The sequence below is a fragment of the Ictidomys tridecemlineatus genome, chromosome 2 (genome assembly GCF_052094955.1).
Source record: "Ictidomys tridecemlineatus isolate mIctTri1 chromosome 2, mIctTri1.hap1, whole genome shotgun sequence".
Classification (NCBI taxonomy): domain Eukaryota; kingdom Metazoa; phylum Chordata; class Mammalia; order Rodentia; family Sciuridae; genus Ictidomys; species Ictidomys tridecemlineatus.
In genome coordinates this window covers 76,309,018-76,449,913 of record NC_135478.1, presented here as the reverse complement: position 1 = coordinate 76,449,913, position 140,896 = coordinate 76,309,018, and the positions used below count along the sequence as shown (strand labels likewise).

Here is a 140,896-nt window from a genome sequence, read left to right as displayed (position 1 = left end):
AGTAAAACCACACGAAGCCCACTGTCCTAATATTACAAGCTGTGATCATCTAGTAATAACTGTGATCATCTTTGAATACATTAGTGGAAATGAATTTGAGTCATTTGGCTACAACCACTTAAAAATCAGTCAGACCCAGGGAGAAGGAGCTTCAAAAATAGAAATGAAGGAATACAAGTTCACATGAAGCCTCTGAATACTGCCTGGCCTACAGGCAGGGATGCACGCCATTTGGGGGTAGAACAAGGTTACTTCTCTTTAACAAGACTCTCAGCTCAAGCTCAAGATCTAGAACTCTACTATCACCAAAAACAATTTAAAAGCTGTTCTGTTAGTTAAACAGATTCTTTCAGTCTAGGCTGGGAGCCCACACTTATAATGCTGAATCTATACAAAAAAACACCATGTTTGTTCCAAATAACTGTTAGTCTCTGGAACACAATCCAGTCCCGAGTTGGGGACTGAATGTATACACTGCCTTTAAAATACACTGCGTCTGGGATCTCAGTCATTCATTTTCAGAGAACCACACAGGGCAGCTACCCTTCGCAGGTACAAAAGACCATTAGTTTCACCTGACAATGTAGTTCAGCCCATCGATTCAAGACATCTCTACACTGCATAAAATTAAACTGGCATCTTGGGAAAGGGAAAAAGGCTTCCAATTTACATTTTCCTGCAGTAGCACTATAAAGCAGCAGTGGCCCACATAAGAGGGAGCCTAAAGGACAGTTACTCTACTTCTAAAATAGACAACACTATCTTATTAAAATCACCCCAAAGAGCTGCGGTCAGCCCTCACTGGCTTTAGTCTCTCTCTCGTTTGCCAAGAAAAACTAGGATGACAATGTTAAGCTAAAGATACTACTAACCACAAAGCTAATTCACCATCTAGCTTGTAAAGTGACTCGTCTCCTAATAAATCCCTCTGCTTAAAAGAGATGACAGCTCAAGTTAACATGTGTTCCTCAGTCACCACCCAGACAGCATGTGAGCTTTCACATTAAGAAGTTAGTCTTGATTCTTTAAGTTCCTAAGAATGAAAGGAATTCGAATCTTTAACTAGGAAAGAATGCTTGACCCTTATGAAAAGGAATTTAAGTATCTTTCATGTAAAATAAGCAAATAATGGTGATTAAACATTTGTTATATGGAGGGAGTACTTGTGAATTTTGTCAAGCATACCAAGAATGGAAAATACACCCCAAAGGCTTCACTCTCCAACACTTCCTTTCTCCTCATGTGTGACTACTATGGCTTCTCAGGAAACTATAAAACTATAGCTTTTTTCATCTAGGATTAAGACTTAGCAGTTGTTGGCATGTGAGACCCATGCTCAATTCCATAATGGGGCAAGAAAGACTCTTACAAACTACCATGTGACCAGACTTGCAGTCTATCCTGGTTCCCCCGAAATAGAACCACCATACTGTGAAACAATGATCAATTCTGCTAATCCTAAATGGTTATCTTCATACTTGTTAACATCTATGTCATTTTAGCCAGGCACCGTGGGGCACACCTATTATCCCAGCAGCTCAGGAAGCTGAGGCAGGAGGATTTCGAATTCAAAGCCAGCCTCAGCAATTTAGCAAGGCACTAAACAACTCAGTGAGACCCTAAATAAAATATTTTTTAAAAGGCTGAGGATATGGCTCAGTGGTTATGCTCCTCTGAGTTGAATTCCTGTACCAAAAAAAAAAAAAAAAAAACTTTGTGATTTCAGTATTGGACTTGCTTGTATTGTTCCTGTTAAAACTTAGCATTTTCATATACAGTTAACCTAATGCAGAATTTCCTGGCAAGATACAAAACAAAGGTACCTTTGCAACATTAATTGGCCTCTGAAACACCCAAGACAAATCCTTATAATCACTGCTTATTAATGGTCAAATTATAAGACTGAGGAAATAAAAAATAGTTAATAAAATACTATTAAAACACCAGGAATGGTGGCATGACCTATAGTCCCAGCTACTTGGGAGGCTGAGGCTAAAGGACTGCTTGAGCCCAGGAGTTCCATACCAGACTGGGCAACACAGCAAGACGCCATCCCCTGCAGCCCCCTGCAAAATTACATAAATACTAGCAAGGAACCTTATATTACTAGGAAATCAAGTCTGCCAAAGGCTTATCCAAGAGATTCCATGGATTTAAGTTTCTCAAAAATACACCTAAAAATCCTTTCGAAAACCTAGAACCCTCTTCATAGCTTACTATATGTGCAACCTAAAAAAGTGGGTCAAAATATTACAGATATCTGCTACCAACTGTGATGAAGAAATAAAAAAATAAGCCCTATAAGTAGTCTCAAGTCTGGCAAGAAACCATGACAAAAGGTTAAGAGAACAGAATAGAACTGTGACACTGGGTCAAAGACTAAAAATGGAAAGGCATGACTGAGTCACATTGTAAAAATGAAAAAATTAAAAAAAATTTTGTAAACTCCACACTATCCAACAAATCCACCCTACCAATAAGGGAATTGAATTCATGTTAACATGGAAGGAGACTGAGGGGGAGGAAGGAAGGGACAATTTGGTTTCCAATCTTGGGCAAGTCTGTCAAACTCCTGTAACCATAGACCCCTGTCTGTAAAACCAGGAGACAACCAGCACAGCATGCCCTTCTCTGGCTGTGAGTCAGAGTCACTAGGGACACAAGCCCAAGCCCTGGCAGCTGTCCTCACAAAGGCCCACAACTGATCCTCACAAGCAGCTAAGAATGAGGACTTCTGGAACTGAGAAATAATCTCCCAAGTTTCCCTAAAAAGATACATTCTTTTAAAAAGTGGTGAGATTGTGAGATACTGGTACTAAATATAATCCATTATTTGTAATTTTTAAAAATTAGATAATTACATGACAAAGGGAAAAATAAATGTGTATTGTGAAATTACTGCTTTAAATCACACATTATATAAGCCTCCTGCTTCCATTTATAATCCAGTTTCTCTCTCAATATGATCATTTCATTATTTTGACCTCATTTCTCATTACCACAGCAAACAAAAGGAACCTGTTTTTGTTATTAATTTATGATGCAAATGACTGGCCTAATTTAACATCTGATGGAACTATGGGGGCTCTTTTCCCACACTTTCTCACAATAAACTACCAGTCACTTTATAACCAGATAAGCACATCTAGACAGCTGTGCATTCTCCTTCCAAATTCTAAAAAGATCAAACTTCTGCCAGTAACTAAACCTCTTTCCTTAAACTAGATGGACGGACAGGCAGGCAGGCGGAATGAATGCAAGCACAAGGCCTGAATAAGGGAAGATGTTTTGAATAGACATTTCCAATTCAGACAGACTGCTTCATTTTTATCACTACTTTACCTGCCTAAAATTAGGCAATTCCCCCCTCTTCAGTGATTCAACTTTGATTCAAAGTCTAAATTTTCAGGTGGGAGGGGAATTCACACCTTAACAGCTTAACATCAGAAATAAAACATTAAACTTCTCCATTTGATTCTCCACAATTCCATTCTTTAACAAATATTTAAGAGTAAGGACCAGCAGGGCAGTGCACATGTCTATAATTCCAGTAGCTCAGGGAACTGAGGCAGGAGGATCACAAGTTCAAAGCCAGCTTCAGCAAAAGCAAGGCAGATAAACAACTCAGTGACACCCTTTCTCTAAATAAAATATAGCATTGGGCTGGGGATGTAGCTCAATGATCAAGTGTGCCCCCAGAGTTCAATCCCTAACACACACAAAAAAAGAGTGAAGACCAGGGCAATGGAGTATAGGTCAGTGGTCCAGCGCTTGCCTACATATGTCAAGGCCCTGGATTCAATCAGCAGCACTTGGGGGTGGGGGGTGGGGGGACAGATTGAGGAACAGGAATGTATTCAGTATCTACTTTGTATTAGGTACTTTACATATTTTCCCTTTTTTAATGATGACAATGGCCCTACAAGGTAGGTATCAGCACCTCCATACCACACAAGAAGAAAGGGAGGCAAGGTAACTGTAGTCACTGATAGTAAGAGATGCAGCCCAACGCGAAACAGTCCAGCTCTGAAGGCCTATACCTCACATCCTCCCTTAAAGCAAGAAACTGTAATACACCCATGTCACTGAGCCTAATGAAAAGAAATAAGGAAATGGTTTTGCTTGTCTTCTTTACTACCCTGCCACTTTAATGAGCACAAAACAAGAAGATGTACCCCAAAATGGCCAACTCATTTCTCTAATTCTCGGAAAGATATTAAGTGAAACATATTTTTTATTTGTAATTTTTAATTTTTTATTTGCTTTAATTAGTTATACATGACAGTAGAATGCACCTAAGTGAAATATTTTTCTTTTTATTTTTTTTCGTTGTCAATGGACTTTTATTTTACTTATTTACAGGTGATGCTGAGACTCTAACCCAGTGCATTACACATGCTAGTTGGCAAGCATCTACCTCTGAGCCACAACCTCAGCCCTAAATATTTTTAATTAATGTTTTAAAGATGAATGAAAGAACACGAAATATAACGAAAGAATACTAACTCAAGCCAGGTGCTTCCAGGAAAGGTAGAGAACATGAACAAAAGAATAAAGTAATTCCTTTTCAAATTCAATTTACATGGCTTCTCATGAGCACACGGGTAGTTTTGGAACTGACTGACCCATACCCTCAAGGCTGGCCTACATGCACTTAGTAAGGCTAAATCATACCAAACTGTGTTCCATGGCCATCTGCCTTACTGGGAAGGTTATATGCCAGTCCTTATTGTTCTTTAGAGGAAAAAACCTGAACAAAAATAGTCTAGCCTCACAAAAATGTTTTAATCAGTTTTACTTCTGAGCATGTTTTCAGTTAAGAGACAAACTAAACTGCCAGAAAGGCAGAGGAAAATTCTCCCTATTCTTCATGTTATTTTAACATAAGTAATAAAGATGTTAACATCAGAGAGACCCACTGACCTTAGGATCTTTCCTGTTAACTTCAAAAAAATAATCATCCACTCAAAATGTCTAGCAGGCATTGCTGACACGCTATGAACCACAGAATCTCAGTCAGCCTTCCACGTGTCAGTCTCTCTCCTGCCTCTTGCCTCCTTTGGAAAGACAGCTTTCCAACTATAAGCTCAAAATCAGTTCCAGTTCCTTGTAGTAGACAGCATGATAACTGTGCAATACCTGGGGGCAGGGACAATGTCTGCCTGTGTGGACAAGGAAGTTTTCCAGGATGAAAACCTCACCACATGGATCCCAGAGGACAGAAGGATTCAGAAAGGGTGAAGTACATCACAGATTTAAAAGCTAAGACAGCTCAGGGAGTGACAATGAAGACGACTTAGAAAGGAGAATAGTAAGAGGCCAAGCAAGCTGACCTCAGAAACTGCCTTGATTTACAGTCATATTAGGAAGTCTAACTTTATTCCATGGGCAATGGAGTAGGGGAGACTAGATTTGAATGGGCAAATGACACGTTCCCACTGAACTCTTTTTGATCTATAGCAAATCCTAAAATTAACTAAGTCAAATCTTTTCCTAGCACTTTCACATTTGGCTTTTAATTTGTATAATCAGAATATTAATGAGGTTATGATTTGAGGTCTAGGTAATTTTTAACTAATAAGACTCCATTATTTATAAGTTGGGCATTATGAAAATTTTGAATGTTTGTGCTTCAGTGGACACTACCAAGAAAGTGGAAAAAATTCACAAAATGAAAATTTTGCAAATCATAATTCTGAAGAGGAGCTTAGAATATGTAAACAACTCTTATTACAATAAAAACACAATTCATTAACAAATAGGCAAAGCAACTGAATAGAAATTTCTCCAAAGGAGATATACAAATATCAATTAATCACATGAAATGATGCTTAATACCACTGGCCATCAGTGAAACATTTATATCAAAACCACAATAACAGAATTTAAAAAAAAAAACAAAAAAAAAATCAACATACAAAATGAATAGCTTTCCTATATACCAATAATGAACTCACTGAAAAACAAGGAAGATAATTATCCCATTCACCATAGCTTCAAAAAAAAAAAAAAACTACAAATAAATTTAACCAAAGAGTTTACCTCTCCAATGAAAATTATAGAACACTAAAGAAAGAACTTGAATACTAGAAGATGGAAAAACATCTCATGTTCATGGACAGGCAATTACTATTGTTAAAATGGTCATATTACAAAACGCAATATATAGATTCAATGCAATCACCATCAAAATACCAATGATATTCTTCACAAAACTAGAAAAATAGTCCTAAAAGTTATTTGGGAAAAAAAAAGGACCCAGAATAGCCAAAGTAACTCCAAGCAAAAACAGGAATGCTGGAGGCTTCACAATACCTAACTCAAGTTATACCAGAGAACCAGTAACAAAAACTACATGAAAGTGGCATAAAAACTGACATATAGACCAATGGAACAGAACAGAAAACAGAGACAAACCCACACATCTACAGTCATCTGATCCTTGACAAAGGAGCCAAAAACATATGTTGGAGAAAAGACACTCTTTTTAACAGATGGTGCTGGAACAACTGGTTTTCCATATGTAAAAGAATGAGTCGAGATCCCTATCTCTCACCCTGCACAAAAGTCAACTCAAAATGAACCAGACCAGAAACACTGAAATTCCTAGAAAAAAATATAGTCAACACTCCAACATAAAGACACAAGCAATGATTTCCTCATGAGGACTCCTCAAGCTTAAGAAATAATACCAAGAATTAATAAATGGAATGGCATCAAAATAAAAAGCTTTTGCACAATCAAAAAAAACCCAATTAAGAATATGAAGGGAGAACTTAACAAATGGGAGAAAAATATTTGTTAATTACTCTTCTGACAAAGGATTAATAATCAGAATATATAGGCCAGGCACAGTGGCACACACGTGTAATCCCAGCAGCTCCTGGCAGCTCCAGAGGGTGAGATAGGAGGATCACAAGTTCAAAGCTAGCCTTGGAAACTTAGGGAGACCCTAAGAATTTAGCAAGATCCTATCTCAAAATAAAAAATAAAGAAAAGGACTGGGAATGTGCCTTTGGGGGGTGGGGGAGGGAAACTACACTGACATTTCATCTCACTTCAGTCAGAATTGCAGCCATCAAAAATACACATAAGGGGCTGGGGATGTGGTTCAAGCTGTAGCGCGCTCACCTGGCATGCGTGCGGCCCGGGTTCGATCCTCGGCACCACATACAAACAAAGATGTTGTGTCCACCAAAAACTAAAAAATAAATATTAAAATTCTCTCTCTTTAAAAAAAAAAATACAAATAGCCAAGTATGGGAGTACATGCCTATAATCCCAGAGACTTGGAAAGTTGAGGCAGAAGGATCATAGGTTCAAGGCCAGCTTCAGTAATTTAGCAAGCTCCTAAGCAACTTAGTGCGACCCAGTCTCAAAAATTAAAAATTAAAAAAAAAAAAAAGGTTTGGGGATATGACTCAGTGGTAAAGCACCTCTGGGTATAGTCCCTAGTACAAAAAATAAAATAAAAATAATACAAACAACAACAAATGTTGGAGAGAATGTAGAGAAAAGGGAACTTTACACGTTGGCGGGACCATAAGTTAGTACAACCACTATGGAGATCAGAATGGAGGTTCCTCAAAAACTAGGAAGGGAACCACCCTATGACTCAGCTATACCTCTTGATATTTATCTTAAAGAATTAAAGTCAGCACAATTCACAATAGCCAGATTATGGAACCAGTCCAATGTCCATCAATGGACAGATGGATAAAGAAAATGTGGTATACACATAATGGAGTTCTATTCAGCCATATACATTAAGTGAAATAAGACATATTCAGAAACTCAAGGATCAGATGAATTTTCTCACATATGTAGAAACTAGAGAAGAAAAAAAAAATCGGGAGGAATCTCATGATAATAGAAAGAAGACCAGGAGGAGGGGAGAGAAAGGGAAAAATTATATTGTTACATCATTTGCATGTATAAATATGCAACAGTGAATCCCACTATTATGTATAATTATAATACACCAATAAAAAATATGGAAAAAGCCAGGCACAGTGGCACACACCAATAATCCCAGCGACTCAGAAGACTGAGACAGGAGCACCACAAGTGACGGCCCCAACCCTATCTCAGAGTAATAAGAAGGGTCTGGGGTTGTGGCTCAGCAGTAGAGTGCTCACCTAGCATGTGCAAGGCCGTGGGTTCAATCCTCAGCACCACATAAAAATAAATAAATAAAATGAAAAGTATTGTGTCCAACTACAATTAAAAAATAAATATTAAAAAAAAGAAGGGCTGTGGGGTGTAGCTCAGTGGTAGAATATCCCTGAGTTCAATCCCCAGCACCAAAGGTTGAGGCAGGGAGTGGGGGAAAGCCACAGTGACTCATTGGGACAGCTAGAATCAAAGAGTCAGAAAATATCAAGTATTGGTGATAATGTGGAAAAATTGGTACCTATGAGTGAAAATGTCAAACGATGCATCTGCTTTGGAAACCAGTGTGGCTGTTCCTCCAATAAATGGTTAAATAAAGCTAGCATATGATCCAGCAATATTACTCCTAGGTCAGTACTCAAAGAAATGAAAACAGATATTCACACAGAAACATGTACATGAGCTGGGTGCATTTCCAGCAACTCAGGAAGGAGGATGAGGCAGAAGGATCCCAAGTTCAAGACCAGTCTCAAAAACTTAAGGAGACCTCAGCAACATAACAAGACCCTGTCATAAAATAAAAAATAAAGGCTGGGTTTTTAGGTTAGCCAGGATGAATATGAGCCTATTTTTTATGAAATTAAATTCAAAAGACTTAAGTTGTAAAACAGTTTGTGAAATATCTTGTTACAGATTAATTTAGCAGACTTCAATTGTGGGGACTGGGGATGAAAATCAGTGGTAAAGTGCTTGCCTAGCATACACAAGGTCCTGGGTTCAATCCCTAATACCCCCAAAAAAAGAAAAAAAGATATAAAAGGAAAAAAGAGATAAAAAAGGAAAAAAGAAAAAAGATATAAACTGTGAAATAAAAAATAAATAAGGAAGGCGTAGTGGCACACATTTATAATCCCAGCAATTTGATAAGCTGAGGTCTTAAGCAACTTGGTGAGACCTGTCACAAAATACAAAAGACTGTGGATGTGGTTCAGTGCTTAAGTGTTCCTGGGTTCAATCCCCAATACAAAAATAAGTAAAAAAAATTTTTAAATAATAAAAAAATAAGGGCTCAGGGTGTGGTTCAGTGGTATAGTCTCTGGACTCAATTCCTAGAACCAGAAAATAAGTAAACAAGCAAATAAACTTGTACATGAATATTCATATCAGTATTACTTATAATAGACAAAAAAAAAGAAAACAGCCAAATGCCCATCCATTGATGAATTAATAACAAAAATGGTGTATCCAGGGCTGGAGCTGGAGCTCAGCAGCAGAGTGCTTGCCTAGCATGCTTTAGGCACTGGGTTCGATCCTCAGCACTACATAAAAATAAAAAAATAAAAATAAATTAATTAATTAATTAAAGGCATCTTGTCCATCTATAACTACAAAAAAATAAAATTAAAAAATGGCATATCCATACAATGGAATACTATTTGACAAAAAAAAATCAAGAATTGCACATACTAAAACATACATAAGCCTTAAAAACATGCTAAATAAAAGAAGTGAGAAATAAACCTGGCACCCAGGCACCAGTCTGTAATCCCAGCAGCTGGGGGAGTGGTTCTCAGGCAGGAAGATGGTGAGTTCAAAGCCAGCCTCAGCAATTTAGTGAGGCCCTAAGCAAATTAGCAAGACACTGTCTCTAAATAAAATATAAAAAAGGGCTGGGGCTGTGGGTCAGTGGTTAAGTGCTCCTGGGTTCAATCCCCAGGAGCACTTGACCACTGGGGAAAAAAAAAAAAAAAAAAAAAAAACCATGAGACATGAAAGGCCAAATATTGGAATGATTCTACTTACATGACCTGTCCCAAGTAGGCAACTTGCAGGAGGTATGTTAGTGGTTGCTAGATGGGGAGTGAAAAGATACAACAGTGGAAGGAGACTGCTGTTGGGTATAGGGTTTCTTTCTCAGGTGATGAAAATGTTCTAAAATTATAGTGATTAATGGCTGCACAATTCTGTGAATATACTAAATACCACCGAAATGGACTTTTTGGGGGTACTGGAGATTAAACCCCAGGGGCATTTAACCCCTGAGCCACATCCTCAGCCTTTTTTTTTTGTATTTTATTTTGAGACAGGGTCTCCATGAGTTGCTTAGGACCTCAGTAAGTTGCTGAGGCTGGCTTTGAACACGCAATCCTCCTGACCTCAGCCTCCTGAGCCGCTGGGATTACAGGTGTCTGCCACCATGCCCAGGCTGAACTGTATACTTTAAATGGCTTATGAACTATATCTTAATAAAGCTGTTTAAAAAAAAAGCAATTTGCATTAGATGCAAAGTGCTAAGGAAGGAGTAAAGAATCTTGTTCACTCACTTTAAAGGACCTAAACTAGGGCAATGAAAACCCAGAGAGATTCTATTACTTAATATTCTAGGTACTAGGTCATACTGAAATATTCATGAAGAATTCTATGTTTTAATACATAAAACGTACCTTAAGTTTAAAAAGACACACCATCGCCCAAAAAGAGTCTTCATCATTCAGAGATAGACTAACAGGAAAGTCATCAAATGAAAACCAATTTTAAAATGGATTTGTACCCTAAATATGAAAGTAGCACTTAAATTTATTATTGTCCTACCAGTGAAAAAGAAGTCAAAAGTAAAAGAGTCCAATTAATATGTTTCTATAGTACTAGTTTGTGACAAATTAAAATATCAAGAAATGAATGGGGCTGGGGTTATGGCTCAGTGGTAGAGTGTTCACCTAGCACACGTGAGGCTCTGGGTTTGATCCTCAGCACCACATATAAATAAATAAAATAAAGATATTGTGTCCAACTACAACTAAAAAATAAACATTAAAAAAAGGAAAGAAATGAATATCCTGCATCATAAAAAACTGAATCTTCCACATTCCCCCTTATATAACTAATAATTTATTATTTTGAACATTCCATCTCATAGATATTACAGTGACTTTCCTAATGGTTGGAGTGGATCCCAGAAGTGACAGGTGTGTCACACATAAAACTTGTATCACAAAAAATCAAAGTGTAAGGGGAGGGGGTCCGGGTGGAGGGAGCGCTATGGCTGTAGCTCAGCGGTAGAGCACTCGCCTAGCATGTGCAGGGCGCTGGATTCGATCTTCAGCACCACGTAAAAATAAAATAAAGGTATTGTGTCCAACTACAATTAAAACAAAATTTTTTTTAAAAAACTCAAGTATTTAAAAAATGCTATTATTGACCCTGAATCTAATCCCAAACTGTACATAAATAAACATAAATGTTCAATAACATAATCTGCAAGCAAAGTAACAATCATATAAGATTTAATACTGTGTGAAGTAATATTTCACTGACATATTAAAAGTCATCAGGCTTCAGAGTACCATCCACAAGTAATCAAAAATAGAGGGCTGGGGCTACGGCTCAGTGGTAGCGCACTTGCCTCAAATGTGTGAGGCACTGGGTTCGATTCTCAGCACCATGTAAAATAAATAAAGGACTATCAACAACTAAAAAAAAGAAAATTTAAAAATTAAAAAAAAAAAAAATAGAGATAAAGACCATGTGCGGCATGCCTGTATTCCCAGTGGCACCGGAGGCTGAGGCGGAAGGATCCCGAGTTCAAAGTCAGACTCAGCAAAAGTGAGATACTAAGCAACTCTGTAAGACCCTGCCTCAAAATATAAAATAGGGAGCCTGGGGTTGTGGCTCAGAGGTCGAGTGTTTGCCTAACATGCATGAGGCACTGAGTTTGATCCTCAGCAACACATAAAAATAAATAAAGGTATTGTGTCCACCCTACAACTAAAAAACAAATGTTTTAAAAAAATTACAAAATAGGGCTGGGGATGTGGCCCTGAGTTCAATTCCCAGTACCAAAAAAAAAAAAAAAAGAAAAGAAAAATACAGAAAAGGCACACTCTAGGATTTTTTAAAAGGTGTGTACTTAATTTTCACACCAAATCTTTGTTTGATTCTCAGTATACATGCCTATCACCTCAAGGCACTCTGCTTTCTGGCCACAATACAACACAATTCTCAGTTTTATTTCACTTTTTTTTTTTCTACTTAAGCAAGCTCTCAGGGACTGGGGCTGTGCTCAGTGGTAGGGTGCTTGCCTGGCATGTGTGAGGCCCTGGGTTTGATCCTTAGCACCACCTATAAAAAAATCCACTGGCAAAAAATAAAAATTAAATTAAAAAAAAGCAAGCTCTCAGGTCAATGTTTAATATTAAGCTTCCTAGTCAACATCATGACTGTGAAACACCTCCTAGGCCCCCCCCACAAAAAACAAAAACACAAAAAAACAATTCTTACATTAACCTTCTGAAATGATAGAATCAAGTCTGAAATAGTTTACCCATTTCTTCAGCTTTACAGGGAATGTAGAAAAAGAATTAATACTAAACAGGTTTTTTTGCCTTCACAACTCAACAAGACAGTAGGAAACAAGTACTTATATTTAATCATGTTTCTGTCTATCCTAGCAGGTCTAATTGTCAGGAGAGTTCTGCCAGATAAGGACAATGAGATGCGTTATTACATGGAGTGACTAAGAGACCTATAAGTACTGCTTTAGAATGTGATCCCAGGCAGGAAAGCTGTGGTAAAAGGGCCTAATATTTTTGTGGCAACTGTTTTCAAAAGTAAATATATTTGCCACCCAGTACGACTTTATAAGTTCGCACTATTGTCCATTTTTTTACAAATGTTTTATAGGAAAAATAAAATGCTTTATAGGAAGGAAAAGCCACTGTACTTTGTTACTCCGAGGGAGATGAACAACTTGCAATTTGCTTCTCACTCTGAATCCCACGTTTGCAACATGTAGAACAAGCACTTCAGACACCACAAAACAAGGGCAGCCTACATTAAAGCCAAATATAGGATGTGATTCTAAACCACGATGCAGTAAAGCCTACATTTCCTTTTCCAGCGATCAAAACCCTTTGAACACTCCCAAAAAAGGACGGCAGGGCCAGCACCACCCTCCAAGAGGAAGCCCCTTTCTTCTCGGCTCTCCCCGCAGCCTGCCACTTCCCCCCCTCCCCCAGTACATTGAGAGACCCAGAGCTGGTGTGCGTGCGCCGGGGGACAGGCGGGAGAGCTCGGTTCCTGCATTTCCACCCTCAACATCTGATCTCATCCTCAGTCATTTCAGCGCAGCGGAGCCCCACCTGCACCTCGCTCCTTCTCCCTGGGTCCCCCGCCAGCTGCCCCGTTATTAGAGAGCACACCTCTGAATCACTAGTGCGCCCAGACCCCCGACCCTGTAGCGTTTCTGCTAGCTCCCTCCTCTTCCCACCCCTCCCAGTCCCAGCCCTCCGCTCCCGAGACCCGGTGCAATCCCTTCCCAAGCCACCCCCACCGTCAGTACTCCATTACCCGGCCCCGCCCTGCCTGGACCCCAACCCAGACCTTCAGGGCCCCGAGGGGGCTCGCACCCAACACCAGGGAACCCCCAGGCCAGGGAGCCACCCTCGACGCTCCCACGCAGGGCCCGACTAGCCCCAGCCGGGAGGGAGCTGGCCCCAGCCCACCCCCACCCACTGGCTCCCAGGGGTGGCTCAGGCCCCGCCCCCAGGCCTGGCGCCCCTGGGCTCAGCGCCCTCCCCACCCCGCATCTCGCTCCACCGGGCGCCGGCCCCCGACCCGGGAAACATCCCTCGGGCAGCAGTGTCCGGTCGGCCCGCGGTTCCTCACCCTGCCCGGGGCTTCCGACCCCTAAAGCCCTCCCCTGGGCAGCCTCCTGCCCACCGGGGCCGCGCCTCACGCTCCTCAGGCCAACTGGGCCGTCCCCAAGCCCCCTCCGCGGATCCCAAGGCCCCCGCGGCAGCCCCTGGCCCTGACCCCGGGCACACCGCCCGAGGACCCGCGCCCCGCGCGCCACCCAGCCCTCTCCCCTCCACCGGGCCCTGCCCCTCGCCCCGCCGGCTCCTGTCAGCCGGCGCCGGCACATGCTGAGAGGACAGGTCCACCCGCCCCGCTCGCTCCCGAGCGGTCCAGCCGGGCACGCGCCGCTCACCAGGGCCGAGGAGCCTGAGGCGCCGCCGCCGCCGCCGCCGCCGCCGCCGAAGTCCCCACTGCAAAGCCTGGCGAAGCCTCCAACCGCTGCCGCCTCCCGCCTGGCACTGAGCGCCGCGCGGGGGAGGGGCGAGGGCAGCCGCCACCGCCCCTGCCGCCACGCGCAGGCCCCGCCCCCGCGCCGCGCCGCGCCCAACCAGGGCCGCAGAGCCGCGCCGCACCACGCCCACTTCCGGGAGGGGAAGCCCGCTTCCCACCCTGTGTTCCACGCCTTGTCCTCCCCAGCGCCCCCTCTGGTAGCGCCAAGGGATGCCGTGGGCCGCAGAAGCGGTGCCCAGACGCACCCCTCGCTTGAGTGATCGGGGCCACGCCCACAGGCACCCCCCCGGGCCACGCCCAGTGCTCCTCAGAACCTGGAGCGGGGTTCCTAGAGTCCGCCCACTGACCTCCTTGGCTCGGCCGGGCTGTGGCGGCTGGCTCCTCAACGATTTCCCCAGAGACCCTCAAAACTGGAACTCTGAGCCCCACCCAAGCCCATCAAGCCCCACAGCCGGCCTCCGGGCTCCGGCAGCACGGTCCCCTCCCGCGGCTACCGAGTGGCCCGTCGGCGATTCAAACCCCCGCCCCGGCTTCCAGGAGCCCGCCCAGGGTCGCGTCATCCCATTTGCCGCATCCTCGGCCCCACCCACGGCCGACCCGCGGCTTCTGCTGCAATCCCTGCCCCAAATTCCCGAGTCCCCGCCTCGGGCCCCGGAAGCTCCGCCCCGCACCCTCCACGCCCTCCTCTGCCTCAGCCAGGACTCGGCCGGCTGCGGCCCTTGGCCTGCTGTGCTAGTCCCATGCCTAGTCCTAGGTGGCCCTCCTGGCTGGCCACACCCGCTTAGCCCCCGCACTGTCACGAGGAGAGCCAGTGATTCACCCCATTTCGCAGGTGACGAGCAGGAAACTCCGGCATCCCTCCTTTCCCTGGCGAAAGTGTCGGAAGAACTGCGCAGCCCCAGTTGCTGCCCAGTTACTAGGAGATGGGATTCCAATCCCATCTCTGCTCCCGTTGAAACGGTAAAGTTCAGTGGCCTGGTGACAACTCTGTCACCTGTTTGGGCCGAAATTTCCTAATCTTTAGCATGAAGTTGTCCAACCAAAAGCCAGAGTTCTTTTCTGAAATACCAAGTGTGGGGAAACTGGACCTGGGGAGCTGATAAAGCAGGCCTGCTGAGGGGGAGGGCTACTTGTTTCCCAAAGAAAGGAATCTTAGAAATTCCTGAAGTTTGGGAGGTGGGGCGGGGACTGCTTTTCAGCTTTAAGCATCAGCCTCAGAAATTTGGAGAAGTAGCTCAGTGGTGGAGCTTGGGTGCTTGGTTGGGCCTTGGTTAGATTACTAGTGGAAGGAAAAAGGGAGGGAGGGAGGGAAGGAAAGAGGGATGCAAAAAGAGAAAACAAAGTGTTCTGTAAATCAAGGTGCACCTGAACCAAAACAGCTTTCACGGCGAACTGCTTATACTCTCTGAGGCTCAGTTTCTTAGTCTGTGAAATGGGAATAATGACAGCCCCTCTCTGTGTTCTATGAGCTCATGTTAGTAATGCACCTAGAGCCTGGCTTGTGATAAACGGATGGTACCTGCTGCACTCCACTGCTGTGACTCACCAGGAGGGAAAGATGAGTGTTATTTTGCCTTGGAGCAGCCACTGCTAACAGGAGGGACAGCACAATTTTTCTACAGCAAGACTTGCTACTCACTTCATTTAAATGACATAAAGGTGGTAAAGTGTTTGGTGCACTCACTGGCACAGGAATGCTTTTTTTAAAAAATGCTGTTATGGGGGCTGAGGTGGTGGCTCAGTGGTAGAGCACTTGCCTAGCATGTGTGGGTTTGTTCCTCAGCACCACATGAAAATAAATGAAATAAATGTATTGTGTTCATCTGCAGCTAAAAAAAAATATTTTTTTTAAAAAAATGCCGTTATTGGGCTAGAGTTGTGGCCCAGCAGTAGAGCGCTCTCCTCGCACGTTGGAGACCCTGGGTTTGATCCTTAGCACCACATAAAATAAATAAGTGAAATAAAGATGTTGTGTCCAACCACAACTAAAAACTTTTTTTAAAAAATGCTGTTATTATGACTCTTATTTTTTTTTCTTGGTACTGAGGATTGAACCCAGGGGTGCTCTACCTCTGAGCTACATCTCCAGCCTCTTTTATTTTTGAGAGAGGGCCTCACTAAGTTGCCCAGGCTGGCCTCGAACCCATGATTCTCTTGCCTCAGCTGTCCAAGTTGCTGAGATTGCAAGTATGCACCACAGCACCCAGTTTATAATTCCTTTTTTTTTGGGGGGGGGGTACCCAGGATTGAACTCAGGGAACACTTAATCACTGAATCACATCGTCAGCCCTTTTTATTTTTATTTTTTTTTTATTTTGAGACAATGTCTTGCCAAGTTGCTGAGTCTGATTTTGAAGTTGGATTCCTCCTGTCTCAGCCTCCCAAGCCGCTGAGATTACAGGCGTGTGCCACCACGCCCAGCACAATTCCTATATTTCAGAGCATTGATCCACAGCAGTGGATTCTGAATAGCTGAAGAAAATGAGAATTGATAAAGGGTTTTAAGATAGAACTGTGAACCATGGAGTAAACTGGCTTTTGGGAAACAGATATATCTAATATTCATCCATCACTGATATATGCCAGGCACTATCTGAGCACCTTACACGAGGAGCCATCTAAAATCCCCTCAACAACCCAGTGACCACAGAAAGAATTTTTTATCTTTCTTTTTTTTATGTGGTGCCGAGGATCGAACCCGGGGCCTTGCACATGCTAGGCGAGTGCTCTACCGCTGAGCCACAATCCCAGCCCCAAGAATTTTTTTTCATAGAAAGAATTCTTAATCCCCAGCTATAAAGATGAAAAAACAGAGGCTCAGAGAAGTTACATTACCTGAGATCACGTGGCTTGGCCCAGGTAGAACCACACCCATGTATTTGCAGAGGCTACCCTCTTAGCCAGTTAGTCATTACATACGACTAACTGCCTCTTGGGCAGCTTGACAGAAAAGAAAAACCGTGGACTTTGGATTGACAGACTTGGGTTTAAATTAATTCATGCTCAACTTAGTCATCAGAGGCTATAGGGTGAGTCACTTTCCCTCTCTGAGCTCTTCTCTCTCATTTGCACAGCGAGGATCATGTCAAGGATTACTTCAGGAAGTGGCTCTGAGGATCCAGGCGTTCTCAGTGGGGGGGTTGTTTGGTTTGGATTTTGTGGATAGAACCCAGAGCCTCATGCAACTGGGCAAATGCTTTATCGCTGAGTTACACCTGCAGTCTGCGAATCTGGTGGGTTTTTTTGGTGTTTTTTGTTTTTTGTTTTGGCACCAGGGATTCAACTCAGGGACACTCAATCACTGAGCCACATCCCCAGCCCTCAAAGCTGAGGCTGGCTTTGAACTCATGAATCTCCTGCCTCGGGCTCCTGACCCACTGGGATTACAGGTGTGTACCACCATGCCTGGCTTCCCAGAAGCTTTTATTAATAAATTAAGGCCAGACAAAACACCCAGCACATACCAGTTGTTTAAACCATATTGATTCCCTTCTCTCAGTTCTTTAGATGATAAAATTAGAAGATTTCCAATGACAGCGATCCCCCCCTCCACAACGCCACCAGTGAAATGTGCTGAGATAGAAGGATCCCAAGGACTTTGCCTTCCAGCTGCCAGTTTTAGTTCCTCATACTATCCTTGGGTTCAAGGAGATGATTCTGGCACAGGAAACACCCAAAGCCAAAAGCAATGCCACCTCACCACCTCCCTCCGCACCTGCCCCAAATGTGGCCAACTGAGAGCTACTGGTCTCAGCAATAGTAGGAACATTGTAGAATCCTTTGCTAGGAGAAAAGCCCATTCCTTTGCTCTTCCTGAGTCTATAATAACCCCTCTATGGGCCCACCCTCAAAAAAAAAAAAAAAAAAAAAAAACTTGGCCTCTGTCCAAGCTGACCCTAAATGAAGAGAATCAAGTTCAAGTAAGATGCTGGATTGAAGAGTGTTTCCTTATCTGGGTTCAGTGCCACACACCTGTCATCACAGCAGCTGGTGGGGCTGAGGCAGGAGGATCACGAGTTCAAAGCCAGCCTCAGCAAAAAGGAGGCACTAAGCAATTCAGCGAGACCCTGTCTCTAAATAAAGTATGAAATAGGGCTGGGGGGGGCTCAGTTCAAGTGCCCCTGAGTTCAATCCCTGGTTATTCCCCCACCCTGCAAAAAAAAAGAGTGTGTTTCTGCTCTCAAAAGCTGGTGATTCCTAGAGTGACAGATGCTAGATAGAGAGGAACTTAATGATCAGGAAAAGGAAGAATGATTCTGAACCCCGCATACAGGTGCCCGCTCATGAATGAAGAAGAAAGCACTGTGGGACCTGCCTCCGTAGGCTCTTGAGCGAATCATTTTCCCGTTTCTCTCAGTACCAAATGGGGATACGAGTCTTAGGTTGCCAGGACAACCTGGAAGCTGATGAATGAGTCCCCTGGAAGCATTAACAAATAATAATAATGTTAAATAGACGAGAGACTGGAAGACCCTAGAGTCATCTCAGTAGGGAATATCTCTAATTGATGAAGCTTGAAAAATATTAAAATCCACCCTACACTGATAAATCTCGATTCTCTCTGCTTTGCCTACTGCAAAAGAGAGGCAGGAAAGCTGCTGAATGATTGACCAAGATACATAAGGAAGGCATTTTTTTTTTTTTTAACTTTTGATACCAGGGATCGAACCCAGGGGAACCTGACCTCCAAGCTACATCCCCAGCCTTTTTTTTATACTTTATTTAGAGACAGAGTCTCACTGAGTTAGGGTTGCTGAGGCTGGCTTTGAACTGTTGCTGAGGCTGGCTTTGAACTGTTGATCCTCCTGTCTCAACCCCCTGAGCCGCTGCACATGGCAGGAATGCAATTTTTACCCACTGTTGGGAGTTGGGGCGTTTGTGGATGCTAAGCATCCACTCTACTGAGCTACACCCCAACCCTAGACATCTTTTTAAATTAAAATTTTTATTTTGAGAAAATTATATACTCACATGTTAGTGTAAGAAATAATACAAAGAACACCTGTAATTCCAGCAACTTGAGAGGCTAAGGCAGGAGGATTGCAAGTTCAAGGCCAGCCTGGGAAACTTATCAAGACCTGTATCAAAATAAAAGTAAAAAGTCCTGGGGATGTAACGCAGTGGTAGAGCACTTAACTGGCATGCACAAGCCCCTGGGTTTAATTCCCAACTCCAGGAAGAAAGAAGAAAGTCTACCCATAGTGGTGCATGCCTCTAGTCCCAGCTGAGGCTGAGGCAAATTCAAGGTCAGCCTCAGCAATTTAGCAAGACCCTGTCTCAAATCCAAAAGGGCTGGGGATATAGCTCAGTGGTAGAGTGCTCCTGGATTTCATCGCCACTGCCAAACAACAACCACCACCAAAAAACAAAGGAGGAGATTCAATGTCAAATATATCCTTTACCCGGTTTCCCCCAATGGTAACTGTCTTGCAAAACTGTAGCACAATATTACAATCTGGATATTGACGTGGATGCAGTCAAGATCAAAATATTTCCATCACCACAAGAACCTGTCTGGTTGCCCGATGGCCATCCCTTTTTAACCACCTGTCCCCTCCTCATGCCCTGACCACCACTCATCTGTTCTACATTTCTACAATTTTGTCCTTTCAACAATGTGCTATTGCTGGGCGTGGTGCCGCAAGCCTGAAATCCCAGTGACCTAGGAGGCTGAGGCAGGAGGATCCAAAGTTCAAACCAGCCTCAGCAATTTATGGAGACCTAAGCAAATTATTCAAAAGAAAAAAAATGAAAAGAATTGGGGATGGGACACAGGACTTAAGTGCCCCTGGGTTCAATCTCCAGTACAAAAATAAAAAAATAAAAATAAAAAGGAATGTAGCTGAAGTGAAGTTGTACAATATGTAACCTTTGGGGATTGGCTTTTTTCACTAGGGGTAAATGTGTGGGGAGGCATCCAGATTGTTGCCGTCTGAGCTGTGTTGCTGAGTAGGGTTCCATGGGGTGGATACACTGCAATCCACTGGTCACTCACCCAGTGAAGGACATCTGCCTTGTTTCCAGCTTGGGTTCTTATGAATAAAGCTGCTGTTACCATTTAAATCTTGTTTATTTTTTGGTACTGAGGATGGAATCCAAGGGTGCTTACCACGGAGCTACATCCCCAGGGTCTAGCCAAATTGCTAAAGCTGGCCCCAAACTTGCAATCCTCCTGGCTCGGCCTCCAGAGTTACTGGGATTACCTGTGCACCACCAGGCCCAGCTCTATGCCTTTTTTATACCCATTTTACAGAGAATCTGAGGCTCAATGAGGCAAAGTCACCTGCCCATGGCTACACTGTTGACTAGCTGCATTGACACTATTGTCACTAGACTGTGTGATTTCTCCTTGTCTAGGAGTGAGATAGAAGGCTTGGGAAGATCTCATTTGCCAGAGAAAAGCTGTGGGCAACACACAGCACCTATCAGAGGGCAGGAGATGAAAGGTGAGTGGGAGCTGGGAGCAGTGACGCACACCTGTCATCCCAGCGGCTGGGGAGGCTGAGGCAGGAGGATCAAGAGTTCAAAGCCAGACTCAGCAAAAGTGAGGCCCAAAGCAACTCAGTGAGACCCTGTCGCTAAATAAAATAGAAAATAGGGCTGGGGGTAGGGCTCAGGATACCTGGGTTCAAGTTTGGGTACTGCCCCTCCACCAAAAAAAGTGAGAACTGGACAGAGTGGTGCATGCCCATGATCCCAACCACTTGGGAGACTGAGGCAGGAGAATGGCAAGTTCAAGGTCGGCCTGGGCAACTTAGCAAGACCCTGTCTCCAAACAAAGACTAAAAGAAGAAAAGGGCTGGGGGTGTAGCTCAGTGGTAGATCACTTTTCTAGCATGTGTAAGGCCCTGGGTGTACACACACACACACACACACACACACACACTCACACACACACAGAGGTAAGTGGGAGTTAGAAGTAAAAATGAAGGGAAAGCCCGGCTCAGGTCCCCAAGAACAGAAAGATGCAGGGCTGAGAGTGTCAGGTCAGGCTGACTTGGGCTAACATCCTACCAAGATGCTGGCTGCTAAGGGTTCTTGGGCAAGTTGCTTAAACCCTCTGAACTTTGTGAAAACAGGGATAAAACAGTTGCTTTATTGCCTACAAATTCTAATAGTTTTTTTTTTTTTTGAAAGTGGGGTGGGTACCAGGAATTATACTCAGGGCACTCAACCACTGAGCCCCATCCCCAGCCCTATTTTGTATTTTATTTAGAGACAGGGTCTCACTGAGGTGCTTAGGGCCTCACTTTTGCTGAGGCTGGCTTTGAACTCACGATCCTCCTGCCTCAGCCTCCTGAGCTGCTGGGATGACAGGCGTGTACCACTGCACCAGGCAGGAACACTAATAGATTTTTATTTCCTGGAGGGAATGAGGAGTAGACAGTAGGCAACTGATGTAAAAATACAGAGAAGCTGCATTTTATATCAGAACATAACTCCAATGTTTAAGTGTGGGCTGTGCCTGACAGTTCCAAAAGGTATAATATGGAAAACACTTTCCCCAAGTGGAGAAACCTGACAAACTGCACCTCAGCCAAGGATCATGGTCAACATCAACAGTCATAAGTCACATTGATAGTTTGGACCTTTGAGATGACATGATGAGACTGGCACTTAACCTTTGTGGTCTTCCTTCAGAAAACCCCATAGCTCCTACTCTAATCATGAGAAAAACATCTGTCAATTCCCATTTGAAGGGCATCCTACAAATACATGACCAGTATTCCTCCAAAGTGTCAAGGGCACTCAGAGAAACTCTCCCAACCAAGAGGATCCCAAGGAGACATGAAAACCAAGTGTGATGTGGTGTCCTGATGGGATCCTGGAACATAGAAGTCTAGGATCAAGGCAGATTAGCGTCAAGTGAAGTTTCATTGTCTGATTCACAGACCAAGCCTTCTCCCAGGAAAAGGGTCACTCCTAGACCCCATTCATAAGGATACTCCTCCCATTCATGAGGGATCTACCTCTATGACCTAATTGCCTCCTGTATTAGTTCATTTTCTGTTGCTATAACAAAATACCTGAGGCTGGGAACTTTATAAAGAGAAGCTATCGGGACTGGGGATGTGGCTCAAGTGGTAGCGCACTCGCCTGGCATGCGTGCGGCCCGGGTTCGATCCTCAGCACCATATACCAACAAAGATGTTGTGTCCGCCAAGAACTAAAAAATAAATATTAAAAATTCTCTCTCTCTCTCTCCTCTCTCACTCACTCTTTAAAAAAAAAAAAAAGAGAAGCTATTTATTTAGCTGAAAGTTTTGGTGGTTTGAAATCCAAGATTAGATGGCCCATCTGCTTGGCCTCTGAAGAGGGCCTCTTGGTCTGCATGATATCACCGTGGAAGAATGGGAAGGGAATCGACCATGTGACCAGAGACCAAGTCCATGGGGTGGTCTCCCTTGATAACAACTCACTCTTACAAGAACACATGCCCTCTGACAGACCAGCATGATGTCCCCATGACTTAACTTTAAAGTCTCTGCCACCTGCAATCCGAGCTTCCAACACATGCACTTTGGGTAGGGGGACCTCACTCAATCCACATCCAAACCATAGCACCTCCAAAAACATGAGTACATTAGTTCAAAAATATGGAATTCACTAAGATCGACTGGGTATGAGGACAGATATCATCACCCCATTCACAGGTATAGAAACAACCTCTGCCGTACAACAGGAGGAGAGGGGTCAGCACACTCCAGTGCTCTGAATGAGGGATAATCAGGGGGAAAAAAAAAACAGATTTCCAGGTGCGGTGGCCCACGCCTGTCATCCCAGCAGCTTGGGAGGCTGAGGCAGGGGATCTCGAGTTCAAAGCCAGCCTCAGCAACTTAGCAAGGAACTAAGCAACTCAATGAGCCCTGTCTCTAAATAACATATAAAAAAGGCTGGGGATGGGGCTTGGTGGTTAAGCACTCCAGTGTTCAATCCCTGGTACCAGAAGAAAAGAAAGAAATAGAAAGAAAGACAAAACAGACTGAGAGACGGAGGCTGGGTGCTGGAAAGAACGAGCAGCAGCTACAAAGGACCGCACCTCATCCCAGAGGCAAAAACGACTTGCCGGTTCCCATCCTCCACACCCGTGAAGTCCGTGGTCTCTGGCCTTCACGTGCCCAGGTGAGGCCGGTAAAGGATCGCGGTCCAACAGGATGGTGATGGGCAGCCTCCGCCTGTTCTCTTTGCAAAGTTCAAGGGCTCCCAGGCTACTGGGAGCCAATGAGTCTCTTTCTTTTTTTTTTTAATATTTATTTTTTAGTTACAGGTGGACACCATATCTTTATTTTATATTTATGTGGTGCTGAGGATTGAACCCAGTGCCTCACGCGTGCTAGGTGCTAGGTGAGTGCGCTACCTCTGAGCCACAACCCCAGCCCCCAAAGGAGTTTCTCAAGCAGGAAAACATAAAAGTATTGGTGGATGAACACTTGTTACTTAATGATATGTACAGATGTTCCAGGTGTGCTGTTAGAGGGAAAGGACAAGTCAGAACACAGTACTGTGTGTGTGTTTGTGTATGTGTGTCTCTCTGTCTCTTTTCCTCTCTCTTTTTGGTACTGGGGATTGAACCCAGGGGTGCTTAATCATGGAGCCACATCCCCAGCCCTATTTATTTATTTATTTATTTAGGGTTTCACTAAGCTGCTGAGGACTTCACTAAAATTTCTGAGGCTGGCCATTCTCGAGTGTCAGCCTCCCAAGCCCCTGAGATTACAGGCATGTGCCACCATGCCCAGCTCATTTTTATAAAACACAGAGATTTGTACACATGCTCATATGTTGTAATAGAAATCATCTCTGAGTGACAGCTTAGGGTTATGGATATATTAGGGTTCTCCAGAGAACCAGACCAATAGGAAATAGATAGCTGATTGATTGATTATTTTTGGGGGGGGGAGGCGTAATGGGAATTGAACTCAGGGGCACTCGACCACTGAGCCCCAGCCCCAGCCCTATTTTGTATTTTATTTGGAGACAGGGTCTCACTGAGTTGTTCAGGGCCTCACTTTTGCTGAGGCTGGCTTTGAACTCGAGATCCTCCTGCCTCAGCCTCCTGAGCCTCTGGGATGACAGGTGTGCACCACCGCACATTGGCTAATTGGTTTTGATATGGTTTCGTTGCATGTGATTTTGGAGACCTAGAAGCCTAACAGAAGCCATCCCAGATTTCGAAAGATTCTTAAAGACCCATGGTACAGTTAAAAGTCCTGAGGAGCAGGAGGGCGGGAGAAGATTGAGGTCCTCGCACAAACTGGGGTAGAATGTGAGCCCAGCCCTCCCCAGCCCTGGCCTCCTTGTTCTACTCAGCTCTCAGTGGGCTGGATGTCACCCATCTGTGCTGGGGAAGCTGTCTGCCTAGTCAGTCCCCCCGTTCAAATGCTCATCTCTTGTGGAAACACCCTCACATCACAACCAGACATAATGAGGTTTGGGGAGGGAATGTTTGCTGCTTTTTGTTTTCCTCAATACTGGGGAATTCCACCCGGGACTCAGAAGGCTGGGCAAGTGCTTTACCACTGAGATATATCCCCAGCCCTTTTTCAATTTTGTTTTAAGACCAGCAAGATCTCACTAAATTGCCGAGGCTGGCCTCCAACTTGTGATCCTCCTGCCTCAGCCTCCTGAGTACTTGGGCTTCCAGGCTTGCACCACACGCCTGGCTCAGAAATAATGTTGAATCAGAAGTCTGCATTTCACAGAAGACATAATACAACTGATCAAGAAATGTATGAAAAAATGTTCAACATCTCTCGCAATTAGAGAAATGCAAATCAAAACTACTCTAAGGTTTCATCTCACTGTAGTCAGAATGGCAAGTATCAAGAATACTTATTATTATAAGTGTTGGCAAGGATGTAGGGGGGAAAATTCACTTATACGTTGCTGGTGGGAATGCCAATTGGTGCAACCACTCTGGAAAGCAGTCTAAGGATTCCTCAGAAAACTTGGGATGGAACCACCATTGGACCCAGTAATCCCAGTCCTTGGCATATACCCCAAAGATTAAAACCAGCATTCTACAGTGACCCAGCCACATCAATGTTTATGGCAGCTCAATTCACAATACCTAAACTATGGAACTAACATAGATGCCCTTCCACAGATGAGTGGTATATATATATATATATATATATATATATATATATATATATATATATATATATATATATATATATGCACAATGGAATATTACTCAGCCTTAAAGAAGAATGAAATCATGGCATTTGTAGGTAAGTGGATGAAGCCAGAGAATATCCTGCTAAGTTAAATAAGTCCATCTCCTTAAAGCAAAGGCTGAAATCAGAGAAATGTCTCTGCTGAGCAGATGCTGATCCATAATGGGGGGAGGGTGGGGAAGAATGAAGGAATTTTGGATTGGGCAGAGGGGAGGGGAGGGGATGGAGGGGGTGGGAAGGACGGTGGAATGCGACGGACAGTGTCACCCTGTGTACATGGATGAGTACACCATGGTGTGACTGTGCACCATGTCCAGCCGGAGAAAGAAGTTGTGCTCCATTTGTGTACAATGTGTCAAAATGCATTCTACTGTCCTATAGAACTAATTAGAACAAATTATAAAAAAAAAATTTAAAAAAGGATTCTCCAAAGCCTATGACCCAGTCAAGCTAACACAAAAAATCAACTTAACCATTACCATGAAGCAATTCCCTATTTGCCCTTCCTGTGTGTATCTTCTAACTTTTCTGTAAAGTGTTTCCAGTGGTTAGAGAAGAGAGAAGTCATTGTCTTTTTTTAAGGCGAAAGGGTTCTGTAAGCTCAAGGTACAATATCAGGACCCCAAGCCCCATATCCCCCTTGGATCTCCTCAGTAGACCCCCAGCTAGACGGCTTTCCTGATAATCCACCCAGGCAGATTTTCCAAAACTGAAATAGGTAAAGCACCTGCCCAGCACGCATGAGACCCCGAGTTCAGTCCCCAGGGCTGGGGGGAAAAACACTTAAATATGAATTTTGGCCCCTAAGGTGCTTGTTCATCCACATAAATCTTCTTATGGAGGCAACAAACCTGCGATTGTCCTCTTTTAGCAAAGGCACAAGCTAAAGCATCCAAGTTCCCCTGGCCAATGTGACGTCTCAGCCTCACGTCAAGAGAATTCTTGTCATTAATGCCACAAAGGCTTAGGCCAGTGAGTCTCCCCCGGGGTGGGGGCCGTTTTGCTACCCGCTCCCCCAGGGGACACCAGGCAGAGTCTGGAGGCCTTCTTTGGATTGTTACTAATAGGGACAAACTCCTGGCACCTGGTGGGTAGACGACCAGGTGCTGCTGAGTCCCCAGCAATTCTGGGGCTGGGGCTCTCACCACGTCCATTTCACCAAAGAGGAAACTGAGGCTTCAGAGTGGAAGGGACGAGAGAAGGCACAGGGCAGCTGGCACACACCCCAGGCCTCGGATCACACCTCTGCCGGCCGCTGCCTCCCCGCCCACACTGCCGAGAGGTGGCTGTGCTTCTGTTGTCGTTATTAATCATGGAAACTTTCAGGAATCAAGGAGAGTGGAGAAGCCATTTGAGCAAGGCCCCAGGGACCCCCTGCTCAGACTCAGGGCTCCAGAGAGGACATCGAGGCCAGCCCGCTTCCCTGCAGAACTGACCACCCCCAGGTGCTGCAGGCCAGGCCCGGGCTCTCAGGCACCCACCGCTCCGCCCCCCTTCCCAGCAGAGGAGTCCATCTCAGACTGATGGTCTCTTCTGTCCCCAGGTGAAGTCACCTCTTTCCCCCCCCCCATGAGAAAATGGCTTTTCCCGTGGTCTGAGATGAGGGGACGTGTGTCTGGGGACAGGAACCCTCCGGCCACTGCCTGTGTTAGTAGCAGAAGCAATATCGTGCCATGCGGCCCCTGAGGAGCTCTTCCTCCATGTCCCATACACCTTTCCTCGGGTTTCCATTTTGCGCCAGAGTCAGCTGGGCTCAACCCTGGAGCACAGATGACAGGCTCAGCAGCCACCTGGCTCTTTGCAAATGGAGACAGGAGCCCTGGGCGGTGGCGCCATAATCATGGTCATTGTCACCATCATCATCTCAAGTGTTGACCCATGACTTACTCTCTAGACTGGGTACTAAATGTTTTAGGGGCATATCTCATTTAATCCTCAAAATATCCTCTCTTACCATCCTCTGCTTTTAGAAGAGGAAAGTGAGGCCCAGAGAGGTCCAGAACCTGCTCAGGGTCATTACAGTTTGTAGATGGTGCAGCTGAAATTTGAACTTAGTTCAAACTATAATGTGAGTAGACTTATCCGCCCATTTGCAGCCTCTGTGAGCAACCTCAGGTCCAGCTTGGTGTGCTGACGTCCACGCCTTTGCATTCTCCCAAAGCCCCACACAGTCTGGGATGCTAAATAAACATTTACTGAACATTCTAATCATTAATGAACGGAGGCCTAGACAGGTCTCCATGCCCCTCAGTGGGATTCCCAAGTCTGGGCATCACATGGGGGATCTTTTGAGAGTATGAGCTAAAGGAATGGAAGCTGATTTCTTTAACATGAACTTTTCTTTTTTTCTTTTTTTGGCACTGGGGATTAAACTCTTGGGCCCTCGACCCCTGAGCCCCATCCCCAGCCCTACTTTGTGTTTTATTTAGAGACAGGGTCTCACTGAGCTGCTAAGGGCCTCGCTAAATTGCTGAGACTGCCTTTGAACTTGCCATCCTCCTGCCTCAGCCTCCTGAGCTGCTGGGATGACAGGTGTGCACCACTGCAACTGGCAACAAGACCTTTATTTCGGTCACGTGGCTCCCGCTTTTTGTTTTGGTTTTGGGCTGCGGGTGGAATTTAGAGACACTCTTACCACTGAGCCACAAAACCCCAGGCCTTCTTGTTTTTTATTTTGAGACAGGGTCTCGCTAAATTGCCCGTGCTGGCCTTGAACTTTCGATCCTCCTGCCTCAGCCTCCCCAGTCGCTGGGATGACAGGTGGGTGCCACCGCGCCCAGCGGAGAAAGCACTCTCCCATGAGCCAGATGTGTTTACACTTCACTTGGAGAATCAAGAAGAAGAAAGGAGCCATTAACTTAAAACAGGCCGGGCTTTCTCGAGGGCCCCTCTTTGGCCCAGGCGGGTTAGTTGGGCGTAGCACACTGTGAACATCCTTCTCCGGAAGCGCTCAGGGCCGCCAATCAAAGACCCATCCTTCCCAATAGCCCCACGTCCTCAGAGCTGATAGGAACTCCTTCCGGAAAGTCATCTGTGAGCACACGGAGGGGTCAGTTTCATGTCAAACGAAAGAACTGACCATCTGCTGATATGAAAAGGGAAGGAAAAAAATGGTATTTTAAGTCCTAAAAGGGCTCTGGTCTCTGATCTAGGCCACACGTGGGGGAAGCAAATCCCCCAAACACATTAGCTTAAAGCAGCAAAACCCTGGGTTATGTCTTTGGTCAGGAATCCGGGAGCTGGACCTGCCTGGTGTGGTTCACGGCCTCTCATGGGGTCACAGCCAGCTCCCATCTGGGGCTGGACTTGACTGAGACCCCACTTCCACTCCCGCGGCGGTCCCCCCACATGACTGATAAGGTCCACCCACATGACTGATAAGCCAGCGCTGGCTGTTGGTGGCAGGGCTCAGCTCCCTGTCCTGGGGACATCTCTACAGGCCAAGTGTCCCCATGACGTGGTGGCTGTCTTCCCCTGATTGAGAGATTCAAGAGACCAAGGCAGAAGCTGCAATGACCTAACCTTGATGGTCACATATTATTGCTTTCACCCCAAATTCTGTTGTCCACTCAGGCCACCTCTAATTCAGTATAGAAGGTCACATGAGGGTGTGGCCTTAGTCTCTCCGAGCAGCTATAAGAGATGACCAGAGACCAGGTAGCTTAAGCACCCAAAACTGTTTACTCATAGTTCTGGAGGCTGGAAGTCTGAGAGCCAGGTGCCAGAGTGGCTGGGCTCTGGTGAGGGCCTTCTTCCTGGTTTATGGACACCTGCTCACTGCACTCACAATTGGAGGACAGAGAGAGCTCTGGTCTTTTTATTTTCTTATAAAGACACTAATCCCCTCCTGGGGGCTTACCCCTGATGATCTGACCTAAATCTGATTACCTCCCACAGGTCCCCCTCCAGATCCATCATGATGGGGATTAAAGGCTCCCTATATGGACTTTGGGGAGATATAACATTCAGTCTGTAGTGGGCATGGGAATTAGAAATCATGGCTTGTAGGGGGCCATCTTGCAAGGAGGTAATCCTTTCTGAGAACCTGACCTAAGAGAAGATGGCCGGTGCTACAAATGCCTCAGGCACGAAGATGCTCAGCACAGAGCCGTTTATTCATTTATTTAGGTACCGGGGATTGAACCCAGGGGCACTCGACCATGAGCCCCGTCCCCAGCCCTATTTTGTATTTTCTTTAGAGACAGGGCCTCACTGAGTTGCTTAGTGCCTCACTAAGTTGCTGAGGCTGGCTTTGAACTCACGATCCTCCTGCCTCAGCCTCCTGAGCGGCTGGGATGACAGGCCTGTGTCACGGCGCCCCGCACACACTGTTATTTATGAGGAAAAAGTTGAAAACACCTTACTCCTCCATCTACAGGAGCTTGGTGGCGTTAACTCAGCACAGGTCCCCAGTGGATGAACGGTTTTCCATGTGGACTTGGGGCGGGAAGATGAGGGTCGACACCCCCACACGCCCAGCAATGGCTACTTCCAGGAATGGGCACGTGATCATACCATCAGAAGGAAACTGAGTCTCCGGAGTCCTGGGGCAGAATAGGTGAAGGAAAGAAAGAAAGATCTGTCCTGCCACAGCCGCTTCCTCCTCCACCCCCAGAAAACTGGAGCTGAGCGCTCTGGCTTTGAACGTCCATGTCGCAAAAATCCCCTTACCCTGGCTGTGACTCGGCAGCCACCGGCTGGGTCTGACACCCGGGGTCCACTACCCAGTGCCCAACTAGATGTCCGGGTCAGCGCTCAGCCCCCCACCAATCCTCTCTGGAACCTGCACTGATCAACCCCGTACGCCCCAGCAAGGGAGGGCCAGGGCCTCCTCCTTCTGCAGCTGATTATTAACAGATCATCACCCCCCACACCCCCCACCTCCTTCCCTCCCGAGTTCAGTGGACATGATCAGCCGTTTTCCTGACCCCGATGTGTTCATTATGCAGGGTTGCAAAGAAATGAGACCATTTCTGGAAGAAATCTGTGGTCCCATCTGTTCCTATTTCCCTCAGGATCTCAGGTCTCAAAAAGCCTTTTGTGAATGCAAGTGCAGGCTCCTTCCAGACCCAGGGCTGCTGCCGTCTCCCTGCAGACCAAACAGCCTCCTGCCCTGGGGCCTGGGGCAGTTACAGCCAAAGGCAGAGAGAAGTGGGCGCTAACTTTCCCCCACCTCAAGCTAGATGTGATAGACAAAAAAGAATCAGTTTCCTGCTATAACACTCACAAACCAGTTTGACAGGTGAGCACCGGCTTCAAAGACAAAAAGAGCCCTTTCTAAAAACTTTCATCTCTGGCAAAGGTATGCTGTGTGGCCCTGGGCAAGCCCCTTTACCTCTCTGTGCCACCCCCCCTACCGGTTTCCTAACCTCAAAAAGAGGAGAATAATAGGACCTACCTCTCACTGTTGCTGTGAGAGTTAGTGCGATAACATTTAAATGCTAAGCAAAGGATATACTAAGAGCATAATAAAGGGTTGCCACAATTATATGATTACAGGGTTGCAGATTCACAAGACACCATATTTGGGGAGAGGACAATAGCAGGAAGTAAATTTGAAAATACCCACAGTACCATGAGCAGCATCCCAAGTTCACTCATTGTCTCTGGCTAAATGATTCCCATTTGGGAATTTGGGGTTTTTTTCTGTTAGTTTGCTTGTTTGTTTTTGAGTTCTGAGAATTGAACCCAGGAGCGTTTTACCCCAGAGCTACATTCTCAAGTCTTTCTTTTTTAGTTTTTTTAATTAATTTATTTTTTTAAATACACAACAGCAGTGGAAAGCATTATAATTCTTATTACACATATAGGGCACAATTTTTCATATCTGTATGTATAAAGTATGTTCACGCCAATTTATGCCTATATTCATGTACTTGGTTGTTGGTTTTTTTTTTTTTTTTTTTTTTTGCATTACAATTTTTGAGACAGGATCTTGCTAAGTTGCTGAGGCCGGCCTGGAACGAGCAATCCTGGAGCAGAGTCTGAGTAGCAGATTCGCTGCTGGGCCCTGCACGTTAGGGAAAGGTCCCCCAACCTTGTGTGTGGCTGGGGAAACTGCTAAACCACACGGAGCCTCAGCCTCTACATCTCTAAAATGGACATCAATAAGATGCCTCTTTTTTTTTGAGAGGGGGGATACCGGGGATTGAACTCAGGGGCACTCGACCCCTGAGCCCCATCCCCAGCCCTAGTTTGTATTTTATTTAGAGACAGGGTCTCACTGAGTTGCTTAGGGCCTCGCTGTTGCTGAGGTTGGCTTTGAACTCACGATCCTCCTGCCTCAGCTTCCTGGAGCTGCTGAGATGACAGGCATGGGCCATCCACCTGGCTGATTTTGGTTGATTTTTGATAGCACAGCTCTAGAGGGAAATGCTGACCACTACAGGGGATTTACAGTCTCTCCATGACACCCCAGCACCCTCAGGGTCAATCAAGTGCAGCCTCCCGACAATGGCCTACAGGGCTCTGCATGGTCTATGCCACGCTTCCTGCCAGGCCAGGCTCTCCACTTGTTGCCCTGTCTGTTTAAGTCTGTGGAATCAGAGCGCTTGCCACACCTCAGGGCCTTTGCACCAGCTCCTCCCTCCACCTGGAACATTCCTTCTCTGACTCCCATGAAACCCCACCTCTTCACCTCACTCTTTGACTCCCAAATTTGGGTCCCTGATGAATTTTCTGTGAGGGGGCCCTTCTCCCTCGGGTTTGAAAGCTTTAGGTCATGGCCTTAAGCTGTCCATGAGGGATGTTCCCAGAGATTCCCAAAGGTCGTGCAGGAAGGGGCCTCAGGGAGCTGACCAGCAAGAAGGGCAAGGAGCCCTAGGCACCCTTCAGAGAATCTGCCCCAGGGGGGCTGGACATGACCTGCGCTGTAGTGGGGGGGGGGCTTTGAGGTCAAGCAGGCAGGCCTGGCCAGGAGGGGGGCCCATTTCTGTCGCTCTCACCCACTCATTGTCTTCTTTCATAGCAGTGGGACCGGGTACCACACCTGCCCTGGAGGGCTGGTCCCAGAAGGAGGTGTCATCTGCTGGTCATCTGCTGGGGAGGGTTTAGTGGGGCAGATGGGCACAGTCCTTAGAGCCCCACAGCAACCCTCCTCCCACAGAAACGAAGTCTGGTCTGTTTTTTAAAGAGTGGAAAATCTAGATCCAGTCCCTAGTGACCGATAAGGAAACTGAGGGTCACAGAGGGCTAGGAGTTGGCCAAGTCACTGTGCACGTGGGACGAGGTCCCGAGGTCTCAGTCTGGGGACGCCCCCTGGATTCAGTATGTCCAGAATCTGTGGCCTCAACAGCGGGAGGGAGCTCCCAAACGGGCTGGCCTTCCTGGGCAGAGCCCCCGTGTCTCTCTGGTCCATCCTGGGGGACGGCAGATCCTCCCTGGGGGAATCCGAGGCTGAAATGCCCCCAGTGTCCCCTGGGGGGCGCTCAGGAGTCGGGGCACCCAATGCCGCAGGCAAGCGGGGACCTGGGACTGGAGGCGCAGGGGGCCGGGAGGCGCCGGCTGCGACTTCTCCCCGATGCGTGCTCGACGCGCCACCGCAGGTGAAGCAGGACCTAGGCACCCGGACTCCTCCTGGTCGGCGTGCGCCTGGGGCAGAGGTGGGGCGCCAGGGGGCGGGGCCACAGGAGGCATGGCCACGCCCCGTCGGGCCCCGCCCCGCCCCTGGGACTGCCGCAGCCACCTCCCCGCGGATTGGCTGCTCCGGAGTCTGGTGCGCCCCGGGCTGGGGCGGGGTTGGGGGTCGGGGTGGAATGAGGGTGACAGGCCCCTCCACCCCTTTCTTTGAGAGCTTCAGTGACGTCACAAGCCCAAATGCTGCTGGCCTTGTGTCCTCCCCTCACTTCTCATCTGGGGGTGGGAAGGCCGACTCAGCTCCCCAAATGCCCAGCTCCCCCGGGCTGGGAACAGGCCTGGGCGGGGGACACCCTTTCTCCCACCAACATGTGCTCTAAGGAGCAAGTGGCTTCACTTCTCTGACCCTCAGTTTCCTCATGTGTAAAGTGGAGGCGACAGAGCTGCTGCTGTCCAGGCGTTTTCGGGGTGTCGTGAGAGACCCATCAAAGCGCTTGGCCTCTCGGGGTGAAGCCTCCTCCCCGTCCCCCTCCCCCCAGCCCCCAGTCTCCGGCCTCCTCTGCGGGGCTCAGGCAGGGGGTGGCTAAAGCCCAGCTGGAACCAGCAAGATACCGGCCCTGCGACCTGGACCGGTCCCTGCCTCTCTCTGGGCCTCAGTGTCCCCATGTGTAGAGGCAGATGCTACCCTACAACCTCTCTGAGGGGCAGAAGTGACGAGTACATTTATGGAGCACTTACTGTATGCCTCAGGCTTCCCTCGCAGCCCCACCCCCCTGGTCGCAGTGTCATCAACAGCCCCTGGTACAGGAAGCGGGGCTCAGAGCCGATTGGCCCATCCACAGGCGCAGCTGGAGGCACAGCTGGGAGGCCCCAGTCCTGCTCTCCCAGTGGCTGGTCCCCTTGGGCGCGGGGCTCACTTTGAGGCTTCCGGTCTCCCTTCAGCCCTCCTCCCCTCCTTCCTTCCTCCCCAGCCTCCCGGGCTCTCCTGGGGCAGCAGCTGCCACCAGCCTCCACCAAACTCAGCACAAAAGGCCACAGCAGCTGCGGCTCTCTCCCCACCTAGCCAGGAAATGAGACGGGAAAACGCCTGGGGGGCGTCTGGGCGCCGGCGCTGGCTCTGAGCCTGCAGCCGAAATGGCGATTCCATTCCTTCAGCTGTCTGTGGCCCTACTGTGTGCCTGGCACTGAGTGAGGCCCTAGGGAAGGGGTAGGAGAAGGGGCACACGTCCGTGCCATCCAAGAGCTTGCCCTAAATCACAGAAGCTCTGTTCATAGGCAACCTAACTATGCAGAGGGTCTCCATCAATCCCCACCCCCACTCAGGGAATGGTGCTCTATTATCCCCAAGTGAGGAGTCTGGAAAATGAGACCCACAGAGAGGACGAGATTTATCAAGGTTACTCAGTGACAGTGTGGGAGTAGAGGTTTGAACCCCAGAAGACTGACTTCATGTAGAGCTGTTTATTGACCACCTACTATGTGTCAGCCAATGTGGGTCCTCTCTGACCCTCCCATAGACTATAACCCTATTTTAAAGAGAAGGAAACAGAGCTTCAGAGAGGTAAATAAAATGCCAGGAAGTGTCAGAGCAAGAGCCTAACTCCGGCTACCAAACTGCCCCCAAACCCTCATGTCTCAAGAAAGGGAAAGAACCTGGTGCACACATGTCATCCCAGCAACTCAGGAAGCTGAGACAGGAAGCACTGCAAATTCCAGGCCAGCTTCGGCAACTTAGGGAGTCCTGGTCTCAAAATAAAAAGGGCTGGGGATATCGTTCAGTAGCAGAGAGTACCACTTCAATCTCCAGTACCAAAAAAAAAAAAAGTAAGCCCCATCGTTGATCTATTGGTGTCTTCTTTGTTAAGTCGTTCAACAAATATTATCAAGCACCTACTGTGTCAGGCACAGGATTGATCCCAATAAGCCTGCCCTAGCCCTGCCCTCAGGGAGCTCACAGTCCTGGGCATGCCCGTGGGGTGTTCAGACTGAACAGCCGTCTCTTCAGAGTTTAGACAGGCACTATCAGGGGTGGCTTCCTGGAAGAGACAGCTCTGCAATTCTCTGCCTTTTGGCTGGGCCCCATGGGTGAGTCATTTCCCTTATGAGTCCCTTCATCTGAGAAAGGCCGCTCTGTCCAGTGTGACTCAAGGGATGTCATCCATAATGACAGTTATGATTCCAGCTGAGTGCCCCCCCACTGCAGAGCACAAAGAAGTTGGTGGGGAGGAGTGGTCACCACTCAAGTCCAGGCTTTTGGAGCAGACAGACCCTCGGAGCCCAGGATCATGGAGTCTACCACTGACCAGAAACCCTGAAGGCTCAGACAGGGTGTGACGTCAGTGAGTGTGGGGCCAGTCTGTGAGCTCAGGTGCACCTGCAGCCCCTAGGAGGCATGAGGTCAGGGCTGGAGCGCAGTCCCAGGGCGACCCCAAAGTGCTCGGCAGAATGAAGAATGAAGAAAAGCAGCCAAGGGCGGGGGTCTGAGCTCAGAGCTCTAGTGTCTCTTTTGAGAAAAGGTGTTACTAATGCATGGACCGTGTGTCCCACAAAATCAGATCACTTGGCCAGTTGTTTCATTGGACAGATGCATGCATGCCGGGCACACTCCGGGGGCCAGGGACCGTTCTGAGCACTTTATACCTGTATGATGCTCAGAGACATGTGACCTGCAGCTGGCTCAGACCACAGCAGTAGGCAAGTCTCAGTGGCCCTTACTCCTCTGCATCCTGTGAGTTTGTTACCATGACTGTGTTTACCCACTGAAGGGGGTTAGTGGGGGATGACAACTAGAAAAGCGAATTCCATCTGGGGAGCAAGATGGGACTGGGCCGTTCTGTGTCCAGGCTGTGGACTGCACAGGGGTAAGAAGTTGGAAGGGCCCAGTTCTTTTCTCAGCATCTCCAGGAAGAAAATCGAGTTAGGGACTCTTCCCCGAGGGAAATCTTGCCTACGTGCCAGCTTCTGTGCCCGTGTGTGGGCAAACGTACGCCTGCCTGAGGACAGGTGGGGGTGCCGGGGGAGGTCTCCCAGGTCCCTGTCCAGCTGCAAGCCTGGTGCTCTCTCAGGCCTGGCCCCTGGTGCTCAGCCTGCCCAGGCCCTTGCCCAGCCCTGGCCCCGCTGCCAGCCGCCAGCCGCAGCCTCTGTTGTGGTCGATGTTTCTGGATCTTCCATGGCAACGGCAGAACAGGATGTACCTCTGGATCACAGCAGGGACAAGCCCACGCTCACAGGCCGCCCATGTGTTTCCCTCCTCAAAGGCTCAGGGAAGGACTCCCCAGGCTCAGGACGAGGACAGACGGTGTTTGTGTCTGGAGAGAGGCAGATCTGTGTCCTCGGAGGGGTCAGTGGCTGAGGACACAGCCCAGCTGAGGGCCTCCTTCCAGGGAGCTTGCGTCCACCTCCCTCTGCCCTTCACACAGGTGCTAAGGAGGCAAGAGGAAAGGAGGTCTGGCGAAGGGACGGCTGCCCAATGTCCTGCCCGCTTTTACAGGCACTTCTCTAGGGATGGCTTTGTGCAATGACCTTGGCTAAGTTCCCTGTATAACGCATGATATCAGAAGTCAGGGGCTGGGGTGGTGGCTCAGCGGTACAGTGCTTGCCTCACATGGTGAAGCACTGGGTTCAATTCTCAGCACCACATATAAATAAATGAATAAAATATTTTTTAAAATATTAAAAAAAAAAAAGTCCAGGATGGCCAGGCGCGGTGGCACACGCCTATCATCCCTGCGGCTCGGGAGGCTGAGGCAGGAGGATCACAAGTTTAAAGCCAGCCTCAGCAAAAGTGAGGCCCTAAGCAACTCAGTGAGGCCCTGTCTCTAAATAAAATACAGAATAGGGCTGGGGATGGGGCTCAGGGGTCGAGTGCCCCTGAGTTCAACCCCCAGTGCCCCCCGCCCCCCCCAAAAAAAAAGACATTCAGGGTGTTTACTTTTGTACTCATAACATGGTTCTAATCTTTATATCACCACTGTGAGGTTATTCCTGTTCTTCAGATGAGGAAACTGAGGCACAGAGAGATTCAATCACTCGTCCTGAGTGCATAAAATACAGGGCTGGGATCAGAGCCCAGGGCTGTCTTGCTGCAAAACCCTCGATGGACCCGTCATACTGCCAGGACCAACTCTGCAACTTGTCTGGCTCAGTGCAAAATGAGAAGCCTGCGCCCCTGGGAAGGAATCATTGGGGATTTCAAGACCGCGATGGAAGAGCATTGAAGCAAGCGCGGGGGCTTTGCTGAGCCAGAGTCCTGTGCAGCTGGCCCGAAGCTGGCCGTGCTTTGCAGCTCAGTGACAGCTGTAGTCACTCAGAGGGCTGGGCACTATAGCCTGGAGGGGCGGGTGGGAGGAGAGGAAGCCCTGTCTGGCACCCTGAGTTGCAGCAATCTGAGAGCACTCTGTCTGCCTGGGGACCCTTGCTACCTCATGAAGGGGGACAAGGGACCCTTCTCCCAAAGCGTTATGCTCAGCGCCCTAGAACCATGCTTCTTGGCGCTCAGAGAGCACTTTTGAGCTCAATATGAAACCATCTTTTTTAAAAATCTTAACATTTCCCTAATTCAGAAACAAATATTTAAAATTTTATTACTTTTCATATATTTATTTATTTTGGAACTGGGGATGGAACCCAGGGGCACTTTACCACGGACCTACATCCCTAGTCCTTTTAATTTATTTTGAGACAGGGTCTCTCTGAGTTGCTTATCCCCTCGATTTTGCAGAGGCTGGTTTTGAACTCGTGATCCTCCTGCCTCAGCCTCCCGGAGATGCTGAGATGACAGGTGTGGGCCACCGCGCTCAATTTGTTTCTTTAAGCTTTAGGATCTCACTGAGTTATCCGGGCTGGTCTCAAATACTGGGCTGAAGTGATCCTGCCTCAGCCTCCCAGGAAGCTGGGATTAACAGAGGTGCACCACTATACACAGGAAATGAATATTTTTACAATATAGTGAATGATATATTGTAGTTTTTTATTAAAGTAACATGATCCTGTTGCAGAGGTTTTGGGAAACAGTTATAAGAATAAAACAATGAGGGCTGGGGACATAGCTCAGTTGGTAGAGTATTTGCCTGGCATGCACTAGGCTCTGTGGTTCAACACACACACACACACACACACACACACACACACACACACACACACACACACACACACAATAAAGCAATGAAACCCAGGGTCCAAGGTTGGGCTCAAAGATGTGCTTAGCATGTAAAAGGCCCGAGTTCTCAGACCCTTCCCATCCACGCCCAGCCCATCGCTGTTAGCAGGTGTAAGATTCCTTTCTTACTGAAGGCCCAAGAGGACCCCCAGCCATGAAATCACTTCCCCTTTTCTCTCAAGTGCCTGGCACAGGCAGGGGCTCCAGACACAGAGACAGAATTCCAGAACCGTGAAATACAGGGGCTCAGCTAGCATCATGTTTTCTTGATTCTTCTGGACTCTTCTGGAAAACTCAGGATTCTTTGATTCACAGTCCCAACATCCCAGACCTGGAGGAGACTGAGATGCAGCCCCTGTCGCAGAAGAACGTGGTTTGGCAATCCTGGGAGTCCCCAAGCTTCCAAAGCCTTGGAGAAGGAAGCTGAGGCTTCCTTTGGTGGAACATCCCGTTCACTCACTATCAGCAAGTTCCTGCTGAAACCAAACACAGTCAGCATCGTGCCCAGCGGATGAGGGGCCCTTTTCTTTGGAAAGAAGATGGTGGGGTAGAGAGGGCATGAACTTGGAATCGGGGGCCTCTGGTCTCTGTCCCTTCCTGGAGGCATGCCCCTGACCCATGTTACCTGGTCTGAGCATCCAGCTCTTGGTTTGTAAAACAGGCCCAAGGTCGGCTATAAAGATGGACTCAGTCATGCACATACGGTTGGCCCTCCACGTCTAGGGGCCCCCATCCAAGGACGTGACCTACCTCTCGGATTGGAAATATTTTTGGGAAAAAATTTCATCTGTAGTGAAAAATGTGCAGACCTTTTTGCCATTATCCCCTAAACATGACAGTTTAACAACGATTCACTCAGCATGGACAGTGCATTAGGTGTGGCGAGAAACCCAGACATGATTTTCCTCTAGGGGAGGGTGCAGGTAGGTTCTCTGTAAATACAACACCACTTCACACAAGGGCCTTGGGAATCCTGGATTTTAGTATCTGTAAGGGGCAGCTGTTTGCAAAACTATTGCCACTAGTGGAGATATAGTTCTTCTCACCATCCTCCGTTCCTTCCTCTTCCACCAGGACCCACAATAGCGGTCATTCAGCATGGACAGGGTGCCCCCTACAGAGTGGGCCTTGCATCTCCCAGTTATTAGTTAATTCTCAAATTACTGGTCCCAGGAGGCAGGTAGCATTGTTCTTGCCCCATTTTTTGGGGGGGTACTGGGGATTGAATTTAGGGGCACTCGACCCCTAAGTCACATTTTCAGCCCTATTCTGTATTTTATTTAGAGACAGAGTCTCCCTGAGTTGCTTAGGGCCTCGCTTTTGCAGAGGCTGGCTTTGAACTCTTGATCCTCCTGCCTCAGCCTCCTGAGCCGCTGGGATGACAGGAGTGTGCCATCGAGCCCGGCTCTCACCACATTTTGATATCCCATGTCAAGAACCAGAGGGAGCTCCCCACTCCAATGCAACACTTTAGGGAGAATCTTTTTGGTTTTTTTGGGTGGTGCTGGGGATGGACACCAGGCCTTGCACATGCTACATACCCACTCTACCACTGAGCTATGTCCCCAGCTCGGAGAACTGGACTCTTAGTGTCAGATGCCAGCACATCCTTTCCCAGATTGAGAGGCTGCTAATGTGTGTGTGTTGATCTTTTATGCGCTGGAACAGTTTACAAAAAAAAAAAAGGAATTTGAAGCTGGAACTGGACCCTTGACAAGTACACTTCAAGAAGCACGAGCGGTTTCCCTTTAAAGGCAAAGCATGGTGAATAGGATTTGGGAGCAGGAGACCCGCTGTGTGTGGCCCCAACAGCCTCTGGAGCATGCAGTGGGTCTGACTTCTTCGGGGCTCGAGGCTTCAGCTCTAACCCCTCTGCTCTGTTGCTGGGACCTAAAGCGGGGACAGGATGCATCTTGTTTGCTTATTTCTACTCTGGGGCCGGGAGACTCCGCTCTAGGGAAGGTTCCAGATGGGAGTCAGTAATATCTGTCTGGTTTATCACTCTCTGGGTGTAACCAAAGGCTAATTCGTTGTGCTCTGCAGGCCGGTTTCTTTATCCATAAACCGAGGAAGAGGCTGTGTGGAGGATTCAGAGGGAGTCCTCACGTCAGGCACATGGAAGATGCATAAGTGCAGCTGATTCTGCATTTGGGGATTCAAAAGCCATTAGAAAATATCAGGGGAAAAAAAAACACCCTGCATCACTGTGAGCAGAAGTCCTCTGTGAAGCCGCCCACGCCTGTCATCCCAGCAGCTCGGGAGGCTGAGGCAGGAGGGTCGCAAGTTCAAAGCCAGCCTCAGCAAAAGTGAGGCACTAAGCAACTGAGACCTTGTCTAAAATACAAAACAGGGCTGGGGGTGGGGCTCAGTGCCCCTCAGTTTAATCCCTGGTAACCTCCCCCCAAAAAAACACTTAAATCTGCATGACTATACAGACTTCTTGTCACCATTCCCTAAGCAATAAACAATTCTATACATGGCATTTACACTGCATTCAATGTCATAAGCAATTTGGAGATGATTTAAAGTGGGGGGAGGTGTACAAAGACTATTTGCTAATACTAGCCATCTTACTTAGGGAATTGACATCTGTGAACTGTGCTCTCCATGGGGAGAAGGTTCTGGAACAATCCCCTAAGGATACCAAGGACCATGTCCTTTTGGTTCTTGGCTTTAGGGTGCAAGGACGAGTGGCGTTTCCGGGCGGGGATCACTCTGCGCACCCTGGGTGGACGCCTCTTTGGAAAGGGGCTTCCTGACGACGTGGGGGCCCCCTCTGCCTTCTGGAAGGTTTTCCAAGGGATTTCCCGGGACTTAAGCAGGCCCGTGGACTCTCCCCTGCAAGCCTCCCAGCACAGAGGCATGATCTGGGACCACACCCAACCTGCATGTCCACTCCGAGATGAAAGCCGGGTGACACCAGCCAGTTATGGAACATTCTGAGAACCCCCAATAAGCAAGGATCGAGGAGGCTTGGGAACACCCATGTTCTCTGTTAGGCGTCATGGTGTGTCTCCCGAGAGCCCCCGTGGAACGTGATCGGAACCGTTGAAGTGTGAGCCTGCTCAATTGCATCAGTCTTGTTTTGGTATTTTCTAAACTCGGCCATCGGGATTCCCAGGGAATCGACATACAGATTGCTGGGCCCTGTCCCCAGAATCGGATTCACATTTAGGACCCAAAGAGAAATGGTTGGTACCTGCAGTTTGCCAGGAGGCGTTCCTAAGCCAGGGCTCTCCCTAAGCCAGGGCTCTCCCTCCCTCCGCAGCCGCGCTGGGGACTGAACCAGGGCCTGGGGGGCTGAGCTACACCTCCAGTCCTGGGAGTGTCCTCCAGACATCTTATGACAGGACTGCATTCCAGCGTGACAACACTAACCTCTGCTTTGAATTTCATACTTGATAAGCAGTTTCCAGCCATGATTTGGCCTCACATGTATACTTTCTGGGGGTGTTTGCTTGTTTGTGCAGCTTTAGCAACAGTTTGGATTTTAAAGGTTCCCCAAAGGCCATGCCTTGAGGGCTTAGTCCTCAGCTGATGGTGCCCTGGGGTGGTGGCGGAGCCTTCAGGAGCTGGGGCCTGGCAGGAGGAAGTCAGGCCGCTGGGCGCCTGCCCTCCAGGGGGTGGGGGGGGGCCCTTCCTGAACCTTCTGTCTCCCCATCCCCCCCAGGGGAGCAGCTTTTTCTCTTTGGGCTGAGCAAACAGATGGATCCACCACGCACTGAGGCCTCCGAGGCCCTGAGCCAACAGGACCTGCTGGGGATGGAGACCCAGCTTGGTGGCAGGGTGCTGGCCCAGGACACCCCAAGCCCTGGGCTCCATCTTCAGCAGCGTAGACGGGGTGGTGAGGGGACAACCGACCTTCCCCTCCTGTTTATCTTGGGTACTTTGTCAGAGTGACAGAAAGGTGGCACACCCAGGGAGAGAGAGCGCCACCAGAACTGCCTGGTGTGACGTGGGCACGAGCGGGCCTCCGCCGTGCGCAGTGACCATCTCCTGCCATGGCAGTGAGCAGTCACGGCCCCACAGCCTCTGGTCCCTGCCATGTGGGGGGACCATTCCCACCTGGTGATCCTCTGGGGCGCACCTCTGGCTCTGATTTCTACTGTAATGGACAGACCACCCCAAATCCCAGTCCCATTCTGGTGAGGAGCATTTTTTCTGGTGTACAAATGGCCACCCGGCAGAGGGCCTGTTCCTTCCTGACAGAACCAGGGAACGAGGCGCGTCCTGGAAAGACCTGACACTTCTCCCTGGTCTAACTTGTCCAGGGTTTTGGGCATAGAGCATAGTACACAGTAGGTGCTCAGTAAAGACTGTCCAGGATGAGGATGATGATGAAGATGAAGAATCAGACTGTCTTGGCAAAGGCTGACGAGGTAGTTTCCTGTTGAACAAATGCATAGTCATCAGGCATTTATAAAGAAAAAGTTTATTTTCATCACAAGAAGCACACAGACTATATATAATACACACCAACGGAAGTAAAAAAAAGTGCATTATGCATATTCTACTGCAGATTCACAGTACAAAAGATACTGCCTTTAAATATATAATATAAAAAAACAAGAAGAAAAACAATTAAAAAATCATCGATATAACACAACACACAGGAACCCACCAGCAGCTTCTGAAAAACCAAGGACTAACTCTTCCGGTGGTGTCGCAGTGGGGGGACCTGGACCTACATTTTGTTGCAAAAGAGTTCAGGACACTAAGAGAGGAAAGCCAGGGTGGCCAGGCGGCAGTCACACCTCTAGGAGACAAGGGCACAGCTGTGATGGGGATGGCCGAGGGGCTGGGGTCAGGAGCTTGGCTGTGCCACTCCCCAGCTGGCCACAAACCAAACTGCGTTCTTTCGTGGGCTCCCGAGGGACGCAGCCATGGCCGAGGCTGGCCCGGCCCCTGGAACCACGGTGCTGTTTCTAGCAAGGCTCCCTGGAGTAGCTGTGGACACACCACGTCCAACTGCACAGCGGACTCAACACGAGAATGGCCTAGGACAGCTCGTGTCCCACACCAACCACCACTGACGAGACAAACACCCAGTCACCAAGATGAGAGCGCAGCAGTCTCCATAAATACACAGTATTTGTAAACTAGGATTAAGGCACTGGATGGTAGAACAATGACCACGGCGTAGGGAGGGGAGGGAGCAGCCATCTTCTCTTGCAGCAGGACCCTGGCCAGGGCAGCAGCCCACAGGGAGTCTGTTAGATGCCTGTGTCTGAGGGCAGGGACACGTGCATGGGCCCAGGGCAGTGCTGGGCAGCATCACGTCACAATGGTCCAGATGATTCCTCTGTAGCTCGGGTGACATGGCAGAGGTGTGGATGAGATATGATGCACAAGGTTGGATTCAGCTGTATGTGCTCAGGTATGTATGGACGCACAAGCCACACACCATGCGTGTCCAGACACCGCAGAGGGGACCCCTTCCCCAGGCACTCGGTGCAGAGCAGGCAAGAGCAGAGCCAGTGGCTAGGTGTGGAGTGAAGCAGCCACCTACACGAGGCCTGTGTCCTCGGCAGCTAACCAGGGAGTAGGACCAGACAGGCGAGGCTGCCCCGAGCTGCCCAGGCGTCCTTCCTGATCTACTTAGCACTTCTGCCAGAGGGGAAGAGGTGGCCCTTGGAGTTTTGTGTGTTTGAGGGGAGCCCCGTTAAGTGGCCATTCAACCAGCAGGGTTGGGTGAGCTGAATTCTGGGACCAAGAACTCCTGGACAACAGAAAGCAATGCCTGGGGCTGGGGTTCAGTTGGCAGAGTGTTCGCCTCCCATGCACCAGGCCGTGGGTTCAATCCCCAGCACCACCAAAAGCAATGCTTTTCTTTTAGGGTACCTCAGGGAAGTTGTTTGGGATGATCTTAACTAAGTCACGTAGCATTTGTGCTCACCAGGGAGGAAGGCCCCGGGGATCGGGTATTCAGCAACCTTCCAGGATGGGCCTGGGGACAGAGTGCAGGGCAGGGCTGCTCTGCTGGTCTGTCCAACCTTGGCTCTCTCCTGAGGCACCCTCTGGGCTTGCAGGGCGGGGGAGGACTTCAGAACTCACTGGAATGTTCTTGAGCTGGAGAAACCAGGTGTGGGGGGAGGGGCTTGCACAGGGCAGCCACCTGTGTGCTTCTGGGGAGCGTCACCTGCATGAAGGGACAAGGTGGGGGCAGGGGAAAGAGCCTGCCAGCAGCAGTGAGCTGTCCACAGTCCAGAGGTTGGCAGGTCCCCAGCTGAGAACAAGGAGGCAAGGAACACAGAGAGAGAAGCCTCTCTCATGGGAAGTTCAAGCAGCCAGGGCTTGTTGTAGAAGACCCTGCCGTGGCTGGAAGAGACAGAAATGGACCTCGGCCGGGACAGATCCCAGTCAGAGGAGGGAAGAACTGGAGCCTCCTCTGGACCAGCACTACCTCTGTGCCTCTGAAATCCGATAATCCAGGCAAACCTGCACCAGCGCAGGACAGGCTGCAGCAGGGTCACCCCAACTCTGGGTGGCGCTTGAAGGCCATGTGGCGGGGGATGCGGCCCCATGGGGACATTTCCCTTAGTTCAACATAGGCATTCAAGGAAAATGACCATCACCAAAATCACTTGCCCAGCGCCAATCTCTGCATCCCTCTCTGCTCCTCTCCTGTCCCTTATGCTGGGAATCTCCCAAAGACTATGGCCACGCTCTGGGAACACACTTTCTTTGCTGAGAGCAGTGCAAATGTCATTGTCAAGGTGCCTCTGATCTGGCAGAATGCTTTTGTCTTGTTAATGTAACACGGGGGTGTAGCTCAGTTGGTAGAGTGCTTGCCTCACATGCACAAGGCTGTGGGCTCAATCCCCAGCACCACAAAACAAACCAACAATAAGGACAATAAAAAAAACAAACAAACAAAAACAGTGGTCTTTGCCTCTAAGAAAACTCTTCATCCTCTCCAGGATGGATGTAAACCAAGAAATCAAGAATGCCCCCCCCCCCACGTTGCCCTGATGACCTGATATGCTGGCTGTGGTTCCACAACAAATGGGCAAGTTTGCCAGAAGCCAAAGACCCCCTTGTATTTGTAATCTTCCCCACCCCTGACTCTTTAGCTGGTCGAAAGAAAAATTATGGCTTTCAAAATTTAAGTTTTCAAAAACATATTACTGTCCTCTACGGAGGTGATAAAAAACCAACAAAAGCCTACCATTGCCAAATCTAAAGAATCATGTTGACACAAAACTTGATCTACTGCGTGTGTGGCAAAACATATTGAACTCGGTATTTTTTTTTTTATGCTTTTGTTGGCTGAGGATGAGGGGAAACCCCACACGGTTTCAAATGTAAGTGGATAATCACCTTTTTAAGTGACTTTAACTGACAGTAGTGGGCCGGGCGGGGGTGGGGGGAACCCTACAAAGTAAAACAGCAGACTGCAAAAAACATCACGCAGCTGGAAGAGAGTCCCTGGAGAGGGTGTCTGCAGAACCCTGTGTCCCAGGGGAGTTAGACCTGCCTGGACCCTGAACCCGCCAGGTCTCCTCCAGCACAGCCGCTCTGGGGCCGTTCCCACCAACAGGAGATGGCGACTCACACATCTGCTTTGGGGGCTGCCTGTCCTGAAGGCTTTGGGTCTCACTGAGCTAATCCAGATGATCCTGTCGAGGGCAAGATGGAACTGCGGGGAGCGTCCGTGATCCCCCCACCACACACTCCTCCATCTTCCATGGGGGACCCTGGTGGGGGTGGGCGGTGAGGCCTGGGGTACAGACGGGGGAGGGTTTGGCTTGAGGTGTCCAAGAGCCAGAGGAGGACTTCCAATTTGTCCCACTTTTTCCTACAGGGTCATGGGCTGCCCGGTGTCATCATATAAAACCAGGGTGGGCGACTTCCACGAAGGGTCTGGCGGTACCACCCAGGGCTTCGTGGGCCACAGGTGCCTGCTGCCATTAGTGTCTTGTCTCTCAACCCCTAGAGAATGTAAAAGCCCTTCTCAGCTGACCGGGGCTGCACACCAGCCCCGCCTCGCTCCCAAGCTGCTTCTCTCTCTTCAGGCTGTCCCCGCATCTTCCTCACTTGGGGACCCAGCCCAGACCTGGTCACACGCCCTGCTGAGCTCACCTGATTCCTCAAGGCGTTGCCCAGAGCGGAGCCCAAGGAGACTTGGGCTGTCACTGCCTCTGCCGGAGAACTGGAAAGACAGGAAGCAGTTCTCCCCACAGGAAGTGGCGACTGGAGACACTGAGGCTCTTCCCTGTCCTTCCCAGGTCGCATCCTCTCAGAGAAGCTGCAATGAGTAGCTCCTGGAGCAGGACCCAGGAGAGGTCTCTGCCCCCAAAATCCCTTCCCTTTCCAAACATTGGAAAATGGGACCCAACAACCCTGAGGGGTGGGCTCCTGGGAGGATCCACCTCCCAGAACCACAGCCCCAGCCCTTCCCCAACCCCACCACACCCAGTTCAGCAGGAGGAACAGAGAAGCAGCGGTCTGGGGTCCTCGTCCCTGAAATAGGGGCGCTGAGGGAATTGCACACTTCCCCCAACTGACCCCAGTGCTGACCCAATGCCCATCAGCTGCACCAGAGCCAGGGCGGGTGGTGCTCTTGGGGTACCCACCAAAGGAAGCCAATCCCTGGAAACCCCTTTCTGACAGCAGCAGCATTCCCTGGGATGAGCCCTGGGAATCATCGTATTTAAAAAACAAAAAGCACAGCGAGAACAGAGGTAGGACTAGGCTGCCATCTCGAGTGTCTCTGAGGGTGGGATGAGCTGGGAATGTGGGCCACGGGGACGGTGGCGTCACCATGACTCCTCTTTTGCATGTTGCAATAAAACATTTTGGATGTGTGCATATCTGAACGTGCTCTTCTGGATTCGGCACTCTTCTCAGAGCCGGGACTTGGGGACAGAGTTCCGCGTCTCTGACAAATCCCGGCACCCGGCACCTCCCCTTCCTTCCTGTACTGCCACGTCTCCTCCTCTCTATGGCAAGAGCGGGAGGTTCAGGTGACTTGGGTTCTTTAAGACAGATCAAGATGTAAGAGGGGGGTCAAAACCCACGAGGGACAAGGGAGGGATCCTGTGAGACTCTGTCGTGGGTCAGCTTTTGCTCACCCAGGAGGGGCTGTTCAAGTTTCCTGGGGCGCATTTCCCTGATGGCTTGGAGGCCGGGTTCCTGGGGACGGCCTGGGGGTCGAGCAGGCAGGAGGGTTCGCTCCACTTGGCGTCTTGGGAGTCGGCGAGGGTGGAGGCGTCCGCCTCGCTGGACAGGTCCTCTGTGGAGAAGTTGAGGCTCCCGAGCTTGGCAAGAGAGTGGGAGCGCTTGAGGGGGGACGACACGGTGAGGCCGGCCAGCCGCAGCCGCGTCTCGATCTCCTGCGTCCGCTGCTTCACCAGCCCTGGCTTCCCACGGACGCTGTGGATGCTGTCACTGCTGGAGCTGCGGGTCATGTTGGAGCTGAGGGACGAGGAGGTGGGGGTGTGGCAGATGGTCCTCAGGAAGTCTCTGGAGAAGGTGCTGGAGTGGTCCAGGCGGCAGGGGAGGGGCGGGGGGCTCTTCAGCGAGGCTCCTTCCACGGGTTGGGGGGCAGCTTCTGGCTTCTCGTCACCCGCCGCGTGGCCGGGCAGAGCTGGGGGCCCAGGCTCCTGGCTCTCCTCGGGTATGCTGGCCTCCAGCCGGCCGGGGGCGCTATCTGCGGGCAGGCTCTTCAGCCTCTCCAGCTCCTTGGTGTGCTTGCGGACCAGGCCGGCCTTCTGCAGCTGGATGATGGATTCCTGGTGCTGCATCAAGTAGCTGTTGGTCGTGGGCTTCTCGGATTCGCTACTGAACAGAAGCCTCAGGTCCTTTGCAGGCTTGAGATCTTTCTTGGGTGACAGTTCTTCCTTCACCACTTCCATGCTGGGAGGGTTCTTGTCACAGTGAGAATTCTTCAATAGGAGGGACTTTGGCAGGACTCTGGGGGTCTCTCTAGAAGGTTCTGAAATGCTACCTGTTAGCTCCGGAGCAGCTGTGGCTCCGGAGCTGCTGGCATCAGGTCTTCTGGAACCTGCTGGCGGTAGGAAGGAGGGCGCGTCAGCCACGCCAGAGGCCAGCTTCTCCAGACCTCGGGACCTGCTGGACATGTGGGCTGCAGGGGAGGATGTGAGGTGGGGCAGGAAGGCTGGCTGGGTGCAGATGGCGGGAGCACCTGGGTCCTCACACCAATCCCTGAAGGCCTCGGGAGCTCCGCTGGCTGCAGGGTACATGCAATTGGCACAGGATTTATAGGATGGCTTCACTTTGTTCAGGATCCCAAACATAGCATCGTGCTGCAAGGGGACAAGAACACTGTGAGACGGAGCACCGTGAACCAGGGACCAGATACAGGAGGAGGGCAGGCGATGCGCAAGGGCAGACCCTGGAGGGGTACCCCTTCACTGCAGTCAGTGGGAAACAGAACTCCTGGAACCCGCCTGACTGTGACGACGCAGGTCAGAGAAGCCTCAGAGACACAGAACCATGACCCAGAAGCCAAGGTCCAAGCTCCTGGGCGTGGGTCGCATGGCCACGAGGGTTGAGGCAGGGCCTCCGGAACCTCCCTTCTCACCTGCACAGGGTGCCTCTTGGCCAGGCTGCGGTGTCCCGGGGAAGTAAGGCACCTACCCTGCTCAGTACCAGCTCACGGCACTTAGAACGAAGTGAAATAGCGAGTCGGCTGCAGAAGCAGAGCCGGGGGTCTTCCCCTTGCAGAAATAATTTGCATTTGGGGAGCACGCAGCCCCTGGATGGAGCCCTTCCTGTCCAGCCCAGCTAAAGGAACGGCTCTAGTCAGTCTCCACAAGAGAGGGGGCAAAGGGCAAAGACAGCATTTGGAGACCCCAACCCAGACCTAGACACAGGTGCCTCCAGGCCCAGCCAGACCCACAGAAGATGTCGTTCACGCTGTTTCCCAGGGAAACCCTCTGCTATGCGGAGTCTTATGCCAGGTGGGGCCACCCTTCACCGGCTCAAGTGCCAAAGGACTGACTGGTTGGGAGTTGCTCTTCTGGGCTGAGGTGGAGGCAGGGAGATGGAGGGCAGGCGAGGGGACCAGCACTCTGCCCCACGAGAGTTCTGGAATGGTCTGAAATGAAGCCCTCCAGGCCGAGGGCTGGAGGAGGCGCTCACGGGAGGAGGGCTTCTCCCTGAACCTCCAGAGCTGCGCAGACTCAGTTTCCCAAGACAGGAAGTCCTGGTGGCCAGCACTGGAGGAGGCCCGGCCCTGCCCTGGGGGCTGCAGGGGATGTGCGGTGGGCATGGGAGCAGGCCCTCCTAGAGGATGTCTCTCTGCCAGGAACCCTGGGTGGGCTTGGTCCACCAGTCAACCCTCAGTCTGACAATCTCAGGGACTCTCACCATAACGAGGCCTAATTCTTGAACCAGAATTTTCTCTTAAGCTCTAACCAAAGTGCTCCCATGTTCTTTCTTCTCACATCTGCAAGGAAATCTACTGTGGAGGGCTGGGAGCAGGTGTGAGGGCACCTTTCAGAGTCAATGGGGCACAGGGTGGGCTCAGCAGGTATGCAGGGGCCAGGATTGCCACATGAAGTCCCTCCCCTGGCTCCCTGCACAGCTGCTCCCCTCCGTCAGGCCACAGCCCGTCTGTGGGCATGCTGAGCGCCCGTGGCACACCTCGCCACATCCCTTTGTGTTCACCCTCCATTCGCCCCGCTGAGCTGCAGGTGTGTGGGGGCCATCTGAGTGCGCCCTACCCCAGGCTGGCCAGGCACCATGGTAAGTGGGGGTCAGACACAGGAATGGATGCACGTCTCGGGGTTCTGGAGGTCCTGTTTCCTAGATGATGTCACATTCACAATCCACGCTCTCATCTAAGCCCCTCCCCTTCTTGGGCCAGTGACTTAGCACCATGCGAGCCGACTGGTGGCACAGTGTCCTGCAGAGTGGTCCCATGCTGCCTGTCTTGATGCGTGTTTCCTCTCTGAGGGGAGTCGTGAGTGTGGGGGGACCTGGAATCCTACCTGGTTGGGGGTATGTTTTTTGATTTGGAGTTTGCCAACTGCACCCCTCCAATAAGCCAGACCCCACTCCTGGGCTGCTGCCCACTGAGGGCGCAGGGAGACGGAGCGGAATCAGGGGTGACTTGAGAGAGAGCCGGGCTGAGGTCAGCTGTGTTCCACATGATCCACCAAGTACCACAGCTGCGGAGACAGTGGCACTGGTGTCACGCACTGGGACGAGAACTGAAGATCAGACGCCTGAAGATGTCAGGCACATTTAAAGGGGGTGACAGTGTTGTGGCTCTGCTACACACGAGAGCACTTAGCAATGATGACACCTTGGGAACTTGTTTCAAAACAGTCCCGAGGGAGGAGGTGTGGGAGGGTGAGGCGACAGGAGAAGAGCTCTGCCTTGGCTCAGTGAAGTGGGCGACAGGTTGTTTTACATTTTACATAAGGAAAAAGAACCTGAGTTTGCGGCCCTGCTCCAGGTGCCAATGAGGTGCCTGGGGCAAAGACGGCTGCAGGGGTGCAGGTTGTTCCCCAAGGACCCCGAGTCACTCGGCGGGTCACGCTGCCTCCCCCCAGAGTCACCGCCCCACCTACCTCCAAGTCCTGGGGGCAGCTCCTCTTGCTGTTATTGTTGTTGAGGTTGCCGCGCTCCAGGAGGCCCCGCTCAGGCTGGGCCGCGGGCCGCCCCCATCTCCCTGCGCCCGGGCCCTCCTCCCTCTCCATCTCCTCCACCTGGGGCAAGGGGCCACTCCGGGGTTTGGGGCTCCCAAACTCTAGTTTCTTCTTCACATCCTTCTCGCAGAATCCAGCGCCATCCTGGGGGTGTCTGGCGGGCGAAGCCTCTTCCTCCAAGAGAGCGTCCCTCTCGAGGTCCTCCAGGTGCACCACGCTGCCGGCGTCCTCAGGAGGGGGAGGCAGGAGGGGGTCTGAGAGCCTCCGGAAACAGCAGGGGAGAGCGGGTCCTCCTGGGGCCCGGCTTCCGTGGAGCCTGAGCTGGGCAGCATTGTCCAAGCAGGGCAGCGGGACATCAGGAGTGCCGTCCAGGGTCTCCGTCAGGAAGTCGCCAGGCTCTGGAGGGTCTTCGGGAGGCGGCTGGAGGCTGCTGTCCGCCTGCTGGCCCCACAGCTTGTTGTGCCGCTGTTTGCTGCGAGGAGAGAGGGCAGAGCAAGGTGAGCGTGGGGGACAGCACCCAGAGGTCCTGGTGGGGGACGGCGGGCAGAGTCCAAGGTCAGCGGGGTGCTGGGCTGGCTCTGTCTTGCTTAGGTCATGCTTCTCACTATCACTGTCAAGATGTGCGAGGACTCTGAGTCACCACGGATGCACTGGAAGCCGCACACGCAGGTGCCTGTACCAGGGGATGGAGGACATGCCAAGGCGGCCTGACTGGTAACTGACCCGGTGTTTGGTCCCTGCTCACCGTATGAGCGTAATCGTGCCACTTAGGTTTCTCTGTGGCAGGAGAACACTCCCCCTCCCACCCACACTGCAAGGACATCAAGGAGGTCAGGGCAGAAAGTACTGGAGCTTGACTGACCGACAGAACTACGTCCACAGGAAACACATGAAAATGATTGGAAAGGTCCCAGGAAATCGTGGATACCTGTGCAGGTCAGAGATCACAGGACAATTTCTAACGCTTTAAGAGAACCCTACACCCTGCCACCTGACCATCCGGAGTGTCCCACTCAGCTGTGTCAGCCATGTCCCTGGCCCTGCAGTCACCACCCCCATCTGCTCCGCAGTTCCTGTCACCTTACAAGACTCAAATGCCACACCCAGTAAACATGGCACTGTCCTCCCCAGCCCCTGCCACCAGGATCCCAGCTTTTCTCTTCAGATCTGACCACTCTGGGCCACTTACAAATGGGGTTCTGCAGAATGGAAAGAATGCCTTCCTGTGACTGGCCTGTCTCACTCATGATGCCCCAAGGTCCACCCAGACTGTAGAAGGTGCCAGCATTTCCTTCCTTCTTTTTTCTTTCTGAGACAGCTCTGTGGCTTTGTGCAGTGGCAGCTTCGTAGCCAAAGAGGTTTCTCTGAGGTGTGATCGTTGCTAACTGAGTGAGGCCTTGCTATGGTATCCAGGCTGCCCCTGAACTCCTGGGCTCCAAGGACCTGCCCGCTCGGCCTCCAGTACACAGAAAGCCCTTTCCTGGTGGCGTCTGCCACCTCACCCAGCTACCCTTGCCTTCGGCTGTAAGACAGAGATGTTCCACGTACTTATACGCTCTCCAGCTGAAGACCCCCGGTCTGCCCCCACCTTTTGGCCACCCGGGATAATGCTGCTGCCCTGAGGGTAGAAATCTTCGAGTCTCGGCTTTCAGTCCTTCTGTGATCTGCTGGACCTATAGGGACTACCCTTTTCATTTTCTAAGGGACAACCACAGCCTGTGGCAGCGACATTCAGGTGGGATTAGCTCTTAGCTCAGACAAGGGTGCTGAGGCCCAGGGAGATTGACCAGCCTCCCTGATCACCCAGCTGGCCGGTGGTGGAACCTGGCCAGTCACCAGTGCTGTCCTGGGGTGGCCTTGCTGGGAGACTGGCTCACAGGCCTTGGCACAAAGCAGGTGCTCAGGAAACAGGACAGGCACATGCCCACCATGCAGCAGGCCGGACCCTGGATGGGAAGTTAGGTCCCATTCCCTCCAGTAGCAAAACAAGCTTTGTGTGTGCTCCAATAAAACCAAAACAGATCCCTCCTGGAAATTACTCATCAAAGCCCAAACAATGGCGTTTCTCTCAAGCCAGCTCCCCCTGCACAGCCGCTGGCCCAGCCGCTGGCCAACGGGAGAACTATGGGATGCAGAGCAGGCTGGCCAGCGTGGCCACAGGGCGCTGTGCTCAGTCTGCCCCGCCCCCACTCTCCAGGGGGCACCCACCTTGCGTCCAGGATGCCTTCGTACTCAGACAGCTGCCTCATGAAGCCTGCGTTGGGCCGTGTGACGCTTCGCTTTTGCTTCACGTAGTTGTAGGCTTTCTCCAGGGGCCAGCCGAACTCCTTCATGGCATAGGCGATGACGGTGGACGCCGAGCGGCTGACCCCCATTTTGCAATGGACCAGGCACTTGGAGTGGTTCCGCCTGCAGGGGAGGGAGTGGTGTGAGCAAAGGACTGGAGTCTTCAGCAACTGCATTCTCTGGGCTTTACCCACTGAATTTTTAAGCCCCGAAGTTGTCTCGTGGCGCAAATCCCGTTGGAATGTCAGGGAGCAGATTCCATACGCCCTCTAAGGGAAATAACTCGGCTGCAAAACCGACTAGCACACAGGAGGAAGTCAGGGTCAACTGGCCCTGGCCTGCTGCGGGACAGCTCCAAAAGCAGCTGCTTTCAGACATGAAGTGGACCCTGTAGTTACTGGGACAGGCTGGCCACAGAAAGCCCTTTCCTGGGAAGGACCGGGCAGCTAAGCAGATGGCCACACAAGCCACTTAGCCGCTCCCGCAAACACAGACAGTGAATGAGCTGCTGTAGAGAACGGGGTCAGCCAAGTGGAACTGCACGGGGAGAATGAGATGCTCCCCGGACACAGGCCCAGGGGCAAGAAGAGCAGAGCTCGGCCAAGACAGAGATGGGCCGACCTGCCGCGGGCCAGGAGGCAGCTCAGGCCCAGGTGCGGCTAAGTGACAGCTACAGAAGGGCCAGGAACTGGGACACTCTACACATCACCTTGGAGAACACCTGGGGACACCAGGCTGTAGGGGCTGAACTAATCAGTCCAGTAGATGACCCCGGGGGAGCAGGTGCTATTTCCTGCACCCCAGGCTTAAAGAGAGCGAGGACTTGGTAAGGACGGACGTGCAGCTCTGGCTGAGAGCATCTCCAAGGGTGAGCTCTCTCAGTAAGACAGCTGTTCTGCAGGGGAATAAGGTGTGGACAGAAGGAGGGTGGGAACATGGTGGGAACCCTGTCTAGGGGCAGCGGGCCGGCCCCCCTGTCGCCTGTGCTAGGCACACAGGAACACCTGACTTGGGGAGTCGCACGGAGCCCTGAGGGAACCCTCCCCCCCCCCAGGGGAAGCTTCCACATGCACTTGGTGCTGAGTCCTTGCCTAGAACAACACAGATGACAACAGGGTCATGCCACCAGGACAGAAGGAACTTGCCAGGGAGCCACCCGGAGGGGATCAACACCCACTGTCCCCTCTGGTGCCTGGGGTTCTGCAGCCAACACCAAAAGTCCCCCGGACAAGAAGGCGTCCTCAGCCAGCAGCCTCGCGGCCGCCCAGCCCCCCACCCTGCGGAGCCACGCCCCCTGGGACCAGGCCCCGCCCACTTACTTGGCTTTGTTTATAAAGTGATATGCTTCGTTCCAGTGGGCAAGGAGGTCCGTGGTCTCCTCGTCGTACACTCGGATGTTATGATATGCAAAGAGGCCAGGGAAAAAATTGTCTATTTCTCGAGTGACATTTAAAATGTAGTCAACCCTGCAATGAGACAGAGAAAAAGTGGAGGATGAGAAGGAGGGACCAGGAAAATAAAGCAACACAACACCAGCAGAGAAAAAGAAATACACATGAGGCACATGCTCCTGGTGGGACGTCTGCTTTTTCTTGATATTGAATTTCTGTCAGGTGCACTGGCGCTTGCCTGCAATCCCCAAGATTCAGGAGGCTGAGGCAGGAGGATAGCAAGTTCAAGGGCAGCCTGGGCAACTCAGTGAGACCCTGTCTCAAAATAGAAAAGGGTGGGGGTATAGCTCAGTGGTAGGGTGCCTTGTGTTCAGTCATCAGCACTGGGAATTTTTTTTTTTTTTGTATTTCCTGTACAAAATGAGATTGTATTATACATATACACACAAAACCAAAAAGTACCTTGATTAGAAAGGTCTTATAAAAAAGAAAACTCAGTTTGAAGCACTGAAGCATTGCTTAGCAATCTTAACTATGGAAAGTAAACATGTCGGGGCTGGGGATGTGGCTCAAGCGGTAGTGCGCTCGCCTGGTGTGCGTGCGGCCCGGGTTCAATTCTCAGCACCACATACGAACAAAGATGTTGTGTCCGCGAAAAACTAAAAATAAATAAATAAAATTTAAAAAAAAAAAAAAAAAAAAAAAAAAAGAAAGTAAACATGTCTCTTAAATACATTTCTAAATTCCTTAAAGTTTCAAAATTTATAACTATCAGTGGTATACAGTGGTATTAAAAAAACAATCTCCCGGGGCTGGGGATGTGGCTCAAGTGGTAGCGCACTCGCCTGGCATGCGTGCGGCCCGGGTTCGATCCTCAGCACCACATACAAACAAAGATGTTGTGTCTGCCAAGAACTGAAAAATAAATATTAAAAAAAAAAATTCTCTCTCTCAAAAAAAAAAAAAAAACAAAGCAGAATAAAACCATCCATTATTTAAGTTCTTGGGAACAGTCTTAAAGCCTTTTGAAACAAGGCAAGATATAAATAAATAAGAATGAGGAGTCTGCTGACCCAGATTCTGTAGTTCTCTAACCTAATCAGTATTTTCACTTCTAGAAGACCAAAATAATTTCAGGAGTTAGAAAACATCTCAAATCAGTTTCCTAAGTGAATACGTATCATGCACTCGAAGAGCTTTAAGAGTCATCTATTGATTCTCAGCAAGACAGAAGCACAGAGAGTCCCAGGCCACATTTGAAGAATACTCGGTTGAAAGAACCCATCTTAACCAGTAGTTCTAAAGATATATTTTAAGATTTGTTTAGTCTTGGTTTTCAAATGTGGTAATTTAAGAATGCCATCATGTCAGACCCAGAGAATGGTGATTTTGTGGCTGTGCTGTTTTTTTTGTTTTGTTTTGTTTTGTTTTTAAAAAGTGCAGACATCTGTTCTTGAAGGTCTAGGTTTAAACATTTTTCACCCTCATTGCTGAGCATTCTCAGAGACCCTGGCTGCTGAGCTGCAAGATTCCCACCAGGCCCAGAGGTGTAACCTCCAACAGAACCAGGAATGGGCCAGGTGTCAGGGCTGCTGAGTGGCCTGACAGCCCACAGAGATGTGCGGCCATGTAAGGAGCAGCGGGAGTCCAGGGCCTGTGGGGTCTAGGCTCTTGGACGTGCCACCGGAGTGTGATTGAGGAGGCTGCTCGTGACCCACACAATCACAGACTCCACAAGATCTCAGATCCATGAATTATTCAGAACATGGCATTTTGAAGCACATCTGTTTAGCTATGCAAATCAGCCCCTCCAGCCAGTTCAGAGACCAGGGTGCAGGCAATTAGAGGGGAGCCGGGCCACCTCGGCAATAGAGGCAGGCGTCCCAAGCTGCCTGGAAGGACTGGGAAGACAAGCGGAGCAGACTCACCCTGAGCCCTGCAGCTCCTCCAGATTGGACGCATTCCATTCAGAGCCCTGGGGGACAGATCACACAAACCCCGTGAGTGTAGCAGGTAGCCCCGGAGCTGCCCAAGGCCCTCACAGATCAAGAGGTAACAGGGAGGGGGAGTGTGGCCCTTGGCCTTGGGGAGAGAGTGAGTCCGGGAAATTGCTTCCTTCCTGGGGACCATGGTGGGGCCCTGTCACGGAGGCCGGGACCATGACCTCCTCACCACTAAGGACAGTAGGCATCGTGTCCCTTCTCTGGGAAGCATTCTGGCAATAGTTTGGACGTTCCTAACCTGTGACCCAGTAATTCCACCTACAAAAAGCTCCCTGAGGAAACGGTCACAACTCAGAGACGGACGACGGCGGAACAGTGGTGACATCCCACAGGTCCAACAGGAAGAGGCCGACAGAACAGTGATCTCCTTACAACAGGGCCCTCAAGACGAGCGGCCTTTAGGAGGCTGTTCTTTGGCCCAGGGAAATACCACGTGAGGAAAACAAAAAATACAAAGGAAAGCAGGGCACAGGGGCACATTGACCGTGTGACCATCTCCCTCCTCGTGTTTGAAACGCTGGGAGGCGTGAAAGAGGCCCAGCCCAAAAAACCCCAGACAGACGCCCCAAACACAGAGGGATGGGAAGTGGACGCAGACTGCTCAGAGACCAGCTCTGGTGTAGGAGTGCTTGTTTCTTCTTTAGACGGATTTATTTTTCCAACTTCCTACAACGTGTTCATTTAATTCTTTTTAATACTTTAAAAATGCCATCATTCAAAAATGAACCCTGTGACACACAAATAACATGAAAGGGAATAAAAGCAAAAATGATCACTTTGTTCTTAGGTGACTTGGAGGACGCAGAGTCACAGAGGGCAGAGGCACCCAGGGCTCAGTCTCCTTGATGCCCCTGTCCTGAGCTCCTGGTCGGCCCTCCAGGGTGGGGCCCGGCTGGCCGTGTGCGGGGCGGCTGCACTCTGGTATTTGACGGAGTCTCAACCATAAAAATTCCTTTAATATCTCTCATGGAAAAAGTACCAAACCACACCGAAAAAATAACCACGGCTCTGAGAAGGCCATGAACACCCCCTAGCTGTGACCACCACCTGTGGAGACACAGGGGGAGTGGCCCATGTCAGTTTCACCAGGACAGGGTCAGGGCCCTGCATTCCCTTGGACCTTCCCAGGCAGAGCCCCTTGTCACCCGTCACTTGTCCAAATACACAAATAGGAAGCCCACCGGCACAGGAAGGGTCAGTCCTGTGAGCACCGCGCCTTCTCCAGCTATCCTGACAGACACAGAGCTCAGGCAACTCCTGCAGGCGGGGAGCAGCCACTGCGTCTGCAGCAGGACCCCCCCCTTGGCCTCCCGGGAGCGCTTTTCCTCAATTCATGGCTGTGTACAACAGTGTCCAAGGGAACGTGCTCAGTGCCTTCAAGAGGCATCTTACTGAATCCTCACAATCATGAAGGATGCAGAAAAAGAGGGAAAAGAGACTCGCTCCAGGTCACACAGCAGGTGAGGCAGGAGGGGACCCGGCCCTCTGGGCCGACTTGCATTCCACCACGGCCTCCCGTCTAATTTTAGCAAGGCCGTCCTCCAGAGTCCCAGACGCTGAGCACTGGCCAGCTGCCTTCTCTGGAGACTCACGGCGTGGGGACCCGGGAGCAGGGGCTGGAGGGGCGGGGAGTCTGCACACCGTGTGCAGAGCCTCCATGACCAGGCGACTCTCCTGATGGGCTGCGGGCAGAGCAGTGGAGGAGCCGTCAGCACCATCCTGCCCCGCTGGGGATGCTCAGTGGGCACATGCCCACCACCAGCTGGGTTTTCATGGCCCATGAACCATTTGAGGGTATCTGGGTGGGGCCTGTGTGTTAGTGACTGAAGACAGAGGGCCCCGAGGGTCTGAAGACACTTGCCAGGTGACTGCCAGGTGTGCCCAGACCAGTCCCCGCAGCTCAGCTGAGCCACTTCTCAGACACCCGGCAGGACAGACCACAGGCTGCAGCTGGGCAAGGGGGTCCGGGCCAGGGTGGGGCTGCCTGAGCAGGCACCCTGCCTGCCTCCTCCCTCCGACCTGCTGCGAGTGCCAGACCAGGAGGTCTGCCTTATGACCCCAGACCGAGTACTGCCACGGCTGTGCCTCTTACGAGATAAAGGTGGTCGAAGATGAGGGAGGGCTTGTCCATCTGCCCCAGGATGAGCAGCATCTCGTTGTCTATGAACTCCTTGAACTCTTTCAGGTTGCAGTTCATCTGTTTCTCCAGCTCATTACGGATCTGTGGTGTGGGAACGTCAGGAAAAGTGATTTGTTAAAAAAAAAAAAAAAAAAAAAAACGTTGCCAACCTCCAAACAATTAAGTCATAATTAGCTTTAAACGTGATTAATTTAAACAAACTGAAGCAGTTTTCAAAAAGGGTGCATTTTTCTTTTTTGTGTCCAGAGGAAGGCATCCACAGCACCCAGGTGTGGTGGGAGGGATGTGGATCATCCAGCCTCCAGGTAAACCCTACTGGGGGGCGTTTATTATTTTGAATGAGGAATGTGATTTCCAAGGGATCTTTTCTGAGTTTGAAGCACTTGCTTTTTTTTTTTTTTGTACCAGAGATTGAACCTGGGGTGCTTAACCACTAAACCACACCCCCAGCCCTTTTTAATATTTTATTTAGAGACAGGGTCTTGCTGAGTTGCTTAGAGCCTTGCTAACTTGCTGAGGCTGGCTTTGAATTCTCGATCCTCCTGCCTCAGCCTCCTGAGCCACTGGGATTACAGGCGTGCACCACTGTGCCTGGCCAACCACTTATACTTTAACAATTAAATAACAAAACACTTCTTAATGAGAACCTAAAGTCAGTTTCTTCTTGCTTGGGAAGGCATCACCACACGATTTTTGAAAACATATTAACTGAGCCAGGTACAATGGTGCACACCTGTAATCCCAGTGATTTGGGAGGCTGAGGCAGTAGGATTGCAAGTTTGAGGCCAGGCTGGGCAATTCAGCAAGATTCCATGTCAAAATTAAGAATTTAAAAAGGGGGCTACGGATGTAGCTCAGTGGTAGAGTGCTTGCCTAACACATGGGATTCAATCCCTAGTACTAAAAAAAGAAGAAAGAAAATATCTAGTTTAAGCTGTTACCATAATTCATTGCATTCCTTGAACAACAGATAAAAAGCAACAGACAAAATTTTAAAAGAGATCCAGGAAAACATTAAAAGGCAGACAGAAGACACCTTGCTGGTCGGCTGCAATCCCGAGCAGGAAGAAGTCAGCTGGTCTCACGTACAACACAGGGCAGCGGGGGCGGAGAGGGAGAGGGCCTAAGCTACACGCTCCGGGTGCAAACCAAGCACCTCATGGAATCGTGACCAAAGGTGACACAGGCGAGGCTCCGGGGACTCCAGAAACATGTCCACGCCCCACAGAGAGTAAATGGTGGCCCTGCGACCTCCCACTGAGCCCTGCTGCCAGGGCAGAAGGAAGCCGAGGGGAGTGTGTCTGGGGACAGGTCCTGGCCTGCTGCTGCTGCCTGCCCCCGGCCGGGGAAGGCGCTCTGGGAAGAGGGCTCTTACTTCCTTGGAGGTGACGTTTTCGAGATCCTGGCTCATCATGATGCTCCGCAGCTTGGCTTTGATGAGGCGCTCCGTCCTCTCCCCTTCAGTTGGCCTGGAGAGAAATGCCCTTTAGGAAGGTGCACGGCTACGGACGCTCAGGTCCCAGGTCGCAGGAACAGCAGCTGTGGCAGGGACTAGCGAGGTCGGCTCTAGGTGTGCATGTTCTCGGGTCACAGAGGCACTGGCGCCGCCTGGACAGCCCATTGGGAGGGTTGGAAACCCACTCGCTCGGCCCCACGTCGGGGTCACAGACTCTCAGAGCAGGACTCTGGACCTGCCAGGGGAGCAGTCCCACACCACTGCGTCTCTGCCTCTGCCTGGCCACAGGAGGTGGGTGGCCTCGGCGGCCGTGCTCCTCACCTCCTCCTCACAGTGAAGGTCCAGGCCTCCCAGCCCAGCCTCTGCCACAGCCCAGCCTAGCATGAACAGCTCTTGGGCCACATGAACCAGGGTGACCCTTCTTCCCAGGAGGCCCCGAGAAATCCCTAAGCTATGATCCTTCTCCCCGTCCCTTCCATTTCCTCGTGGCCTCCAGTCATCTGGGCCACTCTGCTCTGTACACAGTCCTCAGAATGCAGCGTCCCAGGGACACAACACGCAGGGGAGTGGGCCCTGACCCAGGAGGGAACAGCTCCCCTCTCAAATCAGACTCTAAAGAGCGTGGCCTCAGGCCCAGTGGTGCGCCAGCGGCCACACGAAGGCCACGTGCTTCACTGTCCCTGCTGCGAATGGGTGCTGCCCTCGGGACAGAAGGACCCAAGGAAGCAGGGGTCACATTCATGACTCTCCTGGAGCAGAGGAAGTGGCTTTCGGGACTTAAGGAACTGCAACCGACAGAGGAAAGGCCCAGGCGCAGAGCATCACCCAGGAGGGGTGAGCAGGGCAGCTCATTCCCTTGGGGGTTTGATGGAAACGAGGACTCGTTCCCCAGAAGTGCACTCCCCAAATTCGTCTGATTTTTAAGGTGTGTCACAAACTCTCCCCAAAGCCAGGCTTCCCGGGGTCCCAGGTTAGAAGCTGTTTTGTTTTTTTGGTACTGGGGATTGAACTCAGGGCCCTCAACCACTGAGCCACACCCCAGCCTTATTTTGTATTTTATCTAGAGACAGGGTCTCACTGAGTTGCTTAGGGCCTCACTGTTGCTGAGGCTGGCTTTGAGCTCGCCATCCTCCTGCCTCAGCCTCCTGAGCTGCTGGGATGACAGGCTGCACCAAAATGCCCGGCTCCTAGAAGCCACATTTTAGAAGCTGGTTCTGGGAAGGGAACGCTTGGCCCAGGGCTGCAGGGAGGTGTTTGGGCAGGTGCCGCACATACTTGTCCACAAACAGGGCTGGGGAGTCGGGCCGCGTGGACTCCAGGTCCTGCATGGCGTTCCACTCGTTGATGCAGCTCTGCTCGGAGCTGATGCAGCTCTCGTAGTAGGTGGCCCAGATGAGCGCCACACCCCCTGGGAAGTAGTTGTGTCTTCGGGCCACCTCGCAGGCCTTGTGGAGCACCTGCAGGGCAGACCTGGGTGGGAGAAGGCCGGGTCAGGACACCAGGAGAAGCATGGACTGCCTTTCCAGGAGGGCTCACTAGGGCAGGCGTGGCCAGCTCACGAGGACTTAGCTCCTGGAGTCCTGCTTACATATGAGGGCGTGTGGGTGACACGTGGGAGCCGGAGACAGACAGCTGCTAGGTCCCAGATCTAGCCTCTGCACATTCACCTCTCCTGAGCCCACAGTGGGGGAATGTCCTTCACTGTCCAGAAACAGGGAAAGACAGACCAGAACAGAAACCCAGGGGCGGGAGGTGCCTCAGTGGAGCACGTGCAGGGCCCTGGCTCCACCAGCACCACAGGACGAAAGTCAAGCCCAAATTTCCCGACTCCCAAACACACGGGCCACACGCTGCTTTACATTCCACTGATTAACCACAGAATCACGGGTGACCTCGGAAGTCACAGTGACCCCGAGTGTGGGGACCACAGGAAGGAAATCTGGCTGCGTCCCACATGGTCGCCCTCCACGTGACCATCACTCAGAGGGAGGCTCCCTGAGGACAGGCATGGAGCAGCTATTTGGACGCGGAAGCCAGAGGAAGAGGAGGTGTGGGGGGCGGAGGGGCAGAAACAGGGACACTGACAGTGCAGTTCACCTCGTCCACCAGGAGCCCAGACCGAAGGTCCTCCGCAGTGGGGCAAGTTAGGAACCAGCAAAGGGTGGCAGAGGCCCTGAAGGGGAACTGCCAGAGTGACCCTGTCTCGGGTATAAGACACCCAGTCTGGCCCACTGTCCCCAGGCTGGCTGAGGAGATCAACCTGAGATGAATGTTACTAAATTTAGTTCTGGTGCCAGGGTTTTTGAAAAGTCGCGTGGGCCTATTTTTTATTTGCCTGGAATGTAAATTATTTAGGGCCACACAGAGACATCTGGGGCATGTATTGGTTTATTGACCAGAACTACGATTTCATGATTTTTTCCCTCCAAAATGATCCTGAATCGACTGTGGTGTGGTCACAAAGGAGGTAAAGCACATGGCATGGCATTAACCTGGGGCCCACAGAAGAATTCTGCGTAACTCACTGCCCGAGAAGAGCACAGTTATCCTGAACCGTGGGCAGAGCCCATCTCTCTGATGCCATTAGCCCCTCCTGAACTTCTCCCAGCTCATCTAGAGAGGCGCTGGGCTGAGCAGGCTGCACCTGTGGAGTGAGACCCTCCAACGGAGAGGAAGGCTCTAGGACAAGCTGCTCCAAGGCACCTAGCAGCCCAGTGCCACCTTCAGCCCCTGCGGTGTGTCCGGGGAGGCCCCGGCCTCACACAGACCTGGGCCCTGGAGTGGCTCGACACCTGGGAGAACCTGCCCAGCGCTCTAGGTATCATGTAACTTGTCCATGTGCTGTGGCCCCCAACCCAACAGGTCAGTCTTGTGACCACTCCCACCAGATGCTCCACGTCCAGCAAAGTGCTGCTCTTCGACTGCACACACTGAGCACCTACTCCACGCCAGGCACAGGGATTAAGTGGAGTGATGCCAGGTGATATTTTATTGCCAAGAGCCCATAGAGAGAGGCAAGATGACAATATAGAAAAACCTAGGCCAAGGACTGGGACAGACAGTCCTCCAATGAGGACATCCAATGGGAAATAAGTGCATGAAAAATGCTCAAGAATCCTCAGGAGACAAACCAAAACCACAGTGAGGTACCACCTCACAGCTACTAAGACCGTGAGTATAAGATGTAAAAACTGGTGAGACGGGCCTGGTGGTAGACTCTTATAACCAAAGCTACCTGGAGAATGAGGCAGGAGGGTTTTAAGCTCAAGGCCAGCGTTGGCATTAGCAAGACCCTGGCTCAAAAATAAAATAGAAAGCATTAGGGTTTAGCCCTGTGGTAAAGCACCTGCCTAGCATGTAAGGCCCTGGGTTTAATTCCCACACACACAGACATGCATCCACACAACCAATTAAAAGAATAAAATAAGATAAATGACTGATAACCCCAGTTCGCCAGGAGGCTGAGACAGGAAGATCAGGAGTTCAAGACCAGGCTAGGCAACATCCGAAGACCCTGACTCAATAAACAGGTAAATAAATGACAGGAGGTGATAAGGAAATGCAGAAATGGGAACTCTGCGCTCTGCTGATGGGAATGTGAGCGGCTCAGCCATGGTGGGAAGAACTGGTGCTTTCCCAGAAAGTCAACGCCACCCGTGACCTAGCAATTCCACTTCTGGGTAAAAACCAAAAAGAACGGAAGCAGGGCCTCATGGGAACCGTCATGCAGCTGAACCGACCCTCCGTGGGCAGGAGCTGGCTGCGTGAACACCACCAGAGCCTTCACATAGGGAACAGTACTCAGCTTATAAAAAGAACGTAATTCTGCAGACGTGGTAACATGAATGACCCTAAAAACAGCACGCTAAGTGCAAGTGGGACACAGAGGGACATTGATGATTCTGCTTATGAATTTCCTAGAAAGGACGAACCCACTGGGTTGCCAGGCCTGGGGAAGGAGGAGCGAGCACAGTGCTCCCTCTGTGATGAGGACCAAGGCCAGAGACGGGCAGTGGGGACGGCCACAAAGCTCCGAGAAGAGGCTTTACGCCGCCGAATTATATGCTTAAAACATGGTTCCAATGGCACACCCCAGCTCGGGCCCTGGAGAGCAGGGCTTCTCTTTCATTGCTTTACTAGTGATGTCTGTCATACAGGCTGTGATCCCAACAACGTGTCACTGTGGCGATCCTCACAGGCACATCACATACCGTGATGCCGCCCACCCTCGCCATTCCTCCTCCCCAACAGGTTCCTCAGAAGGAGTTTTTCATTCTTCTTTTCTCTTTTTTTTTTTTTGGTACCAAGGGGCACTTAACCACTGAGCTTCATGACCAACCTTTTTAATTTTTTGAGACAGGGTCTTGCTGAGTTCCTTAGTGAGGCCCCTCACTAAGTTGCTGAGGCTGGCTTTGAACTTTGACTCAGCCTCCCAGGATCACAGGTGTGTGCTGAATGGGGGTCTTGCTGCTCGTGGTGTCAGCTAGAAGCACCCTGCCGAGGGGATGGGGTCCTTGAAGACACACTTACCACATGGCCTGGACAGACACGGGCTTGAATATGTGCATCCTCCCTGCCGTGCTCACGCTGAACCCACTGAGGACGAGAACAAGAAGGGCAGCTGTGGGGAGGGTCGGACCCTGCGGTCAGATCCCCGCCGGCTGCAGAGCAGCCAGGGACTGGGGAGGAGCACGCTCCACCGTGGGGCGTGGTGGGAGGTGAGCCCAAGGCAAGCCAGGAGGGGGTGCTCCCCACCCAGCAGGGTGACACTCCCAAAACTCAAAGTGCATCACCATGCGGGGCCAGGACAGCACCTGGTGTCATCTGTCTCCATAACTGACCCTGCCCACCTGCTCCCTCTGGCACCACACACACTCATTGATTTTTTTTTAAATTACATGAAAACATATTAATGGAAAACAAAATTTTAAAAAGGAAAAGTATCCTATGATCCCACTACTTCAACTAAATGAATGTCTGTCCTTTCCAGCCCTCTCCAGGGAGCCGCTTCAGCAGCCTAGAATCCATGTGCAGGAGTGACCGCCCGCCTCCCTCCTGTCCACGCATCCTGAGCCCTCGCTGCCCCAGGAGAGAAGGTGCCTGGAGCCTCCAGCCCTGTCTACCTGCCCAGGCCCCTGGCGTCCTCCTCTGAAGTCCCCCAACTGGCAGGTGTCTTCCTGGCACCCCAAGACGGGGGCTCCAGCTGCGTCACACCCCTCTGGGAGCTGTCAGGGTGGCCCTGCATTGAGCCCAAGGGGAGTGGCTGCGGGGCATCAGGCGGCTGCTCCTGAGCGTCACCCAGCCGACCTGCTGCAGGCTCCCGCTGCTGCCTGACCCGAGCTCCCTCAGAGAACCCCCAGAACGCATGCTCCCCTGGGGCTCCCCGGACCCCAGCACTACCCTCCTAATAAAGTCAACCCCAGGCTGCCGGCCGGCCGGGCCTCAGCGCCGACAGGGAGAGGGTCTTTCTGAGCGGTCCTTACCCGTCTCCATCCAGGTGGATCTTCGTGTCGCTCCAAAGCCGCAGGACCATCCCGATGGTGCAGCTTTTGCTAGATCAGGGGAGAGAAGACACTTGGAGTCAGTGTCCACCCAGGCACTGGCCCAGTGTTCCCTCAGTCCCTCTACCCAGCCTGTCCGGCTCCCAGACAGCCACCACCCGATTGGGATGGGCTGCTGGGCCTGTATTTGGAAGAAGTCCTCAGTGCCCAGGAAGAGTCCTCTACAGCTGGATTCTAGAAGACAGGGGTCTGGGTGGCCCTGCTAGGGGAGCACCAATGGCCGCACCATTTTTGTGTGGGGTATGGGCAGCAGATGACTGGTCTGCACCCACACTGCAGCGGAGAAGCCACCGACACTGGCACAGTGCTGGCAGAGGGCCATGTCCAACCAGGGCCCCTGGACAGGTGGCAGAGCCAGCCCCAGCCTCCTCTGTCCTGGGGGGCAGGAGTGGGCGAGTGCCCGCCTTACTATTAATGTACTTTCAGACTTCTGTTTACCGCCCTTTGTGCAGCTGCCACCTTACAAACTGGCTGAATCTGGTTTTGTCTTGCCCATCCCAACAGGAAAATGATACTTGTCAACTTTAGCGACTGGCGCCACCGAAAAGCAGACCGAAGACGCTTATCAGAGGGGCTCCTCAGATCACCAGGAACACTCTCAGGGCATTTAAAACAGCTTGTGTAAAACGGCCGCCACCGTGCCAGGGGCCAGCCCTGCCAGCCACCAGGATCCTGGACTTATGCGTCTGTCACTCAACAGTCCCCTTGGGGAGTAACTTGACTCCGCCGGACCAGGGGCTCTGAGACTCGAGGGCAGTTTCCCCTCCAGAGCACCCCCACCCGCAGGCCCCTCCTCCTGACCACTTGCTTCCACATCTGTTCAAGGCCTTCAAGTGCCTTCGGGCCGAGCCGATTCTCCGACTCTGCCCCCACAGCCCTGCCCAACCTCGATGGGCTCACCGAATGTCCTTAACACTCAGCTGTACCAGGGCCAGGAAGGGCCGATACACAGCCATCCCGGACGGTGCCCTGGGGTGGGCAGGCCTGGAAGGGCACGCCTTGGCACTGAGCACACAAGCCAGGGACTAGCAAAGAACAGAGGTCACAGCACAGACAGCCACACACAGCCCAGACCGGGAGGGGCTCCAGGGCAGGCAGAAGCCCACACAGCCTGCATGGGACAAGGGGCACCTCAACCGTCCTCCCCTGGGCCCAGATAGGGTAAGAACCTGGCAGCAGTCAGAGTCCATAGAGGACTTGTGTTTTTTTTTTGGGGGGGGGGGCGGTTAACTGTGGATTGAACTCAAGGGCACTCGACCACTGAGCCGAATCCCCAGCCCTATTTTGTATTTTATTTAGAGACAGGGTTTCCCTAGTTGCTTAGGGCCTTGTTTTTGCTGAGGCTGGCTTTGAACTCACCATCCTCCTGCCTCAGCCTCCAAGCCACTGTGCAGGCTCCACAGAGGACTTCTGTTCACAGCCTTGAACTAGAGCCCAGAGCACAGACAGGGGACCACAAGACTGTACCGCTCCACAACTCCTCTAGCACCCTGTAGGTGCCACTGTGCCTCCACTGGTCCCACAGTGACCAACACCAAGTCTCTGTAGCAGAGGTGGGTCTATGGATTGGATAACATGGGAGCTGGGGAGGGGTCTTTCTAGAGGAAGAACGTGCTGAAGGGTCAAGTGGGGGGTGGCAACTCTACCAGAAAGCAGGTTCCCAGACCCTGGGGCCCAGGCAGTGGAAACAGAGAAGCCAGCTGGGCCTGCACAGGATGGAGGCACCAGCAGGAGAAGGGCCTGCCCCAGACCTTTACAGGTGGCAGACACTAACGCACGGAGGACAGCAGTGTGGCTCTCAAGAAGTTCCTGAATCTCAAATGACAATTAACCAGACATGGATCTCTGGGGCGGCTACCTGGCCTCCCAAGTAGGCATGAGCAGGTCTAGAACTCTGGGGACAATGCCAGCCGCACCAGCCATCGTTTCCACATGATTTTTTCTAACACGACTCGCCTGGACACCCTGTCACCAGGAACCAAGGAAGGTCCCCGGGAGGCGATGCTCTGCTTTCTCTCTTTTGGGCTAAGGAAACAAAATCTCGCCGCAAGAATTTAGGAAAACCGGAGAATCATGACCTCAGCAGGGGAAGCCTTTCTGGTGAGGACTGGGGATCTGCAGGCCAGGGCACAGGAGGACAGCGGGCACCTGGGCAGTGTGGGAGCCACAGAGCAGCAGCTCCCAGACCCCCACGTGCCCAGAGTTCCCTGAGTCCTGCTCTTTCAGCCTCCCCACACCCTTGTCCAGCCACAAGCCAGCTCCTCCTTGAGGCTGGTGCCCACAGGAGGCAGCAACTGAGACCAGACAGGGTAGGGAGACGCTGGCACGAGGGCCACAGTCCCAGGGAAAGGGGACCCCACAGAGAACCCGAGCCAGGGCGTCAGGAGGAGGGCAAGGGAAGAAGGCACAGACGGGCAGGACACGTCAGAAGGGAGGGGCCTGGGCAGCATCCCGAGTGGGAAGAACAAACGGGGTCCTGCGTGCAGGCCAAACGTCGTCCATGACCCTGGGCTGAGGGGGCACGGGTTGTTGTCCTGCCCCCTGACACAGCCCCCGGCACCTGGCAGATCTGGCACATAGAACTGACAAGTCCCTGGGTGACAAGCTGCAGGTGATGGACGAGCAGGGTGGTGTGTGGAGAGCCCTACGTGGCGGGGAATAACGAGTGGGGTCCTCCACAGTGCAAGGACAAATGGATTCCCAGCTTGGCCACTCACTGGGGTGACCCTCATGCACTCGTGTGGTCTCTTGGGATCGGACCCCTCATCTGTGGGGTGCGAATAGGGCTGCCTACTCCACAGGAGGGCGAGGGACCACGGGGGCTGCTCCCGGGGCATTAGGTAACTGGACTGTGGTGGCCAGCTCAAGCAACAGAGAGGACCAGGAGGAGGACCGCGTTCCTATGAAGCTCCTGGTCAGGATCCAGATGACGGGAGGGTCTATGGAAGGCAGACTCGGGTTCAGGATCAGAAAGGGTCACTAGTCAGACTACACACAATGAGAGAAGCCCCTGCCCAGGGGAGACGTCCAGCTCTCTAACCACTGAACAGCCTGCACAGCCCCCTGGGAAGGTGGGCCTGCAGCACTCTAAGACACCTGCCTGGTGGCATCTGACACCACCTCACGCCCTCAGTGGCCCTTCAGAGCACGCCTCCTGAGACGGCAGCTGCACGTCTTCTAGACCCAGACTTCCCGACCAGCACGAGGCCACCAAGGCCAGCTCCCCGAAAGTATGCACAGGAGGTGTTTCCATCAGGCCCCAAGGCACGGGAAGGAGGGCTTCCCCCTTTCCATCCAAGACCTCTAACCAAGGAACCGCCTCTGGGAACCAACCTAGGGCTCGCAGCAGCTCAGAAGACGAGGCTGCACCACCCTGTGGCTCTTCACTGCCTTGTCCCCGCCTCTGCCAGTGACAACTCAGACAGGCCTCCTGGCCCCACCCACTGGTCCTGTAAGGTCTGGCTTAACAGCTGCCATGTCACCTTGGAAGCCTAAGCATCTGCACCATCGCGCCTCTCCCCCTCCTGGAGGGTGGTGCCGTGATACCAAGAGCTGCGTGTGGCTGCTTCGTGGCCTCCCTGTGGCCCAGCTGGGTCTCACACACACAAGAACACAAAACTCACTACGTGCTTGATGGGCAGGTAGACTAGTGGACACTGAATGGCATTGCTTTGACCTGGTTCTATGAATCCGGGGTTGCAATGACCCACACACCTGTCCTTGCAGGACGACAGGCCAGGGGAGCCGCCTCACGTGCACAACAGGGGTCGTGATGTAACTCAGCTGATCCACCCAAACTGCACGTCTCTCTTAGAACCTGACCAAGGACCTGTCACTGCTGCACCAGAGCTGGACAGACACCGCAAGCGCACATTCCCATGGGTCACCTTCCACGCTCACCACAGCGGGTTCCTCCTTCCTGGCTAAGTGGCTCCTGCTGTGACATGGACACAGTTTGAAGTTCTCCTGAAGGGGTCACGTGCTGGAAGCTGGTCCCAGGGTGGCAGAGTTGAGGTGGTGGACCTTTAAGAGGCGGGGCCCAGGGGAGGGTCGTGGCTCCGCCCCCAGAGGGAGGAACCTGTTCCGTCTGCACAGGACAGTCGGTAAGAACAAGCCTGGCCAGAACAAGCCTGGCCGTTTCCCTCCAGCGTCTTTCTTGAGGGATCCTCTGCACATGCTCTGACCACTGGGATGCCATCTGCCATGAGGCCCTGGCCAGAGGCCAAACAGCTGCCTCTTCACGGACTTCCAGCCTCTAAATCCGCGAGCTGAACAAACCCCGGCTCAGGTGGCTCCTCCTGATGGCCGCTCATCACGGCGCAGGTCTCCTGTGCCTCAGCCGACTCGGTCCCTGGACGGCACAGCCTGCATCTGACCAGCCCGAGAGCTCAGGCCTCGCCACTCCCTGACCTCTGCCAGGACTCCCACACTCCTCCCTGGAAACTTTGCTCCAGCAGCAACTCTCTCCCCCTCCTAGGCGGAACCGCCTCCCCATGAGACTCACCTTTCCTTACTGGAAAAGTCGACTCCCAGCAAGATACTCTCCTCGGTGTCCTGGCGCCCGCTGCTGTACACCACCACCATGTAGCGCACGCGGTCCGTCCAGGCGCTCTCCAGGCGCACGGCCTGTATGGGCAGGGACGCGCTTGCTGGCTGACCTTTCCCCGAGGAGCACCTCCCTCCCCTGCCCGCCCAAGACCACAGCTAGAGTACCTCCTGCCCCCTGTGTAGGAAGAAGGAAGGGTGCCACTGTTGAGGGCAGGAGCCAGGTCCTACTTGTCTCCTGAGCAGCAGGGACAGTCCTGGCTCAAGGGAGACATCCAGAATATGTGCAATGAGCGCACGTCCAGAGGAAGAAGGTTCTAGGCAAGGCTGCCCGGGAGCCCTGGTGTGGCCCTCTGCGGGCCCCTCTAGGGTTTGTTTTCCAGGTGGCGCTGGGGACTGAACCTAGGGCTCACACAGCCTCCACCCCTGAGCTGCACCACAGCCCCCTTGGCTTTGGCTGTGGTCACAATGTGGGAAATAGGGACCTGCGCTCTCCACCCTGCTTACCAGCTTGATCCTGTCCTCACAGCGCAGGAGGTTGATCATGACTTGTAGGTGCTGGGGCAGGTCACCTGTCAGGCCAACAAGAAAGTTTAGAAGGTCACCCACCTGCTTTCCAGGAAGAAACCTCAAAAGGCTGGTTTTAGGGGCCTGGAGAAAGATTTAGAAGTTAACTTTCTCCACCCACACGACAGGAGAAGCCTCCCAAGAGCTCTGTCCTGACAGCTCCTCCTCTCCGCCTGATGCGCATGCATGTTAGAGTGACTGGCTCCTCACCATCCTGTTGCTAATGCTGCTCTATTTTCTGAACTGCTTGCAACATGGGTGCTTTTAATAGAAAAATTGGGAAATACAGACAAATCTAAAGAGAATGTATTTCTACCAGCAGTGGCAGGCAGGGTCACGCTGTAGGACAGCCAAATAGCCAAGTGCCATCATTCCTCTTCAAACTCTTCAGCATTTTCCATAACACTCAGATATTATTTCTCTACCCGGGGAAATGTCTACGTGGTTATTGGGAGCTGCTGTAAGTTGGGCGCTCAGGGAAATAACACGGAGACAACCATCTGCCATTTTCCCTTTTCTTGCTAAAAATTATCTTCTCTCTCTTTTATCTTTCTTACATGGGACAGGAAGTGACCCAGGGGAAGATCTGTTTTGGAGACGGGGCAGGTGCAGGAAGTGTCCAACAGGTGGCAGGGACCCTGTAACTGAGGTGTGCCACGAGGACGGAGCAGGTGTGACTCTGCCGCTGCTTTCTTCAGAGCTTACAGGCTCCTGAAACCTCTCATGGGGCTCTTTCTTAAGAAAAGATTCATCTGCAAAGATGCTGATCTAGAAGAATGTGCAAGGAATAGCTCATAAAAGTCTGTATGAATTTCACGCCAAAGAAACTGAATTACCTCGAATTTTTAAAAGTGCTCTATAACTGAGCCACAGTACTTAGAGAGCACCTGCCTCACACTCACAAAGGCCCTGGGTTTGATTCCCATCACCAAAGAGAGGAAACCCTATCTATCTACCTATCTATCCATCCATCTATCTATGGTACTGAGGAGTGAACTCAGAGGTGCTTTAGCCCTGAGCTAGATCCCCAGCCCTTTAAAATTTTTTATTTTGAGATAGGGTCTCACTAAGTTTCTGAGGCTGCCCTCAAACCTATGATTCTCCTGCCTCATTCTCCTGAGTCACAGGTGTATACCACCATACCCAGCTAAAAATCAAATATTTTTTAATTTTTTAAATTTTTTTTGTTCCGGTGATTGAACTCAGGGGCACTCGACCCCTGAGCCCCACCCACAGCCCTATTTTGTATTTTATTTGGAGACAGTGTCTCACTGAGTTGCTGAGCACCTCACTTTTGCTGAGGCTGGCTTTGAACTGGTGATCCTTCTGCCTCAGCCTCCTGAGCTGCTGGGATGACAGGCGTGTGCCACCGTGCCCGGCAAACCACCTATCTTAAACACTACCCCAAGAACCCCGGGAGAATGAACACTGTCTACAGACTCAAGCATTCCAGGGAAAAATGTCACATTTCTTCCTTTAGCAAAAGCATCTTTTTACTTTAAGGCAGAAAGACAGATGATGTCTACACCGCACTTCCTGTGTCAGCAAGGAGTCAGGTTATCAGAAACCTGCCCCTCTAGTCAGGAGGGTGGTGCTCGTGTTAAGAGTTCTTTTCACAATAAATAACATCTTTAAAAAATTTGCCACTTTTATCTGTTCTCTCCAGTAACAGGATTCCACAGTGCAACAGCCCACACGGGCACTCATTCCCGACCAAAAGGAGTGACTGCAGATACGGGTCCTATCAAGAGGACACGGAGCTCCCATCCCCTTCCTCCTCTGAAGCAGCACCCGTCCTGCCTCCAACGCCAAGATACCACACAGCCCCCTGCTGGCTCCTCACCTGCCTCCCCCCAGTCAGACTACAGAGGAAGGAGGCGGGGATGGTGGGACAGACAGACTCCTCAGGAGGGCTGCTTGCTGGGGCACAGAGTGCTGACAGACAGGAATCCCAGCCAGAGGCTGTCCGCTTGGAGACCAGCTCTGGACAGGGCCTCCAAGGCCTGGCCTGCTGGGACCCAGTGAATAGCGAGTGGCTTTCTCATGGGGGGATTAACCCTCAACTGTCCTCAGCTCTGCGTGGTGATGGCGAGGGAGGGCAGTTCATCCTGGGGGACTCGATACCAGGGAAAAAGGAACCAGTGTAAAGTCCAGTCTAGGCCTGTCTGGGGTCATCTGCTGAGAGTCCTCTTTGGCCTTCCTTAGCTCACTCTCCGTTCCAGACCTACGGGGGACAGAGCCAACCAGCTGTCCTGGCCTCCCTGCCCTCGCGTGGTCAGGAGCTGCCTGCACCCGGTCTACAGGCAGCTCTCACACAGCACGGAGCGGCTGTCCTCGGTGAGCAAGGCCGGACCACTCTTCTAGTGTACACGTCACAGTCAAGACAGAAACAGTGGCCACACTCCTAAAAGGGCAGGACAATTAGCAGACTTAGGAATAATGGCTCTGTGGTTTAACTGTACGAGGAGTCCCTGTAGTGATTATAGCTGCACATACAGGTGAAGGTGTGTATAGGTGTGTGTGTGTGTGGTGTGTGTGTGTGAGTAGCTATAATTATATACACACACATATAATTTTTTTCTTTTGGTACTAAGGATTGAATTCAAGGGAGCTTAACCACTGCACTATATCCCTACTCCCTTTTTTCATTTTGAGACAGGATCTCACTAAGTTGCCCAGGCTGGCCTTAAACTGGGACTACAGGCGTGCCACTGTGCCCAGCTGACCGTCTGTATTGTCTGTACTGTATGTTTATATACATCATCCTGGTAGAAGGCAGGTGTGTTATATGTATATTCTCCATTTCCACACTGTCTCAAGTATTTGATGTCCACTATAAAGATTAGAATACTGAGACTCACAAGTGGACTGTGACTGCCCAGGGAGCTGCAGAACTTGGTTCAGAAGCCAAGACTGTCTGGCTCCAAAGCAAATATTCTTTCCACAAAGCACACTGCCTTCTCGCACAGGACAATTATTTTTTTAGCTTAAAACAAAAGACCGACTGAAACATAGCATTTGCTAGAACTTCCAAGGTATGAAATTCTAACCTTAGATGTTCAGAGATGAAGCTGGATGGCCGGAGGTTAAGCAAACAAAATGGGGACAAGTGACAAGGAAAGGGCCCCGGCTGCTAGGTGTTTCACCTGCTGCTGTCCTGAAAGGCCAGGCCCTTCCGGCTCACAGACACACCGTGCCAGGCCCAGAGCTCGGCCTTGGTACCAAGACCCACTGTGCGTACAGAGCACCCACTGAGCATACAGGGCTTGTTGGTTTCTTTCCAGATTGCCTTTGGTTTCAGAGTCAAGTCCCCTGTTAGTTCGCAGGTGTTTCTTAGTAGTTTGCTTTTGGACCTACATTAACACTCAGTTGGATCCCTGCTCTATTATTTTTATCCATTTCCAAAACCAAACTGTCCATTATAGAAAAAAAAATCCTACCACAGTGACTTCTCAGGGCAAGAGCTGATGACTCTTTGTGTGTGTGTGTGTGTGTGTGTGTGTGTGTGTGTGTGTGTGTGAGAGAGAGAGAGAGAGAGAGAGAGAGAGAGAGAGAGAGAGAGAGAGAGAGAGAGATATATATGCTGGGATTGAACATAGAGACTCTCTACCACAGAGACACACCCCCAGCCCTTTTTATTTTTTATTTTGAGACAGGACCTCATTAAGTTGCCCAGGTTGGCCTCGAAGCTGCAATTCCTGCCTCAGTAACCAAAGAATCTTAAATTCCCCAAGTAAGAGTCTTCAAACGCTTTGAGAACTGACAGCATTTCCCGGTCCAGCTACATAGCACCCAGGGGCTTATTTTCAAGGGGCCATCTGGCTGTAATGCACTTTGGTGCATTTGTTGGAAAGTCATACGGTATCTTAAAATCATACCTGATCCACTGTGGCCAGGAAATCTTACATCCCAACAGAGAGCTGCTGACCACCTGACTTCTCACATAGACAGACCCACGAGCCCCCTGTGCCATCCCAGAGCACCCGAGCCTCCACCTGCACCAGTCATTACAAACCTGTGCTCCACTACTGCTCTGGCCTTGATACCAGCAAACTGCCCACCACCACCTACGGAAGGTTCCTCTGATGCTCAGAAAAGAGTCCCAATTTTTCCTTTTTTTTTTTTTACTTTCTTCTTCTTGGTACTGGGGACTGAACCCAAGGGCACTGTACCACTGAACTATACTCCCAGACCTTTATTATTTATTTGAGACAAGTTCTCACTAAGTTGATGAGGCTGGCCTCAAACTTGTGATCCTCATGCCTTAACCTCCCGAATCACTGGGATTACAGGCATGCGCCATTGTACCTGGTAAGATTTCCCAACTAAAGAGCATCAACACAGAGCCATCACCTGCATGCTTGTGAGGATGCTGAAGACTCCGTTGGCCTTGAGGGCTGCTTCCTTGTTGTAAGAAGAGGGCTGCTCCCTTCACCATGAAAAAGCTCTCGCTCAAGCTAGGAAGAATGAAACCAAGGCACAGTTAGAGGGAATTCAGAGGAAAACCAAGACATGCTACAGAGGAAAAGCTCTGAGTGGACACAGCAGACAAAGTGCCAACAGCAGGAGACTGCGGTCATGACCCTTCCCACAGTCCTCGTCCCTCGCTGCGCCTTTGCTCCCAGCTTGCTTTTGAGAAGCGTTCCTCATGACAGAATGCTACTGCTGAACACCCAGAGCTCTGCGTGGGCTCCGCCAGCACCCAAAGCCCCGTCCCCCAGGGCACTGGGAAGGGGCTCCCTGCACTGCTTTCTAACACAAGCAACCTGAGCAGGAGAGGCTGCTCCCCTCGGTGAGTTTCCCACTCCCACTGTGGATCTTTGCTTCCGACTCCCTGTTAACAACTTCCCTGCTTTCTGGTGCTTCCCTGGGTGGCATTCAAGATCAAACTGAACTTGTACAGGCTGTTTGCATTTTAAGAAAAGTGGGTGACCACTGACCTGTGACTTAACTTAGTTAAGGCTGCTCTGTCCACTACTCCTGTGGAAAGTCTCAAGCTGAGTCACTGAATCTTTGGCCTTTGTTATTTTTAAGTAGCAACAACATTAACATTCAATCTAGAACCTGGGCTGGGGATGCAGCTCAGTGGTAGGGCACCTGCCTAGCATGCAGGAGGCCCTGGGTTCAATCTCCAGCACTGCAAAAAAAGGTCACAATTAAAAAAATCTCACTTTCATGAGCTGTCTATCAAAAGTATCTTCAGCTGTGTAGAAACTAAGACTTAAAAAAAGAGGAAAGCCCCAGCTATTAGTTGCTATCAATTATTAAAAAATACCTTAAACTCTTAAAATTACCCATTAAACACACCCATGAATAATAGTAATTATATTATTATTGTTAACACATAAATAATAACAGTCCTATTATTATTATTATTAAGCTGGGGATCAAACCCAGGGTCTTGCACATGCCAGGCAAACACTCTACCACTGAACTACACTTCTAGGCCCCCAAATTATTTACCATGACTATTTTTTTTTTTAATGGTGCTAGGATTGAATCCAGGGCCTTGTACATTCAAGGCAAGCACTCTACCAACTGAGCCATATCCTCAGCCCCTATAGTGGTTTTTGAAGGATTGGACCATCTATGATTATCTTTTTTCTACTTACTATTTTCCAAATTTTTCAAACAAAACACACAGTAACTTTTAATCCACCCCCCTCCCTGTAACTGAGGATTGAACCCAGGGTTACTCTACTACTGAGCTACATCCCCAGCCCTTTTTATTTTTAAATTTTTTTTTTGAGGGAATTACTGGGAATTGAACCCAGGACCTTGCATATTCTGAGCAAGTGCTTTAGTGATGAGCAACACCCTCAGCCCTTTATAAATTTTGAGACAGGGTCTCACCAAGTTGCTGAGGCTGGCCTTGAACTTGCAATCCTCCTGCCTCCAGCCTCCCAAGTAACTGGGATTACAGGCATGTGCCACCACACCCAGAACACATTAACTTTTTTTTAAGTGGCTGTTTTTTTCTTTTTAATTTTCAAAATAATATAAAATATGTATGATACTTTATAATAAAATTATTTTTATTAATTTTGTGAAACATCACAATTTAAATGATAAGGAATATAAAAATACAGCAATTCTTTCTTAAGCAACCAGAAAATGTTTTAAGAAAAAGCAGTTCTTAAAAAAAAAAAAAACCAACCCAGAACCTAGACTTAAGCAAATTAATCCCTGGCAGAAATACAAGGATATTTTCTGTAATATGAGGAAGTCAGCTCACTTTTGCTGCCCCAGACATCTAATGTTAGTGGTTAAACATTGTAATCCTGGAATAAAACAGAACAAAACGAAACCCTGCGAAGCCTAACCGGTAATTCTGAGGGCTAAGAGCTGGCGTTCAAGTCGCAGCTCCTGGGAAAACTTATCTTCTATGATGTCAAGTCCACAGTAAAATCTTTCAACTTTTCTGGCTAAGTTCTCATGCTAAAAATAGGGCCTGCGTGGCCATGAGGCAATAGACCTCTGTCCCCTGTCACACGTCGGCCTTGAACCACTGGCAAAGGGCACGTCCCAGCCGCTTCTCCAGTGGCCTCGTGGGCATGTGCCACCCTGGGTCCTCTCCAGCGGGAGCCCAGGGCCAGCGAGCAGGAAAGCAGGAGAAGCACTTTTCTCTGCTCGCTCTCCTGGGAGAAGGCACATGCTCTTGAGCACAGTGTGGCCAATGTGTCACCCAGGCTGTCTCGTTTTAGCTGCTTCCAGATCCCCTGACATTTTTCTACCCCTCAATCTTATCATCGTCTCCTTTCCTCAAATTTTACAACAAAGTCTGTGTTCAGAACCGTTCTGTTTTGGACACGGATCACTTACTACTAATTCTCATCTAAATCTCAAAGCGCTGGGCCAGGGACTCCCAGCCCCGGGGAATTAAAAACAGCATCAGCGCGGCCAGCAGCAGAGCTGGGACTCCTTCAGGGCATCATCGCTGGCTTGTACTAGAGTCTGCGAGGGTGGGGATGCACACTGACCAGCACGCTGCAGCCAGCCGACCACGGACAGCGACCTTAGCCTTGGGAGTCAAGGAGCCAGGGAACCGTGCCGAGGGGCCTGGGCTCTGGAAAGAGGAGTCTGAACCCTGCAGGGGAATCCAGAGAGCAAGGGGACCACGACTGCGACTGTAAGGACCCTGTGTCCTGGGACACAGCAGAGGACCCCACACACGGTGACTCCCAGGGCTGGGCAGGCAGGGTGGGTGGGCAGGCCCAGATCCATAGGACCAAGATGCACAAGTCTTCCTGACCCAGCTTCTGCCCGGAGCTCACTGCAGCCTGTGCCTTCTGCTGGGTGACAAGCACTTCCCCCTACAGCCAGGGCTTTGTGGTTCTCTCTGCGGATGCCCTGAGGGCAGCACATGCCCAGCCATCGAGCCCTAGACGGCCTGCCAGGAAGTGGACCTTAAGAGATCCACCTTGGGGTTGGGGATGTGGCTCAAGCGGTAGCGCGCTCGCCTGGCATGTGTGTGGCCCAGGTTCGATCCTCAGCACCACACACCAACAAAGATGTTGTGTCTGCCGAGAACTAAAATAAATAAATAATCTCTCTCTCCCCCTCTTAAAAAAAAAAAAAAGAGATCCACCTTGGTGAGGCCGGGTTGCAGCTCAGGGGACAGTGCCTGCAAGGTACTTGGGGAAGGAAGCCACAAACCCGCAACCACTCATCCCAGCCACCAAGATACTGGCCTTCTCACAAAAAGTCTCAGTGCTCCCAAAAGACAGACTGAAGTTAAAGAAGGCCTGGGCCGCACAGGAGACTCCTCGTTGGCTTTGAGAAAAATCTTGGTGAGGGACTAAAAACAAAGGCCCAGTGCCCCCTCTCCCCTGGTCAGGGCTCAGGACTTGATCTCTGCAACACAAACACGTTTTGGGAAGAGTCCACACGAACAGACTTCTACAAAGCAGGGAGCCAGACAAGACCTTCAACCGATGCTCCTAGAACCCCAGTCCCAGGCACACCCAGCTCGGGCCCTCTGGGGAGCAGGCTGCGGGGAGGCCAGCGGGTCATACGTACTAGTTCGGGCTGGAAGCCTCTGACCGGTAGAGGTACTGAGTTGGCCGAAGAAAGACGCAGAAATCAGACAAATAAAAAAGGTTCATGACTGCCGTCTTCACGTCCCCAGCGCCCCTTCCACCACGCGCCCAGGGAGCTCCTGCCATCGACGCTGCGTGCGGAACACAGGAAGGGCGACAAGAGGCTGGCTGGCAGGCTCGCATCCTCCTCAGACGCCGGTCCCACCCAGGAGTAAGTGGCTCTTGTGGCACTCTTGTCTCTCCCTGATATTTTGGCTTAAAAAGGCCCTTGTCCCAGCATCCCCTGATGAAAGAGGCCCATTCAGAGGAGCCAAGAGCAGAGTTCCTCTAATCGCTTCACTCCTACGGGCTCCCCTGCCTTGGGAACAAGCAGCAGGGTCTGCCCTGGAACTGGGAGGGGAACAGCTGGCCACCAGTAACTGCCCCCAGCAAGAGGACCCCCTCCTGGTTAATCGACACACTCAAGGGTATCAGTCTGGCCAATCATCATCCATCTGTGGGACAGGACAGGACATGGCAGCTGCCACAGGAAGGGACCCTACATTTTCAAAAGCACTTTGACATTCTGAAAATGCTTCAGTGTGCTAACAGCCACTCTGGGCGGCTGGTGGCCCTTCCCAGGGAACATTCCAGGTGGAGGGGGCCACATGCGCTTCTGTGGGCTCAGGGGCACAGTATCCGGGCAGGCCAGGCTGCAAAGCCAGGGGAGGCTCAGGCCAGGACACGACTCGAGAATCCAGGGGCAGGAGCCGCCAGGAGCTGGGTGTCTGCCTCTCCCTCACCTGTGCAGCAGGTGGGGATAAGGGTGACCACAGCCAGGGCAGAATGGCCTCCCGACCCCAGCCAGCCAGGCCCGCAGGGTTCTGGAGGGGAGCAGAGGTGTCCAGCTGGGGACACTGAGTAGGACTTCTGGAAGCTTCCCCCAGCTCCCAAAGGGCAATCAGTCCTCCCTAGAGGGTTGCGCCAGACACTACCATGCACCAGGGAGGCAGGTCTCCACAGGCAGGTGCCCCCCCACGCCCACCTTCTTAACCCCCAGAATTTCTCCTCCCAATCCAGCTGTGCTGCTGCTGTGGCCATGGGGCCCCAGGGCAGTGGGTCACATGACTGAGTAGGAAGGCTGGGCCCAGAGGCCTTCTCCAGTCTGAATGCAGGAACGTGAAGGAGTGACTTAGAGAAGTGGAACCCTAGGGAGTGAAGCCTTGGCATCCTGTCCTCGCTGCCCAGGGGGCAGCCGGGGGAGGCCCTCATGGCAGGGCTGTGGGAAGAGGGACACAGGGGGCGGCTGGGGGAGGCCCTCATGGCAGGACTGTGGGCGGAGGGACATGGTGCTCGGCGCCGCTCATTGGCCGTGAATGTGAGCAGGTCTCAGAGCAGCAGGGCCGCCCTTCTCGGCGCCAGGACTGTGATTCTGGCAGTGACCTTGTGGCCAAGACTGCACAAGGCGCTCACTGTGCCGTGTCACCCACCGCCCACAGCTCGGCACTGTCCATAGGACAAATGAGGGGTCCCAGTCAAAGCTTTGAACCAGGAACTCTAGGGACAGCCTGGACCACTCCCTTAGAGGTCGGGCACACCTGAGTTTAGAACACACAGAGCTCGGCCTGTGAATCTGCCTGAGGGGTCTGTCTTTCTGTTGTTCTCCCAGGGATGGGCACTGAACCCAGGGCCTCACACCTGCTAGGCAAGCTCCGCCCCAGCCCTCGGGCTCTGACCATGGTCCCTCTATCTGATACCCCTTAGGAGGCTCTCTTCATTCATTCAAATAGCCAGTATTCTCAGAGCCTGGGGAGCCTGGGGTACAGGGGGGCAGACATTGATAAGGGCAAAAATAACTGTCTCCTTGAAGGAGTGGGTACCTGTCTCGGTGGTGAGGGTGCGTGCCATGCCACTTAGAAACAGAACTCCTTCAAGAACAAAAGCAGTTGGTGTGGGACTGCCACACTGGAGACTGTTAGGCCAGTGCCCCAGAGCCCAGCTATATGCCTGAGCAACCAGTGAACTCCTGGAACACGCTCTTGCCGGGCCCAACCTGAGCACATCTAATGCAGATGTTTGAAGTTCAGAACATCAGCTCTTTAGAAAGTTCAGAGGTGCGTCTGATGCCCAGCCAAAGTTAAGGACCCGCAAACTGAATAAGAACAGAAGACACATTTGTGGAGCTGGGCATGTGGTGCACACCCATGACTTGAGAGGCTGAGGCAGGAGGATCACAAGTTGGAGATCAGCCTCAACAACTTGCTGCTAAAAAATCACATGGCTAAACACATGCGTGGTCCTTTGAGAAGCATGATCAGGTGCCCTGAAAGAGATCATTCGGGGGCCAGGAAACCAAATAGCAACCTTTTTGGAAGCACCAAAAACAGAGGCCAGGCTTTTAGGCACTATTTATTCTCTGCACCACTTCGTTGCCGGGAACCTCGGGGCCAAGCAGCATGACACCTGCCTTGGAGAAGGACACCACCAACTGTTGCTGTCATTACTTCTGATGGGAGAAGGACTGTGGGAACACTGAAAGATTCCACCAGACCATTAATTTGATCTTGGATGAAAGCCACGAACAACTACCCAGCTCTTCGCAGGGAGCAGGACGAGTGGTACTAGCCTATATGTTGTAAGAGGTGACAATGCTGCTGTCACTGGAGAAACGGGTGAAGAGACAGATTCTGCCCTGGACCTGGGGAATGTTCCAGCAGAACTCTAAACTCTGCAGCACAGTGAGACAAACCACATACGCTGGACATCTAAGTCCACACAGAAACCAAGCATTCTGAGGAGGATGCTTGGAATTTTTAGGAACGTGCAATTGTGAGTTCTTACTTCATATTGATTCACTGTAGTATGTAAATTAAAACATTTCTACATTTTTATTGGGAAAAGCAAAAAAGCTCAGTCGATCACCACCACGGTAGCGAATTCTTACATATGTTACGTTGCCTTGGCATCCACTATGACTATAGGCTGGACTTTCTCAAATTAGGAGGGGCTCGGGCCCAGTCACCCTTGGGACAGCTTCCAGTCCTCCCTGCCCTCTGGGCGGTCGATCTTGAACTCTGCCTCCTGGTGAGAGGAGCAAGCCGCAGCCTGCTGATGCGCCCTGCTGATCCTCTGGCTGAGTGGACATGCAGATACACCACAGTGATGTCCTCTCAGTCACAGCGTGACCGCCTGGAACTCGTGCCTGCTCAATTTTGACCCATCAGTTAAAGTCCCTCCTCAGAATGCAAACCTGTTTGTAGACCGCCCTGGCCCCCCAAAGGTGTTGGCCCCAGGTCTCTGCTCTGTCCTCCCGGGCTCCAGGACCTGGGAGCAACAGACTCTATCTCCACCTGAGTCTCTCCTCATCACTGGAGGGGCACTTTCCACCGTGGAGAGCCTAAATCCAAGCAGTCACCCGCAGAAATGCAGGATCCTTGCAGAAGGGATGGTACAGCGAGGTGCAGTGAAGGGAGCCCATGCCAGGGCCCAGACCTCAGATGCTGTCCCCTCAGAAGCAGCAACGGTCAGCTGGTCCCTGCACGTGCCCACCTCCAACCCAATACTGCGGTCACAGACGTTCCTGTTCTCTAAAGGGCCAGGCCTCACGATGACATGAGACGAGGAACGCGACAGCAGAGCAGGCCTCTCGTAAGCTCTGCTGTTGACAAAGCACTCTGGCAAGGGACGCTGGGGAGCCTCAGGGGACTCTAGGCAGACAGCACAGGCATCTCCACACTGATTTATGCACAAGGAAACAGGAAGCTGCTTAGTGACATGATTTCAGGATTTCTTAATTCTGTATCTCACAAAAATCAGAGGCTCTAAGCCCATGGTCCAAGCTCTGTCAAGGGTCTCAAAGTGGCTAAAGTACTTAAAACTAACTGAGTTACTTTTCCATGGATAGAATTAACCCTCAATCACACTCTGCACCGCGAGCTAAGGGGACCTGATGCTCATTCAAGGGAAAAAAGGAGCCAATGTAAAGTTGTCACTACCAAAAAGAAGGGTGCCAACAATTGTGAGGAGGAGGTTCTGGCGGCCCGGTTCAGATCACAGGTGTCTACTGAGCGCTAACCCCAGGGATTCGGAAACAGCCAGACAGGGTTGCTGCCCTGGAGAAGCAAGGTGAGACAGGACAGGGCAGGAACTTGGAGACGACATGGGCACCCGGGGTCAGGGAGTCTTCCTGGGAGTGCTGAGGTGAGCCTGGCCTCCAGGAACACGCAACAGGGAGAAAGGGATGGGAGAGTCCACAGAATCTGCTCCACGCGCCTCACCGTGAACAGAGGGAGGATTTGGCCCTTGTCGCAAAAGGCCCCACGTGGATTCGTAACGTGAACTTATAAATTCTGCTTTATCCGTCCGTTCCTCGTAAGCCTGGTTTGCCAAACTGGCTTCTCAGAACTTGATCATCCCCGTGTGAATTCACAAAGTCAAGCTGCGGAATGTGCAAAGCTAAGAGCCAAGCCCTGGGCTTGTGGCCGGGCCATCAATCTGTCAGCATAACAAGTCGCAGCCCCTGCCGCCTGGTACCCTTTTAAATAAGTAAATAACAGCTCCAATGTGAATGGTGCTTTGTAGTTCAGAGAGCCTGCCCCTGCATTTTTTCACTTAATTCTTATAATTCCATTCTTCTGATGAAAGAATTAAGACTCAGATAAGATAAATGACTTGTCAGTGGTTAGATGGTTTCTAGGGGCAAAACCAGATTAAGAAGCTCCAAGTTCAATGTCCTTCCTGCTGAGTCCCCAGGGCAGATGGCAGAACTGTCTGACTGCAGCAACCGCAGCAGCCGGTGAAGGTGATGGACACAGAGTGGCCTCAAACCCCCACGGGCTGTGATTAGACAGCTTAGAAGCCCCTCCCAACAAGGTGAGGTTCATAAAGATGTAAAAGAGATTGGCAAAGCTGTTGAGAGAGACTCACTAAAAGCTGCAGATGGAATGGAAAATTCTTTCCATTACTCTCCCAAAGGGTCCTCCCCCATCCTGCACCCAAGTTCAAAGTCACAAAGGCCCCAAGTGGTAGCAAGGTCCTGCTTTCTGATCTCAGGCTTCCCACTGCGGTCGGGCCGGGCCTTGTTCCAAACACCACTCTGCAGAGAGGAAGAAAACAAGTGGCTCTCGGGACACACCTGTCAACTGGAGCTCCCAAATTGTTCCCCAAGACACAGAACGCCGGAAGAGGGCAATTCCAGCTCAGCGGGCACTAGGCTTGGGGAAAGGGGTCCCGGGCAGGCAATGCTGGCAGGGCTAGTGACAGTGTCTGCTGCTAGGGCCTTCCAGCGTGGGCTTCTCAGAGAGAAGGAATGTCCAGAAGCATTTCAGACAGCGAGAGGCATTCTGAGCCAGCCACAGCTCCCCTTCCCACCAGTGGGTGGGAGCAGGCGGCTGAAGCTACCAGCAAGTCCACAAAGCAGGACTTTTGTGTCTCCATAAACGAGACAGCAGATGATGAGCCCTGACTTGGCTCCAGAACCCTTAGGAGAGTTCTTTGGTGACCCCCAAGACCCCCAGGCCCACCAAGCCAGAGCTGGGAGGTCCTCCTGGTGCACTGCGAGCTGGGGGGGGCAGAGGCACCAGACTGCGCTGTGCAGGAGGCGCTAGGGCAGCGAAGTCGCTTGAGCCAGACAGAAACAACAGGCACGCCAAGAAATGTCCTCGCAGCAATGCAAGAATTCCAAGAACGCCCCAGGTCCTCAGCCTTTCTTTGGTATGCAGCCTCAGCCCAGGTCCATTAGTCATGAGACGCAACTCTTCCAGGTACCCCTTCCTTCCCACCAACTTTGGGCCCTCCTCACCCTGCGAGTCATGCCCAGGCACACTGCCCTGCGCTCAGAGAAGCCCTGCAGGACAGAGCTGTCCCTGAGGATGTGCATGACTTCTCTCTGCACTAGCCACGGGAGCCTCCGGGAACCTGAAATGTGGTCCTCCTGTGACCAAGGAGTGGGTTTTGTTGATTAATTAACTTAAATTTGACTTTAATCAGCCGCATGGGGTGAGCAGCCGCGGCAGGGGGCACGGCAGCCCTGGAGCTCTCAGCCTGATGGGAACCAGGACGGGGCCCCTGGGCCTCGAGCCCCTCTGCACAGCTCTCACCTGTTTCCAGCCCCAGAACTTTCCACAATGTGATATCTACAGAGTCTGAACTTCTGTGCCAACTTTCCGCAGTGGCCACACTCGCCGTCACACCCGGTCAACTAGACTCATTCACCTGATGGTCCAGGCCCAGCTCAAGGTACTCACAGCAAAGTCAGAACTGCTTTCTCGCCAGGCAGGTGGACACACAGTGATCCTAGCTGCTGTGAGGCTGAGGCAGGGGGATCACAGGCCCGAGGTCAGCCTCAGCAAAGGGCAGGGGATGTGGCTCAGAGCTTGAGCGCCCTGGGATCAATCCCCAGAGCCGCCCCCCACCAAAAGACGTGTTTCCTACTGAGCATCCTCCTCTGTGGCCCCACCCTCTCCCAGCCTCCAAGCTGCTCGGGCTCTGCCCTGCGCCTGCCCACCGCATTGCCCACTGCACTGCCTGCCCTCCTGCCTCCCCCGCTACCAGCCATGGCTTGTCCCCTTCAGCACCTTCTTCATCTTTTCTCATTTTGCAGGTGAGAAAACTGAGACTTAGGAGTTCAGTCACTTGTCCAAGGTCATATACCTAGAAAATGACAGGAACCCAAGATGTCTGATTGCCAAATGCATTCCCTAGCCTTCTGTGGAGCTGTGTACTCATGGGGGTGAACTTGCCAGGCGCACATGACCCTGGGGCCACACCCCAGCCCATTTGTCCTTGAGACAGGGTCTCACTAATTTGCTGAGGCTGGATTTGAACTTGTGACTCTCCTGCCACAGCCCCCTTGATCACTGGGACTGCTGGTGGACACTGGCTTCCAGCTTACTTCAGTGTCACAGTGGGACGTGGGGGCCAGAACACACCCGACTTTTAATTGTCCCTCTGTGCCCGACACACGCAGATTCGGAGCGAATGCTGGCACACAACTGGCCGAGCCACCCCTTGCAGCCTCAGAGCGCTCTGTGACTAACTTGCCTGGGTCATCTCTGAGCAGTGACACGGGGCAGAAAGCAGCCCAAGGACAAAGCCTCCCTGCTGAATGCGGGGCCATGAGAAGTCACTGCCACCTGGGGTCACGTACTATGGGAACCAAGCCCTTCAAACAGCACCCCTCTCGGTGCCCAGAAGACAGTGGGTGCTCAATAATTATATGCTGATGATGGGCACTTTGTTGAGCATCCCACTAACTGCATTCTGTATACTAACTCACTGAGTCCTCAGTGTCTCTCTCTGAGTATTTCACACAGGGATACAGGCTCAGAGAGGTCAAGTCACTTGCCTGGGGTCATGGAGCAGAGAAGCAGGAGAGGGCAGCAGGACTCCAGCTTTGGCATCTCTGCTTGTCAGCACTGTATTTCTGCTGAAGTGACACCCTGGGAAAATAGGGTCAAAGACCATTCAGACCTGGACCAGGGTTTTCGACACATTTACAGACAACGAGGTCAAGGGGGCTGTGGACACAGTCCACTCGGGGCCGGCCTGGTGGGAAGGCCTGGGCAGTACACCCACGGCACCCCGCACAGCCTTGTCCATCCTGAATGCCATTCTCCACTGGAAGTGACCAGGGCTCCCTGGAGGAGTGACTGTGCCCAGAGGTGGGCACGGAGGGGCAGAAGGAAAGCTGAGACCCAGGTCTCAGAAAGCAGAGCTGCTGATAGACTGGTGTAGGGTTAGGAGGACCGTGGACAGCAGCTTGAAGGAGACCCACTGGCCAAACCAGGGCCACAAGACATCAAGGTCAATAAGGTAACGCACAGATGATCGAGGCCGAATACAGACACACACACCAAGCAGAGTGCACTGCGGAGGGCGGGGCACCACGTGACTCAAGGCACATTCTCAAGAAATACTTCTTAGCAGTGGCACATGCCTGTCCTCCCAGCAGCTCTGGAGGCTGAGGCAGGAGGATGATGAGTTCAAAGGCAACCTCAGCAACAGTGAGGCCTAAGCAACTCAGCGAGACCCTGTCTCTAAATAAAGTGCAAAATAGGGCTGGGGAGGGGCTCAGTGGCCGAGTGCCCCTAGGTTCAATCCTTGGTAACCCCCCCCCAAAATCTTCTTAAAGAGTAACTATACAGTGGAGCAGCACCCAAAGCCCTGCCGCGGTCTGGACAGGACCGGACGCAGCTCCCCCACCGGCTCTCCGGCGAGAGACCACTCCCCGAATCTCCGCAGGAGGAGCCTCAGACACTCCTCAGGCTCCCACGACTAACCAGGGTCTTGGGCCAGAGGGTTGGGGGTTAGAGACAGCTGCGGGGGCTCCCGACTGCAGCCCTGGGACAGGACAGCAGAGCGCACCCAGCAACCCTGAGCTATATCCCTTCACTACCAAAGGAGGTCCTGGAGCAACTTTTCTGCGAGTTTGAAATGATTTCAAGTTTTAAAATGTGATTTTTAAAAATCTAACTTACTGGGAGTTTGGTAAACCACCACAAGTGTCATTTTTCTATGTTGGTAGGTCACTGCCCCCTCCCCCCAGTGCTGGGGATGGGACACACCAGGCAAGCGCCCCACCCTGGCCCACCGCCCATCTGTCACTGGCACAGCTCCTGGCCCCGCCTCCTCCCTGACCCTCACCAGCCAGCGCCCTGCCTGCGCCCCCTGCCCTCTGCTGGGCAGTGGCCTTGCTTTGTGCACAGAGCAGTGGGCAGCTGGGCTCTGCTGGCTCCTCGTAGTCTCCCTGTCCAGGGGTTGAGGGCCTCCCACGTGCGGTCTCTTCCTGCTCGGAGACCACAAGGTGGGAGCAGTGGGCCTCCCATTGTGGAGGCACATGGAGCCGGGAGGCTGCGGTCCGGCAGGACGTGACTCAGCATCCTGCTCACAAGTTCAGGCGGCCAGCAGCCTTGGCACCGAGCGCTGCTGCTGACCTCACCTCTCAAGACCACAAATCACCAGGTTAACTGGTGGCATGGGCACGCAGCCTCGGCTCTCCTGTGGGCCTCAGGCCACACTGATGACAACCTGCCTTGCTCAGCCTCCGCTCGGGGGCTCCTATGAGCATCACAGCATCAACCAGAAAGAGCTCTACAGAGGAACTGGCCTGCTGGGGTTCTGTTGTTGTTTGTTTCTTGTGGTTTTTATAGCAACTGATCTTGTTTCTCTCTTTGCTCTGCCTACTAGGAAGCTCAAAGTAAGGCTTGTAGCCAAACTGTAATAACTACCAACATTAAACCACACATTCCACATGTGACCCTTCTCCTGACTTTCCTTTATCTCCTTACTCTCTCCATGTCCCAGTTAGATTCCACTCTTCTCTCTACTGTTTCAACTCTCTTTGGAAAGGCTACAGTAGGCACAGCCCGCGAGTGACCCTGGGGGTGGGGATGGGGTTCAACAGAGAATCCCCAGCACTCAGCAGGAATGCAGGGCAGGCACTAAGCCCACACTGGCCCAGCTCCTGATGAATACAGCAAATAACTAAACAAACCCTCCCCCTCACCAAGCTGCTTCACCCGAGACCCCTCAGCGCCCTGGGCTGCCTGTGAGTCCCTACAGAGTCCCCGTGGAGTCCCATTGCAGCACAGACAGCCGAGAACCCAGTGGCTGCGACCCAGATGTGAAAGTCACCCCCAGACTCCCCCCTGCAGCAGGCAGCACAGCCCGGCTTGGGTGGGCCTGAGGGGCCTGGGACTGCCAAGTGACTTCTGGGCTCTGCAGACCACACCCCCAGGCCCTCCCACGGCCCCCAGGCCCCCAGGCCCAGGTTGGGTTAACACCCAGGAGAACTCCTGGCCCGCCCAGCCCTGCCCAGAGCAGGAGCAGGGGAGCACTGGCCAGCAGCGCCACCTAACTGCCTTCTTAGAACAGAGTCTATTTAAAAAGAGCCTGGGGCCAGCCTGGCCGGTGATCTCAGCTACCTGGGAAGTGGAGGCGGGAGGCCCACAAGTTCAAGCCAGCCTCAGCGACTTAGCAAGACCCTGTCTCAAAATAAAATTTAAAAAGGGCTGGTGAGCCAGGCATAGTGGTTCACGCCCGTGACCCCAGAGACCTGGCGAGGATCTCAGTTGGAGGTCAGCTTCAGCAACTTGGTGAGACTCTGTCAAATAATTAAAAGGACTAGGGATGTAGCTCAGTGGTGAAGGGACCCCGAGTTCAAAGTAACAAATAAATAAAGTAACGACTTTGTTTGACTTTGTTTTCATCTTGGGAATATAATTCTTGACAATCTGCCACATACCTACAGGCATGATTGGAAGACTAATATAAACCCAAAACTAGATTGCTGATTGGTGGGTCTGAGGACTCTCACTTCTGGATTTAGAAACCATAAGCTAATCTGTCTTTCTACTTTACACAACAAACAGGGACCCAGAGAGGAGAAGTGACCTGCCTGAAGATGCACAGCAGACAACATGTCTCAACACAGGACTTGAGTTTGGTGACTCCCTCTCACAGATTTGCCCCATTGCCAGAAGGATGATTAGTGGGACCATTGTCACCTGTGAAAGGGATGCTAAGAGTTCAGAAAGTGTGAGACCAGGGCCCAGTGGTATTCCTTAGCAGTCTAGGTACTGGGATTTAAAAAGTTTAATAAAATCTACTAGATCTGAGCAAAATTCAGTGTAAGTCAACTTGAACAAGTTTGATGAAGCTCTGACAGAATCAGATCAAGTCTTCACGTCTCCGTCCTCATTTGTCCCCACTCCGAGTTCTCCAATTTAGAAAAATATTAATACTAAAGGCAAATTCTGATTTAAAAACCAAGTGATCCAACGGGCTGCTGGGAATCCCACCTGCAAGAACAGCCCCATGGTGTGGCGGCCAGGGCTTCGTGAGCGAGTCTGTGCTCCCCAAGACTCCCCGAAGTTCACCAGTGGAGCCAAGCCAGGCCCGTGGCTCACGCCTGTGAGCCCAGTGGCTCAAGAGGCTGAGGCAGGAGGATGGCAAGTTCAAAGCAGCCTTAGCAACGGCGAGGAGGGGTCAGCAATTCAGCCAGACCCTGTCTCTAAAAAAATACTAAATAGGGCGGGGACGTGGCTCAGTGGTCCAGTGCCCCCAAGTTCAATCCCTGGTACCAAAAAAGAAGAAAAAAAAAAGGTGGAGCCAAGGGGGACCCAGAGGTGACCCATGGGGACCCCGGGGTGACCTGTGAGGACCCAGGGGTGGGGCCAGCAAGGCACACAGAGCCCACAGCCCTGCAGGTCTTCTGCGGAGAGTGCAGCAGAGGATGCAGGTCCTGGGCAGAGGCCTGTCCGGCAGCAGCTCCGGGTTCTCTGGTCTCTCTGGTCTCTGAGCAGCAGCTGCCTAAGCTGGGTAAGTCCCCATGTCACCTGCTCGTCGGGTATGAAGCAGGAGCCAGTGCACAAGGTCCCAACCCAGAGCCTGCACCAAGAGGCACCCGTGAACACCTTTCACACCCAGTGTCTGCCAGTCCCACAGGAGCTCCAGGTGGACGAGGGGGTGGGGGGCAGGACCTGCTGAGAGCACCCGGCTCTGACTGGTCCTGAGCGCCTGGCGGAGCAGGGGAGAGCCCTACGGAGCCTTGTCCTGCCGCCTGGTGAGAGCTGAGTGAGAACAGCCAGAGACACCGCGGAGATCTCGGGCAGAGTCTGGTTTTGGAGTCGCGGCTGCACCACTTACTGCTCTGTGAAAGCAGGCTGTGCCTTGGGGGGCTTGGTCATCGTGTCCTGAGACTGGGAAGGACTGTTTTTAAAACCCCCTTATGGGACTTGTGCACAGAAGGGGTGCAGAACCCCACGGGAGGACGGGAGGAACAGGCGACGCTCTTCCTCACCCCACTGACGGCCGGGTTCCGGCAGAAAGCCAACGTGGGAAGGAGTCGTGTCCTACCCACTGTGGTGTCCCCCCCCCCCCCCCCGGCTTCTCCAACACTGCGTGGCTTGGTACACAGTAGGAGCTCAATAACCATGTGGTGACAGTGGCCCCAGAGCAGGCAGATTAGGTCAGAGGCGATGGACACTGATCTCCGAGCACTTCCATCACCAAAGCACAGAGGGAGATGGCAGGAAGCCCTCTGTCCCCCGACTCCTGGACACGGTCCAGGATCCTGGTCAGCTGCACAGTGCAAAACTGAACACAGACGAGTCCATTCGGGCAGCCACGGCTGGTCCAGGGCCAGGGCGGTGGCTGGAGGCGAGGAAGGTGCTGCCCTTAGGCTGGCTCTGGCCGCCCCGCCTGGTCTAAGACCAGGTTCCTCCCTTCACCTCAGCTGGCTGCCAAGGACAAGGGACACACCTCAGGGCCGTCCAGTCCCTTCTCCCAGAAGCTGCACCCCAGGAGGGACAGGAGGAAGCATCTGCTGAATGTTTATGATGGGAAGAGGTTCGTGTCGCTGGAGCTTTGGATTCTGATGGCAGCCCTACAGGGGCACGCTATTCTGGCCATTATGGGGGGCGGGGTGCATGCTCGTGCGTGTGCCTGTGTGTGGGGGGGGGGTTGCTGGGGATATGCCTGTGCGTGTGTGTATGTGTGGGGTGGGGGTGCTAGGGATGTGCGTGTGTGTGTGTGTGTGTGTGTGTGTGTGTGTGTGTGTGTGTGTGAGAGAGAGTGTGTGGTGCTGGGGATGGAGCCAGGGGCCAGGCGGGGCCAGCGCTCTAACACTGAGCCGCACCCTGAGCTCCTATTTGGCCTTTTGAAACCAAGCCTGCCCAAGGTCACAGAGTACCCTAGACAAGGTGACAAAGGACAGGGCAAGGACAAACACAGACCCATCATTTCCCAAAGCCAATGCCTAGGAAAAGCCAGTCGGTGTAAAGGTCACTGAAGGTGACACCCCAGGGCACCACATTCAAGTGGGGCAAGTCCAGGAGATGCCCGGGCCCAGAGCAGGAGCAGCCTGTGGGTGCGGGGGCTCCTGGGCTCCCTCCCCAGGGCTGTGGGGCGTCGCTGTCCATCTCGGCACCTCCCTACATGGGGCACTGAAATCCCCTTGCTTATGTGTCCTCTCTCTCTTTTCTGGGGGTGAGGGGGACCCAGGATGGACCCAGGGCACTCTGCCACTGAGCTGCACCCGAGCCCTCTGTTGTTTTTACTTTGAGCCAGGCTCTCGCACATGGGCTCGCAGGCAGGCAAACTCTGCCTGGGGCACCCCTGGGTGAGCCCCCGCCTGGGGTGTGGACCTGGGGTGTGGTCGTGATCAGGGAGGTGCAGGGCCTCAGCTGTTGGCCTGGACTACCCCGACCTCTACGGCTGCAAGAACATGGGTCTGACCCAGAACCGCAGGAGCCTGGAAGGAGAGCCCGAGCTGCAGATGGCACCCAGCCCGGCCAACACCCGAACGCAGCCTAGGAGAGCCCAGCAGAAGACCAGCTGAACGCCAGGTCCTGACCCACGGCAACTTCAAGGACACCCGTGCACCGGCATTCTTGGTTTAGGGATGGAACCCAGGGCCTCCCCCATGCAAGGTAGGTGCTCTGCCACTGAGCGCCACCCCCAGCCCAACAGACACGTGTTGTCTTAACTATTAAGTTTGTGGTGGGCTGGGGATGTGGCTCAAGCGATAGCGCGCTCGCCTGGCATGCGTGCGGCCCGGGTTCGATCCTCAGCACCACATACCAACAGAGATGTTGTGTCCACGGAGAACTAAAAAATAAAACTAACTCTCTCTTTCTCTCTTTAAAAAAAAAAAAGTTTGTGGTAACTTGTACAGTGGCATTAGGTGACAGACCTCCAGCACAGGATGCAGAACCCGGTGTCGGGGCTCCACAGGGCAGGACTTAACTGGACAGAAAACAACAGGGGTCATGACCCCACACAAGCAGAGCAGAACCCGGGGATGCAGGTGACCAGGGGTGCTCAAGGAGAGGGAAGTGGGGTCTGCTGAGGACGTCGACCCCACCCGGCCCTGACGACCACACTCCCAGAAGCTGTGAGGAGAACGGGGATCCCCGTGGAGCTCTGGGTCGAGACCAAAAGGGGAGAAGTATAGAGCTAGGTGCAGGAGGGATCGAAGTCCTCCATGGAAACCAAGCAAAACAGGACACCCCAGCTCACCACGAGACCCACGTCTGCCAGGACAAGCCAAAAAGAGGACCACAGGACTCCGCGACTCTCATGTCCGTGATTTGGAAACAACAGATTAAAGAAAAACACCCAATCATGGGCTGCGCTGGACTCATGGGCTGGGCTGGGCTGGGCAGGAGAGCGCTCACCTAGCACAGGGAGGCCCTGGGTCCATCCTCAGCACCACATAAAGATAAATAAGTGAAATAAGGTGTCTGTCCAACTAAAAAATAAGTATTGAAAAAAAAAAAAAAAAAGACAACCATTCGCTGCAGCCCACACTCTGGGACAACACAGCCCATCACCTCCCAGTGCCCTGCCTGGCATACAACCACTTACGTCTCGTGCCAAGCCGAGCCGGCTCCTGGGGTGCCGAGGGAGTCAGGAGCCGCTGCCAGCAGGGCCATCTGCTCGTCCGCTCCCACAGCCGACCCCACAGTGGAGGAGCGCTGCGTCCAACAGGGTCCCGTGAGGGGCCGCAGCCATCTGCCCAGGCAGAAAGCAGGGCACGGAGGGGGGCCCCACGCTATACTGCCACATCATCACCTTCCCGGCACGAGAGGGTCAGTTCCTGAGACACTTCCCAGAAGGCCTGCAGAGGAGCTGTCAGGTCCCGGCGCTGACTCCGTGCCGTGCGCATCCCTGACCACATCTCGTGGGGACGTGCCTGGCACGGAAGCAGCCGGCTCCCAGCCAGAGCATCCAGAGGTGGCCCTCTCAGGACCCGATGCAGCCCCAGCAGGGAGGTGGCCAGCAGGGAGGTGGCCCGCTGGTTCTTCCAGCTGATTCTTCCGCGCTGGGAACTAACACTATGGGGGCTGGGGATGTGGCTCAAGTGGTGGCGCGCTCGCCTGGCATGTGTGCAGCCCAGGTTCGATCCTCAGCACCACATACAAACAAAGATGTTGTGTCTGCCGAGAACTAAAAAATAAATATTAAAAATTCTCTCTCTCTCTCTCTCTCTTTAAAAAAAAAAAAAAAAAAAAAAAACAACTAACACTATGGAGACACAGGACCCAACGGAACAAATGAGCCCAGAGGCACCGGACTCTCTGGGGGAGCTTCACAGAGGTGCCGAGCTGGAGCAGCGCTACCTCTGTTCCCAGACCAGAGCCGGGGCAGAGGGACTCCACGGCTGGCACGGGGCAGAGCCAGACACAGGCCTGGTGGCTGCGCCCTCATTCTCCTCTGCCTGGAGTGAACTGCAGGGTCCAAAGTCCATGGCTCCCAACCAGTAAATGCTGTGTGCAGGCAAAGCACTGTCACCGCTGCGATGGGACACACACACCTGCAGCAGGAGGCAGGATGGAAACTGGGCTGCCTGCTTCTGAGGGAAGCTGGACACACCTGAGAGCACCTCTGGCCGCCAACAGGAAAAGAGGCGCTGGAAAAGGAGGCAGGTGGCCTGGGCAGAGCAGGGCAGGGAGCGCAAACAGCCCTGTCAGACCCCAAAGAGCAAGGTCAAGAGGATGGGGGACACAGAGAGAAGTGGGACCCAAGGGGGAGGACACAGGCACACAGGGGTTCCACCAGGGGGGTGATGGGTGGCCCAGCGACACAACAGGGGAGATAGGGGGATCAAGAAGAGGAGGCAGGTGCGCCCAGAAGACCCAGTCTCCGGGATTCAGCAACGGCTGCCCAGGGTCGAGCCAGTGACTCCTCAGATGCACCAAGAGATGTGACCACTACAGGTGTCCCTTGGTACCCACAGGCACTGGTTCCAGGACACCCTAAGGACACCACAAACTGCAGACCTCCATCCCAGATATAAAAGGCGTACCACCCCACACAACCTGGGCACTTAGGTCCCCTAGGCAACGAGGACGCAGTGCAAAAGCTCTACCACATTGTTCAGGGAACACGGCATGAAAAATGTTAAAAAGGGAGTCGTCCAGGTTCAGTGCAGCCCGCGGCAGCAACTGTGACAAGCCTGGCACCTTATTTTTTCTTGAATATTGTAAATACACAGTTGGTTACATCCCAGGATGGAGACCGAGGGACAGGGCACTGACTCTAGGACACACAGAGGGAAGGAAAGAGGAGAGAGGAACCCCCACGCCCTGGGTCTCCGGCCACACCCCAGAAGCTAAACAGCGGTGGAGTCCCTCCAGGATCATGGAGGCAAAGAATCTGCTGCCCTGACTCCCCTGGCCCCAGGCAAACAGAAACAGCTGGCCACCCTTGACCTCTCCCCCAGACAGGCTGACAGGGCCTGAGAATGCAAATGAGGGCGGCCTGAGAGTTTCAAAGGTTAAAGGGACAGAGGAGGGTCTGGGGGCTGGGAGGACCCGCAGGCAGGAAGAGACCTTGGCCTGAAAGGTGGGGCTGGGGGTGAGCTGGAAAAACTGAGAGGAGGGGCCGCCCCATCCCGTGGTCATCATGGCAGGCAGGGACTGGGCGTCCTGGGAAGCTCCTGCCCTGAGAGTCAGCAAGGAGTCCTCGGAGTGGAACCCTGGAGCCACCTGGGACCTGGGCGCTCTCAGCCACATTCCCTCAAGTCCAGGTCCAAGAGGGCCAAATGAACAGGACAAGTGAACTGGTCTACAGAAAGGTGATGAGGGAGGGTACACGCAGGGCCAGAAGCAACAGAAGTGTCACTGTGACCACCTCTGACCACACTGTCTCGCCTCCCCCTGGGAGAAGCCCCTCCAGGGGGTTTTGAGGATAACTCCCCCACTTTCATAACGAAGAGGAAGGGGCTCCTTCCTACTGAGAAAGGGCCACATAGACCTCTCCATGTCACCCACCGCCACTTACAGTTCTTAACTCCAAACAATGCAAAACACCGCACAGGCAGCTAGCATGACCCCCAGGGAGGTCTAGGTAGCAGCTCAAGGTCATCTCCTGAACAAGAGGGGAAGAGGGGGCTGGGGAGACCCCGCCCTGGGTGGCAGCAGCCCCAGCAGCCCCTCTCCCATCTTCCTCCTCACCACCCGCCTTCGCTTCCTGTTTTCTCCCCGCACCAGGGGCCAGTCTCCAGGCCCAGCCCCCACGGAATGCAGCTGTTTCCAGCCTGGGAACCCCCAACCGACCCAGATCCCCAGGGTTCAGAAGCCCATCTGCCCTGGGCTGAGCCTAACACTACAGTGAGCAGGGATCTAGCTCCTGGGTTCTGCAGGCCGCTGTTTCTACCAGAGAACCTTGACAGATGGCACGTGCCACAGTCAGAGTCCATCCCCCTTCCTGGACTCAACCCCTGGACACCAGGTCCCTACCACGTCCCCCTGGGCAGTTAACCAGGAGCATACCCATTCTCAGGGATGAACTGTTGACTGTCATTTCTGTAGACCGATTTCCTTTTCCAATTAACGTTCTCCCTCCTCACAAGATGAAAGTGACATTCGTCTTTAATGAACCATATCCCTGACAGTGTGTTTACTTTTTTTTCTTTAAACATTCCAAGGTCTAATTTCAAGACTGGCTCCTTGGTACAAAGAAATATATAATAAAATGCTGAATCCTCTGTCAACCAAAAAATTCCTAATGAGAAGGGCTTGCTGGACACAAAGGTGCACTCCTGTTAATCCCACCTACTCCAGAGGCAGAGGCAAGAGGACTGCAAGTTTGAGGTCAGCCTAACAATTTAGCAAAACCCTGTCTCGAAATAAAAAATAAAAAGGGGGCTGGGGATGTGGCTCAAGCGGTAGCGCGCTCGCCTGGCATGCGTGCCGCCCAGGTTCGATCCTCAGCACCACATACTAACAAAGATGTTGTGTCCACTGAGAACTAAAAATAAATATTAAAAAAAATTAAAAATAAAAAAATAAAAAGGAAGGGCTGAGGATATAGCTCAGTGCCTCTGGGTTTGATCCTAGTACTAGAAAAACGAAACGAAACAAAACAAAACAAAGCAAAAACAACAGAGAGAAGACCTTAATTTTTGGCAAAACCAACAACAAAACAAACAGCTCAGGAGGCTGAGGCAGGAGGATCACAAGTTCAAAGCCAGCCTCAGCAACAGCGAGGCCCTAAGCAACTAGGGAAACCCTGTCTCTAAAAAAAAATACAAAATAGGGCTGGGGATATAGCTCAGTGGTTGAGTGCCCCTGAGTTCTATCCCCAGTACCGCCCCCCCCCCACAAAAAAAAAACAAAAAAAAAAAATATCATTGGTAAGTGAGGATGATATCTTAAGGGATTTTTTTTTTTAATGAGCACAGATAGCACACACACACACACACACAAAAAAAAAAAAAAAACTCAAGTTAACTTTTAACTTAGGGTCTAAATATCTGTTTCAAATGAGTGCTGTGCTTACCTCAAAAGGCTACCTTATCAAAAATAGTATGAAAAAAAATGAGGGCATATTAAAATAATTGTTTTCTTAAAAAAAAAAAAAAAGAGGAAAAGCCAGATGTGGTGGCACACAGCTGGAGTCCCAGCAACTTGGGAGGCTGAGGCAGGAGGATCACAAGTGGGAAGCCAGCCTTAGCAACTTGATGAGACCCTGTCTCAAAATATAAAAAGGGCTGGGGTTGCAGCTCAGTGGTAAGAGCACTCCTGGATTCAATCCCCAGCACTGCAAAAACAAAACACAAAACAAAACGAAACATCAGAGGAAAAATCTACAAGAAAGTACGTAAAACAGTCCACAATGGTAATGCTAAGCTGATAGAATAATGGTGATTATTTTCCTTCTTTTTCCAAATGCTATTGCATATTATCAAAGGTGTGTACAGAGCTGGGTACAGTCAGGGGAAGAGCATGGCTCAGAATGCTCAGGGGCCTGGGCTCCAGTTCCAACGACACCCCCTCCCCCACCAAAGGTGTTTACAGTTAAACATGCATAATTTTTCTGTTTGGAGATACTGGGAACTGCATTCAGGGGCACTCGGTCATGGAGCCACATGCCCAGCCCTATTTTGTATTTTATTTAGAGACAGGGTCTCACTAAGTTGCTAAGGGCCTCACTATTTTGCTGAGATTGGCTTTGAACTCTCGATCCTCAGCCTCCTGAGCCACTGGGATTACAGGCATGTGCCACTGCGCCCAGCTTTTTATTTTAATTTTTTTAATATTTATTTTTTAGTTGTAGTTGGCCACAATACCTTTATTTCATTTATTTATTGTTTTATATGGTGCTGAGGCTCGAACCCAGGGCTTGAACGTACTAGGCAAACGCTCTACCGCTGAGCCACTACCCAGGCCCCAGCTTTGTGTTCGTTTTCTGAAACAGGGTCTCACTATATTGCTCAAACTGGCCTCAAACTTGTGATCCTCCTGCCTCAGCCTCCACAACAGCTGGGATGGTCACAGGACCATATCTCCATGCCTGGAGATTTTAAAAGCAGTACTTTCATATTTATGTATGCTTTATGAATAATTGTAAAAGCACTAAAAAAAAAACTTGGTGTATTTTTTCTGAGGTTTTCTCTTTAAGAAGGGAACAAAAGTATCCCAAACCTGTTTGGAAGAAAGAATGAACAACAAAAACGAAAGGCCTCCTTACCTGAGGTTTAACTTTCGGTCTTCATCGCTGCCAGCCTCCAACTAGGGAGAAAGAAAGAGAATGTCACAGCCAGACAGCACTGTCAACAACCTCAGACAGCAGGCCCGGCCCTCTGCCCTGGTGTCGGAGAGATAAAGATGTCCAGGAAACCTGGCCACTTGAAACAGCCCTGCCCTTTCCTGGCCAGCCTGGTCTGCTGTTCCCCTGGGGTGATTCCCAGGGAGGAGTTTCCAGATTTCTAACTGTAGGCCAACCCTCCTGCCACCCAGGGCCTGGAGGGCTGAGCCCCAGGGACATTTCCCACCTGACAGTCCTTCAGCACTCAGTGCTCTTCAGACTTGCTCTAGATCTCACCCGGGGTTATTTCAATTCATTTTTGTTTTTGCTGTTGTTTGTTTTTTCTCTTAAAGGGAAGGGGCCGTGTTTAGTGGAATCCACTTCCTCTGCCAACCCTGCGACAGCCCAGAGAGGAAGAACATTTAAGCAATCCATTCCAGGCAAGTCTTGGACCGTGGAGGGCGCCAGGCAGCTGGCCGTTTGTGGGCCTGAGACGCTCTTGCTGGTTCTCAAAAAGACTTAAATGTTTAATATGGAAGGTTCCAGGCTGCTGGTTCATTCATATAAATGAAAGGAAGTAATACCCAATATTTTCTAAAAGCGAAAGGCCGAGAGGTGGAACTCCAAAAGTCACTCTGACTGAAGTCCCAATCACTTATTTTTATTTTACTGATTTCCAGAAATGAGCAGAAATCACACGTGCCCCCCAAACACCTCCGCACCCCAGGGACGTACACAGAGACCCAGTGAATGGAGGAGGAAGCCCTGGGGAGGCTGGATGGCCAGGGGAGGCCCACCGAGGGCAGGACGAGGCAGAGGCCCAGGTGCCAGGAGAAGGCCCAGTGCAGCAGGGGACACACCCCCAACAGGGAGGTGGCCGTTCCAACAAGAATGAGAACACCAAGGATCCCGGAATCCTAGTGGTTTGGAGATGATGCTCGGCACCATGCAGAGGCGTCCACGCGCTCAGGGTCCCTTCCCCACACTGGAGAAGTGAAACCCAACCACAGGGCCGGGTCCTGCAGAGAAGCACATTAACACTCTGACCCAGAAGCTCTCCACAAGGGGACACTGGGTGGCGTCCAGAGGCATTTGTTGTTGGAGGGTGCTACTGGCATCTAGTGGGTGCAGGAGGGGAAGCTCTGAGCATGGCACAGCACGTGAAGAGTCCCCCAGAACAGAGAACCCCGGGATCCAGGGGTCAGCAGGGCCCAGGCAGAGAAACCCTGGCTGCCCCCCCACAAAGCCACTTGGCAATTTGCTTATGAAAACCGGTCACCTTGAATCTTGGTCAAAAATAACAATGTTATGATCCACTCCTGAAAGCTATTGATTTATCTACTCTTTGCTCCGCCTGTTCCCACAAAGGACCTGAGATAAGCTCATGCATGAGATAACTACAGATTGAAAAAGAAAAGGGAAAAAAAACTGAGGAGAGAGAGAGGGCCCAGGGCTGTGATTTCCCTCAGAGCCCCACAGACAGCAGTGTCAGGAAGCTGCTGAGGTGTCTGTGACTCACCCAGGAGCTGCCCTTTGATGAGTGATAAAGGGGCGTGGGGGTACAGACTTCACAGCCACTTAATTCTCCGTCGGCTCTGGGGCTTTGATGCAAGGCAAGGTGAGGTCGGTTACCCCTACAGAGCATCTTGAAGAGGTGACCCAGTCCTTTCAGAGGACCTGAGGCACAGAGAAGGCAAGTGACCTTAGAAAGGGCAGACCAGAGGCAGAGCCAGTCTGGACCCGGGTCTGCTGACTCCACACACACCTGCCTTCCCTTCCAGCCGGCTTCTGGCCTCACATCTGGAAGACAGCCTCACCCTCCTGAAAACAGGCCAACCTCTGCTCCTCATTGAGCAAAAAAGGCTGCTGATATACTAAAGTCAAATAAAATCCAGCTGAGTTTTATTCTGCTCAACTAGGTCTTGGTGCTTGGTTTAAAAAAAAAAAAAAGACACTTTATATAATAATTTAAAATGGGCCTAGTGGAAAGAAAACAAATGTGCAACCAAACGTGGTACATGTGTACGACAGTGTTATCAAACACAAAAAAGGAATGAAGTAACTGAGCGAGGTAGCACACACCTGTGATCCCTGCGACTCGGGGCAGGCTGAGGCAGGAGGATAGCAAGGTCAAGGCCGGCCTCAGCAACCTAGTAAGGCCCTAACTAAGTCACTCAAGGAGATCCTGTTTCAAAATAAAAACTAAAAAGAGACAGTGATGGAGCTCAGAGGTTAAGCACCCCTGGGTTCAATGCTAGGTACCGAAAAGAAAAAAAGGTAATGAAACACCACACAACATGGAGGAACCCTGGCCAAGTGAACAAAGCCGGACATACAGGCCACAGGTCGGATGATTCTAGTTCCATGAAAGGTGCAGAACAAACATGGAGAGAAAGCCAATGAGTGGAGACCTAGGGTTGGGCAGAATGGGAAGGGGAAGCCACAGGTCGTGCCCATGGGTTTCTTCCTAGTGATGAAAACGTTCTGGAATTATAGTGGTGATGGTTGCACAATCTTGTGAATATATTAAGATCACTGAACTGTACACTTTAAAATGGTGAATTTATGTTAGGTGAACACATCTCAACTAAAAATTAAATTCTAGAAGTGTGTCTAAGACAGGAATAGATTAGGTGGGGTTCAGGAATCAGAAAACGCAGGCTGAGAGGCCCTTCCTGAAGCCAAGCTCTCCCCTCAGCTCACATGCTTTTTGCTTAAAGAACAGGAGATGAAGTGCGTTGTAAAGTACTTTGTAAACTGCCAGACAGAAGTAACAGGAATGATGGACGAGAACAGATCTCTGTGGGGAGCAGCTGCCATAGGCAGCCAAACTTCTCAGTAACAGTAAGCAGCAACCACTGTCCGTTTGCTTCTAATCAGCTCACAGAGGGGGAGTGCTAGAACCTTCTGTCTATACAAGAGATAACTCACTGGCGGCCCTTGGAGAGGAGTGGGCTGTGGAGGCTCAACCTCGCAGCCTGGCTGCACACGTTCCTGCCAATCTCAGCAAAACCCTGCTGAAAAGCTACATCGCAGGAGACAAGGCTGCGAGACCCAGCCAAGTCCCCTCCCTTCCGTCTCACAGAGACTCACACAGCCAGTCAACTTCCCCCACCGAGAGCCGGCCTGACAACTTCCTGGGCCTTCCCTAAAGAGAGTAAGGGGCTCCTCCTCCAGCAGCTCGGTCTGCAGGCCAACGCTCAGCCTTGCCATGGAGAGGAATTTGGATGAGAGGCCTTTAAAGGGTTCTCTAAGGGAGGGTGGTGGAGACTGGACCCAGAGGGTCAGCCTATTGAAGCTGAAGAGGAGTGACCTGCTCAGAGGCTGGGGCTCCCACCCTGCAGACTCAGGGTGCCAGTTTCCCCATTTGCCCCAGAGCAAGGAGTCAGCAAAACATAAGCTCGGGGCACACAAATACCCTCAAAAACCCTCCCAGTGCAGCCATCTACCCTCAGCTCGGGGAATGTAGCCACCAAATCCTAAGAGGGGCCGAGGCAAGGGGACCCAGGCACATGAACACCCAGCCCTAAATGGCGTGATGAAAGGTGAAAATCCAGTCTCAGCTGCACAGCGCCCAGGGCACTCAGTCCCTGTCCCACAGACAGCCAGACCTGAGAGGTGTGCAGTCAGGTTCAAGATCTCACACCTTTGCTCGGTCAGGACTGGCGACCTCGCTCCCACAGCATAACCCCTGCACAGTCCTCAGCCGAGGACCAAAGTCACCCACAGTCTCACACACACAGAGCCAGGCACACGGGAAACGGGCCTAGAGCTGCCACGGGTCACAGATCTCAGGACGGGCGACTCGCGCACACCGGGTCCCCGCACAGCTGCCCCCAGGCCGGGGGTCACCGCACTGGCTCTCCAGGCCGGCTGGTCCCGCGGGGACCCCGCGCCGTCGCCCCCCGCCCCGCACGCGCGGCCCAGGCCCGGGACGACGCTGCCCCCCAGTCGGCCAGGGCGGCGGACCCGGGGCTCACCTCGCTGTTGCTGGCTGAGGAGGAGGCGGCGCTGGGCGTGGGCGAGCGCTGCAGGGTCACCAGGGCCATGGCTGCGGCGCGCGAGGCCTGGAGCTGGAGCCGCCGCCGCCGCCGCCGCCGCCGGGCCGGGCCCGGGGCCTGCAGGAGCCGCGCGCGGGCGGCCGGGCCGAGCCGAGCCGGGCCGGGCCCGCCCCTCGCCCTCGGCGTCCGCCGCCCCCGCCCCCGCCCCCCGCGCCGGCGCGCGCCGGGCCTCGTGCGCGGGCGGGGGAGCGGGCGGGGCGGGAGGCGCGGCGGCGCGCGTGCGCGGCCGGAGGCTCGGGCTGGGCAGTCACGTCCCCCAGACGCACAAGCCCCCAGCGGCCGCGCGGCTCCCTGGCGCCCCCCCCGCTCTGGCCTGGGGACCTGGTGGCACAATCCCGGGTGGGGAAACTGAGGCCTGGGGACCGCTCAGCCAGGATGCATGGGAGAGAGGCGGTGCAGGGACCAGGAAAGGGACCCCGGGACCCTGCGCCCTGCGCTTCTGCAGCAATTCCTGGGTTCCTTCATTCATTTGTGAACTATTTCTTGAACCCACCGGGGAGGGTGCCACAGAAAGTGCCGTGGAGTAGGCTGCGCGTCGTCGGAGATCTGACGGGTTCATCGGGTTATTAAGTGCATTTTCAAGACGAGTTTGCTTGGGGTTGACCGTGTAGATCTGAGGTAGCCTGCTTCCCCAGCAAGGCGCAGCCCCTGGGTTGGAGCCTCAGCGGCGTTTTTTAAAAAAGTGGTTCGCTAATCTTGTTCTATGGATTCCTTTTATGTGTCCAGAAACCCAGCTAGATCCTTGGAGAACAAGCGGGTGGGGTGGGAGAAAGCTTCCCCGAGGAAGAGATGCTCCAAGGCCTGACTGTGCGCAAGAGCTTACACGTGGAGGGAGAGGAGACAGCCCGCTGGCAAGGGACCCTGCGGAGCCCCTTCACAAAGACAGGAAACAGGAAAGGGGTTGTCAACCAGAGGCTCAGGCCCTGCTGGGGGAAGAGGAAGGAGTGGTGAGAGTCAAGTCCACTCTTGAAAGATGGCTCTCGCATCGGCAGTAGGCTGCTGTGAGTCCTGGGGAGAGCAGTGTGGGGGTGGAGAGAGGGAAAGGGATGTGAGCCAGACACCAAGGAAATTGTACTGGTGGACATAATAATGGGAAGCTTCTCTTTCACCCAGAACCCCGCTCCCAACACCACTGTGTTAGGCCTCCTAAGGCAGGCCTCCAGTTCTGCTCCCCACTGTAGCAAATGGCTCCACCTTGCCCACCCAGAAACCCACTGGGTGTTCCCGATCCATCAAGTCCTCCATAATCCCTGGGCCAAGGCCTCAGCACTATCCATCTCAAGGGGCTTGTCAATCAGGAATAAAGAGCTGGAGATGTTGTAAAGGTAAAATTTCCAAGCTGATTCTAAGCCGCAGAGCCTGAGTTAAAGTGTAAAAGACCAGGCATCCTAAAGTTTCCAAAGTGCAGGGATTGGGTTAAAAAGTAAAAGACTGGGTATTGTTAGAGTCCCTCTGCTACCCCCAAAACCTGTAATCCCTGTAGCTGTTAGGACAATACTGGAACTGCCCAGTAAATATTTCCACTGACTTTCTGGTTGTTTAATAGCTAAGGGTTCCGAGTTGCTTGGCACGTAGGCATTGCAGGACCTAAACCAATCAGTTTGAATGTGTACCCCACCTAGGAGCACCAATCACTCCTGCCCTGATTGTTCCCGCCAATGTATGCACTAATCCTGACTCAGGGTTGTTGTTCAATTTTCCCGCACCTCATGATGATTTGCTCTGATGTATGCAAAGCCCCCCCACCCTCTCCAAAAAGTGTACTTAAGCTCCACTTGAACTCTGCTCTGGGCTCTGGGCTGCTCTCCCTTCTTGAGTGGGCACAGAGTCCCAGCGCGCTGGAATGGATCCCCAACAAATCCCCTTTTGCCAATTGCATGGAGTAAGTCTCTTGTGTGGTCTCTCCCTCCGACGTTTCACCAGACCTTTTACAATGTCGCTCAGTGGTCGACTGGCCCTGATTAAATCTCCAGTAGCAGGAAACAAATGAAATACTTCTCATTCGGAAGCTTTGTCCAGAGTGGGCCACCTTTAGGGAAAAGGGAGTGTTTTGTTGTTTGTGTTACTGGACATGGAACCCAAGGCCTTGTGCATGCCAGGCCAGCACTCTACCACTGGGCTACACCCCAGCCCAAAGTGCCCCTCACATTAGAGCAGCCAGCACTACACACCTGTCCTCGCTCTTAGTGGACAGATGGCCACGTGGATTTAATACTTATTTTCAAAGGTCAGATATAAAGCCGCGTTGTGGACACAGTTCCATAGAAAAGGGACTGTCTTCTCAAATCTCAGCACATTATCAGAAATAGACATAAGCTTCTGAGACCTCCCCACATCCTGTCCCCAGGGAGCTCTGCCCAAGCATTTGCATGTGACAATGCATGTGGGTTCATTCATGCTTTATTTATTTCTTCTATGTCTTCTTTATGTTAGTTTTCAAGTTTGAGGGTTAGAGAATCCCCTGGAGAAAACACACCCCAGGCCCCACCCTCCAGGGTTTCTGATTCACTAGGTTGTGGGTAGGACTGGAAAATTTGCAAGTCCAATGATGCTTCTGGTTTGGGGACTACCATTTAAGACCCCTTGCCATGGCCTCCTTACCAAGAAACTCTTGCCTAGATCTGATCCTGCTATTTGTCCTTGGCCCTAGGTCCTAATGCCCCTGCCCTGGCCCTGCCTGCCTCTCACGGCCTCCAGCTTGGCCCTGTCTTTCTGGAGGTGAGCCCCACCTTTTCTCACTTCCTCCTACAGCGAGAAGCTCTCTTTTCTCCCACAGTCAACTCTTGCCCCAAACCCTCCCTGCCCCTCAGTAGAGTTCCTTCCTGGACTTCATAGCCCTTGTCTGCTCCCAGCCAGATCAACAGCTGCTCCACCATCAAGATACATTCATCTCTCTTCCACCACCATCCCACGGTCCTCACAGAGCAAAACGGAAGGGGATGCCCCCAAAACTCAGTGATCAGAATGAATTAAATTTGGGGTCTCACTAAATTGCTTAGGGCCTTGCTAAGTTGCTGAGGCTGACTTTGAACTCGCCATCCTCCTGCCTCAAACTTCCGAAATTACAGACGTGTGCCACTGCACCCAGCAGGATAAATAAAGTTTTAATGCAATTTTTTAGGATATAAAAATGAGTGCAAGGGCTGGGGCTGTAGCTCAGTGGCCGAGCGCTTGCTTAGCTTGTGTGAGGCACTGGGTTTGATCCTTAGCACCGCATAGAAATAAACAAATAAAGGTATGCTGTCCATACACAACTACAAAAAATTTTTTTAAAAAAAAAAAGAATGAAAGAAAATCCATAAGGAACCAAATTTTCTTTTTATTTTTTTAGTTGTATATAGACACAATACCTTTATTTTATTTATTTGTTTTTTATGTGGTGCTGAGAATAGAACCCAAGGCCTTTCACGTGCTAGGCGAGCGCTCTACCACTGAGCCACAACCCCAGCCTACCCCCACAATTTTTTCTTAATAAAGACAGAATTTCCTTTCACCAGTCTCCCATAACAATTTTATTGATTCATCTTGATTTAAAAGTTTGATCATGCTAAACTCTTCTGTGAAAATAACCTGTAGCCACGCCGGGTGGCGCATGCCTGTCATCCCCGCAGCTCAGGAGGCTGAGGCAGGAGGATCCAAGCCAGCCTCAGCAACTTATCCAGGCCCTCCTCAGCTCAGTGAGACCCAGGCTCTAAATAAAATATAAAAAAGGGCTGGGATGTGGCTCAGTGGTCCAGCGCCCCTGGGTTCAATCCCTAGTACCAAACAAACAGCCTGCAGCTTGACTCCGGTGACCTATAAGAGATGGGGTGGGAAGGAGAAGTGAAAACCCTCAGGCCACAGTCAGTGGAGTCCCAAGGAACCTGCAGAGGAGGAGGCTCTTGCTAGAGGCGGCTCTGGAGTTATTTTACGTCCAGCCCTTCCCGAGGGGCGTCATCCTCGTGACTCTTTTTACCAATACTTGTGTAATCCCATTTGACCTCACTCTTGCAGTCACAGTTCAGTTGTGTAACTATTGAAAGGTGCACAGGGCTGGGTTGTGGCTCAGCGGTAGAGCACTCACCTAGCACACGCAAGGACCTGGGTTCGATCCTCAGCACCACATAAAAATAAATAAAATAAAGATATTGTGTCCAACTACAACTAAAAAATAAATATTGAAAAAAAAATTGCACGTTATTGAGTTTGGGTACTCTCAAGTACGGTGGGATGTGGTGTATTCCAGGGACACCTCCTCCAGGAAGTCTTCCCTGGCCCCTGATGGTGTTGGGGCCCCTGGTCTGTGCCTTGGGCGTCCCTGGGTTGGGCAGTATTAGCTATGTCAGTCACTTCTTGTCAGTTGTGATTCTCATTTCCTGGATGATCCCATTTCACGGATGAGGGAATGGAGACCAGAGACGGTCACTCATCCAAGTTCACAGAACGAGGGCGTGGTAGAGTTACTATGCAAACCCATGTTGTGCTGCTTTAGAATTCAGGCCAAAGAGTCAGGCACAGTGGTGCAAGTCTGCCATCCCAGCTACTCAGGAGTCTGAGGCAGGAGGATGTCAAGTTCAAGGCCAGCCAGGGCGGTTTATCAAGGCCCTGTCTCAAAATAAAAAATAAAAAGAGTTGGAGATGTAGCTCAGTGGTAGAACATCCCTGGGTTCCATCCCCAGTGCTACAGAAGAATACAATCATATGAAATAAGAAAAAGTAGAATTAGGGCAAAATGTTATCATCTTTTCCCAGGATGGTTTAGGAAGAGGGAAGGGAAGAGAACTCTAGTTCCTTTTTTTTTTTTTAAGTGATGTATTAGTTCTTTTTCTTTATACCTTTTTTTTTTAAAGAGAGAGTGAGAGAGGGGGAGAGAGAGAGAGAGAGAGAGAGAGAATTTTTAATATTTATTTTTTAGTTCTCGACGGACACAACATCTTTGTTGGTATGTGGTGCTGAGGATCGAACCCGGGCCGCACGCATGCCAGGCGAGCGCTACCGCTTGAGCCACATCCCCAGCCCCATTCTTTATACCTTTATTTATTTATTTATATGTGGTGCTGAGGATGGAACCAGGTGGAATGAGTGCTTGTAGGACCCTGGTGAGTTCTCACACGGGGGTTCTTACAAAAGAGCAAGATGCACTCCACCCACTTCCCATCTCACTCCACAGTCTCCCCCTGGTCTCTAACTCCCGCCATGAGGCCATCCATCAGAATGGGGTGTGGCCAAGTGCGGCTACATGGGGCCATTCCGTGACTCTGGACCTCCAGAATTGTGAGCTACATACATCTCTTCCTTCTGCCTTGTGAAGACGTTCTGTGGCCACGAGCCAAGCCAAGGCACATCCAAGATTGCCAGCAGCTGAGAGAGATGTATGGAATGAATTCTCCGTCCTCCATGGGAGCCAATCCCGCCAACAGCTTGAGGAGATACTTTCCCTGTTTCTATGTCTAGTTTCCCTTTCCCTAGGGACACAGTCGTAATGAACTAGGACCCCTGCTAACTATCTCACTTTCCTTTGATCATCGGCAGAGACCCCATTGTCGGGAGTCAGAATGATTTAGGACTTTCAGGCTCTAGAACTGTGAGAACATAAATATCTGTTGTGTAAGCCACCTGGTTGGTACCACTTTGTCACAGCAGCCACAGGACACTGATACATGTAATGGGATCATTTCTTTGGCTGCAGAAACTGAGGCTCAGAAGTAGGATTCGAGCCTGGGTCAACCAAATTCCAGAGCCCAGGCACATGTCCCCCTTTCCAGGCTGAGTGGTGAGTTTGGATGTACCCTTTGTGCAGGGAATAGTTTTCTGAGGACTCAAAGCTTTGCCTATTTGGCTCACAGTGCCCAGGGATGGGTTTGGTGGTCACTACACCAGGACCCTTGCCAAAGCCTCTGGGTGGGTCAACAGAGACCAGCAACCAGGCGGCTAAGGGCCCCTGGTTCCTAGCAGAGTAGGCCGAAGCCTTCCTCCCTCTGCTTACCCCCTAATTTAGCCTGGTTTCTGGGGTTTTCCCTAGGAGGAGGAAAGCTCCTCCTGTGTAGGGGTGTCGTCCTAGGGCTTGGGCCAGACTGTCCTCTGCCTCTAACTTGCTGAGTGACGGCAAGCAGCCTGATGACACTTTCTGGGCTTCAGAATCTCAACTTGCAAGGTGGAGTGATGACATGTCCCCTAAGAAGGAACTGGGCAGATATATTTGGGTACCTACAAAAGATGGCCCTCCTTGACGACCCTGAACGAGCCACCTCCCACAATAAATAGCACCCACCCGCAGAGTCACTGTGAACTCGCACACAGGACAGGGCCAGACCTCTGAGCTAAGTCTGAAATATACTGTGGCTTCCATCTCGCTCTGTCTGAGATCCCTCACTTTGGGGGAAGCCGGGTGTCCACATCATGAGGACACTGAGAAGGTTGTGTGACAAGGAACTGAAGCCTCTTGTCAATGACCAGCACTAATCTACCAGCCATATGAGTGATCCACCTTGGGAGCAGATCCCAGCCCCAGCAGCTGTTAGAAGAGACCACAGACACAGATCAACCTTGACTGAAAACTTACTAGAAACAGTGAGAAGAATCTACTCGGCTAAGTTGCTCCAGGTTCCAGACCCACAGAAAATGTATGGGATAGTAAATGCTTTTTTTTTTTTTTTTTTTTTTTAATGGTATCTGGTACTGAACCCAGAGTCGCTGAACCACTGAACCACATCCCCAGCCCTTTTGTTGTTATTTCCAGACAGGTTGCTTCAGGCCGCTTTAATTTTCTGGGGCTGTCCTCAAACTTGCAATCCTCCTGCCTCGGCCTCTCCCCAGTCACTGGGGCTCTATTGTTTTAAAATGCTAAATTTTAAGTGTAAAAACGCAGGTCGGCAAACAGCATAGGAAAAGAGGATCCCATTTTGGGGAGAGAAACATGAAGAGTTATAAAACTCTAGCAAAGAAAAAGCAGACATATTTGGAGAGAGGGAGAGGCTTTGCTGAGTGGAGAGACTCACTGTCGTGGATTTAGCAATCTCTCTAAATTAAATTAAATGCATTTCCGGTCAAAATCTCAACCTTTTGTGGGGTGGGTGCCTTTGGACGAGGGATGACTTAGTAGTTGACATTTGCATCTGGTGGCAATCACCATTTCCTCTTAATTGAGCCATAGAAGAAAAGCTCTAGTTATTTGATTTTTTTTCAGTGATGATTTTTCATCTGATTTTTTTCAACTGATGTCGAGCTCCCATCCCCATCCATTCTGCACAAGAGATTTCCAGAAAGGATCCGCTGACCTCCTGAGGACTCTGCCGGATGGAGCTGGGAGTTGACATCAGGCACACATGACACTTGAGCCTGTCTTATTTCTGTTTGCTTTGACTAAGTCAATTTCTGATCATTAACACTGTTTCTTAAATGTATAAGAGATTTAAGGCTGTCCTTTGAATTTTGGTAACTCATGCAGAACTGGGATTATTGCTACCATGAAATAACAAATTTGGTTGGTAATTTAGTCATGTCATTTGATGTTTTATAGCTGAATAATGTGACCCATCAATAAATTATACACACACACACACACACACACACACACACACACACTGGAATTGGAATTTAAATGCATTTTTGGAAGATTATAAGGAGAGCCTGATCAGTTTAAAGGTGACATTGTAAAATGTGGGAGAATTTTTGCCACTTTTTTTACAAAAAGAAAATTGAAAGTTCTCTTAGCCTTTCTTTGATTCATGTTTCAGATATAATGTTGTATTGTGTATTTGTGAAGGGCCCACCTTTCCTGAGATAAAGCTCTGCCTCTCACCTTACGCCACGTCTGAATGGCTCCAAAATAGGCTAGACTTCAGCTCATTTAAAGTTGTGTTCAAAAGGTTGACTTTCATTGTAAAGATGACTGTGATCTTAAACAGAGGATATCATACATAACTAAGTGAAGGTTCAAGATATAAACGTCATTTTTCTTGGTTCATAGCTATCACGCAAACTCAATGTGTTTCTGCTCTGTTAATTTCATTTTGTATTTTCCTTGTAATCTCTATAACTGCTGCCGTCAGTGCTTTGCAGAGGTTCTGCTTCTAAAGGAAAAACGACCTGAGTTAATTTGAGCTAATGAGCCATCACCTACAGGACAGATATTATATAATGCTGACTTCCACACTCCCAATGACCCCAATTAAACGAAAGGGGTAACTGTAAAATTATAGACATGGAAGTTATAACCTGTTACTCCCTCTTTAAGACTGGTGAAACTGGCTTGCTGGTGTTTCAAACCAAAAATTGGCAGACCAAAGTCAAGGAAGTAAAAGGGCCAAGGAAAAAGCAGCCAACATTTCAGCCCTTGCCCTCTAAGGTCAGCCAGCACACAGAGAATGACCAGACCCCTTTCTGGACCTGCAACTCTGGTGAGTCACTCCATCTGCTGATCAAGGAGATTGAGAGGACCCTAGAGAACAGGAAGCCAAACAGTGCACATTCTGCAAAGAAGAGGGTCACTGGAGAGGGAAATGTCCCTGATGCTTCCAAGAGGAACCACATATGGTCAGCGAGACCCTGACACATCCTGGCAGACAGCACCACTGCTAGAGGAAAGCAAAAGGACCCAAGAGGCTTCACGTATGTCCCCAAGAAGAATGATCTCTGAAGAATCTCAGCTGACTCTTAAGAATAGATAGGAACAAGGTCAGTTTTGACCAACTCAGACTTAAATACCTGTCAGGAGAGCATAGCCTGAGCACAGTCCTACGAGGACATTGAAAAGGAAAAGGATTCTTTAAAATTCAACTTAAGATGTACACTTGTGTCAGCCCTACCAAAAGTAAATAAAGCTGGAGGCTAGAAAGGAAGGGTTCTTGTGTGAGACGGCCTAATAATAATGATCACAAAAGCTCTAGAGTTCAAGTTTGTCCTGAGTTAATTTGAGTCCGATCACACAGACCTACAGATCTTCCTAACCTCCTACATTGATAAACTTGACCTGTTTTCCACTGGTATGATTATGAGTTACTGTCCTCATGGTTTTTACAGACGGGCTGAAATACTAATTGCATTTGTGCTGTTTACAAGAAAAGTAATGCTTCGCTGTCTTATTTATTCTTAGCATGATCCCTGCCCTATGTATGTCTTGTCCAGTCACTGGCCATCTGCCACTGTGGACCTCTGGCTGCTCTGATGTTGAATGCCCTTAACTGTCCATGTCTCACCTACTGGAGAACAAGGACTTTGGGTTGCTTCCCCCAACTTTGACCCCTCTTATCAGGAAGCAGTTTGGAGATGTTGTTGCCCATTTTTTCCCCATAGAAATGAAATGCAGAAATTGGAATGTAACCGGGGTCCACTTTATGCTTTGACTACAGCCCTTCTGCTCTGCCTTTGTAGCTTATTTTTAAAATGGATATGTTTCTTTCTCTTCCGCTCTCCCCCTCCATAATCTCAGGGGAAACAGGATTACCTTTCTTCCCCATCCTAGGAAGATTTATCTGTCCCCGAGCACCCACCCACCATAGGAACAAAGTCATCCAGACTGTGGGGATGGCACCAGGAGATCTCAGAAACGACTCTCTCCCAAATTAACATGTGAATTACCACTCCAGACAGAGAACACACGGAATGTAGCCTTTGACTCACCTCTTTAAAAGCTCCCTATTCCTGCTGATGGGCAGGATCACAGCCTCTTAGACAGGAGTCACCTGTGTTCCTTCTTTGCTAGCAAGGCAATGAACTTCCTTTTCCTTTTTCTCAAAACCCTGTCCTTGTTATTGGATGGGCATCGGGGACAAGGACCGAGGTTTCTGCAACATTGCCAAGATGCTGAGGCTGGCTTTGAACTTGTGATCCTCCTGCCTCAGCCTCCTGAGCCCCGGGATTACAGCATGACCCACCGCACCCAGCTTGCAATCTTCTTTATATCTTCTGCATTATATAAACTAACAGAGGGTGCTGTAATACTTTGAAAATTTATAATAAAGCTAATTTCATATGAAAGAGAGAGAGAGAGAGAGAGAGAGAGAGAGAACTTGTGACCTCAACCCCTCCTCCAACCTGGGGTTCTGATTTCCATAGAGGATTCTCCAAGACTTGGCCCTGGCCTGAGCCCTTCAGAGCCCCAGGAGGTGAGGAGTTTGTGTTTTTCACCAAGAAGCCAGCAAGTGGATCAAAACGGCCTTTGACTGGTCAAATAAACAGAGATTGCTTCCAAAGATCTGGGGCCTCCTGCTGTGATGGTCAATGAACCCTGAACTTGAGGGTGGTAGAGAGGGCTTGCTCTCCCCTGGCTCTCTGAGTGGACCCCACACCCCTGGGGGACCTGGGACATATCCCTTTCTTTATTTGGTTTCTTTCCTTCTTTCTCTGTCAGTCTCCCTAACTATAAAATGGATGGGTTCAACCAGATCAGTATTCCTCATTCTGATAAAGATAAGGGGCCAGGCGCAGATGTGCACCCTAAGGCTGAGGCAGGAGGATCTCAAGTTGGAGGCCAGCCTCCACAACTTATTGAGGCCCTAAGCAACTCAGTGAGACTCTGTCTATAAGTAAACTACAAAAAAAGGGCTAGGGAAGTGGCTCAGTGGTTGAGTGCCCCTGTGTTCAATCCCCACTACCAAAAAAAAAAAAAAAAAAGAAAGAAAGAAAAGAAAAGTAAGGGGATATCCGATATCCCGAGGTTTGGGTTGAGATAACAATAAGCATGTCCTAAGTTCATTTTCCCAAATTAAATAACAGTTCTGGACATGCCTTTTTGCACTCAGCTCAGGGCTTTCTGAAGCCACAGCCCCCCTCCAGGCCTGCAGCATAGGCACAGGTGACGGAGGCCACTCTGCATTCTTGGTTAAGCTCTTGGTCATGGTGACAAAGTGACCCAGCCGTGAACTCTGGCTGTCTGGGGAAGGGACAACAGGTACAATCCTGGGTAATCTATCTGCTGGATCCAACAAGTCTGACCTGGATTGATAGCTGGGCCTCTGCTTCTACACAGCGGGGCTGGGAGCAAGGTCTGTCTCTGTCTCTCTCTCCTTCCTTCTGTCATTCCCTTTCCTCCTTCTTCCTTCCCTCTCTCTTTTTGTCAAGTACATTAATCTTATTTTTAAGCATGAAGTTGAAACAATTTTGCTTGTGCACACACTCCTGTAATCAACACCCAGGTTAAGAGACCTGTTTCCAGCATCTCAGAACATTTTCTCCCTCCTCTCTCAGACTTAGCCACTTTCCCACACCCCCTATCATGCTTTTCAAAAAAAATGGGAATGTAAGGTGCCTGGCTTCTCCTCCCTGTAAGACTGACACTCGTTCTGGTTGTTGTATTTTCTTTTTCATCACTGTGTAATATTCCTCCATGAGACTGTTTGAAAACACCACTGTTTGGCTGATAAACATTTGACTTTTGGCTGATAAATATTGCCGGGGATTTAACCCAGGGATGTTCTACCACAGAGCTACTTCCCCAGCACTATCAAATTTTTATTTTGAAGGAGGGTCTCACTATGTTGCCCAGACCGGCCTCGAACTTTCTTTAATCCTCCTTTCCTAGACTCCCCAGTTGCTAGGATTACAAGCATACACTACTGCGACTGGAAGGAAACATATTTTTCCCTTGGGAATTCTGCAGATTGAACGCAGAGCCTCACGCACATTAGGCAAGCACTCTACACCTGATCTACATCCCCAGCCCAGGGACGTTCTTATACAAGCCTTTTGACCAATCTGTGTCTTCATTCTCTTGGGCATCTATGACAGAGTGGGATGCCAGTCTTAGGGCAGGAGGATGTTTGGCTTTAATGAATATCGTGGGCACATTTCTGGTTGTCAGCACTGACGAGGGCATGATAATAACAGCATCTACCTTACAGGGCTGTTTTGATATTAAATGAGATCATCCAGATAAGTCTATAGATCTGGTACCTGGAAATCACAAGACGAGCTGGGCATGGTGGCACACACCTGTCATCCCAGTGGCTCAGGAGGCTGAGGCAGGAGGATTCCAAGTTCAAAGCCAGCCTCAGCAACCTAGCAAGACCCTTAAGGAATTTAGCAAGAAAGACCTTGTCTCAAAAACTAAAAAGAGCTGGGGATGTGGCTCAGCAGTTAAGCACCCTTGGGTTCAATCCTGGTAACAATTTTTTTTTCCCACAAAATATAATGTGACTAGGAAGTGAGTGGGAAAATATAAAAAAAACATATGGCTAACTTCTGTGAACTTCTAAGTGCTTCAAGATGTATGAGAGGCACGAGGAACTTGGACCAGGATCATTTGTAAAAATGACACATGGTCGGCTGGGGCTATAGCTCGGTGGTAGAGCGCCTGCCTTGCACCTGTTAGGCACTGGGTTCGATCCTCAGCACCACGTAAAAACAGATAAATAAAGATATTGTGTCCACCTACCACTAAATAATTCAATAAATAGATAGATTGGTAAAATGAATGTTTAAAAATTACAATAAATATCATACATGGTCGACTGGAGCTGGAGCTTAATGGTAAAGTGCTTGTCTAGCAACTGGGAGGCACTGGGTTTGATCCTCAGCACCAGATAAAAATAAATAAATAAAATAAAGGTTTAAAAAATACAAGAACAGCTGGATCCAGGGTCCTAAACATGGACGTGCACCCGAGGAACTTTCGGATCCGGGGGCCTAAACATGGAGGACTGAGGAACTTCCGGATCTGAGAGCCCAAAGATGGACATGCACCTGAAGAACTTCCAGATCCGGGGGCCTAAACATGGATGCCTGAAGCATTTCTGGATCCCAGAGCCTAAACATGGATGCCTGAGGAACTTCCGGACCCAGGGGGCTTAAACATGGATGTGCACCCGAGGAACCTCGAGATCTGTGGCCTAAATATGGACGCCTGAGAAACTTCCAGATCCTAGAGCCTAAACATGGACGTGCACCCGAGGCACTTCTGGATGCTACGGCCTAAACATGGACGTGCACCTGAGGAACTTCCAGATCCGGGGGCCTAAATATAGACGTGCACCCATCGAACTTCCGGATCCTGGGGCTTAAACCGGGACATGTGCCTGAGTTCCGGGGACCTAGACATGGATGCCTGAGGAACTTCCGGATCCGAGGGCCTAAACATGGACGTGTCCCTGGAACTTCTGGGTCCTTGTGCTTATAAAGGGCAGGGCGTGACTCTTAGAAGGGATGTGGCCCATGAAGGGGAGCTGAGTATGGGGCCTGTTGGGAGGCAGCCTGAGCTGTTACACCCTGAACTTGAATGTGACGGTGGCCTCACTTCCCAGCCTTCCCCTGGGTGTCACTTCCTCCCCTTCCAGGAGGTGCCGGGGAGGAAGTGAGACCAGGGGCAGGGGCCAGACCCTGAGCAGGGACACTGTCTTTCTCCTCGCTTAGCCAGGTGCCCGGCCTGGCTGGGGACAGGGACGCCTTGTGACAATGGCTGCCTCCTGCATCCCTGCCCCAGGACCTCAGGGACCTCAGGCGGGGACAGTTGTTGATTCTCCCCTGGCCGCTGACCTTTAGCCCCGGGGTCTGCCCAGGGAGAGCTCTGTCTCCCAGAGGGTCAGGGGGCCCCTGTGACCTGCTGCTCTTTATCCACTGTCATCCTGGGCAAACACAGGTCAGGACACCAGACGCTACTGAGAGTGACATCTCCTAGATGGGCAGCTGGGGACTTTGCTTCTGTCCCCAGGCCTCTGACACCAGATGATCCCCCCCAGAGACAGAAAATAACCCCACACTGCCCGAGACTTATTTTTAAGGTTTGGATTCTGAAATTTTCCTGCTGCCACGTTCTTTGTGAAGCCAGTTTTCAACAGAGACAATATTCCAGGGGGAAAAAACAAAACAAAACATGGAGTCAATCAAACCAAGCTGACACATCTGGTCCTCCAAGAGAAATCTGGATCAGAAGGAGAAGAGCCATTCTCAACTGGAGAAATCATGAAGTTCCCTTGTCCTTATTTTGTGTAAGCAAGATAAATAATCGGATGTTCACTCATCAAATTATTTTTGATGAGTGCTTGGCTCATAGGAAAACTGATTCTGTTTTATGGAATGAAGTGTTACCTGATTTTAAAATTTAAAATGAAGCCAATTAGGATTGTTAAATCACACTGTCATAATTCTGTTCTTTGATAGCAGAAATAAATAAACCTTTTTTTTTTTTTAAATACAAAAACAATGATACATGGTGCAGGTGCTGGGGAACAGCTCAGTAGAGTGGTTGCCTCGCATGCACAAGGCCCTGGGTTCAGTCCCCGGCACCCCCCCACACACACACACATACACACAGGATACATGGTGTTGTAAAAAAACATTCAAATGAGAAATGAAAGGTGGGCTTTACCCCGTCCATTTTTTTCTTTTACTGTGAAAGAGCAAACACTAGGCACTGAGTGTCCCGGTGCCTTTTCTTAACGTCCTCTTCCCCCTGTCTTGGGTGCTGCTGGAGGTCAGGAGCCTGGACCACCCCAGCTGGCCGGGGGAGGCCTCCACAGGTCTCGGTGGCCTCTCTCTGCGCCTCAGCCTCGCCCTCTGCGCATAGAGCAAGGTGCCCGAGGAGCCCTGGGCTCCCCCAGTGCCAGCTCCAGGTCTGGTCTGGGCGGAGGAAGGGCCTGGAGTCCTGCCGCTGGTGTCTCTGGGATACAGAAGCCGAGGACCACGCAGGCTCCCAGCCCAGACAGGCGTCCCCTCAGGTCCCTCCTTAGTGTTGTCTCTCCGGCGTCCCAGAATGGCACTGCCCTGGCCAGCCTGCCCGGGAGCCCCTGTCCTGTGCCTCTGGAGCTGCCAAGCTACCACCCCCACCCTACAGGCCGGACCCACTGTGGCCCAGGGAACAGCCCTCCTCCCCTCTGCCAGGGTGGCAGCAGGAAGAGAGAGGATCGTCTCCAGCTGGCCAGCAAGCCAGAGCTCCCTGTGCCCATCAGTCTTCCAAGAATGCCCCCCACACACGCCCTCCCCCAGGCCTGTCCACAGGGGCTTGGGATCAGCCAGAAAAGTCAGGGACTTCTGTGAGACGGGGAGCGAGGGAGGCGTGTTCTCCCTGCCAGGCTGGGTCCAGTCCCGGGGAGCAGCGCGGTACTGTGACCCACCCCTTGCACAGTGTCCCATCCACGGCTCCGGACTTTGACCTTGCACTCCTGTTCTCCCCGGCAGGCAGGCAGGCAGACAACCCAGAATCCTGCAGGAAATAGAACCTGCACCCCCAGGAGCTGCCTCGGTTCTCCAGACGTCTCTGGCACGTGGGGTGAGTGACAGGTGCACCTTTGATCTGGGGGTTGGGCGTGGGCGGAGGGATCTCATGTCCCAGTGTCAACAGGCCAGACTTAACAGCAGTGCCTGAGGCAGGCGACGGAGGAAAGAAAGGACAGAGCGCTTTGCACCAACATCTCCCAGAGGTGAAGCTCGAGCCTTGGAGTTGGGCTGGGATTGCAGGTAAGGAGACTCCCCTCCCGAGCCTGGGTTTCCTCATCCGGAACACAGGGGCCTTACTCACCTCTATCTAGCAGGGCGGATCTGGACATTAGAGGAGGTGACTATAAAATGCTCCGGGTAGAATCAGGCACTTAGCAAGTACTCAATTAACGATCCTTATTATTATTATCTTTGGGAGGGAGAGTGGGTAGGCTGGTTCCGTTTTGTGGTGGTCATTGCTGAGTTTTTTTTTTTTTGTTGTTGTTTGTTGTTGTTTTTTGTTTTTTGGTACTAGGGATTGAACCCGAGTCCAGGGCAGTTAACCCCTGAGCCACATCCCCAGCCCTTTTTTAAAAATATATTTTATCTTGAGAAGGAGTCTTGCTAAATCACTCAGGGCCTCCTTACTTTGCTGAGGCTGGCTTTGAATTTGTGATCTTCCCGCCTCAGGCTTCTGAGCTGCTGGGATGACAGGCCTGCGCCACCGTGTCCGCCTATTTTATTTTTTTTAATAGCTTCGGTTCCATTTTAAAGATAGACTCTGAAAATACCAACCTCATAAGACACAGCCACGTGGCCAACCTGGAAGAGCCGACTCATGCTCACTCGCATACCTCACCCGGGACTCTGATCTTCATAGGACCCATCTTTCATGTTCATGAGCATGTAGCCATCAAAGGCAGAAGCTGCCTCAGAGGGCTTCCTAGGACAGAAGGGAGGTCTTCTGCAAACAAAGCCGAGACTGAGAGGCAAGCAGAAAGTGCCAAGTGCCAGCTGCCTAAATATTTCTATGACACAGGCAGAAAGCCCAGCTAGATCTGGGTCAGATCTGAATGCATTTCACGCAGGTGGTGTGACCTTGGGTGAATGTCTTCCCCTCTCTGAATCTCTGTCCCTCCTATAGAATCAAGATGATACTAAGCCACGTCCCCAGTCCTTTCTATATGTATTTTTTAGAATCTGGGTCTCACTAAGTTGCTTAGGGCCTCACTAAGTTGCTGAGGCTGGCTTTGAACTCGAAATCCTCCCGCCTCAGCCTCCCCAGCTGATGGGATGACAGGTGTGCACCACCAGCCCGACCCACCTCTTGGAGTTGTTGAGAGGATTAAGGGGCTTGGGTCTGCACTGTGTCTTCATGTGTCTGGCAAGAAGTAGAATCCAAATTATGTTGGTTCTCCTATGGGTCTGTCTTTGCACAGGCTTTATAATCAAGTGCACATGCGCACACACACACACACACACACACACACACACACACACACACACCACGCAAAATAACTCCAGCTGCTTCACTTTCCTAGTTGAAGGAATTGGCATAAAATAGGGGAGAAAGTCAACACTGTTAAAAAAGCACCAGCAAAACAGCAAGAAATGGTTGACTTCATATCTGATCTCTGCACCAAGTCCAGAAGTTCATTTCCTGGGGTTTCACCTGAGGCTAGGTCTGTCGGATCCTGTAGTCTGGGTCCCAAGTCTCATGAGAATCTCAGGCATTTCTATTCACCCTCCACGCTGGAGGCTGCTATCATCTGGTTCAAACTGGACTCATGGTGTGCGTTGCTTCCTAAAGACAATTACCTTGGGATCTGGGACTGTTTTGTCTTTGATTCTCACCGACACACTACAAACCCCATAATGTTGCACTTGAGGGTTTTGCAGATGCAGGACTCTGAAACATGAGCTGTTTCTCCTGATCTGCTCCACCTTGCGATTTTCTGAATGGCCAGACTTGCCAGCCCCGCAGCAGCAGCAGCGTGTTATAGTGCTCAAAGATGGGAGTCAGGCTGGCCTGGCTTGTCACCAACCGGGTGTCTCAGGCTGTGAGCTCGCTTGTCTGAATGTGTCACAAGGACCATACTAGATAAGGCACTTCAGATTCTTAGCACAAGCCAGGTGCCGTGGCGCACACCTGTCATCCCAGAGGCTCTGGAGGCTGAGGCAGGAGGATCGAAGTTCAAGGGCAGCCTCAGCAACTTAGCAAGACACTAAGCAACTTTGTGAGAACCTGTCTCTAAATAAAAATATAAAAAGGGCTGGGGGTGGCACTCAGTGGTTAAGTGCCCCTGGGTTCAATCCCCTGTACCAGAAAAAAGAAAAAAAAATTTTTTTTAAGGATGCAGGGAACCGAAAACATAGTAGTAGGCCTCCATTTCCCCAACTGCACAAGCTCGATGAGCTCATCTTTAAAGTTTTGCACTGGAAAAACCACCCTGCGCTGTGTTTGACCCTCTTGACCCTGGGCCTGTTCTTCCAGAAGGTTCTGGAAGCTGCCCATGGTATTGCCCCTGATCCGGGTGTTGCTCTGGGTCCTCTCTCTTCTCTTTGCCCTACTTCAGTCCAAAGTCTCTTCATTTCCCAGGAGCCTCCCAAGCCTCCTCTAGCACCCCCCCCCCACGTTCCTATTTTATAAACAGCCCTTTTTTCTCAGCCCTTTGCTGATTTCCTAGGCAGAGCGAGATGGAGAAAGGGCAGCTCTAGAGAGAGCAGACCTAGGATCCCAGCCCAGCTCACCCAGGGCTCCCTGGACTCTGCTGCCTTTAGCACTGCAGGTGTGCATCCTGGGAACACCTGAGTCCTGGGCAAACCCAAGAGGTTGCTCACTCTCACCCCGTCAGGTGACTTGCCCAAGATCCGATAGCGGGTGTGTGGCAGGGCCGGGCTGCAAACCTGGAGGTGTCTGACCATCACTCTGAGTTGTTACGGCCACCTGCCCTTCCCCCAACCTCCGTGTTATCACAGGGAATTTGGAAATTGAAAGAAAGTTCCTCTACTCCTGAGCCTTTTTGTGATTAATGTACACAAGCCGTCAGCTCTCCAGCGATTCCGGAGGAATGGTCAGAAGGCCCAGAAAGGGGGAGGAACTTGGCAAAGGTAACTCAGCAGGCGACACCACAGGTGACACAGCAAGTGACACAGCAGGCTGGAAGTGAAGCCAAGTCTGATGCCTCTTTCTTCCTCTGGCCTCCTCTATGGCCAATGTTTTCTTTCCCCTGTGGTTGTCACAGGGCTAGGGGACAGAGAGCACCTGCTCTGTGCTAGGGCCTACTCAGTGTGTCAGGCACCATACCTAGAACTTCTGCAGAGGTTCCCGATTAACCCTCAGCGCAACCCGGGAGATCGGGGTCACCCTTATTTTGCAGATGAGGTCAGCCATGTCTGAGGAAAAGAGGGTGCAGGGGAGGCACAGCCACCGTGATGAGGTCTGTCCCCCACCATCAGCCCCTGTATCCAAGCTCAGACTCCAAGCTGGAGGGAGAAGGGTCTAGAATGACTCCTCTCTCTTTGTTGATTCTATCTCCAATTTGGCTTCTGACCGCCCGCAGGAGTCCAGTTCTTGCGGGTTGGAGTCATTTCCCCTCTTTTACAAAACTAGGCCATATTGGGAACGTCCCGCTATTCAGGGCCACAGGCTGAGCGGCCAGAGCCAAGGACCCCAGGAGGCCAGTTGGGAAGAAAGAGAGGGAGAGTGGACTCTGGCCCTCCCGAACACAAACAGTCCTCTTGTTCTGCCTCAGCAGAAGCTGACAGAGCAGTTCAAGGTCAAAAGCTAAACTTCAGCGGGGCCAGCCGGCCAAGCACCGCGAGTCAGGCTGAGTCTCAGGCCAGTCCGACCCTGGACTGAGGGACTCAGAGCCGCGCATGCGCACAGCCGGTCGGTGTTCACTCGGGTGGGACTCCAACCCCAGCAACACCACTCCTTGGCTGTGTGACTCCAGGTGAGTCACTTCCTCCTCCTGTGCCTCCGTTTCCTCATCTGTAAAATGGGACTAAATAGCAACAGCCTCCATCTCAGGAGACTGTTGGGAAGCTCAGGTGACACGGTGCATGTGAAACCCTCAGCGCCGGGGGCTGGTGCGTGGCAGGTGCTTCACGAAGGTCACTAAATCACTTCTGCGCTGGGCACCAAAGTCTCATCTGAGGTACGGATGACTGAAACTTGAAGGAAGCCCACGGAGCAGCTTGCCTGGGGTTAGAGGCAGGTAGGTGGCAGAGCTGAGGCCGAAGACTTGAAGCCAGACCCCACTGCGCTAACCTCTAGGCCACCCAGGACACTGTCATCCAGGGGCTCTGCCAGGCCCTTTGTATTCCCAGCCAAGGGATGGGACACCTGGCAGGCTTCCCAGAGAAAGCCCCACCACTCTCCGGCTCTTTGACCTCGGGCAAGGCCCTTCCCCTCCACGCCTCAGTGTTTCCACGTGAAAAATATGAAAATTGATCATTGTGCATCTTTGGGTCTTGATTACTGAGGACATTAGGGCTTGGCAGGCCTGAGTCACACGGGTGGCGCAGGCCTGTAACCCCAGGGACTCAGGAGGCTGAGGCAGGAGGATTGTGAGTTTGAGGCCAGCCTCAGCAAGTAAGCAAGACTCTGTCTCAAAATAAAATAATAAATAACTCAAAAGGACTGGGGCTCAGGGGTGACGTGCCCCTGGGTTCAATCCCCAGCACCAGACAAAGCAAAGGGCTTGGTGGCGCCTGGTGCCTTCCGGGCCTCCAGGAGACTGCGATCGCAGTGATAGCGGCGGAGATGGGGGCGAGGATGGCGAGCCTCACCCTTCCTTCTCGCAGGCGGCACGATGCGCGTGGTGGTGATCGGCGCCGGGGTCATCGGGCTCTCCACCGCCCTCTGCATCCACCAGCGCTACCACTCGGACCTGCAGCCGCTGGACATGAAGGTCTACGCGGACCGCTTCACCCCGCACACCACCACCGACGTGGCAGCCGGGCTCATCCAGCCCTACATCTCCCCGCCCGAAGACCCCCGGGAAATGTGAGTGAGGATCCCAGAGGGTGGCCACGGGGTGAGTCTGCAGAGAGGGCACTCCCTGTCAGGGTGCCCATCACCGAGAATAAGTACCCTTGGAAGCTCTGATCCGGCATGACATAAGGAAAATACCTATGAACTGGGCAAACCCACGTATTCTGAGGCAAAGGACAGAGGAGAGTTGAATCAAGGAGTTTGAGACCAGCCTGGGAAATATAATGAGACCCTCTCTCGTGTGCTCAAAGAAAGAAAGAAAGAAAGAGCCAGGTGCTGTAGCGCTTGCCCATAATCCTAGCATCTTGAGAGGCCGAGAGAGGAGGATCACAAGTTGGAGGCCAGCCTCCGAAACTTAGTGAGGCCCTGTCTCAAAATTAAAACTAAAAAGAGCTGGGGATGTGGCACAGTGGTGAAGTGCTCCTGGGTTCAATCTCAGTTAAAAAAAAAAAAAAAAAGGAAAAGAAAAGGAAAGGAAATACTCAAGGATATTCCCTCTACTCTAAACCACATACTGTGTGCTCGGAGGTTTTGTCTCCATTCGTTCCTGAGGTAGGGTCAGTGTCAATACCATATGTATTGACGAATCCATAAAATTTCTGAGCAGGTGGATCAATGCAAAGGTCATAACTGGGCACTGTGGCACATGACTGTAATCCCAGTAACTCGGGAGGCTGAGGCAGGAGGATCACAGGTTCGAGGCCAGCCTCGGCAACTTAGTGAGGCCCTAAGCAACTTAGCAGGACCCTATCTCAAAATAAAAAAGAGATGTGGTTCAACAGTACAGTGCTCTGGGTTCAATCTCTAACACAGAAGAGGGAGAAGGAGGAGTTGCAAAGGTCTTTATATCTATTTAGAAAGTACTGTCTATGGGCTGGGGATGTGGCTCAGTTGGTAGAGTGCTTGCCTCACATGCACAAGGCCCTGGGTTCAATCCCCAGCACCAGAAAACAAACAAACAAACAAAAATACTACCACCTGCTTCAACAAGTGGACAACCCTTCCCCCTGCAGTGAATAATGTCTCAAGCAAACCAATAAAATATTCTCTTGTGGATTCCAAAACCAGTGTTCCTGGTCAGTGGGCAGCAATTCAAGAGCTCCCTCCCTCTCATGGCTTTGCCAACCACTGACATGGCCCTTCTAAGGGCTTCTAAGGTCACTGCCAAGGTGACCTCCAATGTTACCATTCTCATGGGCCAGTGTTGTGCAGTCTCCAGCCAACACACAGTCACATGGCCCCAGTACACGCAAGTGAATCTAGAAGCTGTAGTTGATTTTTAAAATTTATTTCTTATTCTAATTTGTTCTATACGACAGCAGAATGCATTACATTTCATATTGTACATGTAGACGACAATTTTTCACATCTCTGCTTATATACAAAGTATATTCACACCATTTGTGTCTTCATACATGTACTTAGGGTAATGATGTCCTTCTCATTCCACCATCTATTTTACCCCCATGCTCTCTCCCACCCCTCTGCCCTATCTAGAGTTTGTCTATTCCTCCCATGCTCCCCCTCCCAACCCCACTATGAATCAGCCTCCTTATATCAGAGAAGATGTTGGGCATTTGTTTTTTTGGGGGGATTGGCTAACTCCACTTAGCATGATAGTCTCCAGCTTTATCCATTTACCTGCAAATGCCATAATTTCATTCTTCTTTAAGGCTGAGTAATATTCCATGGGGTATAAAGCCACACTTTCTTTGTCCAATCATCCACTGAAGGACATCTAAGTTGGCTCCACAGTTTAGCTATTGTGAATTTTGCTGCTATAAACATGGATATGGCTGTGTCCCTGGAGTACAGTGTTTTTAAGTCCTTTGGGTATAGTAGAAGTGTAGTTGGGCTGTGTGCACAGGGTTCGGAGAGAAGGCACGTGGGGATAGCAAGCTGATGTCTGCCCTCAAGGTTTACAATGGGCAGGGGTCTCGCGGCCAGTCTGTATCATCGTCCCCCCAAACCAGGTCAGAGCCTCCTTCATCGGAAATCATCAGCTCTGTGAGCCCCAGGCAGAGATGCCCATCCCCTTCCTGCCTCTTCTCTGTCCCTTAATGGAGTGGAGGCTCAGCCTGTCATCCCAGCGGCTCTGGAGGCTGAGGCAGGAGGATTGCCAGGTCAAAGCCAGGCTCTAACTTGGCGAGTCCCTGAGCAACTTAGTGAGACCCTGTCTTAAAATAAAACAGAAAGGGCTGGGATGTGGCTCAGTGGTTAAGCGCCCCTGGGTTTAATCCCTGGTAGTAAAAAAAGAGAGGGAGACTCCATCCCATTAGTGGGGGAAATATCGGAAGAAGCGTAGACATTGGAGCAGCGCAGGCTTGTACCTAGTAGGCGTCTGGATTTTGGATGCCTCTCCACCACCTCATCATACCCCCAGCTGACCTCTGAGAATTACTGCCCAGCTCAGGACATCAGGTGACACTCCTGTGGGTGACCCTTGCAGGGACTGGAACCAGCAGACCTTTGACTACCTCCTGAGTCAAGTCCATTCTCCCACTGCCGACAAAATGGGCCTGGCCTTAATCTCGGGCTACAACCTCTTCCGTGAAGCTGTTCCGGTGAGTGAGGACTCCTAACTTCAGATTCCAGGAGGCTGAGTCAAGGCAGCAGTCTTGGGTTCAAGCTGCGTCCACTTTATTTTAATTCATAATAAAAAAAATTGGGGGGGTGGTGGGGGGAGAGCAATGGAGTCTGGCTCTGCTGCCCAGGCTGGCCTCAAATCCCTGGGCTCAAGTGATTTTCCTGCCTCAGCCTCCCAGGTAGCATGAACCTCAGGCATGTGCCACTGTGCCTGTCTCTAAAAATGCTTTTTAAAAAACACAGACAGAATCTAACAGGCTTCAAGGGCACATGCCTATCATTCCAGCTACTCAGGAGGCTGAGGCAGGAGGACTGGTGGAGCCTGGGAGTTTGGGGCCAGCCTGGCACAGACAGAATGTAAGAAAGGAAGGAGGGAGGGAGGATAGACATGTGTATGTGTACATGTGTGTGTATTATATATAATATATAATTTATATATGTACATGTAAAACTTTTATTCCAAATTTTGTTATTAAATTGGCAGATACCCCAAATCTCTGATGAACGGGCGGATCTAGCCTTTGATTGGTATGGGCAAAATTTACATGTTCCAAAGTCATGATGTCTTGTGTCCCCTGAAGTCCAGGGTCTTTACGATGTGATAGCAAAATCGGCGCCAGGCCCTGTCCTAACTCTTTGACAACCAGTGGCTCCTTTAATTTTTATAATAATGGGGAGTCAACTGCAGACAGGAGAACCGAGGCTCAGAGAAATGGAGTGATTCACCCGGAGCCACAGAGCTTTTGAGAGAGAGAGTGCTGGGGTTTGAACCCAGGGGGTCTGTGATCTCGGGATGCCCACATTGGGACAGCAAAGCCGTTCAGGATGGGCTCGGGCTGTTTGGAGAGGGTGGGGTGGCTCAGGCCCAGCCCTGGGAGCTAGCTCCCTCGTTACTCATTCTCCAAGTCTGTGCTACGGATCATTCGCCTCCTTATCTCTGGTGCTAGGATAATTGGCCTTGCGCTATCTCTTTCCTGTCATGGGGCCAAGAGAAATGATTGTCCCAAACAAGAAAACGGAGTCTCCAGTCATTCGAGAGATAAGGTGGCAAATCTGGGGTTTCCACCCAGGAGGCCTGGTCCCATGTGCCCTCTGCCTTCTACTCTCACCCTCTGTGACTGTCACCGGTGCCCCTGATTCTCCCCCATTTATGACCTCTCCCCTATCACTCACCTCCAGCCTCACCCTTACCCTGAGTAGAGTGGTTAAGAACCTGACTGTGGGCTCTGGATAACGGCTTGGTGGGTAGAGCGCTTGCCTCAAATGCACAAGGCCCTGGGTTCAGTCCCCAGCACCACACACACCAAAAACAAAACAACATCAACAACAAACAGAACAATTTCCGGGTGCAGTGGCACACACCTGTCATCCCAGAGGCCCAGGAGGCTGAGGCAGGAGGATGGCGCATTCAAAGCCGGCCTCAGCAACTTAGTGAGGCCCTGAGCAACTCACCGAGACTCTGTCTCTAAATCAAATACCAAAAAATAGGGCTGGGGATGTGGCTCTGTGGTCAAGTTCCCCACAGTTCCATCCCTGGTACCCGCAGCCCCAAAAGCAAGAACCTGAACTCCAGAGTCAAATAATTGTGTGGGCTGAGGTCTCAGCTTCACCACTTACCACCTGTGTGAGCCTAGACGAGCTCTGAGCCTCCATCTGTCCCTCTGTGGGATAAGAAGAGCATCCAGCTTTCCCACGGCTGTGACTAAAGGACCCAACCAGAGTAATGGCAGAGCAGGAAAGTTGACTTGGGGGGACTTACGGGTTCAGAGGTCTCGGTAGACAGCAGGCTGCATTCCTCTGGGCTCGAGGTGTAGCAGGACATCATGGTCGAGGAAGCAACGCAGGTGATCGTCAGGAAACAAGGAGAGAAGGATTCCACTTTCCAGATACAATATATATTGCCCATAGCCACGCCCCCCGTGAATCACTGCCCCAGCCACACCCCACCTGCCACTGGCCACCACTGAGTAACTCCATCAGGGATGACTCACTGGTTAGGTTAAGGCTGGGACCCCATCATTTCTCCTCCAAACCTGAGCTTTGAGAGGACACCACCTCTGGACCCTCACCCCACCTTCGTGGCTGGTTGTGAAGATGAACTGGATCTCTACGCGGGAAACTCCTGGGACCCAGCCTTGCACACAGGGCCGTCTAAGTCTTTGTTATTTCTTTCTTACCGACTGTCACCAATCCTTGTCCCTCTTCTCTCCTGCTCTTAAGGACCCTGTCTGGAAAGACATAGTTCTGGGATTTCGGAAGCTGACCCCCAGAGAGCTGGACATGTTCCCTGATTATGGGTAAGGGTACCCTCAGGGGCAGCTGGGCCAAGGCACCGCGGAATCCACACAGAACCATCCTGTGGGCAGCAGAGAGAGGCGCCCAGCTTTCTGTGGCCCGTCCTCCCCTGGTCCCTGTGGTGCCCTGGTCTCCTGATGCTCCGTCCAGCTCCTTCACAGAGGCCTCCAATCCCACTGCCTCCGGATCCTCTCCTCACCCCACCCTGTGCCTGAATCCCCTCTACCAATGGCACATCCCATCTCCATTTTTATATTCCAACGTCAGGGATGGCTTTTTCTGAAAGAAAATAGCTCTTTTCATTGAGCTCAAAATCGCTCCCTCCCCCAGCCCCATGAATGTCACCCTGTGATTCTTGGGGACCCACAGAACAATACTGACCCCACCTCCACTGGTCAGCCTTCCAGTCTAACTGGGGCTCTGACTTGCTGTTTCCTTTGGCCGGGACTCCAGCTACGGCTGGTTCAACACCAGCCTGATCCTGGATGGCAGGACCTACCTCAAGTGGCTGACGGAAAGGTAAGTTCAGACCTCAGGCCCGCGGGCGCCTGCCAGGGACCCTGCTGGGGGACAGCAGTGTCATGGGGTTCCTGGAGGTAGCGCCCAGTCCCCAGCTGAAGAAAACCCTTAGGCCAGGTGTGGGCGCTGTCCTTGGTTCTGATCACCACTGTCCTTGAGACCGTGGCTCTGCACCTGGCTGGGCACTGGAAACACCCGGGCGGCTTGTTAAAGCATTTATTTATTAACAACTTCACAGAAAGTTCTAGTGCATTCTCCTACGTTTCCCAGGTATATTGACACCATTTTTATTTCTTTTTCTTTTTTTTTTTTAATACAGAGAATTTGAGCCCAGGGACACTACCACTGAGCTACATTTTCAGTTCCTTCTTTCTTCCTTTTTAAAATTTCAAGACAGGGTCTCCATGAGGGTTTCACTAAATTGCTGAGGCTATCCTTGAACTTGTGGTCCTCCTGCCTTAGCCTCTCAAGGCAGGGTTGACATGTGTGTGCCACCATGCATGACTATATTTACAACCTAAGACACCTTCTCTCTCTCTCTCCCTGTCTCTCCTCTCAGCTTTGGTGGGTGTCTCTAGAATGTTAACTAATATGGGTAATAATGGAATAATGGATATCCCTGTTTCTTTCCTGATGTTAATAGCAATCTCATGGTGTTCCAAACTAGCAAACACTCGCTTGAGGAATACATCCACATTTATATTCACATACATTCATATTAAGAAAGATTTCATGTATTCCCTATAGTTTACTATTTTACTGAGTTTTTTTTTTAAATTCTGGAATGAATGGTGACTTGTACCAAATAATTGGGGGACATTCCTAAAAATATACATTTCAGGATCCTACTTTACACTCATTGAATCAGAAACCCTGGAGTGGGGTTCAGAATTTATTTCACGAATTTCCCTGGGCCGGGTGTGGTGGGGCACACCTGTAATCTCAGCAACTCCAGAGGCTGAGGCAAGGAGATTGCAGCAATGTAGTGAGGCCCTACCCTAAAATAAAAATTAACAAGGGTTACGGATGTAGCTCAGTGGTAGAACACCCCTGGGTCCAATCCCAAGTACCAAAACAGGAAAGATGATTCTGGTTACCAGCCAGTCTTGGGGACCATTGACATGGTCACTTGGGGACCATTGACATGGTCCTAACCTGGGGACACTTATGATCCCCATTCAGCCTCTTCCAGAAGAAAATGCTTCCAATTTTTCCTTTTTTAAAAAAGTGATCTGTTGCTACAATGTAGCTCTATGTCTTTATTTTTAGCTTATTTTATTTATTTATTTATTTTTTTGTGGTGCTGAGGATTGAACCCGGGAACTCACTTGTGTGAGGCAAGTCTCTACCTGTGAGCCACAACCTCAGCCCCAATTTTTCCTATCTTGAAGGAAATATGCAGATGAAATCATCCCAAGGTCATCCTTCAGCTTAAAGATGGTTTACATCCTATTCTTTGGATATCTTTACTTCTAGTAGTGACAGATATTTTTCCTCGGGGACATTTTTCTTGTGTTGTATATTGCTGGGCCTTGAACCCAGGGCCTCACACATGCCAGGCCACCGCTCTGCCACTGGGCCACATCCCAGACCTCCTCTGGGACATTTCAAGGGAGGGGTGGGTGTCCCCAGCCTCCTCCCTCCTTGTGTCCTGCTTTTGTCAAAGGGGCATTTGGCCTGGGCCCGACTCTGCCCCTCGTCCACCCCAGATCTCATCCCCCTGATGTTACCCAGCCATGAGGGCCGGCAGAGAGCAAGGGAGGGAGGAGCCCGAGCCCAGCCCCTCACTGCCTGACGCACCACAGAACCTTCAGGAAGACGCTTCTCCCTCCGCCATCCACCCAGCCAGGGACTTGGGCCATGTCACAAGACCTTGTTTCCCAGGGGACAATTCCTGGCCCCCTCGTCCCTCAAGGTGCTGGCGATCCAATTGGCCCTATTCTCAAAGAGCCCCCGGTGGGACTCGTGTCCACAGAGATGTTCCCACCCCACCCTCTGGGAGACCGGGCAGAGGACTGAATTCTAGGTGTTTCTGACCCGTGTGGTCATCCAGGTTGACTGAGAGGGGCGTGCAGTTCTTCCTGCGGAAGGTGGCGTCTTTGGAGGAGGTGAGCCGTGGGGGGGATGGGTGGGTGTGGGAGGGAAGAGGCCTCTGCTTCCTGCGGCTGGGCTGGGGGCTCCCAGAGTCCCCTGAGGCCTGTCCCCAACGCTAGTCCTTCTCTGGACCCCAGGAGGACTCAGGCCTTTTGAGATTCTAGGAGGAATCTGCCCGGACATTAGGGGCAGGAATAAAGAACAGTGGAATCCATGAGGCCGAGCCTCAGTGAGCTTCAGGGCTAGAGTGGGATCAGCTGCCCTCCCCTTCCACGTCCAGGCACCTGGGTGCTTCCTACGTCACTGAGGTGGATGTTTCTGAATAGTCCAGGCCCTCAGCTGGGACCTGGATCAAAGGAACAGCACCACCGTGGATGACAGTGGAAGCAGCCACCATCACCAGGCAACGACTGAGCACCAAGAGTGCTGGGTGACTCCACTCAGCCCTGGCACTCAACACCTGGCACGTGAAAGGTGCTTAGTACACGCAGTTACTAGGACTGAGCACTAGTACTCAGTACTTGCGTTCTGTAGTGAGGACCTACCTGCTCTGGGCTGGGCCCTGATGGACCCTTGCGATCCATGATCAGGGCTGAGCTGGGGTGCTGGGGTGCTCATTGCACTGTGTCCTTGAGTGGACGAGTGGCCCGGACACCCACAGAGCTGGGGTTTCTAGCATCTTTCTGCGCCATAGAAGGCCAGATGGGAAGGAGTCAGAGGAGAAGGGGGACATTGGCTTCCTTCTGCCTTCCTTCAGGGTTCCCAGAGGTCTCCCCACTCCACAGCCCCCGGTGCCCAGCTCCTTTATACACAGAGCTGCCCAGGATCTCGGCAGCCTGATATCTGGTGACGCCGGCCCCATTCTGTAATGGGGGCGGCTGTGATAAAGGGACATTTCTGAGGTCACACTGTGGGTAAATGGCAGAAAGGAGATGCTGGGGCACTTCCCTCTGGTCCCCCCAGCTGTGGGTAGGAGGAGGGAGGAAGGCAGAGACAGGGATGCCAGGGTCCTCATCACCCCCCCACCCTGTTGGTTGCTGCCAGGTGGCAAGAGGAGGCGTGGATGTGATCATCAACTGCACGGGGGTGTGGGCTGGGGCGCTGCAGCCAGACCCCCTGCTGCAGCCAGGCCGGGGGCAGGTCATTCAGGTGAGTGTGAGAGTGAGACGCCCAGCTTCCGCTGACGGGAGGATTGTTGTGCATGCTTATTTCCTCTCCGCAGCTAGTGGAAGAGTGGGGAATGTGCGCCAGAGTGACCCAGCCTTTGGGGAACTGGCATGGTAAAGGAGAAGGGCCATCCTGCCTTGTCCACCCTGAATGCTCTTTTGGGATTTCTCTTTCTTTCCTCCTCCTCCTCCTCCTCCTCCTCCTCCGTACTAAGGATTGAACTCAGGGGTGCTCTACCACTGAGCTGTACACAAGCCCTTTTTATTCTGAGAGAGAAAATTTTGATAAGTCTCTCAGGGTCTCACTAATTTGCTGAGGCTGGCCTCCAACTTGTGATCCTCCTGCCTCAGCCCCCTAAATTGCTGGGATCATAGGCATGCACCACAGGTGTGCCCAATGGATGAATTCTTCTTCATGGCAAACAATTTGTGGATATGTTTGTAGGAACAGCTGCTTATGCCTGTATTGTAATAAAAATAGCAAATAGTTATGCAGTGCATACTAAGTGCCAGGCATAGATCTAAGCACAGTGCTTAGTTTAGTCCTTACCACCACCCTTTGAGATGGGTGCTACCATAGCACCGTGGCCATCTTACAGAAGCAGCAGCTGAGGCAGAGAGGGGACAAGTGCAGGCCTGAGTTCACATGTGGTAAATGAGAGGTGGAACTGGGATTAGAACTCAGGCCACCTGGATTAAGAGCCCAGGGACTGGTCATCGTCTCAAGCTGCCTCTCCCTGTGTGCGGGCTGCCTGGGTGTAAGTGCAGAGTGTACATTCGTGGGTGTTGGAGTGTATGTTCTTTGGGTGACAAGGCTCTTCCTCGACACACAGGTGAGCACACTTTAGGGAGCAGGGGCAGCTGTCAATCAGGGTGGGTCTGCTGCAAGGGACAAGCAGTTAGGTGCAGCCTGGGGCCAGGAGGTTTGTGGAGGGGGTGGGACCAGCCCAGCTACTCTAGTTGGAACTTCTGTCTTAGCCAGAAGCCATTCAAGAAAGCCCTTTGATCCTGCTCCCCTGACAAGATGTCTCTGTTCCGAATTACCAGGTGGAAGCCCCATGGATGAAGCACTTCATTATCACCCATGACCCAGAGAGAGGCATCTACAAGACCCCGTACATCATCCCAGGGTAATGATCCGCCTGCTCTAGGGCGGAGGAGGCGCCTTGTGCCCTCTCTATGTCCCCCTGCCTGCCCCGGCCCCTTGCTGAGTGGGGCAGTGCCCTGTGAGAGAGACCTGGCAATCAAACCCCTGGAAGGCAGGGCTTGGCCTCACTCCGTCCGGCTCTTTCCAGGGTTCTTTGGATGACCCTAGTGGTGAGGCAGGGACCAAGGTGCTGGATACGATGATAGTGGGATCAGGAGGGGTGTAAATGGGCAATACTGAAAACGGGAGGAGGGTGACTGGGGTTGATTGCAACGACAGCATCCAGGTTGGAGGGGACGATGTTAGTGAAGACGGTGGCCGCGTGATGGAATGACACTTTTTGGTAGTGGCATGGCGTGACAGCGTCGTCCTGGTAGGAGAGGCAGTGCTGATGGAGTGTTGTGTTGCTTGGCGTCGGGATGGTGGAGCGGTGACGATCGTGGGGTGACGGGGGGTGGCGTGGTATTGACGAGGACATCAGTCCTGTGAGTGGTGGTGATCGCGTGCGGGGATGAGTGCGTGCTGATGGAGATGACAACCAGCAATGATGTGGACAAGGGACAGAAATGACAATTGCAAGGCAGTGCTCATGGTGTCGGTGATGGTGTGGGCAGAGCACTGAATGGGGTTGATGATGATGACCGTGGAGATTTGGGTGGTGACGATGGTGGAGACGATGGTGGGAGTGACTTAGTAATGAGGGCAGGAGGAGGAAGCTCATGATGCTCCGCACGCACCTCGAAGGCTCCGTGTCCCCCACTCCCTCTCATTTTAATCCAGGAGCCAGACGGTCACTCTGGGCGGCACCTTCCAGCTGGGGAACTGGACGGAGCTGATCGATACCCAGGACCATGACACCATTTGGGAAGGCTGCTACAGACTGGAGCCCACGCTGAAGGTCAGGTGGGGACGGGCCTCGGTGCCCTAGACCAGGCTCCTGGTTACTAGGACACTCGAAGACGGGAAGAGAGCCAGGCGGGTGGCGCATGCCTGGAATCCCAGTGACTTGGGAGGCTGAGGCAGGAGGATTGCCAGTTAAAGCCAGCCTCAGCAATTAGCGAGGCCCTAAGCAACTTAGCTAGACCCTGTCTCAAAAGAAAAAAGGGCTGGGGACGTGGCTCAGTGGTAAAGCACCCTGGGCTCAATACCCCGTACCCCCCCAAATAAATAGATAAATAATGAGAATAATAATAAGAGGAAGATGGGAAGACAGCACCCCTGGAACAAGGGGCAGGATAAGTGGACAGATGAGTTCAGCAAGGGACTGTGGGACGCACCGGGATTTGACGATGTCTAGGGAAGTCCTGGCTTCAGGCCCATGAAGTCCAAATGGCCGTGGCTGAGAACTGTCTCCTCCTAAGGGGACACTGCCCAAGTGACCTCGTCCGTCTGCACAAGGAGCAGACGGGCCTGTTACAGCAAGCTCAGTTGTCCCATTGCCTGCTAGTGGTGACAAGGGCTGACAGTGATGAAGATGGGGATGGAGGTGGCGGTGGGTGTTGATAGGGATGAAAATGCAAAGAACAGTGATGACGATGGTGACGAAGTGGGGACCGTGGGTGATATCATGGCAGTGCTTGGTGGTGACGGTGGCACTGAATGGAGATGGAGTGAGAGAGTTGGCACCGGTGGTCGCAGCGATAGTGGCGATGATGGCAGTGGTGGTTCGTTAGGTGGCCTAACAATGGCAGCAGGACAGGAAACCAGGCAGAGGTGAGCAGCTGGCACTTTTCCTTCCAGAATGCGAGACTCGTCGGTGTGCGTGCTGGCTTCCGGCCTGCGCGGCCCCGGATTCGGCTAGAGAGAGACCGGCTCCCTGGGGGACCTGCAGACACAGAGGTACAGTGTGCGCTCCTGGTAGGGACAGCAGCCCTCGGGCTCCTAAGACAACTCTGTTGTTTCCAGGGAAAAGTCCCCCACGGCCTGAGGTCAGGGGCATGGTGGGGACATCCCTCTGTCTATAATGGGGACACTGAGGCTTAGAATGGTTGAAGGCCTGTAGGGGCTTCCTCGATGGCAGCGCCTTGGCTTACTGGAGTCTGTGGCTGAGCAGAACAGGTGTCAGTCCCCAGAGGCCAGCTGGTGTCCTCTGGGATCGGGACAGTTTGCCCCGTGCTTGAGATGAGGCAATTGGAGCTCTGGGAGGTACAGCCTCCTGACCCTGTCCGACGGCTGGTGAGGAGCCCGGCTGCGTGTGTTTTGAACTCGACTCCAGGGACATCTCCCGATATCCATTTTGTTGTTGCTCTGTCCGCTCTCTGGGGTCTCACTGTCACAGGGAAGGTTTAATGAAACCATGGGGGTTGTCCCAAGCTGAAGGGACGGTCCTGAGCGGGGGCATCCCACCCCAGGCATACAGCGTGTGCCTGTGTCTGCAGGGTCGTGTGCGTGTCGAGGGTCACGTGTGTAGATACACAGATGGAGGGGTCACGTGTGTGTGCGTACGTCTGCAGGTACAGAGGGTTCCGTGTGTGCATGGAGGGGTGAAGTGGGTAGGGGTTTGTGTGTGTAAAGGCTTGTGTGTCTGCGGAGAGGTTGTGAATATACAGAGGTGTTGTGTGTGTCCTGTGTGTGGAGGGGGGAGTCAGATATGGAGTTTCATTTCCTGTTGATGATTTTCATCCTGAAAAAGGCCCAGAGGCCTTCCTGGGTCCCCCGAGGGGATCAGCACATCACCCCATACCCTGCTTTTTCTCATGGTGGGTAGAAGAGCTTGTCTGTCGACGGGAAGGGTTCATCCAGCCTGAGCAGGATGGGAGCAGCAGATGGTGACTCAGGGGGCTTCCGACACTTGGATGTGGAGATCTCGTGCCTCAAGGTCTGGATGGGATTCTGCTTTTCCTGTACAAAGCAGGCCCACCCTCTAAGCAGAAGACAAGTCGGGGTCGACCTGCAGCTCCGCATCGATCCCCCTTCTGCTTTCCCAGGAGCCCAGCATCCCACCAAAGCCCCGGGAGAAGCTCCTACGTCGGCTTTGCCAAGGCCTCCTGAGAAAGCTCTCGGGTCTGCCAGGGCACTTGGGTGTCCTTAACTGTGGCACACAACCCCCGCCCCCATCACACTTGGTGACCTTCCCTCTCGCCTCTCCAGGTCATCCACAACTATGGCCACGGAGGCCAAGGGATCACCATTCACTGGGGCTGTGCCCTGGAGGCAGCCAAGCTCTTTGGCAAGATCCTGGAGGAAAGGAAGTTGTCCAGGACGCCAGCCTCCCACCTCTGAGGACCACCTTCCCCAGGACCCCCTGTTCCCCTTGGCCAACTAACCATGGCTCCTAGATCGGCTCTCGCTTACAACCTGCTTGTCCCACCCTGGATTCTTGCAGCAAAGAAGGCCGAGGGGACAGGAAAACACAAGGTCCAGTCCTGGAGGAGAGTCTAGCCTGGACGGGTGCCCCCTCTGATCACTGAGGCCTCTCTGCTGCCTCTGGGTCTGATGCTGTGAAGGACACTCGAGGCTATTACTCCACAAGTCCCCAGAAGAAAGGACAGCTCAGAAAACTAAAGAGACCAGCTTCCTGGAACCCCAGAAAATAGAGGCTAGCTGAGATGAATTCACTTGATTATTAACACTAACATATTAAAGTTTCTGGAAAAGTCCTGCTGCAAAAACATTTACCTGACTGTGTTTAACCCAGTACCTCCTGAACCCGTCTGGCTATGACATCCAGAACACGCACGAGTCCTGAGAACCCACTTGAAGAAATGATGTAGCAGATGTTGTTGTAGGAGGTTTAGGTAGGACTGGGGTGTGGAGGAGCCAGAGGAGGTGAAGCAGGGAACTGGTAGCGCAGGACTCCACTGGCATCAGCTGTCCACAGAGTAGCCTCTAAGGCGGCCCCTGGGAGGATATCCCACCAGGAACCCCTTTATAGACTAAGCTCACCAAGCACCTTCCTGGTTTGTGTGCAGATTTAGCCTCTGGTTTATCTTGGGTCTAGCACCCTTGAGATGAAAAAGAGGCTGCTGGATGTTTTTGAAAGCCTTAAATGAACCTAGGAGACTAAATTAGTCAGGGTTCCCCAGAGGGACAGAACCCAAAGCGTGGATGGACAGACAGATGAATGGATGGATGATGGATATGGATGGATGATGGATATGGATGGATGATGGATGGATGGATGATGGATGGATGGATGGGTGGATGGTAGATGATGGATATGTATGGATGGATGGGTGGATAGAAGAATGGATGGATGATGGGTGTAGATGATGGATGGATGATGGATATGAATGGATTAGATATATGGACGGATGGATGGATGGATGGATGGATGATGGACGGATGGATGGGTTGGTAGACAAATGAGAGGGGATTTGTTAAGGGAATTGGCTCCTGTGATTCTGGAGGCTGAGCCGTCCCATGACCTGCACACTAGAACTCTCAGATACTCACGGCACATCTCAGTCCAAATCTGAGATCTTCAGCACCAGGGAAGACGGTGGCCAGAGGTCTGAGACACTGGGGACAACTGGTGTCAATCTAGAGTTCAAAGGCCTGAAAGCCTGGGGTTCTGATGTCCCAGAGCAGAAGAGCTTCCCAGCCCCGAGAGAGAGAGAGAGAGAGAGAGAGAGAGAGAGAGAGAGAGAGAGAGAGAGAACGCTTGCGTACATTTCCCCTGCCTCTTGTTCTCTCAGGCGCCACTGTACTGCATGGTGCCTGTCTCGCTGAGGGCCGCCCTTCCCCACTGAGTCCAACACCTCACACCTTGGTCTCCTCTGGAAACACCCTGCGCTCTAGGTATTTCTTAATCCAGTCCTGTTGATTCCTAAAACCAACCATCACAGAGACCCTCAGCATCTTCTTCCCTAATTACCTGCGTCCACCTCGGAGGTTGAACTTTCACCTGTCTGGGTCTGTGGGAAAGCCCAGGGCCTAGGAAGCTTCGGGCATCTTGGACCAGCGGTACCCTGTGTGTTGCAAGGAGGTCTCCGCTGGTCCATGGGATGCTACCCCAGGCTCTGCCCATGCCATCAGCACCAGTCCCTTCCCATGTCATTTCACGGGGTTCTGCATGAGGCATCTGCCATGATGCTGGACAATCCTAAGCCGAATTGGGTGAGACCACCAAGATCTAGGAGCTCTATCCTAACGACAGTGATTTTTATTTCAATAGCTAAAACCTACTGCCTCCTGACTGGGTGGCAGTCTCTGTGCTCAGCTCCTGTGCCCATTATTCTTCAATCCTCACAGATGCCCCGTGGGTAGCTCTTATCCCCACTTCATAGGTTAGAGACCGAGGCCCAGGAAGGAGCTCAAGGTCAAGAGCTGGGAAGGAGAAGAAGGAAGATTCAGGCCCCCAAACTATGGCTCTGGTATCTCACTTTCAACCAGCACACAACAGTGAATTCCAAGTTGAGGAGAACATGGACAGTTACTGGGGACATAGATCAGTGGTAGGGCACCTGCCTAGCCTGCATGAGGCCCTGGGTTCAATCCCCAGCACCACAAAACAAAACAAAACCCCCACAGTTACGGAGGCATTGGTTGGCTGGGCCTCTTGCCCAACTCTCTCAGCAAACACACTGAAAAGGAAGTAAATCTCCCCTCCTCAGAACCACATTTGGGGACAAGACTAGGGGACTCCAGCAAGACTCCCCGGGAAAGGGCGCTCCATGGCACTTAGAATGAGATTCAGAACTTAAGCGATTTCTTTCCCCAAGTTGAAATTCTTCAGGGAAAGTGACCCCGACTATTCAAGGCTACCTGGTCCATCACAGCGCTCGAGGGCCAGCATGCCATGTATGAGGCCAGCAAAGTCCACGTTCACACCCAGGTGACCCTCCTGTTCTGTTCTGGGTTTTGTTTTGTAAGTGGTAAGAACTTCTTGGAAATAATGGCTTCCTCATGATTCTGTCCTAAAATGCAGAATAGGAAGGAGCATGAAGGAATTCTGTAACCTACGAGGTCCTAGAGATTGTGTCAACGTGGATTTCTGTAGTTTACCTAAAACTCCTCTCTTTCCCTTAAGGTGATCTTTCAGGGATTGTTAGTAGCTTGATGAATTTTTAAAAGATTATTCCTTCTTCATTGTCTTAACACCTTGGTTGAAAACTAGTTGACCATAAATGTATAGGTTTTTCTGGGGACTCTGAGTTCTATCCAGCTTCCCTGTGTACCACACTGCCTTGCTAACTGTAGCTTTGTAATGCATTTTAAAATTGGGGAGTACGAGTCCTCTAGCTTTGTTCTTTTTCAAGTTTTTTTTTTTTCCTTTTTCTTCTCCTTCCCTTTCCTTCCTTCTCGTTTCCCTTTTCTTTTCTTTGTGGTTATTATGGGTCTTCAGCATAGTTATGTGAGTTGTAGAATCAGCTTGCCAATTTCTGTAAAAACACCAGCTAAGATTTTGATTGTGTTGAAGCTATAGAAAATTCAATGAATGTTGATTGATATCTTAAAACTTTTCAGTCTTCTCATGTGTGAACAGAGAATATCTATCCATTTTTTCGATGTTTCTTTCAGCAGCATTTTGTAGTAGGCATGTCTTCCAATCCTTTTGTTACATTTGCTATCCTCTTTGATGCTATTGGGCGTGGAATTATGTTCTTACTGATAGATCTGGAAAGCACACTGTTCAGCCTGCACGGTCGAGCACACCTGTAATCCCAGCCACTCGGGAGGCTGAGGCAGGAGGATCACAAGATCAAGGCCAGCCTCAGCAACTTAGCAAAGCCAAGAATAAAAAATAAGAGGGAACTGGGATGTAGCGCGTAGGTAGAGCACCCTTGGGTTCAAAAAAGATAAGAGAAAAGGAAATGCTCTGTTCTCTGGCACGGGCGGTGGGGCGTATGAAGGAGCTCATCCTGTAATATCCTTGACTAATCAAGGATGGTTTTATGTGATGTCTAAGGTGCTCAAGGGTAGAAGGTAGTAAGTGACCACAGGGAAGCCATTTTGCGGGGTCAGAAGATGTTTCATGAGGTTTTAGAGCTTCTGGGTTTGCAGCCTCGGTGCCTCCTCCATCCAGCAGGGCCCATGTCACATTTCTACAATGGTGTTTGGGCCTGTTCTCCTACCTCCCTGTGTCTCATTAAGATAAGGACCATGGCTGGGCTCAGTGGTGCACGCCTGTAATCCTAGTGGCTCAGGAGGCTGAGGCAGGAGGATCACAAGTTCAAAGCCAGCCTCAGTAAATTAGCGAGGCTCTAAGCAACTTAGTAAGATCCTGTCTCTAAGTAAAATATAAAAAAGGCTGAGGGGACCTGGCTCAGGAGTTAAGTGCCTCTGAGTTCAATCCCTGGTACAAAAAAAAAAAAAAAAAAAGACAAGGACCACATGCTGTCATTTTTGCATCCTTGGCGTTGAGTTTCACATCCGGTTCCTGGCAGTTACTCCACACACATACTGACCCCGTGCATGACACAATCCACAAGAGACTTTAATAACAGAACCAAGTTGGTATGTTGTTGTGGGTTTCAGACATCTGGCAGCTGCCTGTGATACTCTGATGAAAGGGCAGGCCCCAGCTGCCACATCAGTCTCTCTTGACTCCACTCCCCCCACCCAACTAAAATCAGCCCCAGGACCAGTGCTCACATGGGCCAATCACCTTCTTTTCTCCAGAATTCAGAAGTGGGACACCCAGCAGCTGAGTCAGTGTCTGCAGAGCTCAGTTGTGAGGACAGGGAGTCCCAGGGAGCAGAAGCCACAGGCACAGTTATGCACGCGCAGCAGGCACGAGGAGATGGAAGTCAGTCTGCAGAGAGGGAGCTGCCTGGGCCTGGGGGCTCCCGGTTCTCCATTCCATCGCATGAGACCAGGCCACACTTGACCACTTGCTTCCGATTCTACTTCCTGGGAAAATAAATTTGATGCCTGGCACTTTGACAGCTATCTTGTGACCACAAGGTTTCATACATAGGGTCTAACGGATAACATGCAGGGGATGACGGGGAGGAAAGGCACAAAGCAGCTGAGTCCTTGATGAACTGCTGAGCTGCTGAAGCTCCCCTGGACTCTGCCTGACTTTGAGGCTGTTGTTGAGCTGCTACTTGTGGCTAAGGGTGTGCCAGTCCTTTGATGTAACAACTCGGGGAAACTTGTCATCATTGAGAGACTTCCAGTGATTATCATTATTACAATATTGAATATCCCCAGGTGGGGTGGCGCACACCTGTAATCCCAACAGCTCAGGAGGCTGAGGCAGGAGGATCATGAGTTTGAAGCCAGCCTCGACAACTTAGCAAGGCCCGAAGCAACTCAGTGAGACCCTGTCTCTAAATAAAATATGAGAAAGGGCTGGGATGTGGCTCAGTGGATAAGCTCCCCTCAGTTCAATCTCACACACACACACACACACACACACACACACACACACACACAATCTACACTCCTTTCAAAGCTGACCCCTAGATACTCTTTCATGTCACTGCCAGCAACACCAAGGTCATTTACGTACCCTTGAGAATGCCTGAAATAACAATCAAAGACCCTGGCTATGCTGAACATTTTCTGGAATCCTTTCTAAAGTGGAGAGAAACAAATGACATTTCCATTAATGGAAACAGGAGCTTTTGAGAGAATTGTTTAAAATGAGATACAAACACCTTCAGCTTCAGGCCCTATGTATTTCAGAGACTTATGACTACTGTGACATTTCTTATATCATTCAATAACATTGATTTGTTTTTAAAGGGCAAGCCAATTAGAAGGTAAAGAATTTTAAACTTTCTTTCTCTCAAGTAGAAAACTG

The 140,896-nt window shown here is 51.4% G+C and overlaps 3 protein-coding genes, 2 long non-coding RNA genes and 1 other non-coding gene across 22 annotated transcripts in view; 2 read left to right on the top strand and 4 right to left on the bottom strand.

Moving 5' to 3' along the window:
* Window positions 1-14,710, bottom strand: part of Coro1c (coronin 1C) — an 83,702-nt gene extending 68,992 nt beyond the window's left edge. For 2 of the 5 annotated variants that reach the window (XM_078038966.1, XM_078038965.1), the window contains exon 1: window positions 14,099-14,211. The gene's annotated coding sequence lies outside the window, so the exon portion shown is untranslated. Of the gene's footprint in view, window positions 1-14,098; window positions 14,264-14,543 lie in introns of those variants that run through there. The other 3 variants (XM_013365114.4, XM_005340102.4, XM_078038967.1) reach the window with 3 other exon arrangements.
* A 13,317-nt stretch (window positions 14,711-28,027) lies between these two features.
* LOC144369845 (uncharacterized) lies at window positions 28,028-30,189 on the bottom strand. Its single transcript, XR_013429658.1, has 3 exons — window positions 30,048-30,189; window positions 29,741-29,920; window positions 28,028-28,461 (listed from the first exon to the last, which is right to left on the bottom strand). It is a non-coding gene; the product is annotated as an uncharacterized LOC144369845 (long non-coding RNA).
* A 7,710-nt stretch (window positions 30,190-37,899) lies between these two features.
* Ssh1 (slingshot protein phosphatase 1) lies at window positions 37,900-102,389 on the bottom strand. Of its 11 annotated transcripts, none has more exons than XR_013434662.1 (17): window positions 102,210-102,389; window positions 99,749-99,906; window positions 98,173-98,213; window positions 75,032-75,135; window positions 70,619-70,683; window positions 70,071-70,192; window positions 65,489-65,557; window positions 64,536-64,601; window positions 61,281-61,475; window positions 59,925-60,018; window positions 58,502-58,630; window positions 56,335-56,381; window positions 54,335-54,481; window positions 52,938-53,138; window positions 50,652-51,201; window positions 46,192-48,377; window positions 37,900-42,496 (listed from the first exon to the last, which is right to left on the bottom strand). XR_013434662.1 is itself a non-coding variant. In XM_078038964.1 (16 exons), the coding sequence occupies exons 2-16, from the start codon at window positions 99,872-99,874 to the stop codon at window positions 42,461-42,463; spliced, it is 1,992 nt and encodes a 663-aa protein (XP_077895090.1). In that variant the 5' UTR covers window positions 99,875-99,906; window positions 102,210-102,389; the 3' UTR covers window positions 37,900-42,460. The 11 variants fall into 11 exon arrangements, 9 of the variants coding, with proteins under 9 accessions (XP_077895090.1, XP_077895083.1, XP_077895086.1 ...); XR_013434661.1 differs by lacking the exon at window positions 37,900-42,496 and adding an exon at window positions 42,526-46,041; XM_078038964.1 differs by lacking the exon at window positions 46,192-48,377.
* Window positions 81,562-86,034, bottom strand: LOC144375176 (uncharacterized). The gene is made up of 2 exons (XR_013434663.1): window positions 85,272-86,034; window positions 81,562-83,791 (listed from the first exon to the last, which is right to left on the bottom strand). It is a non-coding gene; the product is annotated as an uncharacterized LOC144375176 (long non-coding RNA).
* A 14,946-nt stretch (window positions 102,390-117,335) lies between the features above and the next one.
* On the top strand, window positions 117,336-135,815 carry Dao (D-amino acid oxidase). 3 transcript variants are annotated; one of them, XM_040289367.2, is made up of 13 exons: window positions 117,337-117,471; window positions 117,544-117,659; window positions 121,157-121,354; window positions 122,208-122,409; window positions 124,847-124,961; window positions 127,204-127,280; window positions 127,732-127,797; window positions 129,851-129,905; window positions 130,936-131,040; window positions 132,105-132,187; window positions 132,985-133,102; window positions 133,945-134,043; window positions 135,295-135,815. In XM_040289367.2, exons 4-13 carry the CDS (start codon window positions 122,216-122,218, stop codon window positions 135,424-135,426), a joined length of 1,044 nt encoding a protein of 347 aa, XP_040145301.2. In that variant the 5' UTR covers window positions 117,337-117,471; window positions 117,544-117,659; window positions 121,157-121,354; window positions 122,208-122,215; the 3' UTR covers window positions 135,427-135,815. The 3 variants fall into 3 exon arrangements, with proteins under 3 accessions (XP_077895082.1, XP_040145301.2, XP_040145304.2); XM_040289370.2 differs by lacking the exon at window positions 121,157-121,354 and having other exon boundaries at window positions 117,338-117,471; XM_078038956.1 differs by lacking the exons at window positions 121,157-121,354; window positions 130,936-131,040 and having other exon boundaries at window positions 117,336-117,471.
* Trnav-cac (transfer RNA valine (anticodon CAC)) lies at window positions 123,271-123,346 on the top strand. The gene has a single exon. It is a non-coding gene; the product is annotated as a tRNA-Val (tRNA).
* Window positions 135,816-140,896: the final 5,081 nt, after the last annotated feature.

What these genes read in the sequence shown, in the direction of transcription:
- Ssh1 (XM_078038957.1), bottom strand. Translation starts at nt 99,874, where the DNA reads ATGCTCTGTAGGGGTAACCGACCTCACCTTGCCTTGCATCAAAGCCCC. An exon ending in CCAGCCCTGTTTGTGGACAA is followed by an intron (nt 60,019 to 61,280) that starts GTATGTGCGGCA and finishes ATTTCTCTCCAG; the next exon opens with GCCAACTGAAGGGGAGAGGA. An exon ending in CACTTTATAAACAAAGCCAA is followed by an intron (nt 53,139 to 54,334) that starts GTAAGTGGGCGG and finishes CCTCCCCTGCAG; the next exon opens with GCGGAACCACTCCAAGTGCC.
- Dao (XM_040289367.2), top strand. Translation starts at nt 122,216, where the DNA reads ATGCGCGTGGTGGTGATCGGCGCCGGGGTCATCGGGCTCTCCACCGCC. An exon ending in GACATGTTCCCTGATTATGG is followed by an intron (nt 127,281 to 127,731) that starts GTAAGGGTACCC and finishes CCGGGACTCCAG; the next exon opens with CTACGGCTGGTTCAACACCA. An exon ending in GACTGGAGCCCACGCTGAAG is followed by an intron (nt 133,103 to 133,944) that starts GTCAGGTGGGGA and finishes TTTTCCTTCCAG; the next exon opens with AATGCGAGACTCGTCGGTGT.